At 41.4% G+C, this 134,865-nt stretch overlaps 4 protein-coding genes across 20 annotated transcripts; 2 read left to right on the top strand and 2 right to left on the bottom strand.

Annotated features, from left to right (window-relative positions):
* Window positions 1-25,732: 25,732 nt before the first annotated feature.
* On the bottom strand, window positions 25,733-41,984 carry immp1l (inner mitochondrial membrane peptidase subunit 1). Its single transcript, XM_058089126.1, has 6 exons — window positions 41,659-41,984; window positions 32,818-32,928; window positions 32,657-32,745; window positions 32,015-32,141; window positions 26,479-26,589; window positions 25,733-25,948 (listed from the first exon to the last, which is right to left on the bottom strand). Exons 2-6 carry the CDS (start codon window positions 32,920-32,922, stop codon window positions 25,865-25,867), a joined length of 516 nt encoding a protein of 171 aa, XP_057945109.1. The 5' UTR covers window positions 32,923-32,928; window positions 41,659-41,984; the 3' UTR covers window positions 25,733-25,864.
* Window positions 41,929-90,631, top strand: elp4 (elongator acetyltransferase complex subunit 4). 4 transcript variants are annotated; one of them, XM_058089125.1, is made up of 11 exons: window positions 41,936-42,266; window positions 42,797-42,832; window positions 47,729-47,850; window positions 48,720-48,854; window positions 50,266-50,402; window positions 52,485-52,569; window positions 54,392-54,580; window positions 59,347-59,455; window positions 61,568-61,674; window positions 90,330-90,451; window positions 90,507-90,631. In XM_058089125.1, the coding sequence occupies exons 1-11, from the start codon at window positions 42,086-42,088 to the stop codon at window positions 90,511-90,513; spliced, it is 1,230 nt and encodes a 409-aa protein (XP_057945108.1). In that variant the 5' UTR covers window positions 41,936-42,085; the 3' UTR covers window positions 90,514-90,631. The 4 variants fall into 4 exon arrangements, with proteins under 4 accessions (XP_057945105.1, XP_057945107.1, XP_057945106.1 ...); XM_058089122.1 differs by lacking the exons at window positions 90,330-90,451; window positions 90,507-90,631 and adding an exon at window positions 78,719-80,034 and having other exon boundaries at window positions 41,929-42,266; XM_058089124.1 differs by lacking the exons at window positions 90,330-90,451; window positions 90,507-90,631 and adding an exon at window positions 62,531-67,111 and having other exon boundaries at window positions 41,932-42,266.
* Window positions 90,632-94,029: 3,398 nt separating this feature from the next.
* On the bottom strand, window positions 94,030-127,282 carry pax6b (paired box 6b). Of its 13 annotated transcripts, XM_058088935.1 has the most exons (22): window positions 127,193-127,282; window positions 127,017-127,059; window positions 126,433-126,573; window positions 122,968-123,112; window positions 121,151-121,631; window positions 116,437-116,548; window positions 111,619-111,781; window positions 111,417-111,555; window positions 106,625-106,829; window positions 104,796-104,870; window positions 104,565-104,618; window positions 103,958-103,981; window positions 102,087-102,217; window positions 101,802-101,837; window positions 101,499-101,714; window positions 101,095-101,260; window positions 97,220-97,378; window positions 97,028-97,110; window positions 96,802-96,952; window positions 96,187-96,299; window positions 95,919-96,060; window positions 94,030-94,196 (listed from the first exon to the last, which is right to left on the bottom strand). In XM_058088935.1, the coding sequence occupies exons 11-22, from the start codon at window positions 104,575-104,577 to the stop codon at window positions 94,111-94,113; spliced, it is 1,320 nt and encodes a 439-aa protein (XP_057944918.1). In that variant the 5' UTR covers window positions 104,578-104,618; window positions 104,796-104,870; window positions 106,625-106,829; window positions 111,417-111,555; window positions 111,619-111,781; window positions 116,437-116,548; window positions 121,151-121,631; window positions 122,968-123,112; window positions 126,433-126,573; window positions 127,017-127,059; window positions 127,193-127,282; the 3' UTR covers window positions 94,030-94,110. The 13 variants fall into 13 exon arrangements, with proteins under 13 accessions (XP_057944918.1, XP_057944920.1, XP_057944907.1 ...); XM_058088937.1 differs by lacking the exon at window positions 103,958-103,981; XM_058088924.1 differs by lacking the exon at window positions 104,796-104,870.
* Window positions 127,283-127,326: 44 nt separating this feature from the next.
* rcn1 (reticulocalbin 1, EF-hand calcium binding domain) lies at window positions 127,327-134,290 on the top strand. 2 transcript variants are annotated; one of them, XM_058088939.1, is made up of 6 exons: window positions 127,327-127,804; window positions 129,127-129,308; window positions 129,398-129,576; window positions 132,525-132,585; window positions 132,694-132,893; window positions 133,085-134,290. In XM_058088939.1, exons 1-6 carry the CDS (start codon window positions 127,581-127,583, stop codon window positions 133,190-133,192), a joined length of 954 nt encoding a protein of 317 aa, XP_057944922.1. In that variant the 5' UTR covers window positions 127,327-127,580; the 3' UTR covers window positions 133,193-134,290. The 2 variants fall into 2 exon arrangements, with proteins under 2 accessions (XP_057944922.1, XP_057944921.1); XM_058088938.1 differs by having other exon boundaries at window positions 129,127-129,320; window positions 133,085-134,282.
* The last annotated feature ends 575 nt before the right edge of the window (window positions 134,291-134,865 follow it).

Below are 134,865 nucleotides of genomic sequence, written 5' to 3'. Positions count from 1 at the left end.
ACGCGTGTCTTGCGACTAAGTGCTCTCCAGGCTAAAAAAGAGAGTGGTAGAGTGCCAAGGAAGCATAATTAATGTCCTTAATTGGGCCTTTCGTTACAGTTGAGACTGATAGTCCACTCATAGTGGCTGCAGGGCCACTGCCATGCACTGATGATGACGTGTGTCGTGTGTCCTCTGCTTGTCTCGTCTCATATGGCTTGCTGGCCGTTTTTTTAACATGCATGTATCTTGGACACACTTTCCATACTTTGAAAGCACTTCCTACCATGTTGGTCGACACCCTCTTCCATTGTTAGTCCCTTTCTGTGGAACTAACAATGTACATTTCACCCTCAGATGATATAAGACACTCACTACACCTCCTGAGTCATGACGCAGTTGCACTGAATGGGCAATAAAGCGTAAATCCGCTTTTCTTGTTCTAGCACAATGACCAGTAAATTCATCTGAGTTCCAAGAAGAGTCATTAAGCTTAAACGTCTTTTTAAATTCATAGTTGTTTTGATGCTAATGATATTTTTTGATCTATTTTTGTCCACAAAGTGTAGTATAGTCCGTCATTCATATTAATAATTTGCAGTTTATTATATGTTATACTTCCGGCATGGCAACCAAATAGTTGAAACACATGTAACGTGTTGCATATTATTACATTATTATGACTAAAATGTTAATTTGCATACAAATGCCCTTTAAAAATATTATATATATATATATACATATTATATGTGTATACATGCATTATTATGAACTATGAAATTACATAGTTATAACTACATTATTGCTTTACATCCCCGATTCCACTTGTTTGTTATATGTTCATTAAGCCACTTTAAAAAATATGTTGAAAATATGAACTACATTTGACTACATTTTTAAATTTTTATTACTATATAATTACATGAGATTATTGTTACATAACATTATTACATAACATATGTTATATTTTACAGTTTAATCTTTAATTTGAAATGGTATACTGTATGAATGCTGTAAAAAATATATATGTATTTTTTATTTTTATAAGACATACATTAATGAGCTTTTTTAAGGTAAAGTGAGACACTTCCCAGCAGGGGGCAGTAGTGCACTTTTGTCAGGATTTTCAAGCGTTTCAATGACCTACCCTAATTGTATCATTATTTGAAAAACATTCGCCTCTATAATCCAAATTTCTTCATCTGCTTTATGAAATCGTTTGTAACAAAATAAGTAAATAATAAATGAACGCTTAAAGGAGGCTTGGGGTCGTCTCCCATTAAACGGCTGACTGACGAGGGTCACCAACTCCAGGAAAACAATAGGATGATGGGCTCTTTTGTTTTATTTAATTACAGGCTAATGAAGTCAGGTTGGATTAATTGGCAGTGATTCACCAAGGTAGACAGGCTTGACCTTGTCAATGTTCAGTTTAATGAGTATTTGTACCAAAAAATAGCCCTGGCATTAATTTAAATCCATGTTACTATTACAGTATTCACATGAAATTACATTGTAGGTTTGCAGAGGGCATTGATTGGAGATTTTAATTATGTAGGTAAGGTTCCACTTCCTATCCAGCAGCTATAAGAAAGACTGATACTGTTTCTTAGCTTCCATGATCACATTGATGGAGAAGTATAGCCAACATGTGGGAGAGACTGACACACTTTCCCTGTTCATCCCCCGGGAATGAGCTAATTAAGGAGGGTCCCTGGTTTTATTTACTGTCAGCTTCTGGCCCCTGGCTGTGGGTGTGTGTGGGGGGTTATTCTGCCCCCTTCTCAGATTGTTCCCAGTCACAACAGTTTGGTTAGGGCCTTGCCATTTTGCCCACATTCAGTCAGCCAGGGGCACTATGACAGGGCTAATGCTGACCGTGATCCATTACCTACACAGGGATCCTCTTGGCGGAGGATCACCATAGACATGCACCGAAGTGCTGGTGCTGTAGGCGCGGGGAGAAGTCATTTAGGCGACCTCTATATGATACTATAGCAAAGCTATACCTCACGGCAGTTGTACATTAGATCATCAATTTTGAAAATGAGATGCATGATGTAATGTATAATAATGTTGAGCAACTAAAATATTGTTATTTGCAATCCTAGTTTTATTTCTATCAGCTATGCAAAAGCGTTTGCATTACATGCAATCACTACAGACGCCTCATTGTGGACTTCCCTCTATTTGCGTATTTTAATGTTGTACTGTTATTACACTTTACAGCTTAAGTTAAACCACTTATGATAAATGCATTGACAGCGGATGGCCATTTGTCATCACGCTGACTGTGGACACACACCCACAGCCACACACACACCGACAACATCCAGTGATGTTGATCAAACAGAACCTGCAGTCGCCCACTGGCTGCAAGCTGATTCAAACAGTACCTCAGCAGGATGCTCTTCCCAGGGTTCCACTCACAGCTCCATTTGTTGGTAACAGTGTCGCAGCAGAGGTGACATGCCACAGGGACAGGGGCTGTCCCACCCTCCCAACTCTCCATCATCATCCACTCTCCTGGTGGTGGTACCCTGGTGGGCCCCTGTGGCTTTGCCCGTGTTACTCAGGAGGACGCATCACGGCGTCCACGCGTGGTGGAGGCGGGTGAGTGATGGACGGACAGGAAAAGAATGTGTTACGTGTATGTGTGTGTGTGTGTGTGCAGTGAGGAGCACTCTCATTATTTTCTTGTGGTGGAGTTGGTGACCCGAATGACCTGGAAAGCGAGGCGTGGCCTGCACAGCTGTGGTCACTGTGGTGATCAGACACAGTGTAATTAATGCATACAATCAGAGGTGTGTGTGTGTGTGTGTGTGTGCATGCAGGGCCTTACTGGCTTATTACAACTAAACAGCGAGTTACAGGAAAGGGTGCCGGGTAATTTCCCAACAAGCCTCGTCATGAACTGAGGGGGGTGCGGAGAGCCTCGCCACATCAGCTCACACTCGGACCTGGGTAGAAAATTACCATCATTAAAAAAAAGTGAGTGAGCTAAGAGGAGGCGAGAGCCAAAATAAGAGAGTGACACACAAAGGGATAGTGGGAGATTAAGTGTATGAATCTACTGAAAACAAAGCCGTTTATACTCTCAAGAGACAAATCATCATTTTTCTATCACTCATGGAGTCAGTGCTCTTTAAGAGAAAGACAGTGAAGGGCAAAACCAGGACTGACACATGGAGAACAATAACACTTACCCAAAACGTCATTAGGAGGACCAGCACACTGAACTACGTTCCTGTAAAAATGACATAAAATGCAAATAATGGATGCATGCACTCATAAAAAGCCTATTTGCCTATAGGGCTATTTTATACACCCATTTAAAAACATATAATAATACACCTCTCACAAGTATTAAACACTATTAATTCATTTATATATATCACAGGAAAACTGCAATTTTTATGGACTTGTATCATCGTTCACAATCTTTATGTGAAACATGAACTTACTCATACTTCTTTCCCTTTTCTATGCATTCTAATGAAAGAAAACAAGTTAGTATGTGCTTGCTAACAATGCACATCATTGGGAGGTACCTATTTCGACTGTGAAGCCCTTTAAAAGTGTTTGATATTCATACTGTGATCGCTCACTAATAAGTACATTGTCTGGCGTTACTAATAACCTTTTCCATCACAATTGGTGGATCTACCAAAGTTTTTTTTTTAAACACGGGTAGTCCCGCAAAAAACGTTTAATGACCAAATTAACACCAGTGATGTTGTGTCCAGATTGTCTGCATTCAATGAACGCGGACCTTTGTTACCACTCTTTGAGTTCATACACAGTAACTAGAAGGTCTCCAGCCAGTAGCCCCTAACTGCTTTTCATGTAGCTCTCCAAAGGTTTATTTATTTATTATCAACTCCAATAGCCACAAAATTAGAACATGGGGTTCGGCAGTAGTCAGGAAGTCCTCGGGAGCGCTTGGGAGTGTGTCCAATAACAATGGAGTGGACGTACCCAGAGACAGACTGTTTTGGAAATCTAAGGAAATACAGTAGCTAGAAGATCTTGAAAGCTTTCTGGGTTATTGTGTGTAGCTGCTCTGCAGGAGTCCACAACTCAATGCAATGGGCCAAAGAAGCCAGTGAATAAAGGTGTGTTTTTAGTGCTAATTTAAAACACTCCACTGAAGGAGCAGTTTCGATTTGCAAGGTGAGTGAGTCCCATAGATTGGGGCCTGCAACTGCAAAACCTCTGACACCTCTTCTTTTTAATCTGGTCCTGCAACAATGTGAAACAGACTGGTGACAAGATCTCGGTGTTCTGATGGAAGTGTGCAAAGTCAGCACTGGGCATCATAATGTCTATTTATTTATTGACTATTTATTTTGCTTTCTTATTAACTGGTCACATTAATATTTTAATTATATTTAATATTAACAAAACAAGAGCTATACCAAACATTCAGACTTAAAAACACCCACTGTATATGATCTCTGTATATTATGCAGGGAAATCTTGCATAATCACCTTATCACCTTCAAAGCAACAATATACAGTCACGCTAAAAGCACGACTCCTTCCTAAATTTTTTTTTTTTTTTAAAAAGGAAAATCTTCATTCCATTACATGGAGTGAAAGCATCGCTGGAAGCAAAGAGATGAAGACTCCTGCAGGTCAAATTTTAACATTGACTTTTCAGCTGATCTCCATACAACATGATAGCTAGAGTTTCTGCAGTGTTGCTCAGAGCTAAGTCCCGGCCTCTCGAGTTTATTCAGCATTACATTACATTGACGTACGCATGTATGAGTTCTGAGCAAAGATCAAAAAGTCTTCACTAAAAAAAGATTTGAAAATTTCGTCCCATGGCTGTCTTGACAGCTTCACTGGGCCTGTGGCACTTCCGGATTCCTTCTGTCCTCATTCCTTTTGTCTCATTCCCACACTGAGAAACTCCATCCCATGCAGCGTCAGGGCTCAGCATCCCTACACACGTCTGTGCGCACTTCTACCATTTGTAATCCCACCGCTCCTTTCTTCCTTTCACCGCCTCTCAACCTAAAGTTCTCAGGTGAAAGTAAGAGCAAAACAAGCTTGACTGAGTGTTTACCTGGCTTGAGATGAGAGGAAGAAGAGATAAAAACAAAAACGCACAGACAGGCCCAGGAGAGATTGTCAGATGCATGAACATGTTTGGTCAAGGAGAGCATGCACGTTACATCGCATCCCACATCCCTCCTAGTACATGTAGCATTTCTTTACCACACACACACTTCGCCCATATAAAAAGCATACACAGATGCGCTCTTGGTGATGAGGGGTGAAAGAGAGGAAGAGAGGGAGTCTTTGCATGGATGACCCAGTTGGGCTTGTGCCAGTTCTGGAAGAGCCTGGAGCCTAAGCGTAGACCTGGAGACACACACACACACACATACACAGGGAGAGAGAGAGACGCACACACACACACACACAAACACATGCCATCTGGTCCCGTGCCTTTTAATAACTGAAACAAGGCACAAGATGTAGGCAGCATGGTGCACGGTTTCCCATCAAGCCTGGCAGCAGCAGCAGTGAGGAAAGTAAGGATGGCGGCCTTAGCCCTGAGAAGAGTAAACACAACGCAGCATCACACAGGTGTAGAGAGGGGAACGCAAGGCCTTTGCTGGCTGTCTAACAGGAAAATTGGGCAATTTGTCGAAGAGGGAGATTTCTGCTGCTATACAGTACTTTACAGCCTCAGTACAACTATACCCTTCCTCTGCATTTGCCTCAAACTTGTGCGTCTTCCACCCCCGCTGTGTACAGGAGCCAGTCTGACTTTTTGATCCTGGCATCTGCGTCTTGCAGGAATGCCTGCGTGCTCCCTCTGTCCTCTGATGTAGCTCCAGGAACTAATGGAATGTGAAAGAGACAGACGGGCTTCTCGGCCTGAAAAACACTGCCCTCCTCCCCCCCCTTGCACACGTGCACCTACTATACCGAAAGCATAGTTGTATGTGTAAGACACAGTGTCTGCATCAATGTGGCCATCTCCAGAACATTCCAGGACAAAATATGGAAACAAGACTAATCTTTGCCAATGAGGAAATAGTAACAATAGTGGGGGAAGTGCTGTTTTTGTTTTCTCAACAACAATGTAGTGAATTAGATTTCCGCATCAGGCAGTGGATGGGGAAGAAGTCCTTTTATTGTAGAGCAGGGATTTCAGTCCTATGCTAACAACCTGTTTGCTCATGACGCAAAGTCAATTCTTGCCATTAAAGCTCGACTTTAGCCAACATAAACAACACCGACACACCAACACAAATCATGACACAGGGTACACAACAATGATGTCAGATGGACCATACTGTCAACTATAAACAACTATTCATGATTAAGAGGATATTTTTTACGATACAGTCGTCCTCACCACATCACGGTTCAAATTTTGCAGCTTCACTGTGTCATGTTTTTTCTAACATATATTAATTCATGAATCATGCCAGCCCAAAAAAAATTATGTTAGATCAAATTCTGTTTTGTGAGTTTGCATGTTCTCCCTGTGCGTGAATGGGTTTTCTCCAGGTACTCCGGTTTCCTCCCGTATTCCAAAAACATGCATGTTAGGTTAATTGGTGACTCCAAATTGTCTATATGTGCTCTGTGGTGAAGCCCATCCCTCACCCAAAGTCAGCTGGGATCAGCTCCAGCATACCCCCGAGACCCTAATGACGATAAGTGGCATAGAAAATAGATGGATGGATGGAATAACACAGGCTACTCTTGTGACCATAACCCACAACAAGCTAAAATTCTAAAAAAAAAAAAGTCAGAATTCCTGACAGAACATAATTATAGTAACCTGTATGTATGTGTCTTATTTGTCTTAAATGGCTGATTTTCTGTTGTTATTGTTGTTGTACTATATTGGGTTATATGAGTGTAAAGGTGACTATAGGGATGTTATTCCATGTTGAGAGAGCTCTAATAATGTTTAAAAAAACATATTTTGGAAGGTCGTAAACAGGTTTTCTATACTCTAACGACAAAAATATTCCTGTTATGAATAAGGAATCCTAAATTGAGGAAATTCACTTATCACGGTTGGGTGCGGAACCAATTAATCGTGATAAAGTAGGGATTACTGTATAAAGGTGTCTTTATAAAGGTGAGGCCACGACACTTCTTCGCATCTGCCTACACTGCCTAATGGGCTCTGTCGGCACTCCTGTCCCCACTATGCAAAGTTTCCTTCAAATAAATTGTGTCGTTTTTTGTGTCATCCTTCCAATAAACAGGAATAAACAGAAACACCCTGTTGTATCTGTTGTATTGTCTGTTCCTGCGAGGTGGGGGTAATAGGAATGACACCCGGTGGACTGACACGTGAAGAACAATTGTTGCTCATCTCAAGGCAAAGCAATATGTAGCATGGCTCTAGGTGCGCTAACCTTTGAGCTGTAATGTACGGGTTAATCCCACAATTCCTTCTCTCCCTCTCTATGCACAGCAAGTCTGAGGGTCTAAAAGGGGTGTTTACAATTCACTAATCTGACTTCAAAACCAGCTTAACTCTGGGAGACATCAAAGGTGCGCGCGTGATGGCCCCACTGATCCCAGTGAGGGGGGGATGTATGATAGACTGGAAACATTTGCAACGGGCTCGGGAGGAGAAGTGGGTGCATGCGGAAACGGAATATTTCTGAGACCTTGTGACGACTGTCTAAAAAAAGCATCTATTCCAGACTTATAAGGCTGAAAAGGAGCTTAGCGAGACCACTTCCTTTGGTTTAATCATGCTTGTAAGATAATCGATAGAAGCCTGTTTGTTCATGAAGCGGCTTTAAGTTGTTTATACCCTCATTTTTAAAATCCAAATCGCTCATCACGAAGAGGTAGTTAATAGCCCAGCTAGCTCATCATAAACATATTCATTAGGAATGTAAAGCTGACTTGCCCCATACAGTCGCAGGATGTGGACAGCGAGGTCTTTGTCCTGGTGAGGCTAATGACGAAGAGCTCGTTTGAATATGACTTGCAGAGGGAGAAAATGCAAAGCGAGGTAAAATTAGCCTGTAATAAATGAACACTGCGGGAATACATTTGGCATTAATTGTCATCCAAAGGTCACGGTTCATTGAATTACCATGAAAGAGTTTGACAAAAATATATTTGGTGTTCAGTGAGGTGTGCAAGGCAGGCTTTGTGGAGTAAAATGTATAAATAACGGTAATAACTACAGCCGTGTTTCTAGGACTTATTAATACGGGACGGATGGGAGATGCACATTCTGCCGGGACATTATCAAGAAACTGACGCTATTAACAGATGTATTTTTCCTCCTCTGTGAACATGTAGAAATAATGAAAATTATAATAAATTGTCATGTAATGAATGAAAAAAAAAAATGAGGACAGCGTGCTGTAGCCGAGATGAAATGATGGCGTATTCAGATGTGTGCTGAATACGTCGCCATGCAAAGTTCCTTTGTGATCTCAAGTTTGTCCCACATTCCTATTGAGCTAGCAGGGACGGACATGCCAGAGCGCCCCGAGCAAACATCTGCTAACACATGTACACATATGTGGAAACATACACAGGCTGACATACATGACCCGCTGGAGCCCAAACACTTACACAAAACAATGCCAGGAGAGGGAGGGAAAAAAACAAGAGAATAAGTGCACATTTGTTGAGGAGGAAGGCAAGGAATGAGGGAACGTGTGTGTCTTTGTGAGACAAGAGCGACCCGGGTGGACAGACACTGATTCCCTCAGGTGCATGTTGGCTAAGTCTTCAATAATCCGGAGTGACAAGGAACAGAAGGAGCCGATTTCTCCTCATGTCATATCCTCTTTCTCTTCTCGCTTCCCGCTTCTTGTCAACAGGACTTTAAACTGGTGTTGGTTAAATTGGACGTCAGGGTCAAAGGAGGACTTTGGTTACAACCAACCAACACGTGCACATGTTAGCCCGCGGCCATGTTCAATGTTGACGATTTAATGTTGATGTAATGTTGTCTTATGGTATAAGAGGGCCTGAATCTCGGATGAATGCAGACATTGTGGCTTGATACAGCAGTAGGGGATAATCATTTTCTTATCTATAAAGCGTAATATGTTTGTCATCGTTTTTGGGTGGATCGTTAGCAAAACAAAAAGATCACGCAAAAACGACACACCCGATTTCAATGGTGGTCGGTGGGGGCAAACGCACATTGAAACAATCCAAACACAGAAATGATCCAAAACCAAAAGACAAACGGCACATGAAAAATCCTTACGCCAAACATGAATACATATTTCTTTACCTTTTCTGTGCATTATAACACCAGAAAACAAGTTAATATGAGCTATCAAAGGACGTCATTGGGATACACCTATTTCGACTACGAAGCCCTCTACAAAAACCATCTAACAGTATTTTTGTGTTTGATATACATACATGCAAGACCCAGTACATTGATAACATGTAATACTTAAGAGTGTCTTGCCATATTTTAATGATTTAAAACATGACTGAAACTTATTTCCTCTGCGCATTGATTTCACATAATAGCCTGTCAATAACAGCAGCACAGTTACAGCAACAACACGTACGTGTGCTCCAGTCCTCATCTTCAGTCAGCCTTCGCAGCGAGATTGAGAACTAGCTATCCACACTTCTGTCTGTGAGTGATGATGACATGAACGGCTAGCGAGGTGTTTTGTTAGTCCCCCGGATATATATATATATATATATATATATATATATATAGATAGATAGATATATAGATATATAGATATATATAGATAGATATAGATATAGATATATATAGATAGATATAGATATATAGTTTTTCATGTTAGCTGCCACAATAACAATATCACTGTAGCTTGGTTAATATAGAAGTCCATTATGTAAATGGTACACTGTTGGAGTTTTGGGGGGTTTGATTTGTCCCACTTTCTTAGCCCGTCCTTGAACGCACCTTTCCGTTCTCACCCAGCACAAAGAGATACCAAGAGAAGTTCACATATACGGAATACTATGCTGTATTTTACCTTTTTTCTTTCACTTCATGTTTACTCCCAGATGCCAATACTATGAGGGAATGCATAAAGGTAAGATTTGATTATTAAGATTTGATTACTATCATGTAAATATGTTTTACTGAGGTGTCAATGACTACCTAGTGCACTGCTAGTTCTAGCTAATGCTAGTGCTGCTGGCGCTGAAATGACAGAAGACCCAACATTGATGTCCTAGGATATGCCTGACGCTAACTAGCAGCTTGTATCCAAATTTTAGCTCGCATTTCCAAGCCAAAAATCAGCCCAGAGAGGGCTGGCTTCTGGGGAAAAAAAACACTTGTTGGGACACTAGTATGCCCAGGTAACTCTGTCTAAATGTCAATTAAAGTACCTCAGTAGGTCCCTGCTTCACTCTGGCAAATTGAGGACCACGTAGTCCATGACAGTTCCAATCACTGCGACAGGAGATACAAATAACTTGGGTCTTGATGCAAGGTCCATCTGCCAAGCCTTTGAAGATAAATTTACCAATCAAAATACCCACACACAAACACACACTGCTAGTACAAACACAACAAGAAGTGTCCCATCTGATCTAAATAATGTTAAACCTTTAAAAGAGGTAATATATAATATATAATATACAGTGTGGTAACCAAACTGACTTTATGCCGGTATTAGTGTACTATTCACATTCCAAATTGGTATTCAGGGCTAAAATTGTTGCATAATGTTCCTTTAATTTTACATTTGCATAACAGCAATCCAATTGTTGTAACAAGTGTTTTTTTTTTCCAGGACATCTCAGATGCAGAGGAAGCCCCTGGATATCTCCGTTAATCACTCTTAACCCCCTTCAACTAGCAGCATCTAAATGATAATAGAGAGCAGGAAACACAATACAAATCAGCCAGCCAAACAAGCCCCCCCTCAGGCCTTTAGCCAAATTAAATCCCAATTAAATGTTCACATTCTCTCCTGAGGTGCGTGTGTGTGTGTGTGTGTGTGCGTGTGTGATCAGGCAACCAGCTCTTTAAACGGGAAAGGTCATTGGCTGTCCGAGTCGCTGTATGTTATTGTTGCGATTTAGTGTGTCTGATGTTGTTTTGACCGTTATTGTTAGGATTGGAGAAGCGGCTGACCTTTGATTGTAAGACAAATATGGAGGATCACGTCACTGTCGCTGTCATTGTCCTTGTCAAAAGAGGTTCAGATATTCTTTCCATACTACACAAAGTCAATATCACATCACATGAATCCAGGGTGACATTTGGACTAGTGCTGGGATTTTTTGTTATTGTTATTTTCTTCTCCATAAAGTAACAATAAGAAATAACTGTAACGAGACAGGTCAGGCTAATGAATGGTGATGCTAAATGCTAACAGAGCTTGTTTGTGTTGTAATGCAAAGCTAAATGCTAATGCAAACAATGCATGACAGGCGTCCTGACTGGTCGACCAACATTAAAGACACCAAAAGTATATGCATTAGATAGAAGGCCAATAATGTAAAAAATAAAGCAGTGCAAATTAAAATACAACTGCATCAGACACTGCCTTAATAGGTTTTGTCTAAATTAAAAAGGAAAAGCTCTCTTGCAAAATTACATAAGACCTGTCCTTGTATAGAGTTCCATATGTCTTATGTAAAGAGGTGCTTCACATCAAATGTTAATGTGTGTATTTTGATGTACATACAATATGGGGTTTTTGATCTGCTAAATGAGGACACATTGTGAAGCACAAATCCCCATCGGTCTATTAGTGTTTGTAGATCACAACCACATAAACAATACACACACACCTATATACATACACACACAGCAGATGGCCACCCACTCCCCCCCCTCCTCACCCTCCATGAGGGTCCATGTGGCAGCAGGTCAAGACAGGTCCCACCTGAACGAGGCCTTTCTGGTTCACAGGTGAGTCCTCGGCTACTTCCTGTCTTTATAGTTCTGCCTCTGCAAAAGCGAATGAGAGCAGGTCAGCATGTGCTGGCCCACCTCTGCTGGGCCGGCTGGGATTCTGGGGGATGATGACCCACCTGATGTACAATGGAGATACAGTGGTCCTTGTGACGCTACATATTGTATAACCATGCGTTTTTGTGCTATAGCTGCATTTCTGTGACGATGGTGCTCATTATGTAGTGAACTACTATGGTTCTACTCAAACTAGACCACACGTTTCCTCTATCTGCCGCTAGGTGGCGGTATTGTCACGGCTACCTCCTCGAAGCAGGCTTCGCTTTAACTATTCCAACTGCTGCAAAGATTTGATTACTTGCTTGAACTGTTGGAATGGGAAATATATATATATATATATATATATATATATATATATATATATATATATATATATTAATCAACTACAATTCATTAGGCACATACCTATAAAATTGAGTTTAAAAACAGATCATTAAAAAATATAGGTGACATGTACAGTATATGAGATTTTCCGGATCAACGGTTATATTATCCTTCCAGTGGAAAAAAATTAAATTGAAATTAATTTTAAAAAACCAACTATAAACTATGAACTATATTTGAACAAATAAATAAAAACTTCTACTTAAATAATTAGCAATAAAGCACATGTTCTTTTAAGGCCCAAAATGTGCATAAAAAATAGGTCAAAATTCTGCACTACCCTTGTTGATTGGCACTGGTGGACAATTGCACTGCATAATACTGTCGGCTGCTTCTAATATTTTGATAGCCCTTGTACCTAGCATGTCATTTGATCACATGAATTGCATGGCATCATACTGTAAGAAATAGCTCCAACTATAACCACAATAATAAACCTGTACATAAAAATATACAGTAATAATTAAACAAATGGCCTCTCCCCATTAGACGACACAGGAGGCAGGAGAGTGGAGTGTGTAGAACGACTGCTTTTAGTTGTGGGATGTCAGGAGCTTTGCGTGCAGGGCACTGCTTGTTGAAACATTGTGAGAGCAAGATGGGTTATGGAGGTGGAGGGAGGGAGGTGGGAGGGCGTTGGTGTTGGTTGGTGCAGTAACAGCCACATGATGTGCACCGGGCAAGTGAGAGGAACAACAATTAGACTCATTGCTGCAACCCGGAGAGATGCAGGAACAAGAGCGGTAGGATTACAACTTAATGCTTTCATGAGGAAAAAGCACCTAAGATATCAGTACGTGTAGTTTAGGTATTGAAACACACAAGACACACACTCTACAAGACCCCCTGTTGAACGTGTACCTTTTTTCAGTGCTACAAGACGTCATGGCTGCACCTGGCAGAGTGCTAGTGTGACAGATAACACTGCTGCACCATGTCACCACGTGCACTGATTGTCTTATCTGCCCATTTATCACAGTTGAATTGGAACCAGCCTTGCCTGAAACCTGCTTTCAGACATTGCTCGGCTGACTTGGGATGCTTGCTTCGGCAGAGGAGTATAGGCCTCCCCGACAAATGTATTCAGGTAATAATGACAAATGCCACAGTGACATGCTAAGGTGCTGCCACATTAGCCGACATGCAGCACATCGCATCTTGTTTCTCATGCTGTCTCAGCAAGCCGACACCAAATTACCACCCTCCTCCTCCTCATCCGGAAGAGTGTAAGTTCCTCCGGCTGCTTTAAATAGCCTCAAATAAAATCTCGCATGATGGCGAAAGCTGAAAAATGCATTAGTGTGCAAGACGTGGCGGGGTCCGTGAGGCTGTCCACATAAGCTGTTTGCACACAAACCAGCACTGATGTCTTCTGTCACAGCTCATTTTGGTAAACACGGACGTGGACGAGAGGAAGCGGAGTGACAGGTGCATGATTGAGGTACTTAAAAGCAGACACTCGGCTCATCTCCCAGGGTTGCTGTTGCTGCGGCTGTCTTTCTCTCTCTCTCTCTCTCTCACTCCACATTATATGCTCACTTTCATCTCATACCACACTTTTTGGTGTGAGCTTTACAATGCAACCTAACTGCCGAATACTTTCAAAAGAGTCTAATAATCACTTCCTTATCATTCATAGATGAGTCTCCTTTGAGAAGAAGTCTCCTCGTGGACTTTGCCACCTTTTTCAAGTTCTTTGCTTTATGAGCAGCTCCGCTTAGACGAGATGGGTAATAGATAAACATAAAATATGCATCCAGATCTTCTGCTTGGGCGAGTGGACTGAATCTGTATGAATGGCTAATGCGCTGCAATGACGGCAAGCAACTAGATTGATCACTCATTACGATATCTGCTCCATTGGCCATTAACACCCACAAGGAGCCTAAGTGTGGGCCCCATCACACACCAGGGTTAAATTGACAGTGAAGACGGGAACTGTGTGTGCATGGAGGGGTAATGGCTGCTGCATGATCCACTCATGGCCAACTATAGGCTGTAGGAAAAGAAAAGATGGGCAGATAAACACAAGGCTTATACTTCATGGTGATAGCACCTCACCAGGGGAAATCGTCCTCTGTGTTTATCCTTCTCACTAACCACACTAAGACACAATGCAGCACTTACAAAAGCAACTATTTACCCACAGGGCTGCATATGTCGAGTGAGAAGCTGCAGGTGTGTGCATAAAGACACCCAAACGGGTTCTATCATAAGTGTGTAGGCGGGACGGTAAATACGTAGTCTGACATCATAGCTGTGAGACACAATGACACCTGTGAATGCAACTGAAGGAAGGAACAGCAAGGACATCCAACATGTGTTTCTTGTTATGACGACCTATGGCTATGAACCCTGTCTTTCTATTTCTACAGTACGTTCTGTTCATTTTCTATACCACATATCCTATTGGGTTAAAGAAAAGGCTGGAGACAGACTGCCGGTCAATCCTAGGACCTGAATGGGATACTGAGGGGGAATAGATCCCATTCCAGCTACACAACCATAGGTGATGGTTCATCCATAACACCTGGTAGAGGAGTGGAAGGTTGGAGTTCCACACCTGATCCGGACATAAAAACTTCCTGAGAACCACCAAAGTGCACCACCGCCCAGTAGTTGCTTTGGCTTGCCACATACAGTATTTGCACAATCCCAGCAGACTAGACTTCCGACTCTCATACAGTTTGTGAAGCCATTCAATATATGCATGCATATACCTTAGCAATCTATAGTAATATTGAACTATTCCAATCCAATGTTTCCTCCACAAACAAAAGCATACAAAAGATGTTTGCTTCAATTCCAGTCACCCACTTGACTGTGTTCCTGACTTAAGATTAGGATCTGGTCCCTATGTGCTGCTAGATGGATGAGTTAAATGTCAACGACAAATCATTCTAACTCAGTTATAACGCTTTGTCTAGAAACTGACAAAAAAGGACAGTTGATGCTCCACCTTTTAGGTATCATACCACCCTTGGTATACCACCCCTATACGTAGTTAACTCCACTAACAAGCTCTGAAAAATGCTCTATAATGATTCTTACAGGTAATATTTCAGTACTGTACGGAACCAAACCAAGCTGTTTTGTGAAAACATAGCTAACATTTTAACCTGTCCCCCCCCTAACGATCGAGCTTTATGAGATAGAGCAGCACTTGTGGACTAAGCAGCAAGTCAAGAGGCTTTGCACCCCCAACACCGTAGGGCTGTTTCATAAGAAGCAAAAATTTTATAAACTTGGCCATGAGACCTGCATGTGCTCGCGCACGCACACGTACATTTCTCTCACTCCCTCTTTGCATCTCATGTTTTGGCTCTACCACACACACACACACACACACACACACACACACACACACACACACAAAGTGGATTTACTTCAATTATACACAGCTCATAGAACATGTCAATCACCCAACACTGTCGACTTCTGCATTCCTTTGGAAATTAACCACGCACCTTCAACGGTGTCTGAAACAAAGCTATACATACAAATAGTGGAAAGGGGGCACATAGAGTATTACAAACTGGAGCACAAATTGCATGTTCCTATGAAAATCCTGTGAAGTGGCTCTAATTGTTTAATAAATATTACACATGCAGCCCAGGCACACAGCTTTTTGAATCTATGATTCATTTCAACAAGATGAGGTGACAACAATTGCAATTCCATCACTTAAATCACCAGCGTTGTTCCACAGGACATTAATGAGCAAATTACAAGCTTAAATGTTTGTGTGCTATTTATCAGATTCTCATAAATATGTAAAGTCTGGATTATTATGGAGTGACACCCTGTTAAAGCAGTACAACATGGAATTGGATTAAATTTGGGGGAACAATAAGCCTCGAGAGGCAATGCAAAAAACAATCAATTTGCAAGTTTTTACCTTTTTGCAATACACTTTCAAAAAGAATGAGCAGCCTTCAATAACAGATGTTGAGAAGACAATGCAGCGTCAAAGTTATATGTGCCAATCACAGGGCACATATAGACAAACAACCATTCACACTCGAAACATTTTCAAAATACATTTTCATCACTGTTATAATTTCATAAAATCTCTAATTTAGGGCTGTCAAAAATAGCACTTTGGTGGTAACTCATTTGTTTTATTAATTACGTGAGCATTTTTTAGCATAATTAACACATGTACCATGTCATGCCACCCCTCTCTGTTGCAGCACAATACTGCCCCCACAGTCTAACGCTCTTATATAACTTTTTTCTGACCTGAATACATCAACAGCAGTGTAATTCCAACACCATATGTGTATCTTCAACTCACAAACACATCTCTAGTCGGAACGGCACTTTTGTATTGTCACGTGACAACAGTGAGGTGCATTCAGGACCACTCAGAACATCACATCTTTATTGTGCGTGTACGTGTTGTCTTAATGAACAAAATCATGAGTCATGATTAATTAATTTGTAAACTGTGATTAATTTGAATTGAATTTTATCATTTGATAGCCCTACTATAAATTTGTGTAATTTTCATAAATTGAGTTAAGAAAAATAAAAGTTGAATGGATTTTAATATAAAATGTTTATATTGAAATGCTAAATACTAAATCTTTGTTTGTACAGTATTGACTTTAATAAAATCATTAACAGTAGCTAAATTGACTGTAAATAATGTTTAAATATTCCCATAAAAATAACTGTACAGAAATATTTATGAAGGTGACAGTTTATAAAAATTATTTCCATTTCCATTGTTTCCTATGGGGAAAATTCAAAAAGCTCAACAGACCAGATTGTATACAGCCATAAAGGTTCCACTGGATAGAGATTATAATTAATTCGTGTCAAATTCCATGCTAAAGCAAGTTTTATTTTACCTCTGAATTTGTCACTTTCTGTGGTGCTGATGTAGACACGAAGCCTGTTTACTCCACTCAGTCCCACTCTGAAAAGAACTCACACAGGATGCGGGGACCCCTATTCATCGCCTCCCAAATGGGATCGCATCCTCCACGGGAGAGGGTTGAGACACTCCCTGCCAAGGCAATGGGGAAGTCCCTGTGCTGATAATAACAGTCCACGGGGGGAACAACCTCTGTGGGCACCGGGCCAGACAACTTTCAATCATACTGCCTCTCTTCTTTTTTTTTTTCCTTTACAGATTTGGTTGCCATGCCCCCTTCACCAGCCGCTTCTATCCATTCTGCTGTCTTTCTCTGATGCTTTCCTTCACAGTGTGCACACTCCAGCTCAGAGGCCCTCGCAGAGAACATAATGGCCATGATGTGCCGACAAGGACGGGTCAGGGCACAGATGAAGACAAACATCAAATACACAAGCATGCTTGTGAAGCATCTCAGTGGGTCAACTTAATTGATATTAGCAACAACTACACATGCAGTAAAAAAAGACCATTGCAAATATTCCCTTTAGTGCATATTACAGCAATCATCAATCTGCCTTTTTTAAACTAATTAGCAATTACCAATATGATGATGATAATAATAGTTTATGGCTGAGCAATGGCATGAAACAAATCACTGAGAGAGTGAGGTGCATTCCACTCTAATTTTAATTTACTACTTTCAGTCTCAAGCATCCATGCTTCCCTGCTTAGGGAAAAAATTAAATCAGCATTAATAACAAAAATCCCAAAGACAAGTCTCAGTGGCACAAGCTTGCATTCATGTATTTACCTGCTGTCAAAACCATTTTTAAATGACAAGGACAGAACATGTTATGCAAGACTAGTGTGTGCTACTAATACATGTGCTATTTTGTCATTGTGTGACTCTATGCACTACAAAAAGGGGAAATTTAATCCAGATTCTAAATTTGAAGTCTGAAGTGTTTATCTTTGACTAAAACAACCCAGTTGTTTAATTACAGTATATATGACCAGTTTGCTGATCTTAACGTGTACAATGGAATTAGTAATCCCCAGTGTATAAACAGCTACCTTTTTCTTCAGAGTGAATCTCAACCCAGCAACAGCATCAACGGTAGCATGTTCTCTGCTGTTAATGCTGCATGCTGGTAACTAACACTGTCTATCCTGTCATGGCCATTTGCTTCATTGTAAAACCTGCGATTACTAACTTTGAATGTTATGTTATGACCTATAAATGTAGTTAGAATGTTGTATTCTCGTGTTAAATGATACCAAAGTTTCAGATAATGAGATTTGCGTATTTGGAAGTGAGCCCTGAAAAAAATTTGGGGGATGGCTCAAAACGCTCGGTTTCAGAGGGTGTTGCAAAACTGTTCTTTTCTGATGTCTTTATGGGCGGACTTTACACGCTGGACTGTTTTTGTAAACATGAAAGTGAAATACCCATCTGCTCAGACGCGACACTGTCTCTTCTTGCCCACTCAGCTTCTAAAACTTGAGTTCATCCTCCGTATATTCAGGATCATAAACATAAGGTTCTTGATCTTAATTTGTTCAAAAGTAATAATTGGCGGCAGCTGTCACGGAATCTGCCATGATCAGTAGTTTCAAACAACATGTGTTGCTATTGTTGACGGAAGTAGCGTTAGTTCCTATCTTTGGGCTCTGTGAAATCAAGGCATGAATGTACCTGTTACTGCATGATCACAGCATGTATACATGTATACATTTAGGGGGGCTTTGTAGTTTAAATAGGTGCGTCCCATTTCATGCATTGTTAGCTCCCTCGTGCTAAATGCACATTCATGTTTTAGAAGGGGATTGTGGACGATAAAATAAAATAGTAGAAATTTACTTTTAAAGGACTTTTATGTTTTTTCCATTTTTCTGACCTATAAATGTTGTTAGAATGTTGAATTCTCATGTTAAACAATTCCAAAGTTGGCTTGCTGTGTGATTCATTCATTCTATGTTTATCACCTGGATTGTGAAGACAAAGAACACTTCATATGCATGTGTTCTAGCTAAGTATGTCAGCTACAATTATGCAAATGACTATGATGCCTCTGCACATTATTATCTGATATTAGTCTCAGAGAAGTACCGCCTACTTGTCTTTATGGCAAGGATTTTACATTTACAAGTCACCGTGTATAAATGCATGCGTGTCTTAACCAGCTGTATGTATAGCAGGTATTTGCGTGTCTGAGGGTGGTATGGTATAAAAAGAAACCCCAATGCTCATGAAATATAAAACAGCCCATCTTGCAGATTTTACGATTGGAAACATTGTCACACACACAAACACACTCCACATGCAGCCAGCCGCACACTGGATTTGTCTACGATTCATTTATGTAGCGTTTTTCAAATTGCATTTCAATGGAATAGAATAGAGTAGAATGAAATATAACTTTATCACTGTTGCAAATCATTCACAACCATCACAACCATCAATAAATCCACAATTTGATAAATAGCTGTCTGCGGCTATGTTCAGTTTACTTAGTTAATTTCTTTAAAATGCCGTAAAGTCTATTTAATTCCCATCATTTCCAATTTAGTAGTTACGTCCCTCTGCCCTCTCCACAAGTTCACAAGCTCTCTCACGGCGGTCAAGCTGACATCCCCAAGAATGTATTTTATCAGTCGTTCCAAATTTTCAGGCACCAGCTCAATGAACACAGCATTCTCTCTTCCCCAATAGACTCCCAAAACCTACCCAATAATGACCAAGTCTGTCTAATCTGATAGCGCCCCCAACCCTATTACATCTCTCCCTGCTCTTTCTATTCAAGTTTGCCAGTTTGACAAAGTGAAACAGCAACAAAAACACAAACAAAGACCTCTTCGGAGCTCAGACACGCACAGCAAAGAAAAAAAACCCTTCTAATTAGTTTTTAAAGTAATTGCTCGAAATGATTAGTTGAGCTGGGCCACTTTGCCCCTGTTACTTGTGAATTGGAAATATAATTGCAGCGGACAGTAATTGGCTAGCCGCAGACTGTTGGTTATTGTAGTCTTTTGTGGCAGAATGCATCATTACCAAAGCTTGGGTGCGGTTAAGCTTTTTGAACTAGGGTGACCAAAGAGGAACACAAACAAACATGCACGCAATGCTCTGCTTACCCATGCCAGTTCTGCATCACCAGCTGGGCATGGTCCAAGGTTCCAAGTTGTTTTGCATCCTTATATTCTTTGCTCATTTCCACCTATTTGTTGACCCAGCGCTCTACACCTGAGGGGCGCATGGACAAGACAAGTTGACCCTATTAGATTGGAATGACAAAACTAGAATGTTCTTAGTAGAGCTTAATGTAATGAAGGTAAATAATATAGTTGGTTACCTCCTGTGGCATGGGGAATGACAACAGATGAAAATGCAGGGGGTGTCGTTGACGATTCTGAATACTGAGAATAATGTTGCAAAAAAAATCATATGTCCTCTGTTTGTTCTGTGTACAGTGTGAGTGATAAGGATGTTCCTCTTGATCGGCCACTGATCAATATTGGACAAATTCCACGATCCGCATATGCGGATAAATACCTTTCAAAACCGATCACAAAAACCGATCGTCGCATGCCAGCAAATAGGGTTGCCAAAAAAATGATGAATCTCATATTGAGCTTTGTGCATGCAATGTCGCCATCACTTGTTTCTTAGTCAGAAATGTTTAATTTCACTATCTCAGCAGTAAACATCGAAGCAGGTGATTGAAATGTGTGCAACAGTTGATACCAACAATGAGAAAATAACAGCGATTGATTGTGAGGTCTGACTTTTTTGTGTGTGAAAACAGTTTTGTGATGCAAATGTATTACTTTTTCGAACTCTTAACTTTAGTGACTACACCAACTAGCCGGAACTATTTCAACACCGAGACCCGACCAGACTCAGCTCACAGGACTAAGAAGGGGGAAAATCACCGTTGATGCACTACACTGCTGATCGGGATGTCATACAACATGACAAAAAAATCTGATCTAAATGCGGAAAAATGTAGGATTACTGTGTCACGCTTTTGGGCCTCCTTTAAAGGAGACTGACCGTTTACTTGAGTACAGATATTAAATGTCAAATTTCATTTTTTTTCCAGTCTACCTCTCTCTGTTGTGCTTGCCAGAAGTAATAAATAATTGAAATAACTGGAAAAGGAAAAGAAAAGGTGGTTAGCAAGATTGATATTCATATTAGTACATTTCACAAGCCTCAATTCAACTTCAACAACCTGCAGCATGTAATTGTGATACAACATTCATACGCACATTCATTCATATGCACATTCATATCAGCACATGTGCACCTTTTTTTCTAAAATTCTTTTTATTTTTTTATTGCCTGACTTGCTCAGTGTCTGTTTATGTTTGTTGTGCAGTTTCCCTTGCTAAATTGTCTGGAAGCCGAACAGGCCTCATCAGTAAACCAGGCAGAAAGGACTCGGTATCCCACTACAGGATCCAGGACATGCCAGGGGGACCACACACGCATACACACAGTCGTACCTTACTTCTACTGACTCACACATACCAACAAACTAATTGGCTGACCGTAGCAGCGAACAACACACATACATACACACAGCCTTGTTTTTAGCAATACAGCATACAAAGATGCTGTAATAATAATCAGCAGAGAGCGAAGGCTCATAACAAGAAATGTTTATCTGCCTATCCTTCCACTCTGCTCGCTATTATGCAAATGGAGATATAGGTCAGGGCTGTCGTACTGAGGCCTCAGTCATCCTGTGCATCACTCTTTGCCTGAGGACACAGGTCCCATGCCTTTCCATTACGACCCTCAATGAGTCTATACAGCAAAGACCCCCGTTTCTACACGTACACATAATTCCATCAACCCACACCATTAGTGGGAAGAAGCACTAGTGTTTTACTGCCGTTGGCAAGAAAAACACTAAAAATAGGCCAGTATTAATGCGAACGATAACAAGCTTCATATAAAAAGGTCAGATTCATGCACTTAATAGATCAATTTTCAGGTTTTCCCTGCACCCTTACATTGGTAATAGATAAATAGGTATACAAATACATCTATTTACCTATTCCTGCATCACTACATCATGTATTTATATGAATATATACAAAATGTATGGACATTTACCATTTTATTTGATCATGAAACAGACACTAATATGCTACATAAACAATAGAATGATTTGAAGAACTTGTATAAGCTTAAGTAATCTAATTTACTACATTTAATTTACTTATTATGGCTTTGTGTGAATTAATGCACATTAACTAAGTGACGGTGTGCGTCAATAGTATTAAAAAAAAGCCATTCCGCCAAAATGCCATTTTTAATTCTCGATTTGCAATGGGCCCTTGGAATTGTCTAACAGCGTTCCTGATCAATACCACTTATCCTCCATAAAAAAATAAAAATATAGTGAATCCATGTGATCGGTATCAGCCGACGTCACTCATGGATGATCGTATTGGAATCGGCAGCATCAAACAATGATCGGAGCATCCCTGGTTCCCATCCCAAATATGTCTGAGCAAAGACAGCTGGGATAGGCTCTAGCTCACCCACAGCCCTAATAACGACAAGCCAAGAATGACAAGAATGTGAGACCTGTACAGCTGTAATGACACCCTATAGTCGGAGAAATACAACTTTTTGTGCTTTTGTTGAAGTTTTGCCTTTCAAAACAGTGTTTATAATGACTTCTTTTACTGTGCGCTCTTTGATCAGTGGGCTGTGACTATTGACAGCATGGTGTGTAAGTGTGTATGTGTGTGTGTGTGATCATCACAGCAAATTGACAGTAGGGAGCTCAATAGGCCTCCAATACCATCTGTCTCGTATGGATGAGGATGGGCAGAGAAGTACTTACTCCAAACCTCAGGTGCTATAGCGTAGCAGATTTGGAGGAGGTGTAACAGGCCCAACTGATGCTGTTCAGTCATCTTCACACACCGTCTAAGAGCCAGGAGTGCCAGGTTTTTTTTTCTCTCTCTCATACTCTCGTTTTCTCTCAGACTGATCAAACAGAAACTGTGATGTCTTAATTAAAAAGTACTATCAGGCTTGATTAAAAGGAGAGAATGATCAGAAGGATGTGTCAATCAAAGGAGAAAGTCCCTCAATGGTGGAGCATGTCGGGGTGCAAAAGAAAAAGGACGTAAACAGATGAGTGCATCAATGAAAGAAGATGCAGAGACAGCGGGAAGAGAGTTTAAAGGGGGAATTGGATTTATCCAGCAGTGGGAGTTGCATGCAAATATTTATCTACCGAAAGTTCCCCAATTACAGTGTGTACTGCAAGTGGTTGGCTTGGCTTAATACAAAAATCCAACCAATATATTCCATCAGTCTACTGCAGCAAGACGTTAACTTTGGGAGAAACAAAAGCAGAGCATTCTCTTTTACTGCACATCTGCACTTCGAAAGAATGTATTGAGTTGATAATTAAAATCAGCCGCTTTAGTGGCCAGCTGGAAAGAAAACCTGCAGTCTTTCAGCCCTCCATGGCGCGACTTTGACACCTGTCTGCATTGAAGCTTAAAATACAATATACCGCCCATGCCTATACCACTACACAGGAACATTTTCAGATGCAAGCGATTTATAATACAATAAGGGTGGGTTGAATGACATTGACACTAGTGCCCATCACCTTAAACAAGACTGTCTAAATTTTTAGACCATATTTTTCGACATATTTTTTGGATTGTCCTCAAAGGGATAATTTGTTTTGGATATTGGTGTACAGAATCAAAAATCTAATGTTTCAAGAATAATTTCAGTAGTGCTGCTGAGCAGAGTGTTGTTCATACCAGGTGTTTCCCGTGCCAACCAGCCCCGTAATCAGATGTAGCAATCCTTGTCGGGAGTTGTCACTCTCTCGCCCTGGATGTGGTCTATCGTCAAAAGAGTCTGTCGTGTCACTCAAACTGGCCTCCAACATACCCCGTTCCCGGAGATGTTAACGTGATAGACGTGGCATGATGCCGTTCACTGGACTAACAATGCTGGCCTTTTTTGGCCCTTTATATAGGCCACCAAAACCAATCCTCAAATTACACAGACACCCACTGAGTATTGCGCAATGTGTATTTAGTCCACTTTTGCACAGAGACCAACCCATGTGCAATGAACTGTGACAACATGACGACTCCTTATCCCAACTCTCCAAACACTAAGTCAACAATAAATCCACAAGGTAGAATTACAATCCTCCTGCAAGTACAAATACACATACATTTGTACCTCAAAGTTTCTATTGACTGTCAGTATATTATATTGACTGTTTTATATTGTTCCAAAGCCTGTATGCCCATCTCTTTTGTATTTCAGTCCCTTGATGACATAAACATCTTCAATATTACTCCATCCATTACACAGAGGATTCATCCAAGCAGGGCTCCCTCTATAGGCCAGCATTTTTTTCTTTACACGATTACACTCCACGATTACTCGTGTCAGCATTTCAGCCCAACACTGGCACTGTGTTGACACGCAGCAGATGAATATTAAACCTTGACAAACAAAGATGTGCTTGAAGCAAAAGCCCACATAAAGATTTTTCTCCTTCAGCTGCACACACACATACTCTCTCACAATCTTGAGCATCCCTCCCAGCAGGCACAATCACACTCAGGCAGATAATTCAGTGTCACACGGAGCCTTGTCGCTGACCCTCTGGCCCCCCTCCAGACAGAGGAAGCAGCTGGACAGGGACCCACGGCTGCCTGGAACACACTTCCCTTAGGGAGCTTGGGAGGAAGAAGAAGAGTCCCTCTCTGCCTCGGAGAATGACCAGCTGAGCTTCCAACAGCTCACTATGTGAATGTACTCTTATGCCCTGTGTCCAAGAAGAGCACGGGGCCTTTAAGAAATGACAGCAGCAGCACAGCAGCGCTTTTTGCAGGAGTCAGCAGCGTGATGAAAGCATTATGATACCACAACCTGCGGGGGTTGTCACTGCTCAAACTCTTTCAGTCGTCCCTGCAAAAAGGAAACAGTATCAGTGGATCAAAATCTCTACATTAGTGCTAAAAAATGGAAATAAGGCAAGGATGCTAGGTTTTATTTTTTGTCTTATGTGTACTGACAGGAAACTACTATTAGAAAATATGATATAGAACATAAAAATAATCTTAGAAACGTGTTGGACAAAACCACAAAGACATCTCCAGAATTAATTTATAGTAATTTAGGCAGTGAGCCTCAGAGGTTTTCAGTTGTGTTGTCCTCTTGTGTGGTCTTCACTAAGTGCTTATTAATATTGTATGCTTGAATGGCAAATGTTAACACATTTCCAATTGCCCTGGTAGCCTAAGAAATAATTAAACAACAAGGGGTCTTTTGTTTAGCTACACCACTCAGAAAAGGTAAACATGAAATTCATAGCTCAAATTGCACGATAGTACAATGTAGAAAAATGAGGGAAAAGGTGCATTAGATGATCTGTGATGATTTTAGATACAGGATACAGGATAGAAACATCTTGCGGATTTATATTTTTCTTTTTGTCTATGCAGTTTCACACATTAATGTCCTTACCTGTTAAGATTATCAGTCAGTCCGAGTATCCATCGCAGGTCGAATTAAAAAAATACTTAGCACAAAGTCTGCTTTAATTTATGTATAAATAAATACTTTATTTAAAAATTGGAAAAAAATGTAAATTAATGAGCACCCATAAGGTAAAGCATCAATCCAAATCTTCATTCTGATCTTCAGTGATCCGTCTGGTTGGACTTTCACTGAGGGTCCCAAAATTATGCGGGGGCCAGAGCTGTTTTAGGGCAGACAGGAAAAAAAAAAACAAATAATGCAAACATCGTAGGCCTGACTTATAAGCATCACAAGTCCAATTTCCTAGACACATTGGCTAATATGGCATTTAATGACGTGTTAAGAATTTAAACACGATCTTGGTATTTCATCAGCTGTCGCAGTAGGCCCTCCAGTGGAGTGCCGCTGCCCAATCAGATGGACAGAAGGTTGGCTGACCTGTTTCCAGGGTCGTGGTTGCTATGACATCCCGTGACATGACAACACAGCAGAATGGAAAGCTAGACAATATGTTGTTCAGGCTTTGGTCAATCAAACACACTTGCTTTGAACTTCCAACTGACTCATGTCTTTGAATGGTGCTTACAATGGCCATTGTGGCTTCATAAAACCAAATACAGTTAAATGATACTGAAAAATAGTGCATGGCTTGGCCAACGCCTATGAAAATATGACTGAAATATCTTAAAATTATATAATACTACTCAGGTAAGTCAGTGTACCACTTAAGCATACATGATCCTGTGTTACCTTCAAGCAAACACGGCCTCTGATGAGGGCATAGGGAGTTGGGCCATAGCTCCTTGAGTCAGTCGAGTTCGTAAGGTTATCCCCTTCAAGCCATACGTGACCTTTTGGCACCTACACAAGACATAATGAGAGGGCAACATGTATTAATTGTATACTTTCTTGTATATCCCAAAAGAAGGTCAAGTGCTGAGACAATGTGTGATTAGATTTTTTTTTAAACCATGCCCCTCTCCCCCTACACACACATTTCACAACTCATCCCTCCCTCCTCATTTTAACATCAACCTGCATGTCCCTCTTTAACCCCATACGGTCTTAGAAGAAGGGTCATGGGTAACGGGCAGGGTCGTAGTGGGATTTAGGAAAACTTCAAACGGGGTCATTAGTCTGTTGGCTGAGATCTGCGCCCCTCAAAGCAGGAGAGTGGCCTGAGATAGCTGTGCAGAGAATGAGCGAGAGAGCAAAGGAGAGAAAGAGGGGGAGAGAGCGAGCGAAAGAGTGCTAAGCTGCGGCTAGCAGCAGTGTCCAAGGGTCTCCACCGCGGTCCGACCTGCCAGTGGGGTGGTCATCCAAGCAGGCTCTAATTCACAATGACACCAATTATGATTAATCTCATCACTTTAGGAGAGTAGGCTTGTCAAGGCCCTAATTAAGTGCGCTGTCCCCCCTATATGTGCAGACAGGATCAACAACACATTATATTGTCATAATGGGCATCACAATCCGCAAGTCTATTTTTGTGTTGGCTAACTTTTTAACAGAAAAAGTCCTCTGGAATAATAGCAATAGAGATATCGGACATTGTCCACGCTACGGCGACATCATAAATTCCTTACTCCACCGGCACCACTCGGCTCTCCAATTGTCTGTCCAGCAGCAGAAACGGTCCCGTTTTGTTTCATCTTCCATAATTGAGACAGATGATATGACATAATCACGAGCTACTGACATGTTGACCTAACACGGGGTAAACAACTCGGTGAATAACGACAACACAAATGAATATCATTAAAGGAGTCATCTGAGAACCATATGTCAGCATGCTGGATTCCCACCATTACACCTCATTAACATGGTAACATATGCCGGCTCCCAAGCAATGGCAAAAAAAGACGCACTGCCGTTCGTCATCTAGCTATGAGCAGAACCTTCTTTGCACTCAATTGTTAGCTAGAGAACCGATTCCCCCAGTTTGGTCAATTTCTTAAGAGAGTGGAAACTTTGACAGCATTGACAGAGAGGAGTAATTGTAATTATGGTACAGTAAGTAAAGTTCAAGAAATGACATTCACCCGAGAAGACAAACCACAATAGCAGGATAGAGTATATTGTCTGTAGCCGATGTAGAGAAAAAATTAATTGAAATGGCATCATTATGTTACTAAATACCATGTCTGCCAATAAGAATTTCAGCAAACCTAAAAACAACAAAAAACAAAATTATGGGGAGGAATCACTGTATCAAACTGGAGACTGTAGATTAAAATACTCTGGCGCGCACAGTAAGGCAGCAACAGGTTAAACTTGTATAACGAGTTTATTTTTGTAATTTCTATCCATATGTCCTCTTTCATTTTTTATCTAAAGTTGGTAAACTTGTCTCGTAATGTTCGCGGGCTTGTTATCAGTCAATAACTTGCACATGAGGGCTAGTTTCCTATATTTGTAGCCGCATCTGCTCCGAGGTAGTCTGATGGAAACATGGCTGCCAATTTGTGCCTATTGGCTTTCTGACCACCACCAAACATTCATTCATACGCCAGTGTGGGCAGCACTGGAGGCAAGTTACGTGAAGTGTCTAGCCTAGTGACACAACAACAAGGAATGGGTGGAGGGAGCGAGGATCAACAACAGATGTCGCTTCAACAGAGAAAAAAAGTGGACACCTTTCTGCAGTCTAAAGGCATGAATGTGGATGTCAGTAACATCGATACAGTCATTCTAATGTCTGGCATGAATAACAACAACAACACACCTGTCACTATCACAAAGTTCACCATTAAAAAAAAAAGTGTCATGGCGGGAGCAGAGAAGCAAGCTGAAATGTACAAACGTCTACATAAATGAGCATCTGGCAAAGCACAATACTGACATCATTGTCCTTGCAGTCAAAGACATCAAGGAATTAGAAAAATGTTGAAGATGACACCACCTTGACCACAAGGACATTAAAGACAACTCATGAAGGCAGGAGGGATGTACAAATCAAATCAACTTTATTTGTATAGCACTTTTCCTGCAAAGACATGCAACACAAAGTGCTTTACAAAATTAAAAACAATTACCACAATTAAAAGGAAAAACAATTACTAAGAAAGTCCCTCCCTCCCACCCTCCATACTAGACACACACACACACACACACACACACAATCACACACAGGTAGGGAGACATGGCATGGCACTGAGGATCAAGGAAACGCCACCTTTGGGGCCGTCCACACTGGGAGGAGCCGCAGGCCGTGCCATCGGGGGACCAGCACCGGGCCCCCCCGACTCCGACAGACGGGCGGACCGCCACATTAAAGGGAGGAACCCCCCGCCGGCCGGGTCGAAGGGACCCAAGGATGGCACCCCCTCAGCAGACCCGACACAGCCCCCAGTGTGGAGGACCCCCCCTGAGGAAACACTGGAGTTAAAAGCTATAAGACTAAAAGACTACAGTCTTCCCTGGCTACAATGTGGTTCGAACATCGCTCACTCACTTTATCATGGTTTTTCAAAAATTAAGCAATAAGTAAATGGTTGCTGTTTTGTGGTTGACTACAGCCTATTCATTCAGTCATTCATTCATTCATTTTGTACTGCTTATCCTCACGAGGTTCGCAGGAGGTGCTAGAGCCTATCCCAGCTGTCTGCAGGTGAGAGACTATGGCCTATTATTAGTCAAAAATAGTGAAAGACAAGTCATATGTATTATTCTTGTCAATAGGTGTCAGTAATGTATTAGATTATAATGGATTGTGGAGACGTGTAGAAGAGAAGCAGTCGGTTAACACCACCATGCAATAGAGTTAGAGAAAGGCTGTTTTTACCTACGCTCAGTGCAAAGATAAGCATTATCTTCTTTGCATTCTACTGACATGTTTCTAAGGTTCTCAATCAGTCAAAATTTATTTAGAGCTTGTTAAAATATTTACAAGTACCATATCATATTAATAAAGTCAACATGTCAGAGTTTGCCGTAAAAGTAGTTAAACATGTCAAAAAGAAGTAGGAATCCGTAAAGCTTGTCTGGTCCTACCCCTATCTCATGCCAAGTGTTAAACGTTATTAATAAAATCCATTAATTAAAGTCTTTATTGCTGCTTGTGACAAAAGTGATTCCTGACTTGTAATAGTGAGTAATATGCATTGTCACTCTGCTATTGCCGACATGCTTGGTATGATGGATGACAGTATGGGAAGCTGTTGGTGGTATAGGCTGACTTGATGTGAAGCATTGTCTACCTGTCAGGGGCTGAAACCGCAGGTCGCCTCAGTGTGGAGGCGTGTTGTTAAACGTCCACATTATTACCGCACTCATTATGTTAACATGATTGAGGTGCCAAACTAAATACATGCAACCATACAGAGTTCATCTTTCACTATCTTGCTCTGTCAATCTGTAGCGCATCCAAAGCATTAGATGGGGGATTTGATCTGTCTCTCTCTCCCTCACTTTCTTTGCCAGCGTGCAGTAATATTAGGGATCAAGTGTCATTGTTTTGACACAAAAGCTCAGGCACCGAGATGATTCCTAAAAAGGTGACAGTGCAATTAGCCTGCAGTTGGATCTCTGAGGGTGGAGATGACATGTCTGCCTGTCACTGCAAAAAGGAGGCGATGACAGCGACCACCTTGTGAAACTCATCTTTACAGTCCCATAATGCCTCACATCATCCCAATAGTCACTCACACACACACACGCGCACACAAACACAAACATGAACATCATCTGTGTGTCAAACACGAGAACAAAAAATTAGGAATCGTGAGATAGGTGCACTCCTTTTTGTGGAAACTTTACATTAAAAGGGCAAACATACTGTACATTACGCTGCAATATGCATGTAAGCTCAGTATTTCCCATATAGTCGCCGCTCGTTTATTGCGGTTCACTGGTCCCAGACTCGACCACAATAACTTAATTTACGCAAGGTAGGATTCAATATTAACATACAGAATATTTTCATTGTGAAAACCTGTGTATGATCATGTAGATAGGGCTTTTAACATTATCAGAGCCCTCTCGACATGAAATAACAACCACAGAGTCAACTTTACGTTCTTATTACCCAAAACCGAGGGTTCTTTGGTAAGAAGAATTATTATTATATTCCCCAGCGGACCTTCTTGGCAGGCAGACAGATGCATAGAGGACAGAAAGTTACGTTCAGACTGGCCATTTCTGTACGTAAGCTCATGCTCGGTGAAAAGTGTTTATACACTAACCGGCCTTACTTCCGGCTGCTTAGTGTTTGTAAAGCCATGCAGCTATGAATGCTGAAATATCTAACCATACAAACATTCCTTTTCCTCACGATTACAGCATTTGATTCACATTATGTCCAATATATAGACGTAATTCCACATTTAACAGTTGATTCGATTTTATTGAGCAATTCCGCCCCGCGATTCAGCGGAAATTATAGGGCCCTAGAATATTAACAAAATGCTGGTATCCACAACCCACATTGTGTCTCAATGGATGCTACCTAATCTGGATGAAATTATAATATTGCCTTATTAGCTTGGTTTTGCACCTAAAGCAAATATTATTGTGTTTCCTACCCCCCCCCCCCCCCATCAATATTAAATTACACCATTATGCTACTGATTCAGCTTCAACTAAGTCTCTATTATGTCTATCTATCTTGAATCATAAAATAAGATGCAAAGATGTCCCCTATCACAAGCCGAGTTCTGTTTGTGGGCGTGAATCTAGTAGGGAGAAAGAGATAGAGAATTCATTTTCTGTTCCAAACACTGAATGAGGCTTTGCACTCGACCCTGCCCAACGTTTCGCCAGACCCACTCGCCGGTCTGCCCTGGGTCCATAAGACACAATAAATTCAAAGACATGCAACCTAAATGCAATCTTTGGTTTGCAGAACAATGTATACACACACACGCACACATACACACACCTCCGCCCACCCATCAGTCTGTCCATTCAGTTGGCACTAACGCCAACAGGCTTCAGAGAGATTGCAGGCCTGAGCTGTGGGCGTTTGGGGAGAGCAGTAATAGAAAAGCAATGACAGTCGTTTCACCAGCAGAGCCCCTGTTCACTTTCTAGGTTTCTCACTGACAAAACATAGGTGTTGTCAGAAGCTGATACTTTGACCAATAGTACAATAGTGCAAAATCGGTCTATGGCATATAAACGCAAACAATAATGGAGGTCGCAGTACACAAAGACATTTTCATTATGTGCAGAGATTGTTTATGTCTAATAGGGGTGAAATAAATTGTCGATTCAGTCACAAATTTAAACCCCCATATCAGCAAAGTACAGTATAATACAGTTTGACATTTAGCATAGGTATACTCACATATGTATGGGTCTTGAAAAGATCAGATGGACCACTTGTGCAGACTTTGTCACCTTCCAAGCCAATTACCCTTTTACAAATATTCATATTGGGGTCAAAAAGGCTTTTTGCAATGACAATATCACCCCTGGAAAAAACATGGAGGCAGTTATTTAGTCTCAGTTTTAGGGGTATATATAAAACATAATGCAACAAATAACTGAAACAGAACATGATTTATAGCTAATCCAAATTGTAACAGACATAAAAAATATGAATGTGTCACAAAAATGGGTTGACATCTTTGACATCACTTTGAAAAGCATTTCCAGTGCTAATAATAATTAGGTTTGGGCGATTTTTATATACCGGTCTTCTAATGATTAGAAAATGACTAATACCGGTATAAATGATAAATTAAAACAAGTCGAGTTGCACACTTGTGAAAAGGAACGTTGGTGGGGGGAAGTATTTACTCGGGGGACCGTACTCACTATAAACACTTGAATTTCTTCATGCTCAGCTGACACAGATTCAAGTTCAATTAAAAAATAATAAAATTGCCCATTCATTTTTGCACTTGAAGTAATTACATGTGTGTATACATAGTGTAGCTACTCAGCACATAGAGAACAAAACTACAAAATACAAAATATCACCTACTTTTGTATTTTGCAAAGATGCCGACTCATCCTTTCAGAGAAAACAACATCTTTGTTTACAATGGTGGGCTCCATTGATGGACCAGAGCACTGGAAAACAACAGCAACAAATGTAATTGAAGTAAAAATGTTACCAGACATCTTTTCTGTAAATATACAAACCACCACAATCTCTCCGATGTACTCAAAGGCGCAATGTGCAATGCAGCCATACTGGATGGTGTAGCCAAAAAACCCCAAGGTCTTCCCGATCACTCGGCGGAACATCTCCACCTATAGAGCAAAATCATGAATCATGAATCATGAAGACCAATAGGCGAGAGTTTCATTGACCGACCAAAGAGCGGACAGGATGCTATTCAGTAAGAAACGAAGAAAGTAACACTTGTCGTGTCTGATTTCCTGGAGATATCTGACATTTCTAAAAAAAATAAATTAGAGATAAAGAAGAAAGCAGCGGCATAGGAACTTGTTTGACCAGAGTAAACATATCAGGTAAGTTTGGGCACCCCTGGTAATTTTCAAGATTTTCCTTAAAATCACTGGCTGTTTGAATCAGCAATTTCAGTTAAATATATCATATAGCAGACAAACACTGTGATAGATGAGAAGTGAAGTTTATAGGATACAATTCTAATAATACGAGCAAGAGTGCCAAATACCCTTTTACATGATTGGCTTCACCTGTGCAGGAAGGTCAAGGGTCAGAGTTTGCCAAACAAATTTTGTGTTCCAATAATTAGTGCTAAAGGTATTCCAATCAATAAAACCATAAGGCTGCTCAAATTTATGCACCTGCCTACTTTTGTTTAAATAATTATTGCACACTTTCTGTAAATCCTATCAACTTCATTTCACTTCCATCCATCACTGTGTTTGTCTGCTATTTGATTTATTTATTTGAAATTGTTGGTTCCGACAACCAGTAATTTATAAAGGAAAATTATCTGGGATGCCCAAACTTTTTCATACCACATTTGTAAACAGTTCTGATCCATATTCAGTAAAAGACTGTAGTGTAGTGTAAACAGTCCTTAAGTCAATGGCTTATACCACCTTTCTCAAAGCACAAGCTATTTGGGGCTTAATTTCTTCAGGGTGTAGACAAGGTTGTCACAGTTGGCTAAGATGGCACGTTCCCTGGTGTTTCATTCTCAGAAGCTAGTTCACACCACAAAACTGCCTTGAACTTTGACCCAATGTACGACAGACCAATCAACACTTGGAGCTCAGGTGATGGACAAAACACCGAAGCTGTGACACTAGCACACAAGGCAAGCCCTGCACTTTTTGTTGCTTGTTGCTCACACTGCCTTCACCACGATGGCACATCAATAATTAGAGCAGTTATCAGCTTCTGTCAGCACCATAGAAACACAAAGACAACACAAGGAGCCATCAGGGTGAACTGAAAAACACAGTGACATAAACGCGTACAAGATATGTGCGCTTTGTGAGCAAACATCCCAGTCACACTTAGCATATTGACTTTTACTCAAGGTGCTGTATAGACAGGGCAAGGACTATCAGTACACAAGTCATGCACAGTGCATACACAGTCCACCTGCACCAACAGACAGAACGTGAACATGATTAGAGAAGAATAGCTACAGCTTGGCTTTAAGCTTAGTCTGTTCTTCAAACAACTTTAGCACAGGCCGCTATCCTGCCAGGCCACCACAGGGTAAAGAAATATTTTTTTCTCCATCTCCCGGGCTCCTTCTGTCCCGTTCCCCCATGTCTTCGTCCCCTCCCAGGGTATTATTAACCAAAGCAAGCAGAGCGGAAACCAAAGCCCCAAATCCTCAGAGCTCAGGGAATGACTTCCCAAAGATGGACACGGATTAGACCCCCAATTTCTCCTTAGCCCGGCCTCCTCCACCCCACTCTCTCCCTAGGCTCTCAACAGACCGAGTGTCAGGTGGCTCTTGCAGCCTCGCCAAAGGTGTTACCCCTAATCCCATTACCCCCCCCCCCCCCCACACACACACATTTTGAACACACTCACACAAACATACACAATGTGTTCCCATTCATGCCGACTACATTCCACCTATTAAACCTTCTGCCTATTGTTTTATCCCTACCATGTCAGTTTCTATGACACATTCAGCGGCCTTACTGGTCTAACATTTCCAGTCCCAAAAACACACCAGGTGACATGACTGCACTCCTACTTGATCCTTTTATCACTCTTTGTCAGGGTTGATGGCATTACGTGCAATTCTCTAGCAAAAAGCTAGGGGGCGGTGTTTTCGGGGGTCAACTTTCCTTCTCAACTCAGTGAGCAACCAATCAAAGAGAGTGTTACTAATCAGTGTTTTCCAAAAATAACTTTTATGCAAATATTGATTCAAAATTATAGAAGGTGTGCTGCATCCTCCTATACACGCAGGAAATAATGCTCTAAAAGCAACTACTACTGCCCTTACGGCCACCAGTTAAGCTCTGCATTAGGGTTTGTAGGAGCAGGAGTGAGCCAGGGTAGGACACGCTGGTGTCTCTTGGTGTTCTTTTGTGCTGTTGGTCATTCGAGAGGAGGGTTTGCACACTCAAGTCAGACTATAAAATATCTAGATCTGATTCCTATGTTTGAAAGTAAGCAGTCTAAAGGTTAATGTGAATCACAAGTCGGCAATAAGGTCTCATGTTCAAGTGAATTTGTCTTCATCCACTCACCTCCTCATGGTATTGGTGCAAAGCACAGACATGGGCTATTTCTTCTGCTAGAATGGAGATCAGAAATCTTTTCTACAGTGGACAGCGTCCTGTACAGCTGCCTTCATATCAGTGACCCCCCCTTCTCCATTCCAATGTGCATTCAGCATAGGTGGGGATTAAGGGACTTTGCATAACAAGATCACACGGCCAGTGGCTGATATCAAGAGAGTCCATATGCAGCCGCCTGGTTTTCAGAGGCACTCTGTCATTGATAGTGTGTGCTGTGTGTGCACGCATGTGGTGTGAATGTGCAGACACAAAAGCATCACCTATGTGTGAGTTGCAGTTGCTCTTTTGGGATGTAGCGCGAGGTGGACATCCACAGAGACATGCGATTGGATCTCTATTACTGCTGATTCCCCAGAGTCAGCAAAGCCAACACTATGTCTTGCCCCTTAATACCCAGCACATATGTGTGAGCTGCGACATTAATCGAATGCTGATTTACAGCTGTAAATTAACACAAAGTCTCTCCGCTAATCCAGGATTACACGCTAAACATGTTCAAGGGAATACAAAGAAAGTCAGCACAGCACTCTGTGCAGAACCATCTGTGGCCACTGGCCTCCCACAGTCACAACACAGTGCTACAGTGCAGAAAATAGAGGGAGCTCCCAAATGAATAGCTGCTGATGGCAACACCTCATTGTGTGTTTAACTCTGTGATCCTCTTAGCAAAGGAAGACCATTGACTCACAGGGAACAAATGTCACATACATGAATAAAATGAAAATATTAATGTCACCCAGCTGTCCAAATTGAACAAATAGCGCAAAGTGGAAATGATAAACCTTGATAAATTTGCAATTGTTTTTTGTGTAAAATGAAAGTGAAAGTTTGCAAAATCTAACAATTGTCGCAAAGACGACCATCAAATTAACACATACAAACTGATGTCATTAATGTTTGTTGGGTTTGGGAAAAAGGAAGCGCCTATTTGGGTAGAGGCATTTACTTGTTGTGGATGACGCACCCAAACTAATTGAACATGGGGTCGATTTCAGTAAATTTCACTAATTGAGGTAAGGTATCTATTTATAATTGTATTAATATTAAAACTCTTTTCTTCCCTTGAAATTGTTGAAAGTTTTAAACTTTAAAAGTTTTTTTTGTTTCAGTGTGGCCCTAAAATTCCCATGTAAAAATCGTAAATTACAATGGTCTAATTTAGACATTAATGGGACCATAAGGAAATACTCAAATAGAAATTACAGCTACTGATCCCCAGTGACTGGAACCTGCCATTGGCTGAGTAGTGTTAATTGATATACATGGCCAGTCTATTAGAGCCACAAAGACAATCTCAATCCAAACACCACACAAGGGCCTTACGGTGGACTCCTTACACAACTAAATTAGGAAAACATGGGCTGAGAGAGAGCCAGGCAACAGGGGGGCTAAGAGGCTTACAAGCCCCTTGTCAGATATTCTTCTCCCCGAGGATCACAGATGGAAGGGAGAGTCTGGAGGAGCAGGCAGCATCAGAAAGGCGACCAATCTCACCTCTGATGTCTTCCTCTGGGTAGCAGAAGGCAGAAGAGGGCGGGGCTTTAGTCCTGTTGCGCAAAGCTTAATTTGATCTTAATGTGAACAATAAAAGGGAGGTGGTTTGGCTATGAAAGGGGTCTGTTTCAACTATCAGTGCAATCAGAGTTAATCCTGCTGATTTAGACACAGACACCTGGCTGGATGGAGAGTGACAGATGTCATAGTCCCAGACACATATTTGTATGTCTAACCCCCATCATTTCAAGGTATCCATTCTATTTGTGGGCTTAATGGTAGAAACTGATCTCCATATTGCTCTTTTCATTGTTGCTAACAGCAACACAGCCGTGAAACAGCTGAGCGAGGCTACTACTTGAAGAGCCGAGGATTTAGACCAACAATCAATGGGTCAAGCCAGAGCAAATAATAGCCAAGTGATGTGAATACAACTGCTATGAACTGAAAGGAAGTGAGGTTTGACAGAGTCCCCAGCCAATTATGCTGAATGGAAAAAGTAGTCACTAAGCCTTATTGTATTGACCGCAAGTGTATATGTGGTGCAGGCCTGGTGCTGAGAGATCTTATCTAGTGTTGGATCACACTGACAAAGGCGTTTGTGTTTTGCTTTGACCTACTCCTGACAAAGACCGCTATATTTTAACACTAGCGAATGACACATAACCACAACATAAACTTTGGATTTTAGGGGATTTCCTTCTCTTTCAAATTTTACTTCTAAGTAAATATGTGTCCACATTTAATGGGATTTTATCATACTCAGAAGCTTAAATCGAAGCCATTCGGATAGAATTAATGTTGAGAACGAAATTTGCAAATACCCATCCTGTGCATATTCAGACCCTCCAGGATTTTGCGATCGTGCCAATTCTGCCAAATTCATCCCAAATCTGGGAGACCTCAAAACTTTATTCAATCCCCTCAACTTCCCCACAAATTTTGTAAAATCATTATTATAAATTTTCTATTTTTTTCAAAAGTAGCTAATCAAACATACACATCAAGTGTCTAACCCAGTGGTTGGCAACCCGCATGTAGCTCTTCCACCTCTGGCGGCTCAGGTTAGTTTGTGACATTTAAAAAAAGCAACAGTAAAAGTTAATTTGTAGTTGCAAACGTGCTTTGCTATTTATGTTTAGTTTTTTGCAAATACGTCATGGTCAATTATGCAGCAATTTTATTGTGTCAAACACTTAAAAAACACTGCAACTTCTATCGTATTTTTTGGAAAAACTCACAAAATCAACCATCTCAAAAAAGTTCACAGACATTTTGTGAGAATGGTAAATTGCTGTCAATCTTGAAAAGAAATGCTCTGCATTTGAGTTTAATTTGCAAATAAAGTAGATTTTATTAGAGTTGTTGAAATCCTGTGTTTTGGAGGATAAAGGTTTCAAAGAACACTTTGATAGCAAATGCTTAAAATCAGAAGCAGACTCAAAACATTGCAAATTTTGCAGCAACCACGTGCCGTGAAATCAGACATTTTCCGATGTAACAACCACAAAAAAAGCTGCAAAATCCTGGAGAGACCGCATATTGTTCTTTTGTGCATGGAATATTATTTTCCTTCCATGGCAACAAAAACAAATATGGTGCATGTTGATGATAATCTTACATCCACCCCTACTCAGACACAAAAACTTGTGGCAAATGGCAAAGATAGAGTGAAGAAACTAAAACAGTAGAACCAGGAAATGTCTGACATGTTATGACTGCTGCCATTATATAGTGCAATCAGATACAGCTCCTGGATAACCCTAACAAAAACACAAACATGTACCAATGACACATGGAAAAAAGTAGTCTTTTTGTACAATTCGACTACAGCGCTTACACCACCACCCAGACCTGTTAAAAAAAACGCCAACTGTTGAGAGGGATTAAAGGAAAATGCATGAATGCAAGTAACACAATATTGGCTACATCAATATGAACTCAACTCATTAAGCATGTGATTGTTGTACTGGAATAGAACAATTACTGATAAGTGAATTGCGTTACAATGAAAAGTAACATCCTACTTTTACTCTATTTTGTGAGCGACCGGAAAAAAACAGGTAAAGGCCTGTTAATTGTAAAAAGTCAACAAAATGTAGGCGGAATCTTAAATTTACCGACCGACGTGGTGACAAGGTGACAAACAACCAGGAGGAGGACAACTGCTTGCGAATGACAAACACTAAACGCAACTCGCTTTGGAGTGAAAATTCTGGTCTTTTTATTATGGCCAAATCAGCTCCTCTATATATTGTACTGAGCAGCCAGAACAATTAGCTATTTCATTTCCAGTTCTGGAGTCATTACATTTTACCATCAGAGGTTCCACAAATGAAACAGAAAAAATCCCAAGACTCATAAAAGGTAATGCCTGACAGCTATATGACTACCTTAAGACCACCCTGCATTACAAAATTCAAAGCTCCGCTGCCCTCACCTTGTTTACCTGATGCACACTATCTATATAGTACAATAATAGCTCTAATAGTACATAATGGTCTTTCAAGATGCAGGATTTATACTTGAGGAGTTCCTACAGCTTCATATTCATATTCCTGCATGTTGAAAGGCAAGCAGGACTTTCTCCTGCTGAGAAGCAGGTCAGTCAGAGCATCTTATTCGTCTCAAATGGGCCGAGTGTCGTCAGTCATGATGTATTCCCTTGGTCCTCTGTCAGGACGCATAAATCTCAACGTCACTGTCAAAACAGCGGGGCTGCCTTGCTCAGAGCGTTGGTAAAGTGAGCAGTTGGGCAATTGTTTCCTCTGGAGCCTTTACAGTATCCTGTGATCTTGGGCTGCCTCTGGCCTCTCTCTACTTGACACAGAAAGCAATTCTCCAGCTGTCTTAAGGATTACACATCACTTGTCAGTTAATCGGTGTTAAAAGTGGACATTAAATCAAGGAAACCCACCTTTCCCCATCTCCACTAGTGTGGTCTTGTATGACAAGTTCTCAAATATGGGTAAATATTTCCACAAAGGATCTGGCATGCGCTACACAAGCTTGCTTGTCCCCCTTGATGTGCACCTCCAAAACAATCGAACCTCAAGCTGCAGCGGCACCGGCCTGATCGGCTATAAGCACATAATTTTGTACATGGATAAGACTTCTTGCAAAATAAAGAACTTCCTATATATATGCAGATAAATATGCAGTGTGTGATCCATACCTTAGTTAAATCTAACCTTTAGCAATACAGTATGTTCATTATTGTGGTTGTAGTTTGCAGTGGAGTAGAAATGAATTGTATTTGATAGTGAGTGGTTGCCTAAACTGAGTTAACCAAAATATGAGAAATACACTATATCACCAAAAGTATTTGCTCACCCATCCAAATGATCCGAATCAGGTATGCTAATGACCTGGCCTGGGCAAAAATCAAGCACCCAGGGATGCAGACTGTTTCTCCAAACATTTATGAAAGAATGGGCCGCTCTCAGGAGCTCAGTCAATTCCAGCGTGGAACTGTCATCGGATGCCACCTGTGCAACAAATCCAGTTGTGACATTTCCTCGCGCCTGAATATTCCACAGTCAACTAAGCCACAAAGTGGTAGGCCATGTAAACTGATGGAGAGGGGTCAGAGGTTGCTGAGACGCATAGTGCAAAGAGGTCTCCAGCTTCCTGCACAGTCAGTTGCTACAGAGCTCCAAACTTCATGTGGCCTTCAGATTAGACCATGTACAGTACACAGAGAGCTTCATGGAATGGGTTTCCATGACCGAGCAGCTGCATCCAAGCCATGCATCACCAAGGCAACGCAAAGCACCGGATGCAGTGTTGTAAAGCACGCCACCACTGGACCATGGAGCAGTGGAGATGCATTCTCTGGAGTGATGAATCACGCTTTTCCATCTGGCAATCTGATGGACAAGTCTGGGTTTGGAGGTTGCCAGGAGAACAGTATATTTGGGACTGCATTGTGCCAAGTGTGAAATTTAGTGGAGGAGGAATTATGGTGTGAGGTTGTTTTTATTCGGGAGTTGGGCTTAGCCCCTTAGTTCCAATGAAAGGAACTTTGAATGCTTCGGTATACCAAAACATTTTGGACAATTCCATGCTCCCAACCTTGTCGGAACAGCTTGGAGCGGGCCACTTCCTCAAGCAAGGTCCATAAAGACATGGATGACAAAGTCTGCTGTGGATGAACTTCACTGGCTTGCCCAGAGACCTGACCTGAACCCGACAGAACACCTTTGGGATGAATTTGAGCGGAGACTTAGCATCAGGCCTTCTCCACCAACATCAGTGTGTGACCTTACCAATGTGCTTTGGGAAGAATGTTAAAAAATTCCGATAAACACATTCCTGTTTGCACTGTGTAGAGTGAAAACCAATACACGGCGTGCTGCAGCAATGTTACAAAAGCTGTCATCTGTCACAGCTTTTCTCTTGGCTCTTAAAGCAATGGGGACTAAAGGCACTATTTTCCACTATAAAAAAATATGCTCTAACCTTTAATGTTAATTTTATTTTAATGTTTGGGGTAAAGAAGTGAACGAGGTATCAAATTGAAGTTAAAGTCGTGCTTTATCAGACTTCAATTAATCACAGACTTGATTTTACAAATTTCTATACAAATTTTGTAACATTGCCACATTGAATGACCCGACAAGGTTACTTCGCCAACAGCAGTTGGCTAAATAAGCAATAATCAGCAACAGTTCGACAATTCAGAAAGCGTTTGATTGTTGCTGGCTAAATTGTAAATACACATATAGAAATGACAAACACTGGATAGTGTTAATTGTTAACATACTGCGGCTTACTTACCTAATTTAAGACTGAATCAGTGCCCCGGCAATGTTCTGGTCATTGTGGGCGCTTCGACTACAACCTCAAAACAACAGCTTCATTCATTGGTCTCGTCTTACCAAGGTCTTCTGTGATTGGCGTGGTTGCACCAAAACACGGAAATCAGTCATCACGCTTCAAAGAATTATGGCAGCCTCCGTCAACAGTGCGTGTGAACGCGATCCCGGTGTAAACAGTTATTTACTACGAGTTTTCAGTAAAAAACACGCAACGGGTTATTAAGCGTACCCGGTAGATTAATGCTCCGGCAGTGTTCTGGTCATTGTGGGCGCTGCGACTACAACCTCAAAACAACAGCTTCTTTCATTGGTCGTTTTTTACCTAGATTTCCTGTGATTGGTGTACGTGCACCAAAACACGGAAATCAGTCATCGCGCTTCAAGGTATGATGGCAGCCTCCGTCAACAATGCGTGTGCACCCTCAGCCGATTGTAAACAGTTAATTACTACGAGTTTTCAGAAGAAAACACGCAACAGGTTATTAAGCATACCCGGTACAAGACCATCGGTGCAAAATGGACAGCTCCTAATATCCACCGGTGTCACGTCGCTCGACTATTTGTTCGGTCAGTTTGTTGAGATGTCCATTGCATTAGCACTAGCTGTACAGCATACATGATTTTTTGGTGCAACTGAAACTGAAGCCTTACTTTAAATTAACAAATGAAAACAATTCAGTCTTGACTTTTGTTGAGCTTGTTGCATAATTTGAACATAAATACTTAATAGAATGGTTATTGTCTTGTTATTGTCTTTGCATACTCAGAGTACTTGTATGCGTACATGTATATCATTTGTATTTATATTTATAGAAACTTGGGAAGAAAATTGTATGTTATATTTCATTGTGATACATGTCATGTTTCACGTCATGGTAGGCAAGTTTAACCTTGATCAGGTTTCTAAAGAACTGAATAATTTGGACACTGTTGGGCACTTTCTTTTGGAGAGATTTACATTTGTACTATGATAGAATAGATAAATATAGTTCTCCACCTATTTGTTAAAGACACCACATTGGACACTGTGAGGAAAATCAGCTCATCATAATATGAATGTATCTTTGTTAAAGGGTCAACTTGTGTTTCTTAAACAGGTGGTGGTCTTGCAGTTGGAACGGTGCTTCTTATAGGTGAGAGGGTTCTGCATATTCTCATGACCTTCACGTAAAGGATGGCTACCATGTAAACTCACGCAAGTCGTGCAGTCTGTTATATCCATTTTACACAACTCAAATAAGACCCCTTATGATAGTTTAACAATACACTACATAACTGTGTGTGAAGGTTTGATTCAAAGGGGAACTTTTGGGAATTTTGCCCATCATTCATAACCCTGATGTGAAACACGAACACACAATTGTTCTGTGCATCATCACAACAAGTTAATTTCAGCTCGCTTACAGTGCTGGCACTTGGATTCACCTATTTTGACTATGAAGCCCTCAAAAAATAAACCTCTAACAAGGTTGCATTGTTAGATATGCACGTTGTGATCATGCATTATACACTGATGATAACATGTAATAATTGCAGTATCTTGCCTTATTTTGATGATTTAAAACCCTACCGAAACTTCTTTCGTAGGGCGCATTGATACTAGCTAAATAACACGCTGCCTCGCTAATCACTAGTCTCAGCATCACTCAAATACGGGAGAGTGGATGCCTAGCTCGGTCGATAATTAATAGCACAGTTATCAACAAGCAAAATTTTAGTTTTCAATTTTGATGAAATGTTTTATGACTATTGGCCTGTGTTTTAGGTATTTTCATTTGTACATTTCGTGAAGCATTATTATTTATTATTATTATAATTATTTCTGAATGTTCCTCAATAGGCTTTTTGACTATCAAACATTTAGAATATAAAACCAGTATCATAAACAAATCTTATTTGGAGCTGACACTGAAATAAAAAAAAAATCTAAAGCTAACCCTTAAATGACCCAAAGTGCTTTAGCTCAAATTCCAGGTGTTTACAACTCCACCATGATCCTTAATTAGTATGTTCTTTGCCAGATGTTGCATGAGCTTTTTAGAGTCAAAGCAAGTGTGTTTTTGTGCGACTAAAATGTCTTCCAGTGTATCATTATTATTATTACCATTCATCACTGACGAGGCTGCATGCGCTGGTGGACAGTAAGGTTACCATATTCTTGTTTTCCCTTGGAAGCCGCAATTTGTGCGTATCTAAGACCTATACCAAACTGATGATATTGCTTTGCCCTTTAATTCATCCCCCCAATCGATGCAGGAGTCGATGATTACACACTAATGTGTTCTTCCCTTCCATTTTGTGAATCAACACACGGTTGGTTTCATCTGGTAATGAGAGACGCAGTAAAGGTGAAATGTGTGCGTGCGTGCACGCTTGCTGGTGTTTGTCTCTAAAAGAGCGATGTGTAGCTGTGTGCACGATTCGCTGTATGTGCATGTGTTTTGTTTAGTGTATTGTGTGGGTGGGTCAGGGGGAGTTTGAAGTGTGTGTTTTGTTTATGTTTGTTTCATGCAGTCGTCTTAGACAGTCTGCCCCTTGAGCTGTGATGGCCCGTTTGTGCGACTCAGACATAAAATTATCAGGCCGCTCTGTCTGCCTTTGAAGTGTCTTGAGCTGTCCTTCCCAATTTGTCAACTGGGGTGGTGGGTCGTGGGGGGCTATGCAGTATGGCTGCTGTCCGAGGATCTCGCATCTCTTATGCTTTTGTAAGACAAGGAACAAAGCTCTTCAGTCCACTGTGTGTGCTTTTGTTGAGACTTCGCTTCTGTATATGTTAAATCTTTTTAACAGCTTTGAAACACTGAAACATTACATTGTTTTTTTTGTACTTAAAAAAGCTTTCAAGACGTTTTACAACAGAATAGTGCCTATCATTTTATTATTATTATTAGGAGACGACCTCCTCCAAAGACTCTTAAAAAAGAAAATAAATGTTTTGAAATGAATCACCACATTTAATCATTGTCCCTTTTCAAAACAAAAATGTCAAAATACATGTTTTGATCAACATATGGCACAGAATTAACTAGTAAGGCGACATTAAAAGGAAAACAGTAAAATTACAGGAAGAATTGTAAGGTTAAAAGTGTAAAGTTGATGTAGAGGAGATGTCTTTTCCAAGAACAATAACATACATTGCATTCAATTTACAATGTTAAAATTCTCTCCCAAATCTCAGTGCAATCACTCTCGAACCCTGTATATAGTAACCATGTAATATCATCAAATAGGATTATTAAACAAACTAATCAAAAGCTACCATTTCTGTCACTATGTAGTTATTTCTCACACTAACTTATATTGATACATATTATTGAGGTTATTTTGCTGGATCCTTAACAGTCATTAACTGAATGTCTGTATGCATTTATGCCTTTAATATTTTGATTTTATTTTTGTGTAATCATCATCTTCTGTATTTTAATAACATTTTTTTCTTGGAAAATTACAAATGCAAACTTCTATTTCTATTACTTGAAATATTTTTTTTGTAGCCCTCATCATTTTTTGTACAAATAAGTCATCATTATAATGGACTTTCCAAGTTATATCCCTCTATCTTGTAAAAATATAAGCACTTTGTTGCACATAGTAGACACTAAAAATGTGACATTCATTAAGGACAGCATACAGCAAATTAAACAAAATCAATCAAAACACCAGAAATGATAATATTGTACATAACAATAAAGGTTATCAGAAATACATAATGGATAAGCATAATCACTTCCTAGAATATGTGTTTATTTCAAACTTTGGTTCCATTTTACATGAGCATTGATTTTCTAGCCATATAGCTTGAACACACAAGTCAGTGCACATATAATTCTGTACTCTGCGCACTGTATTGTAATACCTCATATAGGGTGAGGAGGAAACACAGTGACCTAGATATTTTCTCTCCTACTTTAGCTAATATTATGCAGGACTCTTACACTCCCATGGGGTTGGACAAAAATGAGCTGGAGGCAGCAATGTCTGCTTTACCAAACCTTTTGTCACCAAAAGCAAAAAAATAGAAGTCAAAATCATCTCATGACTGTACAGGGTGACTGCTCTACCTTGAAGATATGACTGTCCCCCCACCCCCTGTTGCTCTGGTATCCTGCCACCACCGCTAGCCCCCACCCTTTTACCCCCCGCCTCAACAGCCTAATGACTCCTGGAGGTTTCATTTGTAAGGCTCCCATAGAAACACAGCCACAATAGGCCCCATCTTGAGAGGGCCCATCTGGGAGTCTTTGTGGGGCCTGCTGAAAGCCACAAAGGCCTGCTGACCTAGAAACCCATCAATAAGAGAACAGGGAGCCCCACCGACAACAAATTGAAGAGCCATGGAATTTCCTGGACCATCCTTACTCCGTAGGTGAGGACATAGACTGAGAACGTGGGAGTTGGAATTCCCCGGATGCTCGAGGATGACACGTCAGGATGTCATTCCCAAGCTGTCAACAGTGTCCCTGTCCCTTGTCATTGTTTGGAGAGCCCTATGAAATCTTTACAAAATGGTGATGGTGACAGGAAGCAGTAGCGGCATGCTGAGTGGAGTTATTTGCCCTGCTCAGGGGGCGGTTAAAAGTGTGGAATGGCCTGGTGGCCACTTTGTGTTTAATGGGCAAGGGTGCTGTACCTTTGGGACTCATTTGGTAGACCCAATGAGATATCGCTAAGAAATCTAGAGGCTACATTCTTCTGAGGCCGAATTAGAAGGCGAACAATGTTAGCCAATGGGTACACTGCCCTTCAGGTTAGGGGTTCTCAAACCTTTTGACCCTTTACAGGAGTGACGTGTTTCCAAGGACCTCCTTATAATCTTCTTGCCAATTTAAAAATGATAATAATATGTTTTAAAAACCTGACATTCATTCTCAGTCCTGAAAAAAAAGCGTAAATTTTCCTGTGAATATTCTCATTCATCCATTGTTAGCGGTCAGAGGCCCCACTCGATTGTATCGTAATGATCAACACATGATGTCACTAAAGACACAAGCATTTCTGTCTGGACCTGCTTTCTTCTTTAGAGGACAAATTGATTGGATCTTGCACCAGGCCCTCAGACTAGAGCTGTCCTATCTAGTCTGACTGATCTGTCTTTGCACATGTACAGATGAGAGGCGAAACATCTTCTAAGACAACCTGAACAGTCTACTTAAGATCGATTGAATGCCCTGAGAATCGCATAAATACCGTAAATCAGGTTTGGGTTTTTTTTCTCTTTATAATGTCTAACCCCAGATATGTTATGTGAGACTTTAAAGCCTTACGTTTCAGTGCTAACATGTAACTTTATGAGTTACAAGCATTATGATGTAAGGGTAGTGTTGCACCAGGACATCTTGGCTTGACATTCACATTGGGGTTGATGTTTTCAGAAGTGCCTCCTACGATGTCACCTCTGTAAACCACATATGCTGGGTCCTCCAGAAGGTGCAGCTCCTGCATCTCAGCTAAAAAATGACTGACAATATTACCATCAGACTCATGAGTTCGATTTTTAGGCACCCTGTTTCTTCTGCCTCCCACTGGCTGTTAACTTGGTACTTTTTGGTTCAGTGGGAGAGGGTCAGGTGAATCCTTACGACAGGTGTCTCCCCCCTGTTTGCCTGTGGACACAAATACTGCTGAGACCTTGACAGGAGAGCAGAAGCAGAAAGGAAGATGCAAACATTGATCATCAGATCACGCAGTAACACCTACAGTATGTCATTGTGCCAGATCGAGTGCATGTTCAGGAAGCCAAATCCTTATACCAATTATAGTCAGGCACCGTGATGGGAGTCTGGTTTAAATGTGTCTGAAAGGCTGGTGAGATTAGACCTGTATACACTATGATAGATTCCTTGTTAAAGTTATAGGAAATGAAGGTGATATACAGGAATATTTTGTAGTTAGATATTTCTCTCACAACTGTTCTTCTGAGTTTACCTGGATTTTTTTTCATGTTACTGTAAATTGGATGTGATGTTTGTTTTTGTGAGAAATAAACTAAACACGCTGAATTGTTGCCAACTCTTGTTTCTTTTCACCAGAGGAGGACCGTTACGATAGCTACTCCCGTATGATCCTAAAATATTTCCTGGCAGAAGGGGTGGTTTGTCGTCATGAACTCTTCTTAGCAGCGGCTCAAGACCACCCGAATGACATCTTCCAGGTATATGAGAAGAGTTGGTGTCTGTTTCTGTTGCCGTTTTGGCTGGAAAGATTTGGAACAGAAATCTTGGCCTCAAAATGTCTAAAATCACTGTGTTAATTCATTTGATGTGACGCAGTAGTAGTTCCGCATATTTGTAAACCCAGGCTTTACTGCATTCCCTGTGCACGTTTTGTCAGATAACGTACCTGTACACAACAAAACTAGTATAATAAAACTTTGAAAATAGAAGACGTATAATATGCGTCCAACATTGTTTCTAAAAAACAATCCACCAGCTTTCACTGTACATTTTAGAATATTAAAGCTGCACCGTCCTCAAAAGGTGTCCAGGTCAAGCGGGGGTATTTGAAGGGTTGCGGGTGGCATGGTTGCGGCATTGTTGAAATGTTTCCAGATAAATGCCTGTGTGAAGACAACTGTAGCCCCAGAAGTTAACTGTCCCCCCCAAAAAATACAGGAGGTGGGCGTCTCTCCCACTGATTGATAGTGGGAGGGGTCACAGCCTCACCCTTTCTTTACATATCAAAGGTTTATTAAGACAGGGGCACTCCCAATGGGGATATATCACATTATTTAGTGTTTTCACTTCTCAAATTCTCAAATCAACTAAGATGCAAATTAATGTATTTTCTTTTTACAGACACAAAAAACACAAAAGACCGTTTTAGCGTATTGATTCATTAGCACTGGAATAATTTGCACACTACTCACATTAAACCTCAAGTGGTGGATTTTCAGCTACCTTTTTGCAAAATTTGTTGAAATTAAATATTTGAGTGTTTTTGAAATTATGAAATATTGTAAACAAATTTAAACAATGTGGGGATGTTTCAAAGTCCTTATATACACTTCATCATTGTGTGCAGGAACTTCCTGATCCTATCTTGGATGACGTTGCCATGCATAAACCAGGAGACCAACAAGGTCTGTTACATGACCCGAAGGATAGTTCAGATGCAATGAAGATCGCCTGGCGTTATCAGAACCTTCCAAAAGTTCAGGTAATTAGGTGTGCTTTTTTTTTGTTTGTCTATTTTATGCAACTGTAAACATTATATTATTTTTCAATGTTATCTTTCAGTCAAAACTTTAAAGCTTCTCTGATTATGTTATGAGAAAGCACAGCATAGCTTCTCTGGTCATAGTGGTTTTGCAATTGTCTCCACCACTAAATCCATCAGCCTTCTAAACTTCTTTGTAGAGTGAATGAGGCCTCAGCCTCTCTTTTCAGAGCTGGACCAGATTACTCACACTTAGCTGGCAATAGGTAGGCTTTTCATTGGTGCCCAACCCTCATATACACACGCCTGCACCCCTGCTTAGCCTGGGAAACAAGGGTACTTTGCAGCCAGTGCATTGACATGTCTGCTCGCTCAACCCTACGACCCAGACCTACGCCTCTGTCTTCTCCCAAATCCCTGCCTTTCCCCCTGCTAGGGTCGGCAGCCCTACACTCTTTCTTCCGCTTTGAGTTGAGTGACCCTCCCCTTCTTCTTCTCTGCACTCTTCCCCCTTTTGGTCTATAATCCATATCGCTATGTGGATTAACAGCACACAGTGTGTCCCTGGGGATCCTCTCCCCCTGGAAACTTCTTTATATCTGTGTCCTTTCTTCACCTCTCCCCCTTCCTCTGTAAAATCGTCTTTACAAACCGCTGGTAAGCCTCAGCAGAGGATTTGCATCCCAAATTCACCCCCAGAGTCAACGCTTACTTTCCCCTTACACACACCTCTCCTGGCATTGCCTACTGTGTCTCTCTCCCGATGAAGACATCAGATCAAAGGTGAGGCCGTCAGGGTGGGGTTGGAACGCTAAGCGGGTTGCCCAGCTCACAAAAAGAAGATGAGCCCCTGACCCCCCCTGCCCTGCTGACCCCCTCGTCCTGCGAGGAGAAGGACACACCGGGGGCCCTAATCCAGATTAGGAGTAGATTAAGGGTGCCTCTAACAATGGAATCCCTGGTTTCACTCAGAGAGAGGAGCTCAAACTCTCTCTTTCAGCTGCAGGAAAACATCCGCCTTCCCCTGCGTCCCTGACATGTTTTCTTTCACAGCCAGAAGTGGACATTTATGTGAAGAAATGATTAAGAGTGTGTTTGTAGTGGTTGTTTAACTTCTCTGCTGCGGGAATGTCAAGGAGTGACCCATAAACAATGCAATTGCATTACCATAATGTTGTTTAGCACCTTCACTGAACATATTACAAAAACAAATACGATTATTTTCTCCTTGATTCCCCTTCTCATTTGACATGGCTTGATGAATTTTTGCTATTAGTACTGTATCCCACTATGAAATGTATCAGAACGCATTTGAAATTCCAGACAATATTATCTGCCACTGTGCATTTTTCCTTTTTTGTACTATTTCAAATGCTTTAACGCAGATGTGACATCTTCTTTTTCTCTTCAGAGTGCCCTTGCATCCTCGTCTCGGTTCGGCCACTACTATGACGTTTCAAAGACAATGGAGCCAGAAATCCGCCAGGCAGCCAAGTGCCACCACTTCTACCTTGCAGAACATCCCAGCCAGTCAACAGCCACACACAGGTAAAACGACACGACATCCTCCACAGAACACTTACAAACCAATGAGACACCCTCCTGAGAACACTAGCACAATACTGTCAACAAAATGCATTTACCCCACGAGGATGTCGCCACGGAGCATTAGTAAGCAAGCATGCCATTGTTTGTGGAATATGGCCAAACCAAGTATGTCAGCAGACTAAATTAATAAGGCCTTTCACTTGCAAGCCAAAGAAAAAAATTGTGAGATTTGGAGGAACAGAACTTTTTGATTGGGATGCTTGGTTACCAAAACGGTTTTGCATAGTAATTCACTCAGTATTATTTTAGTATCTGATACAAATAACAAAAAACTGTCTTAAGTAGCTTTGTCATTGGCCTGAAAAGTTCAGTTGTGTATTCAGTTAAGGGTTGTGTTTGCTCAGCAACTGTTTGATTTCACCCGTGTTGAGTGTACTTAGGGTTCAGAGGTCATGCAGACTCTTTACTCAGAGAGTGCTGCTGAGCACACAAGGGCACACGAAGAAGCACACTCACTCTCTGAGTAAATACAGCAATCTGGAGCACAGAGGATTGGGAGGGAGGCTTTATAGAAACTCTGTTTATTTTAGCAAACACGTTGTTAGACAGAGCACCAGTGCAAGTGCGGTGGACACCCAGTTGATCCATGCATTTTGTGGTCCCCGAAGTGCACTACACTACATACTGTAAGTATGATAACTGCAAAGTCTTAGTTACATGTAAATATGGTTGCCTGTAGAGCATCTAGGTGGGTTTGATCTTCAAGACATTTAAACAGCAGGAAACTACACCTGCACAGTACCATTGTGCCCACAGTGCCGCCCCATCGCTGACACACATACATAAAGCCACACAAACACGTAACACATTACACACACACACGTACCAGACTAACTCAAAGCAGGCTTCTCCCCCTTGCACGTGTCCACAGCCCCATGTCGCTACCCTAGCTGTTAAATTGCTCCGTTTCACTTGAAGGCATAATTGGCACAAATTGCTCTCTAGGTGATACAGATCCTGTTGTTTAAGACTAAGCATCCCCCTTCTCCCACCCCCACTTCATTCCCCTCAATGAAAGAGGAACATTGAGATAAAGAAGCTTCCCCTCGTATGATCCTAATTAGCCGACGCGCTAGCCCCTGTAGCTAAGCACCTAGACCTTATTGGTACCTGAATGAGGGGTGCTCAGTAGGGGCAGCTGACATACAATGACATCCTACACAATGGCTGCCAAGCCGTCCCCCGAGCCCCCTACCTCAGAGGAAGGGCATGGGACAGAGAAGACTGTGAGGGTAGGTGTCCCTCTTTCACCAAAACCAGCTCTATCATTTGCCCCAGCGGGGTCAGGAGGCACCATTGTTGCACTGAGTAAATGACATGGAGTACATGGATATACTTGGCACAAGTGTAATTGACACAAGTGTGTATTAGTGTTCCTAATGCCGGTCTATTGGTGTGCGACCCATCTATGTGTGTCAGCCTGCGGGTCAAATTGATAAGTGACGCCGCAGCCCACTGTGACTCCCCTGTGCAGACTGGTCATTAAAATGGCAGGGCGTTCTTAAGTGGAGGCTCCTGTGTAAAACAACAGGGTTAACATTCCCATTGGCCGTCCAATAGGCACAAAGTGCGCTCAGCCGTTGTTCCTATAGTAGTGCATACGCTTTGTCAGTAGTGCAGATGTTACTCCTGATTAAACACCAAAATGCTGTCCCCCGTTAGTTTTGGATATCAGCATATGCACGTCTCATCCGTCTGTTTTATCTGTGTGTCTAGGCACGATCAGAACCTCGGGGGAGCTGACAGCGAACCAGTCATGTTGTAATTTAATCAAGCAAATAAATTAATTGGATCTCTTGATATGGATCGTCTGTCTGCTTCAGTGGCTCCAGAAAAGCACAGTCAGGAGCATGCTGCAATCATAGCGGATTAAGCCACTGTGCCGATCGGTTTGGCCCAGTTTTATCAAGATGGTGTCAATTAACAAAAGCCCCCACATTCAAAGTAACACTTTTCACTGTCTCCGTCTGGTTCATCTCATTCATTACGTCTGCTTTCTTGTCCATACTGTCTTCCTTCAAGTCTCATGCTTGAGTCCTACTCTGCCTTGCTGAAGTCCATTGAGGAGGTCATACGCAGGGAGGGCTACCAAGTAACAGCACCCATGGTAAGAGCCACAAATGAAAAGTGTGACACTTGACAGTGAAATTTGATGCCGCATTTGAGTAATTAAAGTTAATTTTCCTAATTCACCAGCAAAAGATCTGTATATTTGGATTACTCTTATTTATCCATTTATGTATTTTGAAAATAACTACAAATGTTGTAGCTCAACAGCCACAGCTGTATGACAAGTATGCAATTACTACCAGTTGTTTATGCTAGTATGCATGAAAATATCTATAGAATGTCAATAATCTATCAGTAATCATAATATATGTATGACAATAAACCCTTCTGTATTTCACTTTGAGTAAACGGCTCATATGCTCTCAGGACTGGATTTAGATTTTAAAATAACATTTTTATCCTCCATAGTTTGGGGTCGAGTGGGACAGCGGTGGCAGCAGGACTATGAGTCTGTCTGGTAATTAGTATTTGGTCCCAGGCTTATTTTCACCTATATGGTCGGCCTCTTGTCCTTGGCTGGACTCTACTGGCACCATTCCCCAATGTTTCTATAGGCTAAACTATAGGAGTTAAGTCTGGGCTCTCCTCTTGATGTTGCCACAGCAACGGTCGTGTTACCAAAGTTACCTCCTGCTGTGCTACAGTCATCACATTAGAGTCTGAATTGATGCCCCGAGTTTGCCCGGTAACAAAAGAGGGCATATCTAATTATGACAAGCGCACACACAAAAAGAGAGCATATGCTAAGGTGTTGTAAATAGGTTTCCGGTGTCCCTCTATGGACAAACTATGAACCAACTGTTTCAGAAAACTCCGAAACAATAAGGTTTATTTTTCTTAGATTCCTGTGATAGTAATCCTAACGAATCTTAGGTCATGCTGTTTTGAGAGGAAGTGGTGTGGCGTGGAGCGGAGGTGATTTTGAGAGGGTTATAGCTGGATAATAGAGGAGGAGGGTCCAAGTAGACAAGGAAGCGAGGTTGAGTAAAAAAAAAGAGTGAAGCAGATTTAAGTCTGAGCTTTGTAAATCACCCTTGGCGCTCACCTCAATAATCAGGAGACATCCAGAAGAAACCCCAAATAAAAGGCAATTGTACTAAAGGTTAAAACCCTCTCACAGTTTTGGACAAGCTGCTCTATTCTCTCACTTTCAGTGATATATATTCCACCGCTATATTTCCTCTGTCCTCATACGAGTGGGATACCGTTGATCCCTTGTTTTGGGGTGGGGTAATTCAAGGGAAGTCACTCCAGCCTTACACAGGCCCCCTTTGGCTGCCGAGCCTGGCTTTGGTGCCAAGAATGTGCTGGGGTTTCTGGGTGGCGGCCATATTGGAAGCCTGTCTGACAGGTCCATTGTGCGTGTGTCAGATGGCCTCTGTGATTGGGCAGTTATGTCCACTCACGTTTGGCCACTGTATTGCGATCGTCTGTGCTGCTGAGCCGACTGTCCAGTCTCATATGGAGTTTGGGAATCCAATCCAAAACAGCAGCACCTATAATTAAAAACTGCAATCTGTTACTCTTCACATACTGTATGAACTTGGAATTAAAACTGTGTATTTCTTACCTGTGCTAACTTGATTGTTTTTGTTGTTTGTTTGTTTCAGGGTGGGAGAATTATGTGTGCTCATAGGGTGAAAAAAGAGGCTATATCAAATTGGTTTAGATATTTTTTGCCGCTTTTGTTTTTCAATGTGGGGATTTTTTAAATATTGTAATCAATTTATGTGTGTAAATGTGTATTGGCTGAGAGAGAGATCTGCGTTCCACCATGAGTCATTTGTAATTGAATCTGTAAATTACACAAATTGCTTCATAGTAAGCGTTTGCATTTTTTTTTTTCATCTTCTGATTAGACAAAGTCACGCAACATCCTACGTATTGGCCTTCACTCACTTGGTTCGGCTCTGTGGGGTGATGACCTATGTTGCCGTGACAACCCGAAACACAGCCACGCCCTCACTACCTTCCTCTATGGACTGCGGGCTTTGTTGAGGTCATCGCTGGCAGTTGCAGTAGTGACTGTGCCTTCACATCTCATTCAGGTAAAACTTTGTCACTAAAGTTATGCAAATATACCATCTGGCCTTGTTACACATGCGACACAAGAGCTGTAGCAAACAATTTGCCTCTACAAATGATAAAAATGCTTCATTCTGATTTGTTATATATTTTTTTTTGCCCGAGAGTGGTAGTAATTGGTACTTGAATGTATCCACTATGAACCACTCATCTTAGAATGATAGTAATTGGTACGTGAATGTATCCACTATAGACATTCATGCATGTGGGCCCTTGCACATTTGCCTGGTCCTGTTGATGATAGAGGCACAAAGTTTGAATTCTTGTGTGTAAGGAGGCCTCAACTTCACACATCATTCTCTCTGCACAGACGTTCAGTGCACACCTCATGTAGAACTGTTTACATTAATGTTTGCTTGTTTGATTTTTAATTATATCAAGGTCTATACAATGACAGTGTGTGCTTTTTTTTCTCTTGTGAATATACCCGCGGGTAGTTGTGTGTGTCTCTGGCTGTGCATGTGTGTTTTCAGAAAAGTGTGTGTGTGAGTTTACGTACGTATGTCTGTGTCCAGTCTGGCCTCTCAGTGTGAAGGTGGAGTCATCTGCTGAGGCATATGGCAAAGCACAGCCCTCCCCTGGACAGTAGACCAACGAGGCACAGTCACCAGAAGAGTCGTTTGAGACTCACTGACACTTCTTCTAGACCATTTTGCACTCTTACATCCTTCTTACACCCTTCAGTCAAGTAAAGCACAAGAACCGCATTATTTGTAATCACAAGACAGAGGAAAGGAGATGCTTAACTTTTGAGAACAGCTGTGTCGTCACAACATGCCCTGGCTCCAAGCCTGCCCTGTGTTCTCAATGCTCTACGGCCTTGGCTTCGTCAGAAAAGGTAGACTGGGCTAACTAGCAGATGTCAGCTGTGGTGGGAGCAGTCCCCTTGTCCGCCATCCGGCCTGGCCCCCAAACCCCTTAATCTGTGTCCTCCTCCTCATCCACCCTGGGGAGAGAAAAGGAGGAGGGATATTTAGGTTTGGGTCAGGTGTTGGCTGAAGAAGAACCCAAGAGGAAATTGTCTGGTAATCATATACAGTAGTTCAGCGAAAGTGGATGTTGCACAAGAGTGTGTTGTGTTATCGTAAATGAAACATGCGTTGCTTTTAAAATTAGCTGAGTCAGCTAAGTATGGAAGATTTTGGAAGGCTGTCTGGAGTGATAGCAGTGGGCTAACTGGCCAAGACTACGATGGTCGCACTATTCATTATTGAGCAGTTTGGAAAGCTGAGCCACTCACTGAAAGCCTCCTCCCAGCAGCCCTGTGCCTCAGTCCATCTGAAACATTAATTAGGCTTGTCCTGGCCCGGTATACTCCTCCTTTCTGCTATCGTTTGCAACCACACCCATTCTTACTAAACAAACAAATTTCCTCATATTTGTCCACACACACCTCACCTGCTTATCAGATTGTAGCGGGCACTTGCCAATTTATGAGGTACGCCAAGATCAATTATTGCAGAATGCAAATGTTTTAGAGAAGTGTGAATTCATTTTTTTGAATCTTTCATTTGTAATGTTATACAATTTTGTAATTGGACTTTTAGGGTGTTAAATAGGGTGACAAAAATTGTATTGTTAGTTTTAGCCAAAGAACTATGAAGACCCTTCACTAGTCAGTTGGCAATTTCTTAAATTCTTTTTGTTTACTTACCAGACTACACAACTTACATGTAGTTAGGTATACAGGTATTTTGGATGGTATTTAACAGATAATGGTGATTATTCTAGAATTATTCTAGAACACTACTAGAGTATACTATTCAGATGATTTGACAATAACTTTTTTTCTTAGTGTCCATGTGTTTAATGCATTCTGGTCCTCTTATGCAAGTGTATATCTAGCCTTCTTTTTGAGTAACAAACCCAACAACACAACTTAGTAACCATGTCTGTATTCCCATTTGAAATCACATTTTTGGGGACATTAGAATTCATGTCCTACTTTTTTTCATGTCCTAGAATTCATGTCTAGTTCCGTGTTTCCCCAAGATATTGGACCGAATGAAATAATTGATGATAGATAGACACTACAGTCTCGCTCTGCTATGTACTGTAACTGTTATATATATTACATTTGAGTTGGCTGTGGGAGAAACAACATGCAAATATGACATTGAATCCAGATTCAACAAAAATATAAACAAAACAATTTTGTTTTTGCTCCCATTTTTATGAACGGAACTCAAAAGATGAGTCAATTGTTTGTATGTACACAAAAGGCCTATTTCTGTCAAATATTTTTCACAATATGCACTTTAACTGTATTGGGGGTGGTCCGGATGGTTCAGAAAACAGTTTAGTAGCCGGTGTGACTACCATTTGCCTCAAACACCGTATATGCTGATTCAGAGCATCCCAAACACATGTTGGGTGTTGCAAGTACTGCTGGCCGTGCTAGTACTGGGGTGTTTTGAGCTTCCATGAATTGTGAACAGGTCCTTGCTAAATGGGGCCACACATTATCATAACTTCTTGTTATTCCGCCTCATTTTTTTGTCCGCTAACTACTCCACATTTCATAACCAATTCAAGCAAATCCAACATGAAAATGTTCAGCTCACTCAGGACAACTTTGCTACCTATTCAGACTTTTCAAAATATTCCCACATTCAGTGTAGTTTCATATTCTCTGTGAAATGTTCTAGGAGGTGCCACTAGACCGATTTAGCATACCCTACTGCCACCGACTCCAATTGTGGCAAATTCGTAAAAGTTGTACAGTGCAGCTGGTAGAGTGCTTAGAACCACACCAAGAGACGGTTGGTTCAATTCCTTGTTTGAGCTCAAAATGCCAATTTACTCTTACTTTCATTATACGTTTTAACATATTTCCAGAGCATTTCAGTCCAGCTTCAGCTTTCAAACAGCTCCTGTGTTCATTCTAAATTTCGATTTTCACACCTTTTCAATACGTTTGTTTTGTTTCAGCTTTTCAGTATTCACATGGAATATCTAGTTGTGTTTTGTTTTTTTGGAGAACATGCTTTTATTAAACAGGCATTGTATCAGATTCTGCTTTAATTTGTCTCCTCGTTGATGTAAACATTTCCCCCTGCCTTTGGCTTTCATCTTTTTCACCTGCGGATGGAATGTTGGTAGGAGCAGTGCCATGACACTGCACGGAGATTGGTGTATTGTTACCGAAACATGGTATCTTTGGATTTTAAGAGAGTTGGTGCTCAGTAATACTGTCAGAATTCCTGTAAAAGTACCATTTTCTTAACCCATCATGCTGCAACATGAGGTGATGTGTGTGGATGAGTAACACAACAGTGGGCCTCAGGGTCTAATCATAGTATCTCTCTCAAAATACCATCAATGCAATAAAAAGCACCTGTGTTGTGGCCAATTGTGCAACAAGCACAGGTGAATGTTATTGATGTAATTTTGAAGGTAGCGAGCATGTTAGGTATGCTCTGGATCGGCCTATATGGTATTTGAGGCAAATGGTTGTCACACCAGATACTGACTGGTTTTTGGACATCCTCCACCCCCTGCTCTTTCCTCCATCCCGGCTAGAGCGTCCCCAATACAGCTAAACTGCACATTTTGGAGTGGCCTTTTATTGTGGCCTTTTATTCAACTCATGAAAAATGGGAGCAAAAACAAAAGTGTTGCATTTATATTTCTGTTGAGTGTAATACAAGCTGGAGAACCAAACAACCCCATCCATGTAAAAAATGTGAGTTTATTACCAACAGCTATGATGAAAGCATTGTGAAGAGCAAGCATTTCTCCCTGACCTTATCCTGCCCCGCCAGCAATGTGCACTTTTTGGATTTCTTTCAGACGTGCGAGTCTGCGCCAAGGAGTTTGATCAGTGTCCTCTGGTAGGCAAAGAGGAATAATTACAGCCTGCACAGGCAAAGTTTTAGTCCGCCCCTTATTGACCACAGTTAGTGTTTGAATAATTTGTCATAGCCAAACTTACACAGGCTTTAATTGCATGCGTGCGAGTGACCTCAGATACCCCGTAAGTGCTAGTCGCCTTGACTGGTTGGATGTGCTTTCTTTAAAAGTAGGACAAAAATGAAAAGGTTGAAGAAAGAGTGGGGAAAAGACATGAAGGCATGAAAACTGCATTAGGCTGTGGCAGCCAACACACAGAGAAGGATTTGAATGATTCAGGAGGCAAAGAGATAAATAATGCAGGACTCCCTCTCTCCCTCCATCCCACTGTCCCTCACTCACTCTCCCCTTCCCCTTCTGTTATTCTCTGCCTCCACCGGTTTGTGTAGTTCCTGTTCATTTTTCCCCCCTACCTACTGTATTCACCTAATTGTTACTCTAGCTCTCTCTCTCTCTCTCTCTCTCTCTCTCTTTCTCTCTCTCTAGCTGTCTGTCTGTCTGTCTTGAAGTCACCTTACCTAACCAGTAGGGGGAGCTCATCAGGCTACTAATGATTTCTGCTCTGTTCTCTTCTGCTGCAAGCAGGTTTGAGGCTACATACCAAAGAGAAATGAATGTAGACTTTTGCTCATTGACTCAGCTTGTCACAGTGTACAAGGTGTACACACAGGTACACCCAGTTGTGCGCCCTGGCCTCACCTATATCTTTTATGAACATACCTCCTATCACCTCAATCTCACATCAGCCTCACCTGAGCCACAGGCAGGAGTGACCTGTCCACAGGAATGATGACCTAATTTAATTGTAACACTGTTGGCCCGTCAGGAGGCTTTTAATTATCTGCCCGTGTTTTTTCTTTCTTGCTCTATCCTACAGAACAGATCTCTAATGGCCAGCATAACCAGGCTATGTGACAATGCCATAGCCCTAGAATCATTCAAAGGCTCTGAGAGGGAGACCAGCCCACTCTACAAAGATTACCATGGTAAGGATACACACACTCTCTTATCTCTCTGTCTCCGTTCCATCAAAAACACACACACACACAGGCAGTGCATTAAGGCTCTGGCTGGGCTTTGGATGGAGGCAGGGCAGCCCCCTTGCAGGCCAGGCTGTCAGTGCACGTTAGTGTGCTGCTGCTCAATCAGACGTGCTCCTCAGTAGACAGGCCGGGGGGGATTCAGCTGCCACGCTGTACCCCCTCCTCCTCCTCGCACCCTCATTCCCTCCATCCCTGCCTCCCCTCCCTCCCTCCAGCAGAGCCTCTCTCTCTCTCTCTCTCTCTCTCTCTCCTCTATTGCGCTCACCCCCCCCTCAACATCCGTGGTGCCATACCCCTGAGGCTCTGGAGCAGAGAAGGCCGACACTGGGGAATCGATATTCTCACCATCACTCTCTTTTCCTCTCTGCCTCTATCTCTGTATCCCTCACTCAATGTCTCCATGGCCGGCATGCCCTGCTAATAAATGGGGGCAAGTTTTCCTTGCCTCCAGTAGGAGAGGAGGATGTCTGTAATAGACCACGGAGAGATGGTAGCGAAGAAAAAAGGAGGGGAATCTGAGTTTGCTATCTGGGTTCTCTCACTTTGGCGCTTCGCTTTTACAGTCTCTTCTTTCTCCTGCTTGCATCCTCCCTCTCTTCTATCACACTCTCCATGCATAAAGGTCAGAATAAGCGGCTGGAGTATTTTTAGCCATGCCTCTCAAACTCTCCCGCTCATTCTTTGCGCTTTTCTTCTCTCCCCCCCCCCCCCCTCCCTTCCATCTTCCCTGTCCCCAGGTTAGACAGACCCGGTTGTGACAGACGAATAGACAAGAAGTAAAAACATTCAACAGCAGATTTTGGTTTCATCCAACAGCATGTTTTATTTAGCAAACACCTCTCAAAGTTATAACATCCCAGTGCTTTGAATTGGCATGATGATGCATAATGTCATTTAGAAGAGATATATTATACAAATAAATTGTATATTTAAACTTTTTATTCAAATTAGCAGCTGATAGTAACTGTTTTATTTTAGATTCCCTCTTTAAATTCCCTCTGTTTAATCAAGTATATAATTCTGCCTGAATTTTAAAACACATCAACCTATACCATTGTTTTGATGTGTGTTCATGGGTGCAGACGCATCTGGTATCAGTGTGAGATGAGTGCAAGAGTGTGTGCGTGAGTGCGCGTGTGTGTGCGTGTTTGCAGCAGCAGTTCAGGGCTGCTCAAAGCATGCTGGGAAGCCTGTCACCGCAAATCAGGCAAAGGGAACTCACCCAAGTGCACAGAGGAGAGAACTCACCATCCCCCACTTTCTCTGTCTGTGTTCCTTTCTCCATTACTCCCTCGATCCTCCTTCTTCTGTCCCGTGCTCATTTACACTACCACAGTACTTTTGCAGTTGTATCATAATTCAGATTAGCGGTCAAGGTGATAAAGAGGTTCCTCTACCTGGATGTTCACTTTTCCCTAATGGATGTTCACCTTTTCATCTTGTCTTTCCACAGTACCAGGCACAATTCAATCTATGGTGGCAAACAGAATTGTTGGCAAATAGTTAGCCTTGTACTTGAGGGAGACTTTACTTTTCCCTGCAACATACTATACTACACAACACATTCTACTTCCATCACTTACAGAGATGACTGTACATGCTTTGAATCAAGTACAGACTGAAGGAAAGTGCCATTTGTAATCTGCAGTTTGGCAATGCTGACTATTTACTAATTTGAGTAACAATTACCGAACAGTAGAACCTCTAAACTTGAGCAAAGTCAATTCCGGGATGTTTGGCCATGATTGGAATTGTTCATATGTCAAAATTTAATCTGCAGTTGCATGAGGTGTGACACAGGTGTACCTCACTCATGGCACTTTTTGCATCACTTAAGTGTAAAAAGAAGTTAACCACCAGGTTTTGTGAGGTATACACTTGGGTCTTGCGAGATTCATCAACAATTTTAATGCAACTTAAGAGGCATTTTCCAGGCAAAAATGTTGGTCAAATTCCAAATTGTGCAACCTCAGGATCATATAGCTTTACAGTAATTGAGTGTTTGGCTGGCACATTGAACACAGATGCCGTCAGTATGTGTATGTTCTATCTCAGGCCTGTTACACGTCCGGCAGCTGCCTCACCTCAACTGTCTTGCAAGTCAACTGCCAGACCACAAGGACTTGGCCTTTAAGCTCAAGAGGAAGCAGTTCACCATTGAGGTATGTTGTCAAGGGCACTCAGCACTGCATCAATTTGTCATTCATCCATATGATAACTTTCGTTTTTTGAGGTTTCTGTCTGATAAATGCATATCAGATATGTACAACAGATAGATTAGTAGTTTCTTTAAACAAACCATCCCACATTTTGGGGAATGATTTTAGAGTTTTCCATTTTAATCTGACTATTCTCTTTGTTAGCTGTGATAATCCAAAACCAATCATGGTAAAAAGTAATTTCGCATGACTCAATAGTAGCATTTGAGGAAATTATGATAATTATCCCTTGTATAATTTACTGTGTAAAACTACTGTGAAATTTGATTTCAAACAAACCCCTATGTTGTATTATCGATACTCTTCTATTTTTTTGTCTATGATTTCTTCATTTTGTGGTTCTATTTTTCTTTTTGTCTATTCTCCCTACTCTCCATGCAGTCATTTATTGCGTTTGTTTCATTAATGTTGCATTAATCTTATTTCATAAAACAAAAACACTGCAATTGAGTCTCTTACATTAGCCAAGCTCTGCTACCAGTTTTTTGTTTGATAGTGGGTGAAAAAATGGAAGGTGATGCTATTAATGGCACACATACCCTAATGTAAAGATGCATGCAAAAGAGGCCAAGGGATTTTAATTTCTATTGATTTCATTCACACATTATACACACTATAACCAATCCAATTTAGGGAAGGATATGCTTGGCAGTTCAATACATTTATAACATTGTAAGAATTTGTAACATTGCACAATTCAACTTGTTCTCCTAATACCTCTTTTTGTCTCACAGCCTTTTCATTATTTTACTTTTCACAATACCTTCATGTTTTAGCTCTGTTTAATTCTATTTTTCAGAATATGAACAAACTAATCCAACTATACTCTCTACGGAAGCATCGAGACTGCAACCTGTCTAGTCATTCTTCTCCCTTGCTAAATATTTTCATTAGTGTGACCATTCTGAGACTTATGAGTATTAGTGGATACATTACTTGACACTAGATTGTGTGCCCTTTCCATTTCTACATTTATTTTGATTTATTGTTTCTCATCCTATTATCCTCTTTCTCTTCCTGTCAGCGATTCATCCATTTTGCTACTGTCACATCATCACTCTCCGTGAGAGTAATCAATCTGTCACTGAACTACCACTCTGGAGGCAAATTAAGGGGCTCCCTCTTAGCTCAGGCCCATGATTGGTCCTCATTACATTATCATTACCTTATCACACTCTTTCGTCCCAGGCTCTTAGTGTGTCCTATTGTTTCAGGCAAGAGGTAAGGAGGAGGTGAGGAATGGCCACCCCCCAAACCTCCCCCATATCCTTACAGTAAACAGTTTACCATTTTCTGCCAGGGTTTTACTATCAATTCTTTTCTTTTTCCTGTCCACATTGACCCTCTACCCCCCATGAGAACTGCTCCATTTTAGATTTATCAGGTCTGTAAAAGTCAAGTTTTTTATTATCCTGAATGTTCTTTCAATTAGGCATCTTTAATAGCCTAAGGGGGCAAAGCTTAGAGCAACTGATGGTGCAGGGGCTAAACCTGGCCCTTCAAAGACATCTGACAAGCCCACATGCTCAGTTTTAAATGTGGCAGAGACATTTTTCTTTCAGATTCCAGAAAAGAGCTCAAAATTCATCACAGTTAACTGGTTCCAGACCTGACCATGATCAAAGTAGGATTCTTTATTTATAAATGGAGTATTTTTGTAATTGGAGCATAGAAAACCAGTTTATGCCCTTTGAAATATTTTTAACATTATTAGAGACTTCAAGACATGACATAACACCCCTACAGTCACCATGACACCCGTATTACCCAATATAGCAGAGAATCAAGAGAAAATAAGCCAATTAAGAAATAATTTTCATCTCTGTGTGGAGTTTGCATGTTCTCCCCACGCATGTGTGGGTTTTCTCCAGGTCCTCCAGGTTCCTCCCACATTCCAAAAACATGCATTTTAGGTTAATTGGCGACTTCCAATTAGCCAATTCCAATTGGCGATTCTGTACCGAGTTGAAGGCGGAGCTGAAATGCAGGTGCTTACTACTTCATGCTTGATTATTGTGTGAGTGCTGAAAGCACATATATGTTATATGTCAGCCATTTTTGTCTATTTATTCATCATTCATACTTCTTATTCCACCAATTTTTTTGTCCGCTGACTACTCCTCCATTTCTTACAAATTCAAATCCAACATCAAAATGTTCATCTCACTGAGGACAAGTTTTTTACTTATTCGGGCTTTTCAAAATATTCCCACATTTTGTGTAATTTCATATTTTCTGTGAATATGTTCCCATTAAAAATGAATGCCCAATTTAAATGGCACCCTCTGCTCACTTAAAATGTTTCATCACTTGATCGCTTTGTGACAGAAATTACTGTCCTTTTATTACTGCCACCTATTAACTATTTAGGAGCAATGGTTGAACAGAGAAGACAGTAAACTCTGACTTTTTTTTTTTTTACATAATAACTTTGATTTTGGATTGTAAAGGCACACTGCTATGTTCTTAACAATGACAGAATGTTGTCCACAGTGCACACCACCCATGACCTAAACGTTTTTGGAGCATTTTTCAAGTGAGAACATTTCACAAACCTGAAGTGGTTCTGATTAATAAGATGAGGAGATAAGTAATGTCAATCACAGTGTGAGGGAACTTCCCAGAAAGCACCGGATCAACAGTCACGCATCAGATCAATCAAGACACATATTTTTCATTGCAATAACACGTTGTCTTTTCCTGTAGTGTAACTGAATAATATAATTTAATAGGACTATATTGAAACATCACTCGTGTTAAAATAAAAATAGTTTCAAGACTCTGTGATTCAACAATTGTGACTTTCATGACAAGACTTACTTCAGGTTTCTGAAGGGGGTTATGCTTGTATGGTTGTAACAACACCTGTTACATTGGATTCTTGCTGTGTGGATGAAAAAGATTTTAATAACATTACCATCGGTACATGAAATGAATTATTTCAAAAATACAAGGAAACAAAAAGTCCTGTTCTTACTGCATACTATATTTGACCTGTTGGTCTACCGCCTCGGTGGGCTGCTGATTGACACATGGATTGCAATAGGATTCTTAGCCTAGTGTCTGACATGTGACAGCCCACACCATCCCTGCTAATCACCTCATTTACTCAAGCTGCAGGACTTCTGTGCCCAGGGCCACATGATGCAGCATTGCTTGGTAGTTCTCGAAAACATGCATCCTTCTTTTGGTTTTTAATCTATTCTTGAAGTAGTGGTCGAGAATGACAGCTGATTGACTAGTTTCTCACCAGTCCAGCCAGGCAGCTACCCGTCACCCCAGCAGCTCATGGAGTTACGCTAATTTCCTAAATGAGGTTTGACGCACACTTCCATCACCTAGCACTTAAAGAACGCGGAAAAGAATTGTGTTTGACAGCACAGTTCTAACAAAAAAGCCATCCGCCGGTATTAAATCATACAAATTAATTCACTTTTGTTTACCCATTCACACAGATACAGATTTGAGTGCTTCCTCTGACAAACACAAGCTCACAAGGTTCTGTTGGTTGTGTGATAAGGTTGCCATGGTAGCTGCTGATGTGTCAGAGAGTTCAAACTCCGGTTGATGAGCAATTATTAGCCATGATGCCTGAAGCCAGAATTAACCCATGGCCTTGTCTGAGCAGGTAGATGAGTGCTAGGTGTTTAAACAAGATTAACACATTCTCATACACACATATGCAGACAGTCCTGCCCTCCTCCCCCCCATAGTTATTGACATTCATGCAGTGGCACAGTCACATACTGATTGAGAAATGAACTGGCAAAAACTGACATGACGCGTGACTGACACTTTCTTGTTTATGTCAGAGTTGTATGTATGTCGTCATCAGTTTCACAACACAATATGCTTTAAGGATGAAGCTCTTCTGTGGTATGCGGCTACATTCACTCTTACCTTTATTTGAACCTTTAAACTGACAGGCAATGTGCCTGTTGGGTACTGGGGTGCCAGAGGCAGGTTGCGGGGTCAAATACAGTGTAAGATGGGGATTTGTGTCAAATTAGTCTTCTGTTAGAGAGTATTTTTGAGGTGTCTGTTTCACTGACAAGCTCAATCACTTGTGGTCTGAACACTTGTATTGGGCTTTGAGGTTTTTGTTGATGGGATTTGGATTGTTTTTCTTTTGGTAAAGTTCAAGTGCCGGATTTATTTCTTGGGTATTACTCTAATTTCATCTTGATTATATGTAAATAATGGCAAAATGCCAGAGAGTAGGGAAAAAACCTCTTTTGTATCTGTTGCTTCAAACAAATGCTTATAGTGGGATTTGACAATGCACTGATTTTCACAGTTCATACAGTTCAAACCCCACAACATGTCTGCTTAAACATTAAACATAATGAACATTTAGTGATGGCTAGATTTGCTATATATTTCTGGTGATAAAGCTGCTTAATAACAAACATTTTGTGGTATGTTTTTTTAAGAAACACTGCACTGTAAAACAGTTTTTTGTTACTCATAAAAGAAGACATACACAATTATCATTGGACAATAACAATGTCACAGGTTGCTTGTTTAGATTTTCAAGATGGGTGGAGCCGAAGATATTATTACTGGGGAAAATTGTAAAAAGTAAGTCCATTTCGAGTCCAAAGGAGGCATATAGAGTAGGTTAATGTTTCTTGGCATGTCCTCAAAATGTCTTTAAGACAGTGCCTGTGTGCCGCCCCCCCCCCTTTCCCGGTTGAAGCCTGTGGGTGCCGAGGGAAGGGTGTTAATGGACCTATGTGAGGAACAGAGCGAAAGCTTGGAGAAGAGGGGAGGCAGGGCGGAGGCATTAGTGGTGAGGAGCAGTTAAGTGATTCTCAGGTCAGGTCTAATTAACATGAGGGCTTTTCCTTAGAGGCACCAAACCGTGTTATTGAGAGAAAAATAAAAAAAGACAGAATTATGGAGTGCAGGAAAAGTTAGATCGAGACTAGGCTTATTTTTGTATCTGTAGTTGATATTCACTGGCTGGCAAAATATCTGCACCACACATCACTAAAATGTCAGAACACACTCTTGCATTGACCAGGACTCCCCCAAAAGATCGCAATAACTGATCTTTGACGGGGAGTAACTAAGTTGAGGTAATAGATGTACTAGGTGTTTTAAAACTACTAGCAGGAAACAAATTGGTTCTGCATAAATCAACCAGCATGTCCTACCTCCTCCCTCACAATCAGATGGGAATGGACCTTTAAAATAATATTCCCTGTGAATAATTTATACCTCCTGTCTTGGCAGCATACCCACCTTTGTCGCATTTTGGAATGAGGTGCGCTTATGGTTTGTGCATGTATGAGAAGGAGAGAGAGCAAGCGAGCGTCGTGCAGACCAGCCAGTAGCACGCGATCGGACGCCTCGGCCGAAAAAATATTCACAACATACATCCGATGTGCATCTATTATTTAACAGGATTTTTTTATCTGCTCTGCAAAAAACACACCTTAGTTAGAGCTGTGGTACATTGGATATGCCTTACAAACCAATAATATGGTTTGGGTTTGTTTAGTACCAGCGCTATGTGACCTTGGAATGGGGGTCTATATAACATTTCATTGATTTAACTATATTGCAGCCCGTTTTATTCATCAGAAGATGTTCACAATAAAGGTAGAAATCTAAGTGGTGATCTAAGATTCAATTATTTACTTTCAACACATCACCATGAAGGAGGCTGGACTATAATTTGCAGTTGCGGTTGTTGTAGCGGAGTCAACATTAAGTAAGACCATATCTGGTTCTTTGCCAAATCTGCTGCCTTCTGAAATAAATCAACACAAAGCCAAAACATTGTGTCTTGCAAAGGGACAGCATTACAGCAAAACAAAAGTGGGCATATTTGCTCCTCCTGCCAGACTGTGTAAGAGTGCGGTCTGCCTCAACTCGGCCTGGAAGTGAAGCCGTTGCATCAGTGAGCAGTGAACCCTTAACATGGTCCATGCACCATTCAGCCCCCATCAAACCAGACTGGCCACAATGGACTCAGTCCTGATTAAAGTAGCCCCACTTGTCTTCAGCTTCCATTAAAGCGAGCGGAGGTGAAGCAAGACTGTAATATGCACGCCACCCTGCATCCATGGGGTCTCGTAGCACTATAGGCTATGTGTAAGTGTGTGCAGTAGGGGCTTGGTATTTTAGCATAATGGTAGTGACTGGCAAATCATATCCCCTCGTGCTTATGAACTCGGTCCATGCTAGTGCTTTGGCTTCTGAGTCATGTTGTGCAAAAATGATGGTATAATGTTGCCTTGGGTGTATCCACTTTGGCTACTGTAAATATTAGTGAAAATGGGTTGTAAATGGGTTCTTTGAAAACATGTACTCTAATAAACATACGTATGATTGAAAATCAATGTTGACAGATATGTTATTTGAGACTTGGGAACATACACTCAGAATATAGTTTGCATACAAAAAAACCAACAACACTGAAGGCCAATAATTGCACTGGTGTCTTGTTGTGAATTAAATATTACCCGCCCAGAGAAAGTTAAAAGTTGCCATCATGGGCACAAAGTTTTGTGGTCGGAATGGTTCAAAGGTGGAATGTTGATCCAGAGCAGGAGCATCAAACTCAGGAAAGCTCTCTGCTTGGCTCCTAAAAATAACTTTCCCACACTCATGCTTTGTGTCCTGGAAGGGGAGGGGAGGGTCAACAGGCGGAGTTACAATTTGCTGTGTTGCTTTGAAACTTGATTATTCTGTAAGGTTATAGTTTTTTTTATAAAATGTTTTGTATACATATGTTATGTATCCATAAGATGCTTCAGAATTGGAAATGAGATATGTAAATAATGTGTGAATGTTAAGGTTCTGATGCTTTTCTTTGATCTAACGCCATTATGTTATACTTCGTGGTAAGTCCTTTTCCACTAAGCCGCTACCGAAGTTGGTCAATGGAAACTACCTGTGGAACTACAATTGAAGATTCTGGAACCCAATGTTCATTTCCCCAGTTAGACTGCAGGGTATTAATTTGGCTTTTTTCTTTAAATACAGTATCTGGTGATACACTGACGTCCCTGTGTAGGCCAACCAGGAGGAGTTTTATTGAGAGATTCTTGACTTAATGTATCAGTTTTACCGTAAGAAGTGGTTTTTGATGCTTGTTAAGTATTTACTTACCAGTAGCCTTTTGCTATTCTGTTTTCTCTATCAACAATCTCTTTGAATGAGTCCTCATTTAATGAAAACAAATTGGGTTCCTCAATTTCAACGTAAAGACATTTGTTTCAGCTAATCACGGGACCTACCTAACCCCTGCCACTGTGAATATGGTTGTATTTAAAAAGGATTCACCCGACAGTCAACACAGAGTTATTTAAAGCAGTATTGGCCATTGAAAGATGTTGGATGGCAGCTGAATGTAGCAGCGCTCATGAATTTTATGAGGGCAAGTGTCCATGTCCTTCAGAGTTCACAGGTGGCTATTGAAAGGCCAGGCAGCGGATGGAAGATAGTTAAGGGACATATAGTAGCCTGAATAGACTTTAATTGCGCTCTGTGGAGAAGTCAGAGGGGCCACACGAAGGACAAGTCTGCACTTCAAAAGGCAAGTTAGAGGGCAAGATTGAAAAGTTTGTGACCCCCCATCTACAAGCGTATAAGTCATCAGCAAAAAAAAAAAAAAAATAGGAACACAGATTTGTTGTGTGTTTTTCAACAGAGCTCCAACAATTATACATCTAAATGTGTGAAGGTGGGAGAGACTCCGGGTGGGAGAATACTCCAGTGTGTGGCTTAACCAAACTCTCCTTTTGTCCCTAACAATGATGAGTGATGATGAGTGACAGGGGTGTTAGGAGTGGGATCTGGGGAACAGAATGTGCCTAAGCAGTGCTCACCGAAACACACAAAAGGTCAAATCAGAGGCAAGCTTTCTTTGCATCTGCGAAAAATACTGTACGGGCCATTTTTGTGACCCATGTAGTTAAATGTCTGTGCAATGACACAGGAACAATGAAAATGTTTTACACAGACTTTCATTAAACGCACCACAAATGACTAATGACAGATTTAGCACAAGTCGATATTTATGAGTAGTGTAAAATGTAATCCTATCTGCATGATTTAGTTTTGTTTCTTTGTCTTGGCACATGCTCCACACTTGCTAAAAGTTTTGTGGACATCTGTGCAGCAACTACAGCATAATCCTATAGTTGCAGACTCAATATTCATGGTGGAAGTAATAGCGTTGTAATGTTAACCCAACTAAAACACTTAATGGTATTGCCCTCTTTGCAGGCAAGTAAGAAAACACGCACAGTAGTTCTTTTGTTGCCCAATATCTATACATCCTGCTTACACAGCCCGACTCCACGCACAGTCCGCCTCTTAGCTGCCACCTCTTCAACACACACACACGCACACACATTATGCCCGACTACCAGCCTAGGATGAGGAGAACTTGCGTGCAAGTGTTTCCCAGGAGGCAACTGTAGACCGAGGCTTCTGAAGGCCCGGGGATGGCTCTAGATGGCGGTTAGCAAAGAACCAGTATTTTTTTTTTTTTGCCTCCTCTCCTCCTTCCCCTCCTCCTTTCATAGCTCAAGCCGTGATCGTAATGGGGGGTGACAGCTCACCTCTCCCTAGCGTGCCTACGGTCCTCGGAGCGTTAGACCCCCCCGACATAACCCCACCACCACACCCCCAAGTCCCGGAAGGCCACAAAGGTTACTCCATATGTTAGTCTGCAAATTGTTATGAATCTTTGTTTACACACCTTATTCACGTCATATTTGGAACATTTGTATGTGTTAACTCCGTTTGTGCTCGTCAGCTTTATGATAGTCCATGGTGGAGTCTGTCACTGATATATTTTGCTTTGTCACCATCAGGCTGTTTTTTTTCCTCTCTGACTTGTGACTCATTGGTACGAAAAGGTCCCAGGCATTCCACATATTAACATCTGCGTGTTGGCCTTGGATGTTTGTACGGAGGTTGTAGCACACTTCCGAGTCATCTCTGCAATGCAAACACACTACTGTAAATTCCGGACAATTGAGCGCACCTGAATATAAGCCACACCCACCAAATTTAAAGAGAAAAACACTTGGTTCATTTATAGTTTACCCTTGATCAAACTTACTTAAGATTTGGCAGATCAAGACATGTGATATTAGTGTCTGTTACGGAAATGCACTACTTTGTGTTTCTACACTCTAAGCATAATGGGAAATGTAGTTCTTTTAGCCATAAATTAGCCACATTATTGTTTAAACCGTACAATTCAATGTGAAAAAAGTAGCGGAAATTATGGTACGATTGACTCCTCCTCCAAAGAAAATGTAAGAAGTTTTTGTCAGTGTTTTTCTTTTTTTTTTTACTAAACAGATCAATTTCGTCTCAGTAATGAAATGAAAAATGTCTCAAATGAATAATAGCTTTGGGTTATCTCAGTTTTCAATGTTGTGGCTCACTGAGTGACTTCATTTATATAAGATACAATCTATATAAATATATTGATAATGCTGTCAAAAGGAGGAACGATCCAATTTGGTGTACTTCATTAGACAAATCTCATAGGACCTAGCAGAAACAGCCTCCTCCTATGCTCATCCTTTAAACGCTTCCAAGTTTAGCAAGCTCAATTATGACGTTATGCACAAAATTATAATTAAATCAGTACACTGCATTTAGTGCACATGGTGTACTTTGAGTGGTGACGCCAGTGCAAGCGAACTGGCTAAGTCAAATTGTATAACGAGGAGTGTGTGTATTGATGGAAGGGTTGCGTGTCGAGATGTACGGAAGGGTAGAGCACAAAAGCATGTGTAGTTGTGAATATTGGAGTAGGCAGAGTGGTAGCAAGGTCACTCTCTGTGCGCACAGAAGTGCTTTCCCTCCTCAAACTCAACTTGCTCGTTCTCTTTCCGTCAGTTTTTATTTTTTTTATTTTTCCCAAGCACTGTCTTCCTTTACTCCTTTTTCCTTATAGTTTAAATGATCAGTCAGTGTCTTGCTCTGTCCTCATTCAGATTCCAAAATAACATCTTTAAATTCTTTAGCACAGCTGGCGCTCATCCACATGGGATCTTAAGCATTGTTAATCAATAGCAATTTGTAAAACGTTAGTGTAGTAATATCTTATCTACAGTATATTACAGGATTACAACAAAAGTGAGCACTTTTGCTCACTTTTTATTATCCATTTTATTACAGTATATCTTGTCAAGGGACAAACAAACTGTGGAAATGACTTATTGATGACATCATCAGCAACTGGTGGATGTTACACACCATGTGCTCTTCCATCTTCCTTCCACTTGAGCCCCAATTTTCAATGAAAAGGATCATGCTCAGCTTCGGAATATCCCAGTACACATTAGAATCAATGTTTCCCCTCGTTGAACCACGGCTCCACAGTGCCAGCAGCATTCATGCAGCCCCAGACCATGATCTTGCCACTACCATGCTTGACTTAGTACTCGTGATACTCACTTGTTTTGCTACCTATTAGATAATAATGAGTTTGTTTTGAGTTACATTTAAATGGTTTTGTCTAGGAATGTGACAGAATGTCCATATGGTGATTTTACATTTTGTACATCCTATTAGAAAACTTAGTCAATAAATAAATGTACTTGACCATTTGAGACAAGTGTATTTCATTATATGGCTTAAGTATGGCTGAATTTAAATTTTATATATCGTTTTACATCGTCATATCGTGGTACATCCCTGAAATATTGCGATATACGCTAAGGGCCATACCACCCAACCATATTTTCTATTAAACTAAACTTCTGAGTCTCATGTGTCTTTCACATACACACAAAAAGTAAGCAGACGTATCAGTGCTGCTCTGGGAATCAATTTGCAAGGTTAGAATATGCAAGATAAATACCACAGGGCATGTGCACAGCGTCATAGCGTCTTCCCATGTAGCCTGAAGGCTAAAGCAGTGCCTTAGCCACACCCCACATTTCAACACGTTTAGGGATGAATACTGCGTCTACCCTGGGCACGCAATGGTTTTTTTTTTTCTTTTTGCCTTTCTGACAGACCTTCTGTCAAAATGTGTAATATGAAAAGTCTTAATTATACTCTGTTCCCAGTAATAGACTGCTTACAGATACTGTATCAGAGTGTACAAAAGGAGATGCTTGCTCGCCCATAAATAAGTTATTGCGGCAAAGATTTTGTGATGAGTTTTCTTAAACGCTGACTTCTCTTGTAGTTAACATAACTAGAATAAGTTGTTCCTATTAACTCATTGACTGCCAGCTATTTTCAGAGAAGAGAGCTCCATACTGCCTGAGAGTTTTGGGGCATTTTTTCTGAACTTTCAAGACCCACAGAATATTGAGTTTCCAGACTACAAAAACATTGAAACTATGTAAAGAAACATTAGACTCTCTTCTTTCATCAGGAAAAAAAAGTTTGTTTCTAGCCTTTTGAGGTTTTTATAAATTGGCAGTAGAACATTTATGTTTTCAGCAAAAATACCTGATTTTCACCGAAATCAAAAATGAGCTTTTTCTGCTGAGAAGCAAATTCAAGCAGAATGGTACCTGACATCATAATTTTTGTTTTAGTGACACCTCAAACATCTGAACAGTTGTTTGCTTCTATGAAACAACGAAAACAACAAAGTGCTGCTGCTTAAGTGCTCTCTAAGTGACTCATCACTGTGATTTAAGTTGATAACTCGATTGATATTGATCACTTACAATCCATTCATACCAGCCACTCATTTTCCCTTTAGTAGCTCCTGATGACATCATTTGTTTGAGTCTCACAGCTTTCTTGTTTTAAATTCCATAAAACAAAGTTCAAATCATTAAATATGATACACCCATTATTAGTATGGAAATTAGCAGCGGGACTCTCAGGACTCCTGAAAGCTTGTTATTTGAGTGACAGCCCGAGACATTCGTGGTTCATTGCACTGTATTTAAGATATGTTTTATGTTTTTCAAACTCCATATTTGGCACATTATCCTCGGGTGGCAGCTCACACCTTGTTGGTATTTAAGACACATTTCAGCCAATTTTACTGGATTGTGACGGCAGTCGCAGCTCCCTCATAACGGGGAGGTGTCGTCTGCTGACAGATCACTGTCTGGATGAGGGAGCACAGCAGCATCCCACCTCATTACCGTAGCAACACACTAACCGAGAGACCGACACACTACTCGCTATGATTAAGATGTAAATTTCCTCTAATTGGAATGTAAATTCATACATTTATATGAAGACGTCAGCTGTCAGTTTGCAATATTGTGTCCTTTTCTCTGCCGCTCCCCTGTTCCCCAGGCAGGGGACGAGGTGCCTGTAATCTGTATCATACTTCCAGCAGCCCCATCCTGGGATTTGCCGTTTGTTTAATGCCAGCTCTATTGTCCTTCATCCAGCCCATCATTGTAATTCTCCCCATTCATGTTTCTGTGTTTTGTCACCGTCTGATTTGCTCTCGCTACCTGTGTTTGTTTCCCCATGCATGGCTGAGCCGCCAGGGCTTCAGGGACAGGGACTAGGACAGGGAGGGAGGGGAGGCTGGGTTTTGAGATGGGGCCCGGGTCATTGGGTGGCCGTATTTTGTGTGTGCATCGATTACTTCTGCTGAATGTTCCTGAATGCAAATAAGTCTGCCACTTTGAGAGGAAGCACATGTATCTGAAGTAATTAATTTTACCCTTGAATGCCAGCTGTGGTGTTGGTGTGACGTGTTCCAAATTGAGCTTTCGCACCAAAAAGGTGTTAATTTAGGGATTTGGCAGATGAAATAAGTGTGTTTGCCAATATGTATTATGTCCACACAAATCAAATGTGTCTTTTTGGATGCCGATTTCAAAGCCTGGGTCATCTTGTGGCTTTGTGACTACGCTCAAATGTGACACAGTCACACAATATTGGCACAAAATATGAACAAATTAGCAATTTTAAATCTCACACTTTTTCTTGTTGCTCTCTGTCAATTAAAAAACAAGAATAATAAAATAGAGAACACTCCTTCCTGATTTTTGCCAATTTCCTGATTTTTTATTTTTTTCAGTTATTTGTTAGTCAATGACAACACAATTGAAACAAAATGTTGTTTTTAAATGAAACTTTTTAGTGAGAAAAAAAAACCCTAACCTAAGGCCCTGTGTGAAAAAGTGATTGCCCCCTTAAACCTAATAACTGGTTGGGCCACCCTAGCAACAACAACTGCAATGAGCAACAACAACTTGCAGTGAGTTTCTTACAATGCTGTGGCGGAATTTTGGCCGACTCATCTTTGCAGAATTGTTCCAATTCAGCCAGATTGGAGGGTTTTTGAGCACGAACTGCCTTTTTAAGGTCATGTCACAGCATCTCAGTAGGATTCAGGTCAGGATTTTGACTAGACCACTCCAAAGTCTTCATTTTGTTTTTCTTCAGCCATTCGGGGTGGACTTGCTGGTGTGTTTTTGATCATTGTCCTGCTGCAGAACCCATGTTGGTTTCAGCTTGACGTCAGGAACAGATGGCCAGACATTTCGACTTCAGGATTTTTTTGTAGACGGCAAAATACAGGCTTACATTTATACCACAGCAAGTCTTCCAGGTCATGAAGCCGCAACAGCCCCAGACCGTCACACTACTGCCACCATATTTTACTGTTGGTATGATATTATTTTTCTGAAATCAAATACCTTTATTTCAGATGTAATGGGACACACACTTTCCATATATGTGATGTTGCACATATCGATGTCGGAATCGGATATTGAGTGTTGAGCAATAACGGCATGTCGGTTATCGGCAAAAAAGCCAATATCGGTGTGTGTGTATGTGGATGTATAACTCACATGGTCATGAGCTGACTGTTGTTGTGAATGACTAATTTCTTGTGCAACCACCTAACTGACATGCCATATCTTGCTCATTGAACATGATGTTGTTTGCTGTGTGAATAGCACAGATCATTGTGCGTCTGTGGGCGTGTACCTTAGAATATGCATATTTTCAGTGCATTCCACTCAGGCCCATTGTCATGAGGTGCCGCTCACGTCACGCAAACCTTTCATTACAAGACTATCAGACTTTAAGAGTTTGTCATTGCCACGGATCCTACAGAACTTCCTTGATACCTGATAAAGATTTTGTACGAATACATATGATCTCAAGAAACACTTTTATTTGAGTCCAGACTAGTGGGTTCAAAAACGGTCCCATGTTCCACACAGAACTGAGTTCCCACGTTGTACGAGTCCAGCTGAGAGTTTACCTGAACACCAGGAATTCCGACAATGCTTCCATCGCATGTCAATACTGCTCCACCCACGTCTGGCACCATATCTTCATGTCATGCCCCAGCTCAATTAGCAAGAGATCCTAATAAACCTCTCACTTCCATCCATCACATTCCTGTTGAACGCACCGAAGCGACGGCGTGGAAACTTGACACGTTCCCAGACGTTGTTTGGGAGAACGTGGAATCTGCCTCTGGTCAGATGAATCAGTTAGAGCTGGTCGTGTGGGAAGTGCTGTGATTGTAAGACGGCCTATCCGGAATGCAACCACTCCCATGCACCGAGCAGCTGCACCTGTCAGCTGAGGTGAGGTGGCTGAGGAGGAAGTGGTTCACCTCCCTCTCTTGCTTTGGCTACTTAGAGCTTGAGTTGTACAAGTCCTGTGTAACACATGAATGCAATACCTGGTCCATTTTCTATGCCGCTTATCCTTATGAGGGTCGCGGGGTTATGCTGAATGCTGACTTCGGGCGAGAGGCGAGGCACACCCTGAACTGCTCGCCAGCCTATCACAGGGTACATATAGACAAACAACCATTCACATTCATACTTATGGACAATTTGGAGTCTCCAATTAACCTAGCATGTTTTTGGAATGTGGGAATCTCCTGACTGTGTGGCCAACATGCTAACCACTCGTCCCCCGTGCATCCCCAGAATGGACTTATTTGCATAAAAATAAAGTTACTGTTTCATCATTTTCATTGCTAATTCCTGTATAGCATTTTTAAATGATGTTATATAGTGATGAGCCAAAGAAAGCAATGTTTTGTTCTTGCCAACGTTTGTACAGTATGTGTCATAATGACGAATCTCAAGGTCACATCCACAAAGCCTTAAAGGGACTGTTTCCCTCTTGCTCAAGATTGATTTTTTGAACCAAAAATATAGAAGATAAAAATAAAGAAGACCACCGGCTTGCATATGTTGCCATTAGTGTTTTAAAACAACATACTGAAAGGAAACATGTGGGATGTCTGACATCCATGCCTGTCACTTCGCAGCATTGCTATGACTGCACAGTTTGCAGTCACGCTGTTATGATTTAATGATATTTGGTTAGCAGTCGTAGCAAAACCTAAACAAATCTCTATTGTTCGCTGACAACAGACATGGATATTGTGTGTATGTGTTGCATGGGTCGTGGCTTGCATGCGCAGCCCAGGTAGAGGGTGGGCTATGATTCTTGTAGAATGTACGATGAATGTACCTCTTGATAGCAGCATAACTGTACCCTTGACGCATGCACATGCCTCTCTACCAAGTTGCTTGTGCAATTATTTTTATGACATCGTGCCTGTGTTATTAAACACCTTAAGTTGGATTGACTTGAAATTTTTCACACAACTCAATGCCGTCTGCAAAGAACCCACTGTAACTGTGACACCACAGAATTTGGTACACTGTTCCAGGATCAAACTGTTGCCATCATATTTCAGATAACTAATGGTCTAAGCAATTTTAAGCGTGCACACATGCATACAGTTCAAGTTCCAAATGTGAAAATGGGTAATTGTGCATCATGGAGCTGTCACAAAAGTTATGTTTGACATGTATTTTTTCACAAAAAGCCCTTTCCTTGTTGGGAAGTGATATTTTCCTGAAACTATGTCCTACAGCTGATGACGAAAGAACAGAATAAGGTAGAAACAAAAACTTTTTTGATGAAAGATAAGTCTAATCTTTCCATATTTATATTACCATAGAACACAATATTCTGTGTACCTTGAAAAATCTGTCAAAATAGTCTAAAATGGCCGGTACTGAAGAAATTTAAAAAATGGATGAGATTAATAACTTAATATTGACTTTTCCTTTGCGGAAATTCACTTATCGTGGTCAGGTCTGGAACTAATTAACCGCGATAAACAAGGGATGACTGATCCAGATTGCTCATTTGCCACACAATTCATCACGGAAAATATTCTTCAGCATGCACAGACACTATGTGTATTAGCTGAGAAAGTTTCTCCACCTTTCCTTCCCAATTTTTCATTCCCATTCTTGGAAAAATCGTTGGCTCACCAATGGTCCGAACCTGACTCTGTAGGTCACAGCACAGAGTCATCAGGCATTGCAGGAAGGAAAAGTGGGGCAGCGAACGAGAGGGGGATAGACAGTCATAGAGAGAGAAAGAGAGGGAGAGAGAGAGAGAGCATTTTGTCCCCCAGGTATGACCGAGTCACTCATGCAGAAGGATCCCACATGGAGGAAGGTGGAAAGGGGGGTGATGAAGAAACTCTTGGCTTCCCTCTTTTCCCTGAAAACACATCTGTCTTCTTTCTCCATCCTTTCTCCTTTTGTGCATCCTTCCTTCACCTTCCTACACAGAGCTGCTGAATGCCGACATTTGAAAGAAACTTTGCAGGGATTCTTTCTTTTTGACACACTTGTGGTGCCTCTTACATGCAAATCTGTGTCGACCACAGCATCCTTATTTTAGTCTAGGCCAGAGTCGTCTCATGGCTGCATGCATTAAAACAATTAAACTTGGTCCCCTCCCTCACCACAACAATCATTTGCGGATGTGTTGGGTGAAATTTAGCAAGAAATTATCATTTTCTGAATCACTTCACTCCACTCGCTTTGTGCCGCTTTCGTTCTTTCTGTTCCTGCATCATGTCTTTCAGCTCCTTTAAAAGGACTCCAAGCCCCCCGTCATGTTCTTCTTTTTGCTTCCTTTCTCTGTACTTTTTTTGTCCATCATTATCCAACAGCACTTTTCTGTGCGTGCAAATGCTTTTTGAACAGGTTCCTTTCTTTCTTTTCAGGGCGGATGTCATTGTTGCCGCCTGTGGGCTGGGTGTATTTATTTAGGGGTAATTGGTGTGTGGATGAGTGAGGTAATGAGGTGCATCCACACTTGGCTGCATGCTCCCCTCCTGACGAGGCCTAGCTGGGGCTGCGACATGAACTCCACCACGCTCCCGACTCCTCCACACAATCCAGAGTGGCTCTTATACACCCAGGTGGACAAACACAATTGCTTGGTCTGATACTTCAATCAAGAGCCTGGGATTTGTGTGTGTGTGTGTGTTTTGTGTGTGTATTCACACATTTGTATCCAGGGAGGGAAAGGACACAGTAGGTTGTTTGCTTGTGTGGCGGCTTGTGTTTGTGTAAGTGATTTTTTTTTTCAGTGCATGTATGAGTGCGTGTTCAATGGAGCTCAAGAGGACCTTTGGCTCTCCTAGCCCACTGCCAACCTCCAAAGTGGCCCGGATGTCCTGCAGAGTTACCTAATGATTTCACTTACACCTCCCTTATCTTTCTGGCCCGTGTGGCTGCAACCGTCTGACGCTTCAGCCTTTACATGCCATTTGCTGCCTCATATCCTGTGAAATTCAATTGCACAGCACCAACTGTAGCCAGAGTAGGGGGATATCCCTCACTCCCTCCCTCTCGCTCTTTGCTCACTCTCTTTCTGCCTACGTAAATACAAACAGCTCTCGCTCCATGCCGTTTCCACATCATCACCAAGCAACATTCACGTTTGCCGTGGCCCATTTTGTACTTTAAGGTGTTTCTTAGCTAATGTTACGCATCGGTTGTTGTGTTGTTATCAGGGTAATTGCTACGGACCTTGCAGCCTTTGATGGATACACAATTACTGTATGCAAAGCATAAGTGGACTCATTTTAGTGCAGGATTTTGAGTTGCTAATGGTGCATTATTCAGCTTTTGGTCTGTCCCCAAAAGTGCCGGGCCAAATCAAACACGCCGCTCCAGGGTAATTGAGGCCCACTCCGCACCCCCTGCGGTGAGCACGGCAGAACTGTAATCCCCTGACAACTCTGACTTGGCCCCAATCTGGCAGGCCGCCCATTTCCCAGCAAAATGCCGAACTCGGGCTTCAGGGAGGCTGAAGAAGTGGATGGCCACATTGGGAACTCTTTCCAATTTAGTTATTCAACTCACTAAACCTCTTCTTTTATCTCTGTACTCTTATTTTGTGCTCTGTTTCTTCTACAGAAGTGGCTACTACACATACAGTATATTGAAAATTGGATCTTTTAACAGTTTGACAGTTTAAAGCATTATTAATTATTTAAAATTTCAGCGTTATTTTTCCATTATTTCTGCTGAAGGGAGAAAATAAATCTCTGAACAAACTGTGTTCCACCTTGGCGGTTACAAATGCACATTATATTATTCATTATTATATCATTTGACATTCAAATGCAAAGGTGACTATGGGGTGTTATTTCATGTTTAGATGGCTATAATAATTCTATATTTAGAAAGTCATAAACCAGTTTTCCATGCTCCAACTATGAAAGTATTTACTTTTTTAATATTAAATTCGACTTGTTGAAATTCACTTATCGCATTTGGGTCTGGAACCAGTTAACCACAGTAAATGAGTGATTACTGTATTTTGTCAGAATAGTTGACCTGATTTCATATGCATTTTCGTTTGTTTGTTTATTTATTTTTATTATTTTAATTAATTCCAAACAATGTCAAAGGTGCCAGCTCCTATAGGGGGCATTTTCCAAAGAGGGTATTACATGCATTTAGCACTGTCTCTCTTCATTTTTAACTTTAGCTTGCATGATCCTCAGGCCCTGGCTCACTTTGTAATGGCTTTAATAATGCGTAACAATTAACACTCAGCCGGCGCTCTAGGTTAACGGCTGGCTAAAGCGTTTCGGGCTAAATTAAAAAAAAAACATAGTGCATCAAAAACCTTGGGGTTGTGTGGAAAATGGAAGGTGGTGAATTTTTTGACAGGGCAGCAGAGGTGATGTCTCATTGCCCCTGACACCCCGAACACCCTAAAGGTGGCTTGGCCAACAGTCCACCCAGGAAGGACCTCACCTTGCTATAGCTAAAATTATACATGCACCTGCCCGCAGGGAAAACAGCGTACTAGAGATGAGAGTGGTGGTAGAGGTGTAGGTGTGGTGGGGGAGAAGCAGTAGATAGGAGGACAAGAGGATGCAAGAGACTTTTGAAAAAAATGAATATCCTAAAATTAGCCTAAAACAGACATGCAGCGGGGAAACTTCAGTCAGCATCAAAATATTAATTCTAGGCTTGTTATTCTTTTTTTTTTTGCCTTTTTTTGAAACACTTATTCTGAAAGAAGGACCAGTCTAAATTTGCCGACTTTTTATGTGTCCTGCAATTGACTGGCGACCAGGCCAGGGTGTACCCCGCCTGTCGCCTGAAGTCAGCTGGGTTAGGCTCCAGCATACCGCCACAACCCCAGTAGGAGAAGCGGTAGAGAAAATTGATGGATGATTGTGTCCGTTTGTAGATTTAAAGTTTGGTCTATGTTCACGTAATATGAGTCTGCACCAGAGAGGAGACAGTGAATAGGTCAAATCGAGGTTTTTCAGAGTGCTTCAGAAGTTCAGTAGATTAGTGGAACGAAGCAGTGCAGCCTCAGGTGATTCCACAGAGAGCATAGGAGCTACTGTGTGACTTTGACCAAAGAAGCACTAAAAGGACAGTAAGTCGATGTGAGTGCAGATGTTATCATCAGCTGTTTTCAACTGTTCATGTAATGTAATTAATACAGTCACACTAATCACAATGCCTTCCATCACAATCATAGAAAGTAGCGGGCATGCATGATATTCTGACTATACATTTATACCACAAGCTCATATATAAAAGAAAAATTTGCATCTGTTCCTTGAAAGCAGCAGTTTTGTCCCAGTATCTCAAGACGGAGGCTCCAATAGAATGGTAACAATTCTGGATGCTCCCCAGTGGCAGAGTTCAGGCTGTTTGCCTGTCGACTGACGTGCAGTGAATGGCCTTAGAGGCTCTAGGCTGGTCTATGTGTGGCCCGGCTGGTCCAAGTCAGCAGTAATGACTAGCTTTGGCCAGCATGCCTGTTAATGTGAATGGGGTTACTCAGGGCAACACCTTTTCAGCTGGGTCCTATGAAGTCCCCAGTATGGTGGTCTTTGTCCGTACAAGGGCTGTCCTCTCAGCAAAAAGGGCTCCTTTTTTGTGAGCACTATCAACTGGTGATGGATTATACCCACCCCCGTTTATTCATTGGGACAGATTAACAGACACGGATGCATGCAAACATACACACACATACTCATACATGCGGGGTCTCGCAAAGACAACAAACGTTGTTTTGTCCAATTGTGTCTTGGATAGATGAAATCTACAAAAATAGATGAGAATATCTATAACATATACCAATAGAGATATTGTGTATATTTTATTTTATTATTTTTTACCCAAAATCTACCCTCATCTGCAGGTTTCAGAAACCTACAGAACGTTTTTACCATTTTTTTGTTGCTCTTCTAAAGCATCTACCCAATGTTTTTTTTTTTTTTTATCGTTAAACCGGCATAGCGCTCTCATTGTAAAATGTGTTCCCTCCTTATATTTTTTTGCTGGCACATGTCTTCTTCTGCGAGAATGATTAAGCTCTTCCCAAAGGGTCAGTCACATATGCAGGCTGCCACAGTAACCTCCAGGTGACCCTTAGATTTGTCGAATGTTATCCTGGTAAAGTTTGTGCTGAAGACGAGAGAGATTTGGCGTTTTTATTTACAGTACATGACTGAGTTTCACAAATGTTGTGGAAAGCTTGCTTTGCAAGACCTGCAGAGCCCAGCGGTAAAGTGTGTGTATCTGCTCTTTTTTTGTATGACCGGTGGGTGGAGACTGAGTGCAATTGTTAATATTACATGACCAAAGGTCCATGGTAATGCTGTGGTTTTTACTTTTTGGTGGTTTGCAGTGTGGGAAGAGACTGGTATTTTATTGACTGGACCTGACAAGAGCCTGTGAACACCAACATTCAAAAAGTATATGGGCATTTCCATGTAAATACTGAAAGGCAAATAGACAGTGTACGTGTGCATGACTAAAGTTCTGGCATGCATAGTGAGTTTTCAGACAGATTTTTGTGAATTGTAGATTGTTGACAATGTTGGTTTAAAAAACCCCAAAGAAAAAAGTATCTGAATCATTGTCCTGTGTCTCTGTGAAGTGTGATTTTTACAACATGGCATCTGTATGGTACTAGAAAACCTGCTCCTACCAGATGTGTCAGTGATGCCTTAACCTGAGGAAATTCATCGTCGGAGGGATGAAATGTGTGTTCGAGGGTTGGAGGGCGCAAGAGGTCCCCCAGATAGTGCTGTCATAACCCATGCAGCCGCTCTCGTTGCTACGGGCCTATGTGTAGTGAAGGCAGCACTTAGATATGTTTGTACTCTACGCCCTCTATCCCGCTCCCTTTCTCCTTTGGCTCCATGTCACCCCAGGGGTAGGACCAGCACTTCCTGGCTGTGCCCAAGTCCATAACACCAACTAACCCCCTCCCCCTTGCTACCCACTACTGCTCGGGTCAGTGTGCCCTCGCCTCCCCAACCCTGTCAACCTACAGCGCCCACAGTCCATACAGACAGTGGCCTGCAAAGAGAAACAAAACAGATCTGAAAAGAGACCAAATGGCCCCACACAGCGCTCCCTGTCAAAGGCCTTGACAGGCCAAAGCAGAGGCACCCCCTCAGAGGAGGACCTCGGTTGAAGATGCTGACGACAGAGATAACAAGTCAAGTTGTTATGGTACAGCACACTTACACTTTGGCCCCTTGTTTGCCCGTTTTGCTTATTCCGAAACGCTGTAGAGCTAACTGATTACCATGCATGTCATGCTTAGTAACATGACAGATGCTATCAAATGCTGTTTTACATCAGTCTGTGGACCGTGAAGGGTAAGTGGAGGGGGCGCCTGCTACCTACTCAAAAGCAATAAAGATTCCATTAGATTTAAAACATAAACATGAAATATTTTCAGCCAGTCAATTTCCTGTTAGGACATGCTCACTTAAAATGAAAATCAGTTGTGTTATTAGTCACTTCCCATTCTTTCAGTGTTTGGGAACATAATTACACTAAAATGCTTAGTCATCCTTCTGTCAGGCAAATTAGCCATGAAGCAGAAGACGTTTCTGGCCTGTGTGACATATGTCCCACTGTCTTTACAAATGGATTATTTGGGATAAGGAAGCAGGTGACAAGATGAACAGGTGTCCTTCGCTGAAGAAAAGAGTCTTTTCAATCACTATTTGTATGATTACAAAAGAATTGGTTGAGAATGTATGCACTCCTTGATAAATATAAGTAGCCCTGGATAAATGTATGCACTGTAATAGCTGTGAGAATGAGGCTATAGTAAATGAAAAGATGTAAGACGATTCAAGTTTGGAAATGACAAACACTTAAGGTCAACAGGTGATTCCTTATGCAAGGCCATGGATCAAGTTGCACTCTTTGTTACCGCAAAAAAAGCGGAAGGTAGAGCTTTTTTCCTCTGCTTTTGTTTGCTGTGGGTGAGTTAGAATTACCCAAGTGACAGGATTTTGACCGGTGCTCTTGCTGCATTTTTTTTTTCCTGTCAAGGTAGTGGAAGTATTCTGTGGAACGACTGGGATAAATGGGATGATGCTGTGCTTCTCAAATTGAAAAGCACATCATCTCATTATGTTGGGGTTAAAGCTAACATGTTCCTCTGGATCTAGCAAATGATTTTCCCACACAATGGGGTGTAATTTTATCGGCGTGAGGGATTATGGCACTGTGAGGCAATTTAGTCCGCAGATAGGAAGCAACTATGGGAAAGTTTGACATTGTTTAAATGTACTACTATTGGTTGTCCCGACTGGTTAGTTGTCACAGTGTTGAGTTTCTCTCATTTCACTGACTAATATTATGGCAGAATTATTGAAGAGCTTATATACTGAGCAAATGGTGAGTACAATAGTTTGTGCTAAGTAGGTATTTAATGGCAAATGTCGTGTCACTTCTGTTATTTTTCTCCAGTCCCTGGTTAATCTGATTTGAACGGTCAGACCAGTCATCAACAAAGTGTTGGGTTTCCCATAGTTTTAAGATGTACAGTGACATGGGCCATTTGAAAGTCTGGCTAAAACACTATGGGAGAAATGACTCGTTAAAAATTAGCACCTAATACTCTGATCATTAGCAAGCCGTTACCACTGGTGGAATGCCTTTGATGGCACTGCTTTGTGTGTAGGCGGTTTCTTTTTAAGCTCCAGCAGGGAAATGTCTGTTTTAGACTGTGAATGGAGTGTATCCACTCTTGGATGATGACGCAATGGTTATAGAATAAACAGCAGTGATGAACCATTAGACGGTGCTTTAATCCCGACAAACATCCGCCACTGTATACGTAGGCGAGGAACAACAAGCAGCATGAACCGCCATATTCCTTAAGAAGAGGCAGTTTGGGGTGATTGGTAATCTGAATGGAATTGCCCATTGTGGGGTGATATTAGTAACCCTCTTAGGCAAAGCTAGTCTGTGGGCTGGCCCCGAGGGCTCATTTCAAGTGCTTAATGCTCGTTTGGAGCTTTGTCACCTCTCAGCCTGTCGCCAGCATGGCCGCCCCCCAAGCCCCTCTGGCCACGCAACGGAGCTGAACCACTGCTCGCCACCAGGGAGAGAGCTCTGACATCACACTTTTTAACACGGTCGATCACGTGCACATTCACATATACTGCCCTCTGCATCGCATCCAATGGTGTAATTTCCCGCCGTCCGCTGATATCCAGCAGCATCCCCCCGCCTCCCATTAGTTCCTCCACCATCGTGAAGGTTGCCAGGCAGCCGGGAAAGACTTCACTCACACATACACCCCACGATGCCTCTGAGGGTTTTCCGGATGTCCTTGTTTACACCATGGAGCGTGCACATCGTTGGGAAGCAGATTCCCAGATCATGTGTCTTAAGCTCTCCGCTGACCTCCGTTAATTTGGTGTCAATACAAATGTCCGTACAGGCGTGGCCTATCACCTTTAGCGAAACGTGGCTATTCCATCCGTATTAGCCGGGAGTATTGGTGGCAGGCAGTAACTAGCCTGGCTTTTCCCTGAATGTGCCGAGCCGATTGATTGGTTTTGTCTGCTCCTCCCTTCAATTTTGATGTTACCATTGATTGTTCTCATGTGGCCCTGAACTCAAAGGTTAGAGGAGCTGAGCCACACTTCTGGATTGCTTTGACCTTCGCTCTGCACATGCTCAGTGGGCCCACAGAGCCCAGAGCCAAACACATGCAGCTAAGCCAGGACTGTGGGTGCGTGACAGCCAGACAACGGTGTGATGTGTGATATCTTTTTTTTTTTTTTTTTACTCCCTACACCCTCTGAGGATGATGTATATGTGATTGATTTTCCTCCATCCCCGCTCGCTAGCGTGTTTCCGCTGCAGTGCACTAAGCAGGACTGAGTCCAGGCTTGATCAATGCATTGTTTTTCTTTTTCAATTACACTTGACTGAGCTAACGACACGAAAGGTTACGCAGGTGAGGTTTGGCAGGGGTTGGAAGAAGTAGCGTCTGGAGGCCCCCTCAAGGCCAATATGTGAGTCTGCGGAGGAAGAGCACAGATCTCGGTGTGAGTTGAAACCATCCGCTAATCCATCATATCTAGAACTCGCTAGTTCGTCATTGTGAGTTTTCACCAAGCAGGTTTTGGGTTCTCCATTTTAAAGGTTTTAAATATTATATGACACGGTTTCCAGTAGTATGATAAAGTAGCGCACTAAGGGGTTACATCCCTGCTTTTGACACTAAAGTGCTTTCTGATGTGGGGTTCAGTCGGTTTTCTTTAATGTATGAGGAGCTTGTTTCCAGACCCGCTCCATGTGTAAAGTGCCTGTAGACAACTTGTGTTGTAAATTGGCACTATATAAAATGATCCCCATTTTTCAAGACCCGTTGTTCGACAAAATCAGAGGAAAAAAAGTACAATAGGAATTTTTATCAGTGAAAAAGCAACTAGTAGATTTTAATTTTTACGAAGCCACTGGATTGTTGGATAACTCTACTTCATTGATCAAACATTCACATGAGTTTTTCCTCTTTCTGAATGGAATCTGTCCGAATGACTTTTCTGAAAACAATGGTATACATGGAAAGGAATAATCCAATCTCTGGTCTACATGCGCCGCTATAATCAAACAATTCAAACAAGTCAATGGGGCATGCACAGTAAAACGTAAACATCAACATCGAGTTTTTCTTTCACATGTTGGAATAATTCTGTATTGCAAGTTTTTTCGTCCGTCCAGTCTTGAAATTTATTTTGGATCGAAAACAAACTTTCCACAGCAGTCCAGTGCTGATTACTCGCCTCCATTTTTAAAACTGAGGAACGTCTCTAGCTGCGTGTTATGTCATATCTGAGCGTGGATAAAAAGGGTAAATTCTTTCCGTTGGAGCAAATAAACCAAATGCAAGTGGAGTATTTGGTTCCATGTATAAGTGGCTAGTGTCTCAAGAGCCTGCTTATGACCACAAACGTGGATATGATAGCACCACTTGATGAGCCAGACTTCAGTATCTGCTCACCACTTCATGGGCGACAAGATTACAACACATCTTGGTATACTGTACATCTTACGATAGCTACTGTATGCTAGTGTTGTGTCCCACTCCTCAGTGTTACATTGTTGTATCTGATATATGGCATCTTTTATGGAGCATAGTTGCATGCATAGTTTATATGTAAGAATTTGATAACCTGCACAGTAACCACACACTGTATCTCTATCGGTCGCTGGTGAGGGGGAAGAAAAGCTCTGACATTTTTGGAGTCACTGGTTGGTTTGCTTGTGTGAGATGACATTTTTCTCGGGAAATTGTATATTTGAGTCAATACGGTCAATAAAATTGACGTGATTAGCATAATGGTGGAGCTACCATACTGCTGCTCCATAGGTTGGTCAATGTGAGTTGACACAGTCCACAATGGACTGAATGGACAAAGTAATTTTTTATGATATCAGCATGCAACACAAAAACCAGTGTCTTCATCTTTTCTGTCCTTTTAGTGTGTTGCACCACCATGACATCGCTATACCTTCAGTAGAAACACAAGACACATCAAGGTTTACCATTCCAAAGCACCCTTCTTAGTCCCGTGTAACCTCATCTTAACCATCCTACATTAAATTATAGGTCCTTCACAGTGTCTCAGTAGTCACCTGTCCAACATAATCTACCGGGCGGCATAAAGGCCACTGCTCTTGTTTCAACTCACAAAGGACTCGAGTTCGCCGAAAGCAGACCTCTTGAGTTTGACGCCTCCATGATCTGTTGACCACAGTAGCAGGAGGAAGAACAAAAACTCCATATCAGACTAAAACATCAGGGAATACGTTTTGCAGTTTTAACTCTTTAGATCCTTTAAAAACAGCACACAGAAAAAGAAGGAAGCCGTCTACCCTTTAGGGGTGAAGAGCATTGCGTACTCCTGATTATCTCTTAGTAATGACGCCGTTAAAGCCTGTACCAAAACACCTAGTCATTAGGAAAGAGATAAGTATCTATGGGAGCCTCCTAAAGCTGCATGTCTGGAGGGGGTAAGGACACAGTGGGCAAGCCAAGCTTTACAGGGATGCGCGGGGGGGGGGGGGGGGGGGGGGGGGGGGGTGTTATGGGGGAGATGTGAGATGCAGGCTTTGACCGGGAGGTTTCAGATGTCATGGCAGATTCTTTCAGGGGAAAATTACAGGGTTCACCTCCTCTTGTAGCCGGCATGCCTTCATTCTGATTCCTCTGTAGATGCTCAAGCTGGCCAACACCGTTGACACTTCACTCTCAGAGCCTCTTCAGCACTTTGTTCATTGGAGGGCCATCAGGCGCTTTTTCTGAAGAGAGGAGTGTAGCCCCGATTAAGCTTTATAGCAGTTAGCGTGTTGGTCTTAGGGGGCTTTACACGAGTGGCCCTCATTAACCTCTTAGCGTCTTTGTGCTCTGAGTTGGCACAGGGCTGCTCGGCAGATAAGCTTTGCTGTGAAACAAGTTACTCAGCGAAAACGATCCATTCCACTGACTCCAACGGTCATACGTGTCAGCTCACGTGCATTATTCATGCGCATTCGGTCTGAACTTCTCAGGGTGCCTTGACGCAACAGCGACCTAGTCATTTGTGAAATATACGTACAACAAATGAACCTGCGAGACCAACTGAAACCTCCGTAGTATGCATGCCAGGCCAGTAGTTGGCGATAGCAACACCACGCTAAAGTGTGTCATCCACAACAGTCATATCACATTTGGGTGACATTTACCAGTACAGGGAAAAAACTAACATCTAAACAAGATTACATGCAGTAGAACCTTGGTTTTTATTTTCACGTGCACTGATGAGGCCTTCAAGAGCACTGCGTAATTCTGATTGTCAGATGAATGGGTTTTTCTGTAATTCAGTACAAAAAGTTGATAAGGAAGCAACGTCTTTATTATGTGTGAATGTAAATAAAGAGAAATATTGAAACTTTGTAACTCTTAATGCGGAGGTACAAATTGCTGCATTTAAGTATGCTTGGAAATCCCACAATATTCACTTAAAACGTGAATTCAACTTTGAATGCAACTTGTCATTCCCCATAATAACACAGTTGAAGTGTGATTCAAATATCCTGTCCTATCTTTCTTTAAAAAAAATACACTACAAATATTTTAGACAGTGTGACATGGTGATTAATCGTGATTAATTAATTAATTTGAACATGTGATTAATCTGATTAAAAATTGTAATTAATTTCCAGACCTACTAAAAAGATATTTTTGTCCTTACTGTCTTATATCAATGTTTCTAAGTAATACGTACTGCAATATGATATATGGTTCTTAATTTTCCCATATTTGACTATGTTTCAACGATTTTAATTACGTTTCAAAAGTCCTGCAATCATTTTTCGTTAAACTTTTTCTATGTACACAAAAATATTGTTCACATCATCTATCAGGTGCATATTACTCCAAAAGGTGCAGTTTAATTGTCCAAGGCGTCCAAAAACCAGTCAATATCTGGTGTGACCACCTTTTGATTACCATATACTCCATATGCCACACCTAAGGTGGATGAATTATGAATGATGTATGCTCACTAACCCAGACTTGGACAGATTTGTGAACGATATTGGAGTGAAAACGGCCTTTTGTGTACGTAGAAAAAGTCTGACGTCCTTGAGTTCTTGCTTATGAAAAATACTCTGCTAGCGTATACATTGAAATGTTGACAATGCCATCGTCATGTGACTAAGCGCTGCCGTTGTCGTCTTGTGAATGCATCTTATGTAGCATACACAACACTTCAGAGCAGCTCCGTTCTCTCTCTCTCTCACACACACACACACACACACACACACAGCTTCTATGAGACGTAACAACGAAAGCTCTCTGAAGCATTTTCCAACACGCTAGCAGGACTGTGCAGAGTGCTGAAGCATCTAATGCAATTTCAAGGCAACATGACTCTGTGAATAAACATCTCTGAAGGCGACCATCTACTGTACGTTGATCCACTGTGGAAGTGCGTTTTTGTCAGTCAAATAACCCCCCCCTCCCTCTTCTGATTTGTATAGCGACTCCATTTGCCTCCTGACTTGTCTGAGACGGTGAGTCGTGTGAGCAAGGGGGAGCTGGCAGGAGCAGCCATGGCGGCCTCAGCCTGCGGCTCAGCCACCTCCGGCACCAAGCGCCTGGACTACAAATTTCCCCACTGAGGGACGAATAAAGGCATATCTTAATCTTAATCTTAATTTCTAGTGCGACCAAAACTTCCTCCTGTTTGCCATGACGACCTGCCCATGTGATGCCCGGACACATTTCATATCATTTCAAACTTCTTTTTGTAGTTTTCTCACAAAATAAAACCCTCTCAAACTACACAGGCTTTGTGTTCACTCTCATACAAGCGTAAAAAGAAGTTCATCACTTCAAACAATCACGTATTAAAAGACTTCTCCACTTTGTTGACACTTTTTCTTTCTGTTTGGGTAACACAAAAAGCCAAAGAAAAAGTGATACTCGCAGATCAGTGATTTTATAAGAAATTAGTCAATCCAAGTAGAAGACAAACTGGTGAAATAAAGGCTGCTAAGGAGGAAACTAACCTAAAGTGCATGTAAATCAAAACTGGGTCTTGGGTTCTAAAAGGTGGCAGGGGAATTTTTATTCTTCCTGCCACCCACTAAGTCTATCAAAATGATAGCACAAAAAAAAACAGTTAAAGAAAAGACTGGAAATCAGTGGACCAGTGGAAGGCCAAAACACAAAATCCCACACAGCACAGTTTAGTCTCATTAAATACCAAGAGAGTCAACTGAGGGTGTTGACTCTCAAACAGTCACAAAAAAGAACTGCTCAGCAAATGCTCCTTTTATACCCGCCCAGCCCTGCCGATTACTCTTACCTTCAGCTGGGAGTGGACGCCACAGGTGCTTCCACTTGCTCCTAATGACAAGGTGATTCAGGTGGGGGAAAAAAACAAAACTCATAACGAGTCGCACAAGAAATAGTTCATATTATATTCAATTTTTCACCCTGGAGAATTCACTACTTTCTCAACTCATGGAGTAAAAATGAAAACTTTATGCGGTGTTCTCATGAGAATAGTACAATATGAATCAAGCTCCATACTACATTACCCCCAAGCTAATTATTATTAGGAACAAGTCCCAGTGAATAAAGTCATAATATTATGCTCTCAAATTAATCTATTCATTGTGTTTCTATACAATTAATTTTAATTTGATTTTCTCCACATGAAAATGCATTAATATTTTGTTTTAAGTCTTCCAAAGTGATAACATTTATTATCGAAACAGTAGAACTTTTTATGTTCTATTGTCTTTATTATCAGAAAATTTATTATATTTATTCTGTTCAAATTGTGATCCCCCCCCCCCCCCCCCCCCACCCCCAACGAAGACTTTGGTCTTTATTGCTGAAGAAAAAAAATGTAATAAAAAGGATCATTTTATCCTCATAAATGTTATTCTCATAAAGCCATTGTACTTCAATCTTTGTTCTCTGGAAATTCCAATTGTTTTCTTATAAAATTAGGACTTTTTTTCCTGAAGAACATTACATATTTATTCTCTAAAAATAAGACTTATTCTACTATATATGTTTTTTCATAAATAATATTTATTATAATTTATGGAAACTTCTTTTTTTAAGGAAAAAGTTCTGGGGTAATGGTGGCTTTTTTTCTCATAGTTTAAATGTTGGTAAATTCAGTATTATTGTCATCAATTAATATATGTCTGTAAATTATAATTTTTATTCTCATCTGTGAAAAATCTTGAAAAATTAGGACCTTTTTTCTTTTTACATTTTTGGAAATTACTTTTGTAATACATAATTATATATTTACACTGTAAATTACACATTGGATTTATTTTTTTCTTTTATAAATAAATGTTCAATTTTTTTTATTGTGCAACAAGTATTACTTATTTTCTGGTAAAATTGAAATCAATAAAATTTTGGTAAAATTTACATTTTTATTCACATGCTCATCAAAATGGTGAGCTGTGTGTGTGTGGGGTGGGTGGGGGGTAATAGTGCGCAATCATGCATCATCCATGACTGTTGTACCCGATTCATAGGATATCATAAGTTATAAAAACCAATGTAGTCCAGTGACTGAGTTCCTGCTCCCTGTGCTCTGACACGAGGCAGCAAAATAACTCTGTGCCATGCTATGGCTCCACTTCCTCGCTTTTTTCCTCCCCCCCGCTCCATCTTTGCCATTGTCATTGTTTCTGTAAGCGTGCTAAAGCAGCAGCAGCAGCCAGCCACGGTGGATTGCCTGACCTTTTTCCTCATTGTGCGGCACGGAGACAGCTTTGTTATGTGCCGCAATGGCATTTGTCTGCATTCTTAATCTTTAAAGGAGGAAAGGAAGAGCGTGAAGGGCCGCGGATTCGACATCCAGAAATGATGCGGTCAAAGGTCATCATCTCAATCAAACACTGCAGTGAACAGACTTTAAAACTTTTCAGACACAATTTTACTGTACAAAATGTTTTTTATAGTTTTCACAAAATACATTTAGAAAGCTCCATTTTAAATAAAATTAAATTGAAATATTTAAGAGACAGCGTGTCCACGTTTTTTTTTTGTTTGTTTTTCATATCTCCATTTACCCAGACGTAAACCCAGTATGTGTCCATGTTCTACATACACACTGAAATCAAAAATTCAAATAAAATAACAAAAATAAAACAAAAAGAGCATGACAGATGATGCTAGAAAACAAACCCAAAACAAAACAAAACAAAAAAAAAACCTTCCCATGGTCTTCAATTATAAATAAGGAACCTCAGGTGTCGGCCCAACAAAACACAAGACTAATATGTTTGAAAATAACCAAAAACATGGTGTACTAGATGAAATACAAAGGCTTTGGTCTGTTTTACAATCAACAATGATTAAATCTGATATGTACTTGTAAACAACTGCCAAACACGTTAAGTTTAAAACTCTTTGTCAAGCAAATGTTTAATCATAATTATAGGAATTAAATATTTCTAGTTGCACACATTTTTTTTATTTTGACCATAGGACACTATAATACAACTCTAGCTAAGAGACAAATTGTACCTGACCCTAAAGAAATGTACTTTATGATGCATGGAACATTTAGAGGATATTCTTAGAGGGAGGGGGGGGTAAATGAAATCAACTTTTATTGGAGATTTTTCTCTCTCTCGTTGTCTCTCGAAGATTTCCAGGGAAGACAAGTACTTTACATAGAAAGAAAAAAAAGGGGGGGATTATTATTATTATTATTATAGCAAAGACGCAGTCTACCATTTACAGACTACAGGCTTCTTGTTGCTTCCGTGTGTCGTCCTCGCCGCATGTTGGCGTTGATATCTGTGTGTGTGTGTGTGTGTGTGTGTGGGGACAATAAATAGTTTCTCCAAAGAGTCTTTCAAAATGATATGCGTCCATGCAGAGAGTCGTTCAAAGATAGTCGTGGCAGCAGAATGTCTCAGCTTCATGCGTCCCATCATTCATATTCACATAAAAATGGCCTGTTTTTTTACTAACACACCAGAGAGAAAAAATAGGAAACAATGACTGGAAATAGTAAAAAAAAAAAAAAAAATGTTTCGGGGTTGTTGTTTTTTTTGTTCCATAAAAATGTAAGAGCGGGCACTTTACAGAGGTCCATTTATTTCAGTCCTGTCGTCGTCCTCCTTTGAATGTGCCAGCAGCTACACAGGTCCTTGTTCTCCTCTCCATGTGTGTGTTTATGTTTTTAATGTGTGTGTGTGTGTGTGTGTGTGTGTGAGGAGCACACGACAGGTCCACGTTGGAGGTGCTCACAAGGTGAAGTAGCTCTTGTCTCTACTGTAGTCTGGACCAGTACTGAGACATGTCAGGCTCGCTCCCTGGGACTTGCACTGGGACAGACACTCCAGGAGAGATGAGTCCTACACACGGAGAGGGAGAGGGAGAGAGAGAGAAAAAGATGGGGATGGGAGGGAGACGAGACGTGAGACATGGAATCTTATTGCAGCAAGTAAGTAGACATAGGAATGGATGTCAATATTTGGGGATGAAGAGGAGTATGTGGGTATTCTATGTGGTTGAAAAGATGAACGCGTTGAACGAGATGAGTACAAATATATTCCCAAAGTAAAATAATGGCCTTTTTCATACATCAATATTGCAGATTTCATATTGTCGTATTACCACTTCTCGTAAAATTACAATTTTGGTGTGATAACACCACTTTTATATTATCAAGTTGTAATTTTTACCATCATAATACAATTAATCAACAACTATTTTGGTAATTGTTTGGTCATTTTTTTGTATTCAAATAAGTAAAGATCATCAGATTTCAGCCTTTCAATTGTGAATATGTTTTATTTTAATCTTTGTGTTTTCACCAAAACAAAGTTTTCACACATATTGTAAAACAGTGATGGGGATTTTTGCCTTTTTTTTAATATGTTGCGTATTCATATTGATATTCATTTGGTCCATCTATAGCCTAACCCATTACTCCATGAATTGAAGCGGAGAGAGATTAATCAGCCAGAGATTAATTGTGCATTAATTGTGTCTGTGCACTTATTTGCTCTGTCTATTGCTATTCTTCTATTTCTGAATAAAGAAGCAGAAATTTTAAGTGTGTTTTTTAATCTGATTAATCAAAAAATAATCAATGAATAATTGTTATTTAAAATAATCATTAGTTGCTTTTACATTATAATATTACAACATTATTTTTGTAAAATTAAGACTTTTTATGTCAAATTACAACTTTCCCTTTTTTATCCAAACTTTTGGTAAAATTACAATTTCTTTGTTGTCAAATTCCAACTTTTTTTTTGTATTGTTGTATTTTAACATAATTTTTGTAAAATTCAGACTTCACGTCTCGACTTCTCTGATGTTTTTGTCAATATTACAACTTTTTGATTGTAAAGTTGCATTTTTTTCCCTTGGTATTACTACTACTTTACTGTTGTCGCAATATTGTCACACTTCGTTTAACCTTTTCCTCCAATGACAAAGTAATTTCTTGTAAAATGTTTATTATTGATTATTGGATGTAATGTGACTTTATTCTCATCAAATGAAAAGGTTTTTTTTATTGCAACTCTTGTATCATAATACTGCAACTTGTCTTTAGTTAGTAAAATGTCCCGCTTTTATCATAATATTGTAACTTACATCTTGGCAATCTTTATTATGACTTTTTGTATGGTAGTAGTTTAAATCCCCAGAGAAGGTTTGCAGTCGTGCACTTGCAAGCCTAGCTCGCAGCGCTGTTAGCCTGGTAGCGCACGCTAACAGGTGAGCGGTGGCCATTAAAAAGGCGGCACGCCATGGCATTTAAACAGAGAGTACAAGCGGCCAATGAATCACATTAATTAGCAATTTAGCACAGAGGAAATGTGCTTCCGCGCCATTAAGTCGTCATGACTAGAAGCAGCATATATACAGCATCCCCCCCTCCCCCCCACCTCCTTTAATGGGCCGCAACTAAACTACGGGCTGGGTCAAATAAATAAAAATGAGAAGTAGAGCTGTGGATGCACATGATGATGTGGTAGCTCCTAATTAGAGAAGGTGGCAGACGACCACTACATCCCCCCCCCCCCCCCCCTTTGAGAATTGTAAACAATGAACTCTCTGCCTACCTGTTGAGGTGGTACCAGAAGTGGTCATTGATTGGCTGTTCATATGTGCCTGCATATGAGGGGGCGTGTATGTTTCGTAGCTCCGCCCATTCACAGGCGGACTGGTAGGCAGCATGCAGGAATAGGAGGAGGTCTGGCTGGGCTATAATAGATGGAAGGGGGGTGGAGAGAATGTGGACATTAGCTTAGCATGGTTGGCAGTCGTCGGGTCTGATTTAGTTTTCTTTAGCCCGGAAGCTTGGCAGATTCAGTGTTGAATTGAACTCACTTGCATAGGTAAATTGTTTGCCATGGTGAAGCTGGGCATCGGGGGCAGTGCACTGTAGGTGTTTGTTAGTGCCGAGTCAGCGCGGCCCAACATGGAGCCCGAGGTGAACGACACTGCAAGGAGAGGAACAGGGGTGACACACTTACACACAAATAAACACTTTACTGTAGCTTCACGTGTTTTTGCAAAGATGACGCCTTAAGGCTTGGGCGTACTCAAACTCAAGGCCAGATGTGGCCTGCCACATCCGTTTATGTGGCCCGAGAAAGCCTGGGAATAACGCACGTCACCTTTTGTTGTTCCTTCATGAATAGTTGTGAACAGTCATAAGCGACATTAAGCAAGTGTAAAGTGTGGTTAACTTCTTTTTACACTTGTATAACATTTAGCTAATTCGCTCATTCACAAAGAGGTGATGATGCAACTCCACAGTAGAAGAGAGCATGTTTGGTGCAGTTTTAAGCCAAAAGAAGGTGCAGCATCTCGCTGTGTTGTAAAGGCGGTTGATTTTTTGCATGTGCAACACTAAGTTTCACTTTAAAATGACTTTGCTGGAACCTGATGGTATTGTTTTCAAGAGGGAAAGAGCCCCCCCAGGGCTGCAGAGGACCTTACCAGGCGTGGTGGGCTGTGGGATGGCCTGGTACACACTGGTGCTGAAGCTGCTGCTTATGGGAATGTGACTGGAGGAGTTGTTGGCCTGTCGCCGCTGGTTGCGAAGCTTCTCCTCCCGCCTCCATTTTGCTCTCCTGTTGGAGAACCATACCTGACAGGGAAATCACTTCTTAGTTCATGCTGCTTTTTTTTATATCGAGAAAAACAAAGATGAATGGATGCTTACTTGTATTCTTGCTTCGGGAAGGTCGATTTTGGCCGCTAGTCTCTCTCGTGCAAAAACGTCGGGATAATGAGTTCTTTCAAATTCTGTACAAAAAAATACACATTTAATGAAAGAGTCTATGGTGCCTTCAAATGACATATCTTAATGGACGAGTTTATATTTTGTACTCAGCTATGAAGTGACTGTCCATACCTTTTTCCAGCGCCTCGATCTGCTCCTGCGTGAAGGAGGTGCGGTTTCTCTGCAGCTTCCTCTTCAGCTGCAAGCGCATCTGAGTCTCCTCTGAGTCCTCGCCGTTGGAGCTGATGGAGTTTGTGTTCTCTCCTGCGCCGTCTTGTGGCTGGCAGCCATCTGAGAAGAAACAAACAGATACGTTATTGGATCTTATTATAGGAGCGGAAAAGCTATTTGGGCCCTCGGAAGTCAACATCCGCATGGTGATGATGGTGATGGTGGACCCCCCATCCACGATCTGTAGTCAAGTCACTTGAGTGCAAAACCAATGAAAACAGAAGAATCTAAATACAAACAAGGTTAAAAAAAATCTTTCATTAGCGCCCATTCTCACAAGTAAATGTGCAAGCAATTCGATTCCGGTTATGTCGACAACCGCTCATGTCAGGCAATCCGGGGGCAGCAAAAATGTAACGAGAACAAAAAAGGTGCTTTCAAACTACAAGGGAACCTCTCAAGTTGCACACAACTCCAGTCTTTGGCTTTTAGAACATTTTGGCAACACTTATTGCAGGATGGGTGACTGCGGGCTGACACTGATATCACACAAGACTTGGCTTTTTGGTAACACAGTCAAAAAAAATACACTGAATTAACACAAAACTTCACATTGACTAAATATTGATGAGATTTCAGCTCAGTGAGCACCGAGTGAGTCATGTTGGGCATGTGTTTTGCTTGTTCTTTGGCTTTTTTGGGACTTTAACAACTGAAAATAGGCCCAAGTTTTGCTTTTTCTTTGGATTTTGCAACACTTCTGACAACCACCATTATATGAGACATTAGGCCAATCTTGTAACACTCAGCAAGCATAAAAATGTAATATTAGATTGTGCTGACTCAGTAAAAAAAATGAACATCATTAAGAAAGACATTAGCGTGTACTTGATTGGAGCTCAAATTACCTCAGCATGCTTTGTATTTGGCTTTTATGCCCCATTCACTCCAAGTTCCATTGAGGTTAGCTTCTTTTTACACTTGTGTAGCAAGTAAAAATGAGACGCAGCATTAATCCAGACTATAATAATAATAATGGATTAGATTTTTATATAGTGCTTTTCAAGGTACCCAAAACACTTCAGCATTCAGTCACACACTGGCGGTGGTAAACTATATCTGTAGTCACAGCTGCCCTACGACCTCTCCATCCACTACCAAACATTCATACACCACGTGTATTGCCCAAGGACACAATGACAGTAACTGGGTGGAAGGAGCAAGGATGGAACCGCCAACCTTCCGGTTTCTACCTCCTGTTCCTCTGCCGCCAATGCCTCCATCCTCTAATTGTGTGTTTACACCCTAGAAACCCGTCTATGTAGCTAAAGGCTTCACCATAGCGATGGTGTAAGATTATTTCTATTGTTTATCAAATATTGTGGGAACAAGACGTTCAGCTTGACTGTGCAACAATGCTGCGTGTTGTCAAAAGCTGACAAGATGCGTCCAGCCCCTTTTCAGAGACATGTATTAAAATCCCAAACTCACTTGCACCCACCCACCCCACCCCCCCAGTCCAAAGCATCAATGGTGGTTCCCATATGGGCGTTGGTATATAACCATTGAGGTGACCACCAACTTTATTTTGAATAGCCGAGGGGGCTTTTCAGGGTGATACAATGGCTTCAGGAGTAAAGGGAAACCATTAAACTGTGGACACAGGCAGGGACGAGCAGCGAGCCCACGGTGGGTGTAATATATGGGTGGGTTGGGGGGGGGGGGTATGACCCATACAAAAGGATCCTCTCCCACTGGAGCTGCACAGGCCACAGTCTTTTTTGGCATTGTGTCCAAGAGGAGGCCGGTCAACAGAGCTTTGAGTCCAGTGTGTTAACCCTTATCCACTAGCATCATTAATCACGTCCACGCCACTCAGGATTTCTGTCCTCAATTGGAAACAAATGAGTGAGGAGAGAGCATGCAAGCCCCCCCACCCATCCTACACCCACCCAAACAACTCAAAAATAAGGCCAATCTATTCACCACCATGAGGTGAACCCCCCCAACACCACCTCCCTTAAAAAAAAGGCTTATCGACTAATGTCTGTCCACTTGTTGGACATCATTATCACGTCGAGAAAGCGTGTAGTGCACATGTGGAAAATGCTTCCTGCAGGCCTGACACAATATTTACAGCACAGTTAACCTGATGTCACGCCACACTTTGCACATGGAATCAAACGAAACACGCAACTATTCTATTGTACAGACAAATACTTTGTGGGGATAATCCATAAAAAGGGGCTGAATGTGCTGCTATTATCCTCCGTCTGCCAGACCCCGGTGACGCCGCTAGGATGGGATTTGTTTTCTTTCCAAAAGCGCTGGGAAATAAACTCATTCTTTAGTATCGCGATGTGTCAGCCACTCAGGCGGAAAAGCAGCATAAAAAAGAGAGAAAGAAAAAAAAAATAGCGAACCAATTGCGGCACCTTTCAGCCAATGAGACCGGATCAAAACACTCTTGAGAAACCGCTTAGAAGCGAAAAGAGAAAGTGAGAGACTAAATCCTAGACGGGATTTACAGACATATAGGCAGCAACAGGGAACACCTTTTATTCCTTGACTGTGCACTGAAAATGGTTGTTTGGGGGGGGGGGGGTTACTTCAATTTTCCTCTATATTCTAACTACCAAGCACTTATACTATAATAATAATAATAATAATAATATTAGTTATAGTGGGGGCAGGTTTAATTACATTTTCTTCATTTTTATGATAGTTATACCCCCATTACCATATGGTGAGTTTAATTTCTAATTAAACTAAGTTTACTAAGTTAACTAAGTTTAATTTCCTTTTATTTTAATAAAAGTAAATGTACAAATTATTATTATCATTAGCACTATTAGTAGATGAATATTTGTTTAATGCTTTAAATTAAATACATTAATTCCAATTAAGTAGAATGTATGCCTTGCTCAGGAGCACCTCAGCCGAGGGGGTGGGCGTGTGCTATTTATTTACATGATGAATAATGAGCTGATTTTCTTTTTGAGGAAATCGAATAGATGGGGCCTTTTGGCACAGGCCGCAACCCTACCTAGTCCTGTCACGGTTATTTTTATTATTATTATTATTATTATTATATAAATAGATCAAACATAGCATACATTTAATAGAAAATGCAATACATAAAAATACATATTTGTACAGCAAAAGGCTGGTGAGGATAAGCGGTATAAAAAATGGATAATGTATAGCATAATATACATTGTTATCTAAAAGTATTTAATCATTTTAATTGCACACAAAAGTAACCCAAATAGTAACAATTGGAAATATTATTATCGGATTCGTGCCATCGTTATCATATTGACTTATGTTTATTAAAAAGCGCCATAATAATAATGATGATGATGATGGTGATAATGAATGGTAGTTAAAGTGATCGTTTCCGCTTTAGTGCACGTTAATATCCCCCACCACTTGCTCAAATGGTGATCAAATAATTAAGCAAATGGTTATTTGCCTTCTTTTTCAACGACTAAATCTATAGAAGCCATTTATTTATTTTACATTTCAAGGCCTGCTGCAGTGCTGTTGGGCCTTCAAGTGAGAGCTACAAAAAAAAAAAAAAGACAAAGGCCTCTGCTGCTAATGAGCAATTACACGTTGCGTGGAGAGTGGGAGTGTTTCCCATCAGCCATCATTTCGTGTGGAAGGAAACATTCCTTTGTGCACGCACCACACCTCTCAAGTGGGAGGACGGGGCTGTCACGCATGTCCATGTCCACGTCCGCGGACAGTGGAGGCATTGAGGCCCGGTTGTTTGGGCCACTAAAGTGCACGCTTGCAACAAGGTGTCTCCTGATGCGGACGAGGCTGCTCACCTTGATTGGGCTGGCCGGGCACTGATGTTCCGGGGTACCAGCCGGGCCGGGTCCCCCAACTTCCTGTCTGACCGTTGAGCATCCTCAGCTTGTCATACATGCCATCTGCGCCCATCTGTTGCTTCTCACTCGCCAGGTTGCGGAGTACTCTGTTTATCGATGACACCTGAAGGGGGCCCAACATGGCGCATACATGAGAGGAGAAAGTGTGCAGCAATGTAAGAAAAGGGAATGGATAATTGGCTGTGTTTTGGTGATTACGCGCGTGCGCACTTTGAATTGAGCATTAATAATAAGAGTGAATGCTTGGATGCACCCCGCACGCGTAAACACAACAAAAGTCATTAGATGGTGCAAATGCAATCATGCGCGTGCAGTGTCTGCGCGTGCGTGTGCAGACTTACACTGGGTATATTGTCGTTGGTGCAGATGCCTTCCGATAAAAGCCGGTCGCGGATCTCCCAGGCGAAAATCGACGGACACTCCCGCTTGTACTGCGCAATCTTGGCGACCACCTCCGGCGTGGCGACTCGAGGCTTGCTGCCGCCTATGGCCCGCGGTCTTATGGAGCCCGTCTCATAGTAGCGGCCCAGGATCTTGCTTACGCAGCCGTTGGACACCTGGATGGAGACCAAAAGACACAATTCACATCCATTATTTAAGACTATCCGTGGAATGTCTTGCGATGGCGTTCAAGTCATTATCACCTTTTCACTGTCCACCACTTGGACTTCATCATGGGTCTATAAACACAGAAAATATGCCTTGAATGGTAAATTAGGCATTTACTACAATAGAGCTATTTTAGTTTATAATTAGAGCAGGCATCTTTTTTTTCCTTCTCCTGTTTCCTGTGTCCAAAGACAATAATAAAAATGTCTTTGCGCATCACTTGCATATGCGCACTGCCTGCATTCAAGCCTCTTTGCGGCTAGAACAAATGTAGGGAAAAAAAACATACAAATACAATAAAGTAGGAGCGCGGTGGTCACCTGTAGTATTCGTGAGATGTCGCAGGGTCGAGCACCGCTGTGGGCGAGTTCTACTATTTTCTGCCTAGTGGAGTCTGGCAGTGGTCTGCCGTTGACGAACACGCCACCGAGCTGGTTAACGCCGCTGTGACCTGCGTGGGCAGACGAAAGGGTCATCATAACCCCCCTTTTTCTTTTATACTATACTGTCAAAAAAGACATGTAAACAAAAAAAAGCACATTTTGATTGTAAATTGTGGTGCATTTGAAGGATCACTGTTAAATTCTGCATAAAAACACATGCACAGTAGCACCATCTCTGCACAGGTTTGGTGTTAAAAGGGCATGGAACAACCATTGCATCATTATCAACCCCTGCGTGGACTGCATCGCCACTTAAAAGCAACAGAAAAGCAGACCATATTCTGTTAAATTAGCTGCCATATTAAAATAGTCCAACCACATGCACACATTACGCACACATGAAAGTATCTTTAAATAGCATTAATTGTATTTTTTTCTGGAAAAAGGGGGAAATTGTGTTTAATTAAATATCCGGAATCCGCAAACCTGAAGCCGAAAGGGAGCGTGGACTCCCGGGAGTGTCTGCCCCACGTTCCGTGTTCCGCGCCTTGCTGCCTTCCCCTGCGCTGCCTCCCGCTACATTGACTCCCGGAGCCCGGGCTCCTTAGCAATAAATAAGCTCCAAATATAGACGAGGGGGGGAAGAAAATATGATGAGCCTGGCTGACATTTGTCTTTAAAATAAAACTCGCCGCACGTCAAGTTTGAGCTTAATTTCTGGGAATGGGCGGAAGTCGCCTCGGATCATGCACGGCAGGCTAATTGAAAAGATCAGTTGGAGCACTTTGTGGCAGCCACGTCACTTTGTGACACGGCTCCAGCGCTGCGAAATCGCATCGTCACGACAAATAGTAGCATGATAAAAACGAGCCTTTCTGTCTGCATTTGGATATCACTCAGACCAAATTGGACGCTACTCGTTTACCCTCCGAGGGTGGGGTGGGGGGGACTTTGGTTTTATGGTGGCCTGAGGGGGGGTGTGCTACGCGCGGTCACAGAAACGAGGGCGCGCCTGGATTCTTAACATATTAAAAGTGACATGTAGTGTTTTCCCCCCCTCCTGCTCCTCCTCCTCTTCCTCTTTGCATCCTTGTTTGTATTTGACAACAAATGCACACTGCAGCCATGATGATGGTGCGCACCCATGTGATCAAAAGAAGGCCTCTTTCCTATCCCCTTTTGGCCGCTGTGTGTAATAATCTTCCATCTTGCGTGGATGTGATTGATGCTAAATCCACTATCATCCCTTCTGCTCGTTGCTAATTCCAGGATTACGTGGAATTAATGGACTTGTTAGGCTCAAATTGGCTTCGCAGCGTTAAAGCTCTGCTTCTGCTGCTACTCCATCACTTCTGATTTATGACCATCATATTTAAAATGCATGATCGATAAAAGCTGTCACATATAAGTCTTAATCATGGCTCAATTCCCTCAAGTGCCTGCAGAGTCCATCTCGCCCGCTGGCGCTGATTACTCGCCTTGTATTCTATTGCTGCTGCACTAATGGCAAAACATATGGTGTCATTTTGGACACTCCCCGCCATGTACACCCAGGAGTTATTAGGCACAAAAGACGACCGAGGCCCTCCGTGACCTCTGGACAACCCAAAAAGGGGGCCTGGGGAAGACACCCCCTCGCGTAAAATAAGAAGATAATAAGACAGTTTTGCCAAGCTTCTGAACATATTTGTTAATGCATTGTCGTTGCCCACTCACCACAATTTAAAAAAAACACTTTTTTTGCACAGATTACAGCACAGACATGAGTGCATATGGAGGATGTAATGTAGTAAAGTTATTGCACACACCTTCATCACAGATGTCATACACCTCTTGTCCAGCAGCAAGAGAGAAAACGTTCATGTTTAACTTTCTTTTTGTCTTGTTTGCACCAGGAATTAGACAGCATTCAGCCCAACTTCCGGTCTAGTCACCCACAAGGTGCATGTAGTGTGTGTGTGTGTGTGTTTTCTATGGGGAAATGATTTGCATAAAAAACATTATTTCTCTATTTCATGCAGGCGTATCTTGTATGCAGCCTAGCAGCCAGTCTTAACGTTAATGCAGGCGCCTGTGCAATTATTTAATAGCAACTCAAGCAGAACAAAAATCTCCCAACCCCCCCCCCCCTTCCCTCACCGGTATGATTAACTTGTTCAATAATAACTTTCATGACCAAAAATGAATTAACAGCAATGAAACGAGCGTCAAATGAGTGACAACACACCCCCCTCATGTCAGTCATGCAAATGTAGGCCTATAATACACTTCCACCTCCTCTTTTAAAAGTTATTGCACCATAACAACCAGGGCGTAATGTCAGAGGGAGGGGTAGGGAGGGGGTCGCTTCCATGCAAACACTCACAATTAGAACTTTCACAGCAGGAAATAAAGATTTTAAAAAGACAAACTTACTGTTTTGCATCATTGAGGCTACGCCAGACTCCCACGTCGCTTGGTTGTGGTATTCTAAGCATCACAAGGGGAGATAATAAAAACAGGTAAGTATCAGATTAAAAGGGACATTTTTTCTATAAGAAATACAAATATTTTTGTCATCTCTTTCCTTGTTTTGATTTTTTTTAGTAAGATATTTGGTGAAGTTTAGCATCCTTTTTGTGTTGTATGTTTTTGTATTAAACTTGCCTGGAAACAGAGTTGACTGTCCACTCTTATTACAATTTAGTCAATCATCTGCCGTTTTCACTACTTAATGCCTCCCTATAGGACAGAGCAAAACAAGACATTAGCACAGCCAAAGCTATACTGATGTACTCATTTATTCTCATCGACTAATCATCATCTTTTTTTTCGAACTTATCCAAACCCTGTACAAGCGTACAGTGCGAAAAGAAAACAGAAAGAGTAGGATCTAGGATCAGAATGGGGAGGGGAGGGGTACAGCCTGTTTTTAACAATGCACCCCCTTTTAGGCTACCTCGAACCCGGGGCGACAGCTCGGCCTGGGCCGCTAGAAACACGCACAGCTTCCCCACTAAACACACCAACAAGTTCACATTAATACAAAGAGCCGGAGGCATGCATCCCACCCCCTTCGGGACCATTCACACACACATTCTCTCACACACACACATGCGACCGTGACCCCGGTGCAGCAACTGTGTGTGTGTGTGAATGCTGTTTTTTGTTTTGTGTGTGTGTGTGTTTTTTTTTACTCTGGAGAAACAGAATTATTTCTCGCTGTTAAATATTTGGTGGTAGTTTGGTGCCGCTGGTGCTGTGGTTGTAAAGCGCGTCCAAACACACAAGAGCTCAGTAGGGCGCTCAATTGGAAAAGACAAATGCATTAAAAGAAGCTTTTCAATTGGGGAACAGATAAGGGGAAAATTGGGGCCAGTGAGGGAGAGTTTTTTTTTCATGTTAGCTCCCTTCCATGCAGAGTTGTGTTGTGGTCTAATAGTGTTTTGGGGATGTTAAAGTGTGCACTTGCTTGTGCTGCACAGCGCTGCTCGGTCATTAATCACATTAAAAATTCCATCACACAAACGCTGGTCTACCATGGTTCAGAGCGGATATAATTTAAATAAAATGCATGTAGAATAATTGTCATGGTGCAGCAAATAGGAATAAAAGCATCATTCCAAGTGTAAATTGCAGCAAGGCACTACTCTAAGTAGCTTTAAAGCTTGGGTATGGCGCATGTGGTTAATCATTTATTTAAGGTCGAAAGCTCAAACGTTGTTGTTCCCGGGGTTAACTATACCATCTAATCTGCATTTCTTTTGCTTTAGTAATCCGGAACAACAATGTCTTAATTCAGTATGCTTATTCACACAACAGCATGCCGAAAGAATGAGGCAGAGTGAAGGCCTCATTTTTTGCAAGTGGTTCCAATCTACAAACAATGACACACAATATTTTTAGAAGCAGGTGTATCGATAAGAAACTGGCTGCATGTGAAATTATAGAATAGAATATGAATAAATATGAATATATGGGAAATTGCTGATATTATTTAGGTGGAACAATTAGGCTGGTATTTTCAAGAAGATGAAATAGATAACACAAAATTTTAAATGTGTTTTTTGAAAGCAGCCCAGATGCAAATATAATTTACTATATTAATATATTTACTTGTTTATTAAAATGTGTTTTTTTTAATTGATTTTGTTGTTAATCTAAAAAGGGGGGTATTCTCCTCACTATTTGTGTTTGCCTCCCTCTTTTTCTGCAAGAAGTCTCTTGGCTGAGTGGTCCGCATGAATCAATCTGACGCCTTTGCTCAACGGGTCATTGCGCCCAATTCTCCACAATGATCACTCCACTTTTTTACGCTCTTATAAATAAGGCAAAATGGAGCACATCAAATTGGTTGAAATAAATACTAAGTGTTTAAAATGTGTTAAAAATACTAAGATGTGTTTTTGCATTAGTTTTTAAAGAAATACTGGCACCAGAAAACAAACAAAAAATTAACTTAGGGTTGTTAATTTAGGGTGATAAAAACATCTTACCTTTTTGGGGCATCCTGTGTCGCTGTCAAAACCAAACTGTGCTGCCTATTTGTCCACGGCCCACACACAGGGGGGGAAAACAGGGGGAAAATACCCACGATGATGGCGGGTCTTCTCTCGTAGAAGTGAAGGAGAGTGGGGCTGGATTAAAAAAAATAGTTTCCAAAAGGGTGCTGGAGTGGAGAAGAAGACGGAGGGGATATCCCTGCGAAGGAGACAGAGATTGACAGTGAACTCAGATGTCAGGACGCAGCGAGTTTGGCGTGGATGTGCGCTGGCGTGGGAGAGAGCGAATGGGAGAGTGGGCGAGAGAGAGAGAGAGAGAGCGAGAGAGAGCGAGAGAGAGAGGGAGGAGGGAGGAGAGGGAGGGAGTAGGGATGGAAGGAGGAGGTGGGGGTAAGAAGAGAAGGAATGAACACACCTATGCTGATTGGAGAAGGGACAGAACAAGTGTATTAATGTATGTGCTCCTCCTGGTCCTCCGCTCTTCACTGGCCCATTAGCGCGACCCGACCTCTGTCATCATCACCCCCTCCCCGACCCCCGTATAAACACCCCCCTCATCCAACCCCCACCCCGGCACCATACACAGCCAAAAGCGGGAAACTGGGCCGAGTCACAGCGAGAGAAAAGACAGGAGAAAAAAAAGAGGGAGTCTTGCCCCCCCAAACACACACCCCCTCTGTCCAAACCCTACTAATCAGCCCAGTGCATGCAAATGGGGCCTGAATATTGCTAGAAAAAAAGACTCGGAAGTTCCACACAGTACAAGAATTCTTGCAGTGTGAATATGGCCTGGTCACCACGCTGAACAACAATAAAGAGGACACAGTCATTGTCCAAATATCACTGTGGATTATTTAGATGAGACTATATAGCAAGTCACTCACAACATATGAACTTTAATACTTTATTATTAGTTTTTTACTAGATTGTGCTGTATGTTTAACGTGGTAGTTTTGTTGTTTTAATAAAAACGGTACTGCTGTTGCAGTGAACATACATTATAGTGGTACACTGGGGCAGTATGGCAGCTGTGGTGCCTTGCTCATGGGTAACGTCATCCCATAAGACACTGTATAAGCATGTATACAGTGTCTATGTGATGTAGGCCTAACATAACAGTACAACATATTTTTGCATGCATGTTAATAACATTAATGTGACCAATGAGATCTAAAATATTTAATTGAAACACACATATAATTATAATAAAATAATAAATGTTTCCAAGTGGGAAATTAGGGGCGAGAAGTTTAAGCATCTTATGTTTTTGAAATACTCCTTTATCTTGTCTATTTATACATTCACATTTTCTATTAATTTGTGTTAAATTCCTTATTTGTTTTATGTATGATGTGTTTTTTTTTCTTATTATTGTTATTTTACCTTAGCTTGGGTCTGTAAACATTTCTCCCTGGCTATGTTATTATTTAAGTTTTTAAAAATTACATTGTTGACCAGATATAAAAATTAAGCAATCAAGTAAGTCTTCCTTTGTTTTAACAGGCATCTTATTGAATACTTATAGATACATTATTTCATAATGTATATCATCAGCCATCACTCCCCAATAAAACAAATGTCCACCACGTGCTTTTGTTGACTCTTTTGGGTATCACCCCCCCCCCCCCCATACATCTCCTCCCCTCCCTGTCAACAAGAGGGGCCGTGCGTAAAGAGCGCAGCCTTTAGGCAAGCTCGGCTGCTTTTTATGGCCACATTTGCGCGGCAAAGGCGACGTCACTCCGGCGGCCTGACGAGCAGCAAATAGCACGCGTAAATAAAAGTGGAGCAAATGAGTGTGTAGCCATGGCCACACGCTGTTCCTAAAACACGGCGCTGGGTGAATGGTCGTCTTATTAGGGCACACCTCAATGCACCCAAAAAGCAGCCCCTCTGCGCCCATGTGTGTTGCAGCTTGTGGGCTATAGCAGCTCCTCAAAGATGGGGAGGAAAAGGAAGAGTTGCATGCAGGAAAAGAAGGGGGCGTAAAAGGGGCAAAGTATAAGCAAGAGGAGCGGGGGGGATGGGAGCTTTCCATGATGAAATGAAGTCATGGAGGCCTACACTTGACTTCTTTGACATGTGAAAAAGTGGGAGAAGTCAGAGCTCATCAATAAAACACTTTGGAGGTGAAAGAGGGCTCCCTAACAACCATCGCATTCCGGACTGGGCCTTCAATGAGGAGACAAACGACCCTGCCAGGGAGAGAGAGAGACAGAAAGAGAGCGAGAGGGTCTGGCTTTTACTTGAATGGGGGCCCTCAGTGGGCCGGCGAGATAATGAGCTGAGAGGAGCTGCTCAAAACTGTCACTGAGGGTCCCGCGGCGAGGAACAACACTTTGGCCAATTCTCCTTCATCAAACAAGCCGTAAACTAAACGAGCACATTCATGGTGCTTTCTTTCCTTTTGCTACCGTGTTTCTCCTCACTTGGTGCTGGTGGTGGATCAAGTCTATGGTAGACCCACGCAGCTTACAGCACCCCACCCCTTCACACATGCTCATTATTAGACATACATTAGACCACAAACACCCCCCTCCCTCCCTGACTTAGTGCCATGAAGTACTCTCATGTTGGTTACTGTAAACACTCTTATTACACCACATTTCAATGCAAAATTGTCAATTGAAATTGTCACGTGAAAATATTTTTCTTGAGTGACGTGAATCAGATGTAGCAACACAATGTAGGAAAATAGTTCATATCTGACTGATGTAACGTTCAGATTATAATATATGCCTTTATTCGTCCCTCAGTGGGGAAATTTGCAATGAATTTATGATTTTTTTATTTAAACAAGGTACTATATGTAGTTGATATGTTTATTATTGTGATTGCAGTTTGCAGTGCATGGTGTATATGTCATATAGTCATGATTCAATGTTTAAAAAAAACACATTTGATTGTCTGGTACAATTCCGTTATTATTGCAATAGGTGCAAAGTATTGTAAACAACTAAACAGTCTGCATTACACTTGTTGTGTTATTGCTGAAATGAATACCAATAGAAATTGAACATTAAAAGGGGAAATTTTGTGCTATTCAGGATGTGATTCGAGTGCACCTAATAAAGAGTCCAGTGAGCGTATACTTGCCATTGTATTTCATCTTGTGATGTCAACCCTCATCCAAAAAAACAATAATAGCAGTCTGCCTTTGCAATGCAAAGTGTTATTGCGGCTCAGTGGTCACACAGGCTGCAGCTGTCAAAAACTCACCCCTCTATTAACCTTCCTCCCCGACAAAGACACACACAATGCCAGATGAGTGTGTCAAGTAGTTTTCTTTGGAAACAATACCTCATGTTATTGATTTCTCTTGGTTAAGCTGTAAATCCGCCCCGATGGCCAAAACCTTGTATTCTCTCTCTCTCCTTCTCTCCTTTCTGTCTCTCTCCAGAAACCTTGCATGCCAATAGGCCCTCCGCCTGCTCAGCACAGTTGGAGCATAATATTTCCTACATGCACTACGGTAAGTTGGTGGGCAACAAATAGAGAGCAGGAGGATAGGGGGTGGGGGTGTATATGGGCTGATGTTGGGAAAGCAATTAGCCCAATTCGGATTAGCAGCAACTAATGTCACAAACCCTTGAAAAGAAAGCCTAATCTGGCCGCTATTTTCCCCCCATTGGCGATGTGAGTTTTTTTGTGCGTCCACTGGAAACTTTTTAAATACACACACAAAAAAAGAAAGGAAAAACAGAAAACAGTGACATTGTTTTTTGGCCCAGTGTACTATTTGGCCTAAGGTATAAATGTGTACAATTACTGCAAATATAATTGTTCGGAAAACTGAAGTTCTAAATGTATCTAAATTGAAATGGGGCATATGAGATCATTCTAAATTATATAAGATATATTTATATGCAATAGCATTTAATCGAATTTCATTACGTATATTATTATAATTACTATTATTGTTGCTGTGAAATGTGTTTATTGTTATTTAGTCAGTAGTTATTTTTTAATGCATTATAATTATAAATAAATAAGAAATGTTACATTTTGTAATAAATTGAATCTCCGGAAAAATGTCCATTTGAAATGTGTATGTTTGATAAACTGACTTGTCAATCACGGCATTGTTAGATTTGTGAATTCTAAAGAGCTTTCATGAGGACATCTGCTTGTTAACAATGTGTAATTAGATTTTAGCAACCATATTAGACAAAAATCACCTGCCAATTAGATTACATAGCCATGCACTTTCAATTCATCTCGTTTATTTTGATAAGGCACACAGGGTGGAACATTTCAGCAATATATTATTATTATTATTTATATTTATTAAGGTATTTTTTGTGGTATTATCATAATAATAATCCAGCAGCAGTAATTTCATGGAAGCCCTGTCCTGGCAAAAGGCTGAAGGCAGGCTGGGATCAACAGTGAGGCTAATGGTGTCACAACACCGGCCCGCCACGCGTGACAGGAGGAAACACTGATGTAACCTCACAAAGTCTCACCTTAACACACACACACACGACTGTCTGGACATACTGTACTCACAAACACTAGTAGATATTACACGTTTAATGTACAGGCTGGAGCAAGTATTAGTTTCCCTCGGGCCTGCACGTGCAAGGACTGACATGCGTCTAATTCCTGGGTGAATGCACCTAATTACACGCTTTTTGTGGTCCATACATGACAACAAAACCCCTAATCAGCTCGCTTTGTTTGCCTGACTGTGAGCAACAGGAATCGCATTTTCAGTGTTAAATAGCCTAGTCAAATATTGTGAATTCAGGTTCAAAAGTTTAAAAAAAAATTACTTCAAACTCACCGGATGAGAAGCAGCTGACTGTTCCGGTCGGTATCCTGTTCTGCGTGTAAAGCCGCTTTTTCTTCTTTGTTTGTCTCCCCCGTGGAAACTCGTGGACCTCCGATATAGAAACAAATGTGCCCAGGCTTTAGATCCGTGGCTGAGTGGTAATGTCAATGAGAGTGAGTGGCGAGGTAAGGGAGGGAAAAAGTGCTCTTCTTACCAGCAACTTTCTCCCGTCAGCATCAGGCCGAGCTCCTCTGTGATTGGCTGCTGCGGCGCGTCCACGTCACACCTTAGCCGGGCCGCTGGGCTCAGAGAATGGGGAAGTGCGCCACAAGGTAGCTTGGACGGTGGGTGGGTCCCTTTAAGGACGGTGCACTCTTCTAGGACAATACAGTGTGTTTTGTGATTAGACGCTCAAATATTCACTTTTCTGTCTGGAAATGAAAAAAAAAAATTTACATTATATGGACACTATTGGATTATATGAATTATATATTACTATGTTTTCAATACAAATTTAATAACCAGAAGCACTATACAGTATACGAACATGCAGGGTCCAAATGAATTAAGAACCTCTGAAAGTATATTCCCTATTCCTTCTAGGCAAGTCACCAATATGTTTACAGAAAGATTTCTTATACAAAGTCTGTCTAATGTCCTGTAAGTGTGTAAAAGTGAGACAACAATTATGGAGGTGAAGCACACAGTACTCTGCTGCATCCTAAAGGGGGTGTACGTTTCAATCTGACCCCAAAGGAATCACTCATACTTTACAAGTACTATAGCAGTCAAATTCCCTAAATTTTGTGCTTCCTGTGAAAACTGCCTGTCCAAGCGATTAATCTTTTTAAAATCTCTGCTGTTAACCTGCAGCCATATGTGTTGGAACCCCAATCCGATCTCGTAATAGAGACTAGACAGTCCGAAGTTTCCGAAGAAAAGAGGTTACTTTAAGACGTCTCTCAATGGTAAGTAGCTTGAGCATTTTAGCATTAGGTTTGCTACAGGATCATTACAGTAACATTTTTTGCGGGACTACCAATGTGTAGGGAACTCCTACCATGTGCCTGATGATGGCGTCTTTAGGAATTGTAAACAAAAGTGTCTTTCCCATACACCAAACACTTTTTATGAGCCATTGCCAGCAACGTAAACACTGAAGTAGAGCTTAGGGGAGGGCAGAGTGCGTATCTGCTCCTCTGTGACATCACAAAGGAACAGTTTTGCAACGCCCTCTGAAAACCAATCGTTTTGAGCCATCCCATACTTTTTTCAGGGCTCACTTCCAAATGCCAAAACCTCATTAATTGAAACTTTGGCATGGTTTAACATGAGAATACAACATTCTAACTACATTTATAGGTCAGAAAAGTGGGAAAAGCATAATAAGTCCCCTTTAAACCTGCTTTGGTTCTTGTGGTATTGATGTGGTACTTATGTTATCTATCCATATTATTGTTGTTGTCTATACTTCCAACTTAAAATACAGACGTATTATTTTCACTCTATTCAAAATTCACAAAAACTACCACATTTTCTGTATTTACTAGTTTCATAGTTTAGGTGGTCCTACAACTTATAGTAATGTGCAACTTAAATATTCAAATTAGGGGTGTCAAATTAGTGCATTAATTGCAATTAATTAATTGAAGTTATATTTAATGTGTGTTTTTAAACAATCTATAGTTTTTATGCAAGTTGCCATTTTATAAAAAAAATAGATTGTATGCATTGGGCTTCCTATGATTGATTTGTTGGAGGTGGAAAGCAATGATCAGTCACACCTGCAAATGGACATTGATTGGCTGTCATTGTGTTTGGGCTTGTTTAGCATCAGCTGATTTGCATTGTAGTTGGGAGGGCAAGGTGAGGAGCAGTGAATAGCAGCGAGGAGACGTGAAAATGAAGCAGCATTTGAGAGTTGTTGGTCCAACTATGAGAGTGAACTTGTTACAATCTGGTCTCAAAACTCACATGAGGCAAACACAAGTTAATATGTGATCGTAAATCGTTACTGGAATACAACAGCAGTGTGGATTACATCAACGCAGCATTGGAACAACGCAAGCTCAGCTAGCAGGATTGATTGATATGGGAAATATGGGTAAAATGTCAATCTTCCAATATTACTTTACACAGCAAAAATGAAAAATTAAGATGTGTTTTTGTTTCATAAACACTTTACATTTTTAATAAATAACAAGGTATCACAGCACAAGCGATAATTTTAACTGCACAAATGACTGCCACTATTTTTGTTGAATTCTGATAAAATTGGGGTTCGGTGTAGGGATGCTCCAATTCATCGGCCACGGTTCAGTATCGTCCGATTTCCGTAAAAATATAATGTGATCGGCATATGCAGATAAATCCGTTTCAACGCCAAACACAAAAGCCGATCACCTGTGGCTAACACTATAGCAGCCCGCAGTGACCCTACCCTAGTGTCGTACCCCATATAACGCCTTGGGCAGTGTCATTCTCACACTAACTGCTACCAAGAAAACTTGCAGGGGTAGCACTTAACCTTTAACAGATTAAAAACAATCTATATATTTATCTATCTGCACATGCTCAGTGGGCAACAGGTGAGGACAGTACAGGTGATGAGTTAGAGATCTATTGGTGAAAACAAAAATCATAAAACAAGAATTAAAGGTGAGTCAGGTATTTTTCCCTTTTAGTGTGGTAGCTCCATAAACTGTGCTATAATGGGGCTCTGGCTTTTAGCAAGGAGGGCTAAAAGGCTCTTTCACAAGCTGACATGTTTTGTGTCAATTTGAACAAGGCGGCGTGTAAATGGACAACCGCGACGACCGGCCGTCTCCCAGGAAGAGGAGAGGGACGTCGTGGGGTGGGGGCGTTGCGCACGCAATACCCACCAGTCAGGTCTGGTCTTGCCGTATGCAATCGCCCAGCCTGGTCCAGGAACGTGCATTAGGAGCCGGCGGTACCGTGCAACGCAGCAGGGTGCTCGACATCCGAGCTGGAAACGGCACGGGCAGCCCCCACTCTTTTGCTTATCAGCCTGTCAATAAACAGAAGACGAGCTGCAGCGGTGGAGGCCAGGTGCTGCCTTTCCCTGCACACGCTGCCCCCCCCTCCCCCCTTACCCACACTGCTCTCCATGAGCTGATCAGGCGTGAACGCAAATCTGTCCACTGCCGTCATCACGCAGCACCATCCCCTCCCTAAAACGACCCTGATTGTTTTATGGGAAATGGACCTTCAGGTTAGTATTTTACAACAGTACATCCCCGTCTCCATGGTGACCACCTAACGCGCGTGCACGAGGAGGAACTTTGAACCGTGGCGAGATTTGGTTCTTGACTGACTTGGCTCATCAACTTTTCAACAAGTTATGTAATGATCGAACTCACACACATTTATGTTTAAGGTCCCATGTAGGATCCCATGTCCCCCCCCCCCAAAAAAAATGACTACAGCCGAATATGAAATATAAAAAACACGTGTTGTGACCCTAAGGTTTCTGACGCCTGCTGACTGCCACTCAAACAACTGATACATTCAACTTAAGATGCACAGAGCGTGTACTTCCACACACACACCCACTATCTTTCACCTCTGTGTGTGAAATGTTTTAATAAGCCCCTCCACGCTCTGCAGTGTGGTTTGATTTGTTTTCCCCTCCATGCTCCCCCGGCCCTGGATGGAGACATTAGCCGAATTCCCCCGGGGTGATTGGATGCAATTTGTCCGGAGTAGACAGCCACGTCCTGGATGTTAGGAATTCACTTTGGCTCAACGTGACAAGGCTGACTTCGATCTACGATTGCATCTGAAAGTGCAGCGAGCGGAAAGATGCCATGCCATTAAGTGTCACCCCCCCCCATCTCCTCATTTTTTAAAACCAAATAATATATATTTCCCATGTAATTTTCGGCCAGGATCAGTCCATGCAAAGTTGATATTATGGCGCAAATATTTGACCCTGTAAATTATATTCATTAAAGACTGACAGTTCTGCATTAAAAAAATAAACAAAAATGATTGACACCTGCCATGTATGCTTACATGTAATTGTGATGCGTGTTTTTTTTCATTCGTGGGCTACATTTGTCACTCTCGGTGGCCCCACGAGTGGCTGAAGTCAGTGTCCGTGTCGCGCCGTGAGCTGACAGGGGAAAATGGGAGCTAACGAGCTTGTCAGATGTCCTGACAAGACAAATGAGAGCTCGTCACTCCCCGCGCTTTAATAACGTTTAATGGAAGCGTATTGAGCCTTTCAAAATAAAAGTGTTACAGGCTCTGCTTAATTACGCACGGCGAGGTAAATTACGCGTCAGCTAAAGGGCGTTGGCCTGTGCCCAGCACCGACACACTTGAGTGTGTATCTATACAATGTGGATGTGGAGTCAAACACATATTGGACCTAATGTTGGGTGCCTAATAATAAAAACAAATCCGAATTTGTATTGGATTTCAATCTGCCGGTGTGCCTAAAGTTTTGACCCCTTTGCCAAGTGTAAGCCACCTGTCAGAAGCTTTATATAGCGAGTTGGCTGTGCATGGAGAGGGCTTCCCCTATTACTCGAAGCTGGATGACTTTAGTGAATAAAGCTGAGGTTGTGCATTCTTGTGTGTAATTCATGGTGTGTGATATAGCCAACACACGGTATGGTAGTTGTGGTCCTGATACAGGATCCACCAGACACGGTTTGAGCTCCAAACAAACAAAAAAATAATTTACCTACTTCATATATGCGCGCAACCGCGTGTGTGTGCATCTATATAGAAGTATCAGAACTTGCAAATATAATTTGATAGCCCATTAAGGCTAAATCCCACACCGTGAGCATAGCCCCTATACACTAATAGATATTGCACACTATGATGAACATTATGATTAAATAAGAGGCATGGTTGTTCATTTCCACACGATTCAACAGGCACAGCGAGTGACAGGTGACCAGATGGCATTTGTAAAGCTCTCACTCGACACTGTTTCTGATTGGAGGCGGCAAGATAAGCACGTAAAAACAGTCATCATTTCACTAATGCCATGCCTCACCTGGTCTTGGGCACTTTACAGTGCTGCAGGGTCGGAGAGACTGGAACAACACCTGCTGCAGAGGACCACCTCCCAGAGGATGCACTGTGTCATACCATCGGCACGCACAAAACTGCAAAACACAAGAGGATGTGATACAGTAGATGTTTATAGTACCAGTAAGCACTGAGGTGAATAGATAATATACTGTATGTGGTTATGAACTCACATTTTAAAGCATAATATTGCAACAAAATAGGAGGAAAATTTGCTAAATGAGCTGATATGTGTTTAATAATAGTCAATTTTTGTGCATATAAGACTGCAACAAACAGAATAATAGATGGACGTTTAAATAGTGTGTCAGGACAGACATACGTGCAAAAACCCCGAAAACTAATGAGAATAGAAGAACAATACAACGTAATTTGTATGCGTAAAAGTGCACAAAAAATTACATCATATTAGGCCATTCCTTTTTGTCAGTAAAACTACAATAAAGAAAGGATACTACTGGGGGGAAACAACAACCAAGAGGTATATTTTAGGGCATAGTAAAAAAAAGAGGAATATAAGTGATGTTACGGTAAACCGGTACAACCAGATATCCCTTGCGTGCGTAAAAGGTAAAAAAAAGCAGTGTTAAAAGGAGCACATGGCTCCAAGCACAAAAAAAACAGCGAATGTGACAGTGAGCGCACATCTGTGTGATACGTATAAATGGATGCAGCGCTGCTGTACACGCAGAGGAAAAACCCGGGATGCGTAAAAGCAACACACACTAAATCAGGCAATAACGACGACAAACCGTGTGGAAAATGGACGCACATAGTGCAGCAAGAAATCACTTCTTCCTCCTCTCCCTCCCCCTTTCTATCCCACTCCCCCTCTCTTTGGATGACAAAGCCTATGGTGAAGTAAATATTTTGAGGATAATTGAACTGATTGTTGGTTGCAAGTTTCTATGTCTTGAATATAATAAAAGCGAGTGTGCGCCGAGAGTGTCTCCCAGTCTTATTTGGCCACATTAATATTCATTATGTGGCCAATCCTAACTCACTAATATGCAATTCTACAGAATGCGTCAAGATGCATTATTGCTTTGCACTATACGGCTTGTTGTGTGTCTAAATAAATAAGAGCCGCAGAGGCTGTGACACTGTAGTCATTAAAATGTGACATAGGTTTGACCTCTTTAAAAAGAAAAAAATAAAGAGGAATGTGTCTTTGAGGAAAACATCAAATCCCACAGACACAAAAGGGCGAGAAGGGAAATGTATGTTTTGGAACACGATGTAGCACAGCTATGTCCTTATATTATCAGAACTTCTCTTGAGAAGATACATTTCCGGGTCATTGCATCACTATTGATCTGCGCCCTGCTGTGCACACTCGCAGTCTATACAGTGTTAAGCCTATAGAAACTGACTGTATATACTTCTAAATCTAATCACAAACGAACCTTAATTAGACAAGTAATTACTGTGATAATTAACAGCCTCCTTTTTTAACACTGTGCTTTGATATGGCGCACACAGGCAGTCAGCATCAGCGATAAAGTCTTTATTATGATTGCTGGAAACCCATCTGGTAATAGTCTTGCCCGGGACCTCCTCCCCCCTAATCAAGGTTTTAATTAAAGACGGTTGAGGGCCACGGAGAACATGAAGGCCAGTAATTAAGACTAACATTGCATGGAGCCAACAGATGCAGTGTTTCTCTCCTGCATGTGCTGATGCAGAAAGAGGACCCCCCCTCCCCTCCCATGCAAAAACCAAGCATTAGTAGATATGTAAATATCCAATAAGGATGCACGTTTTATTATATACATACTCGTCTTAACATGCATCTTAATAGGCGACCTTATCGTGGTAAAACCGTTCATTACCCCCCTCAAAAAGTGGTAATATTAAAAAACAATGTACAACTCCCACCATGTACAATGAGTTTTCCCTCCCAAAATTCAATTCTTGTTGCGCAACATTACGACTTTTCTGTCCCCTCAGCTACCCTTGTAAAATGATGCCTTTGCTTATAATGATTATAAGTTAAGATTCCATGCGTAAAACTAAACGATCGTATTCATACTTCTATTTATCGTTCAAATCTGACTTATATTTTTTTCCTTTCTCTGCACTACAACCTACTTCTCTTATTAATTAATTACCGTAATTTGTATGACTTTATGCTGATAACATTCCGATTGTTTTCTTGGAACAATTCTGTCGATGAAATTACAATATGGGATTTTTGTAAACAATGCCAATTTATGCTTAATTGACTGAAGACGTCTTAAATTTACCACTTTTCTTCCGACATATTTTGACTTTAGTCTCAAGTTTAGTTTTATGGTAACTTTTACTTTTCGGTTGGGCCTTAAAACTCTTTGGTGTCGCTGTGATGAGTTCAAGTTCAATACCAATGACTCCACACTTACAATTTCACGTCACATTGATGTTTAGGTGTAAGGGGTGGATCCATATGCAGTGTATAGATGTTTGTTTTTATATTTCCTTGACGTGTATTGATTTGAGGACAGCTGTTGGGGAGGGGGTTGACGCATGGAAGCCCCCCCCCCCCTCGCTCACCCCGCATTAGTGTGATTCCTGCGCATTCATCCAAAGAGAAAGACCCATAAACACATCATCAGCCCTTCACGAGTGCTGAGAGAAAAGTTGGATATTCATAGTTTTCATTTTCGGTCGATAATAATGACATTATACGAATAGGCAGAACAGTTTAAAAAATGTACAAATTATGCAAACTTGCGTTTTTATAAGTCGTTACAGGAGGACTAGACAATTCAACAATTAAGTTTGTGTGCTGATGTGAGCCAAAGAACAAGTACATTGTTGTTGTCACACTATGTATTAAAACTATGGTGTCAAGCTATGAGAAACAAGTGCCCCCCTCCCCCCCAGGATGAAATGCATTGTAACATGTTCTAAGATTTTCTTCAGATGGCTGAGCAGATGGAGAGACATTTAGCCAGAAACCCCCGCAAAGTTCCCTTCCTGCTCAATCTCCAAGGAGGTCGCACTTTGGCTTCTCCACCTCACGCCATATCTTCATGATAAGGTGCAACTATATTTAAGATATGTATGTCGACTAACATGCACAAACATAATGCAAAACTCATATCAATCAAAATAACACTGAAATGCCGAACAATTGACATATAGATTTGGAGTATCCCATTAAGGCTGACTTGTGTTTCTGCTGAAAATGAATTATAAAAAAAAAATGCCTACATATGCTTGCGTACATAATTGAGATTGCATAAAATGGAACTCAAAGCACATGTAAAAAGTCTGGACTAATACTTTTGAAAATAAGCCACGTCAGGACTGGTGAAGAAAAGCATTTTTCAAGCTGTGCTCCGTGGTCGCCACTTATGGACCTTTTCTGCCCCCTAGCGGTCAATCACAGACGTACTCTATAAATCTTCACGTTTGAATTATAAATGACCTGCTGTGTGCATTTATTGAGTAATATAATAATAAATTGTTAACCCTTCAATTATAACGTTACCATTTGGTTGAGGTGAATGGTTTTATATTTTGTTTAAAGTTCTGTTAATGTTTTTCCTCACCTTTTTAATGTGTCTACAACCCTGAAAAGATGAAAATATTGTGTTGTTTAACATACAAAATAAATCAAAAGGCATATTACGTTGCCTATGTATCATAGTCTGAAAGAAACAACAACAAATCAGCTCATATAGCCTACTGGTGCTTTAAAAAATACACATACACATTAGAAGGCTTGTTTATTAATGCACTTATGGGAAAATTGTGAGAAACATCTCGTAATTCTTAAAAAAAAAAAACATTTGTGGGAAATTATTACCCATCGGCTAGAGCCACATGATTCATGACTGATGATGATATATTGAATAATAAACTTAAAATAAACTTTTGAGGACACTTAATGTAAATTAACTATTAATAATACATTACTGTCTTTAAAATGTGTTTTAATACAGACAAATGTTGCCTTTTAGGGATTTGTCTAAATTTATGACAAGAATGTAGGGTGGGGGAGGGGGAGTATGGAAAAAAAAATTCTCATAAAGGAATATGTTAGTCATACAGCCTTCGGGTTGCATTTAAACACATTTTCGAATTGTACTAATTGTGGAAATCCTTTAACGATATAGGAATCATTCAGACAGATTGTAAACAGTGACCATACCATGCTGGCTTTAAAACTACATCACTCACCTCCAATGGTTCTGCTCCAGGTACAGGAGGAGGAGACTGGCTATTAACTGAACTATGCCAGTAATGTTAAAAGAATGAGTCTTAATTTTCCATTTGGTTGCATAGGGAGAAATGTCAGACGGGTTGGGCTGAAATGATTGTTTTAATTATTAAGGGAGTAAAGTGACAGCTGATGAATTTGTGGAGGAATTCAGCCTTGATCAGCCCTATACTCTGTGAATGATTAGCCCTGTGGGTATATTTTAGCTTTTTAAGGAGTTACAATGTTGTATAAATACGATCAAATGTCATAAAATTTAGTGTTATGCTGCAAAATAGCCAATAAGTGTCATAAACATCACCATTTGCAATATTTTGTTTTGGAATGTTAGCGCAATAACACTCTTTGCACGGAGCAAGGCTGGCATTTACTTGACAATTTTTGCCATTAAGTGCAGCCTTTAAGTGCAGTGTTTTTATCTACACCTAAGATAGCGAAAGGCCGAGACAATTTAACAGGCAATTTAACTGACCGTGTGTTAGTGAAGCTGTCTGAGTCCCAGTCTCTGCCAGAGCGCCATGGCATGATGGATGTAGGCAGTCTGGGCTGTGTGAAGACAGACACAAACACATTCACAATGCTATTTAGCACACAAGGTACACAATGATACACACGTTTGCCCCGCCATATTTCCCCCCCCAATACAAACACATATGGGCTCATCAACAGCCAAGCCCCATTTCCATTAAGTCAACATCTTGTGCTGGTGGTTGGAACAGAGCGGGGCTGGAGTCAGGTCGTCCAAATCCGTCAATAAGAGGAGGCAGAGGCGTTTGTCATCCTCCTCTCTGGGCACCATCCTCCTGGAAGAGGGAAGGGGGGACAGAGGGTGGTGCAACCATGTAGCATCTGGCCCTGCTAGCTCCAGCTGCAGAGTGAGAGGGGGGACAGGAGCTGTGCGGCAACCCGTGGGAGACACTTGTGCGGCAGCCAAAACCTCCTCAGCGCCATGTCTATGGGATGGAAGACAGAAGAATCACATCAGAAGGTACACAGAAACAATGCGAGGGTGCTTGTAAGATTTGACACTGAACTTTAGTCACGTTGTAGTGTAGTATCAATCAAATATCAAACAATGATGGCGGTCGCATGTCCTATAATGAAATTGTAGCATTACAAGCACATTTTTTTAACACACCAAACATTAACCTCTGCCTACATTATGATCCATCAGTCCAAAGCACAGCTAGTGCACATTACAAGTAGCACACAAATGATGGGCTCCTTTCTAGGAGACAACAAAAAAGATTTGCTGCCATCTCGAGTTCTCCCTCTGTATTTTCTGGCATGGTTCAGTCAAAACATCAGGGTTCATCTGTTTCGCTGTATTCAATTCTATCTCAGGTCTACATAGACAATGTGGGAATGACTATTACATGTAAAGTGGGGTAAGAAAAAGAATGAATTCCAACTGAAGAGGGAAATGTCACCCAAATGATGAGCCATAAATCAAAGGCCACAATGACGACACCCATTGCCTGAAGACAGCCCTTACCTTCTAGCATCATAACACAAATGACGATTAAGCCAGCAGCGGACATTTAGCACCAGACGGCGTTGTCTCTGAGGGAAGTTTGTCAAAGGATCTATTGCTGATTCAGAGCCTGAGTACGGCGTTTAGTATTAGCACTTCATGCCCAAGCGTGCCCCCCGGGCTTGTTCTCCGGCAACGTAGTCCCACTGATTGTAGGAAGAGATCGAATTTGATGTTTGGAGGGGAGAGATGAGAAGTTCACCGAGGGCCAACACATGCGTTATTCCTATTGTAAAGTGTGACCTTTATGGGGAGAAGATCTCGGGGGCTGACGAGCCCCTTCGCTCACTGACGTGTCCTCTGGGATTAATTAACCTCATTCTTCCAATAGCCTTGTGGGATTTGCATTTCAGATTGGGTGACATCCTGCGGGGTTCTCCGTGCTCTTCCACTCTGATCACGAACAGGTGTAAGCTTTTACAAACACATTTCATCATTGTGTTCTGAACATGACTCCTCACCCAAGGGGTGGTTCCGAGGACAATTCTTAAGAGGAAGTCAATTCTAGCAAAAAGTAAGCGGTAGAATTCTGTACCTTTTCCATTGCATGGGATTCTCCCACACATTATTATGGTTAGCCGGACAAGCAAATGAAATTAGCGACACAGATCACAAGCATCTGTTTGATGTCACTAATGATGTGTCAAGGGGTTTGCTTGTGTACCGTTGTTATAGATGCACGTCCGTACAATGTGCTAAATGTCATATTCCCAAAAGATACAGCACAGTTTTACAAATCTTTCTTAAAACTGCACCATTAATGTCAATCATGGCAGCGGAACGCCGGAGGCTGCCAGCTCACACAACAAGCGCTGGTCCCTGCAGTCTTGTCATGGCTATCCTCAGACAGTCCACCATAACAGCTCCAGCTAATCTTCTTTTCATAGTCTCCATTACGACCTGTCAGGACATAAATTCACAGTAAATGGCCACGTTTATTAACACGGCACTAAAACAGCACCCTTAACTGTTCTGGCTCCTCGTGCAAATGTTAGCGTAATAACACTGACCAGGGGAATCAATTAAGATGTGGCATAAAATGATGCCCCCTCACACACACACACACCTCTTGACAAACGGGGCCTGACAATGACAATTCCACCTTAATACGCCTCCTCAAACATTATGTCTGCTGTTGATGACCTCCTTTGAAGACCTATTCAGACAAACACTTGCTCGGCCCGTATTTCCAGCGAGAGTAATGACGGCAAGGGGCCATGCTTGACAGAGAAGAGCATCTACACAGCCTCCAGTTGGGGGCCTTTGCCATATAACAATATAACGCAGTAATTACTAGATCAAATCTTCTCAAATTGAAGCAACGCTGTTCTGTGATCCCTCCTATACTAATCAGCACACCGAGGTATGGCCGTCCAACTATAAATTGCTGACTTAATTAAAACCAGGACCCCTCTGTCATCTAATTACAGGGAGAAAAGGTTATTACTTCAATGCAATTTTCCAAATATGATTCCCTCGCAGTTATTAAAGGCCTGGGTATCATTTATTGTTTCAGATTTTTCAATATGGAAATGGCCCCAGTGACAGACGTAATGACTCGGGGAAAACGCTTCATCTCGATAGCGGCCTGGCACGGCCATTTGTCTGAGATAAGTGGAGCGAACAGGAACCGGGGAAATGTCACGGGAGGCATCCAATGATTGCCTCCACTTTACAGTTGTCATTAAACAGAGCAAAGGTTTCTTTTCTCCTCTGTGGCAGCACTGAAAAGTTTATTAATCTATCCAGAATAGCGGGGGCGGTGAGTTATTAGAACTATGAAAAGTCCCAAAGACAGGGGGGAGGGAAAAGGTGGAGGGTAATTGTGTCATGAGAGACATATATTCGCTGTTGTTGTTCAGGCAAATAAACATTCTTTCTCAATTCCTTTGGATAACGCTAAAACCTGGGGGAATTGAAAGGCACCCAAAGAACACACTGACAATTTGTTAATTCCTGGATTTACAGTATGAAAACACGGGAAAGCTGTCAACATTTCTCTGTCGTAAAACGTAAAACTATGTTTGTGTATATTCTCAGTCATCCAGGTCATGGTCATCCGCAAAAAGATGCAACTGCTCTCTTCCTGTTGATTGAAGACATTTAGTTTTTACAGAATGTGAAGCTACTTCAGAGTACGAGCGGTTATCAACTCTCTGGGTCGTATCAAAGCGACTAGAAGTTTTACTATAACTGTTTTGAAATACCGAACGTTTGACTTTAGTGGTTTCACGGCAATCACTGCAGTTCGGTATGCCACCTAGCTAGAACCAGCCACGATTGTATAACAGAACTACAGGCTAAGGAAAGGCTAACTAACAGTAACTCACAATAAATAGCTGAGATGTATTTTATGTTTTATTCATCTTGGTATTGCATCCGTAATTGTAATTGCAACCGAAAGGGGAAATCACTTACCTCAGTGGTTGAGAAAATTACGGTGAAATTAAAAATTTCATGGCAAAATCACAGACAATTTAAGTAGTTGTAAATGTTTAATTAACAAGGATTGTTATGGAGGTGTTAACTCAAACATCACAAATAAGATTTACAACCATACAGCTGCGTTATAGATGGAACTATTAAAATTCAGATGAATATCTAGTGTTAAACGAAACTAAGGAGCTTACAAATCAGAAAAAAATCATTAGTAAATGTCATGAATATAATCTCCATCTGTGGTTGCGAGCGTGGGCCAGGGGAAGGCCACAACAGAAGTGTATGTCCCGGACACTAATGCTGTGTGTCTCCCACCATAGGGTTTTCTTAATTACATTAACCAAATGCCTTCTGCAGTGTGTGTGTAATGTCATGGTTAACTGAACATCCCTGTAGCTGCGACCCCCCCCCCCCCCCCCCCACTCTCTCCACATGCTTTCCTACAGTGAAATATTCATGTTGAAAGCCACACTTTTACTTCCTCTCTTTTTTTGGCAATGTTGCTGTTGTCTGACATAACCTACTAACAGTTATTGTTTGTTTTAAAATTCATAAAAAATGTAAATTCCACAGCTAAAGTTTTGGTTTATAATCAATCACCATGTTAAATATCAATACAGTATCTTCTATCAGTAGTCACAACTTGATAAAACTGTTCCAACTATAGTTTTATTTTTGTAACTCTAAAAGAAGTCATTTCACATGGGGGTGGGTTAAAAAACACACTTTTGTATTTGGTCATGTCTGCAAAACACACTGATTTGAATTGACCAGGCAGTACTAATTTAAATACATTAAGTATTCATTAATTGAATAAAGAGCCTAGTTAGCCTCGGGGCCCTTTTATAAACTAGGGTGTACTATTTATGCAAAACACCAATGTGCCATGTGCTGGCTTATTATGCTAATGACGAATGGCAAAATACACGTTTCTCCTGCCCACGACCGAGGATTAGGCATGGCAGCGTCAGCAAGTTGTTTGGAGGCTACGGACTCTGCTCCTCCACATTACAGCATGTTGAGATGCCGATGGGTAATGTGATTCTTCTGCCAGTAGATATGATAACACCAACTGTCCAAAGCAAACTCTTTTTGTGACTCGCTGAAAACACATCAGATGATCAGATTCACCAAAAGTGGATCACATTCTCCCTTTATTTGGGCCCAGGCGCTAAGCAATAGAGGTGCAATGTTTTTTTCCTGGTCTTTCTTTTATGATGGACAACTACTTATTCTAATCACTGCATTACAGAGTAAAGGCCCATAGAGGCGACTGTTACAATAAGGTAGATAAGGATGTTTTTATTGGCTCACAATACATAACAATTTACTGTATGTCTTTCAAAAGATATTGGAATGAATTAATTGAATTTTATTTGGACTGTAGGCGACTCGAGGTGGGTTACAGTGAAAAACGGACTGGACGTAGTGTTTGTGTATATGTATATAGATGTTTAATTTGGGGTTAACTGACTGGTTGGATCAGTACAACATTTGCAACACAATTATATCACATGAAGGAGGATGCACAATCAAAATAATAAATATTCACTTATTTGTGGTATAGAAATACCAAAGGACCTTGTCGTTGGAGGGCTTGCGGGGCTTATGGGCTGTGGTGCTGGTGTGGTCCTGTGTGACTGTTGTTATTGGTGGTGGTATAGTTTGTAACAGGACTGTCATTATAGTTTTTAATTATTATTATTTTTCAGTTTTATTTCAGGTTGGGCATCGTTTGAATTTGAGTGATTCGGTTCATTTTTTGCAGAATTTCAACTAACCGTTTGAGCGCTGTTGCACACTGCACATCCATCTTCTATGCCGCTTGTCCGCACTAGGGTTTCCAGGGTATGCTGGAGCCTATCCATCGCACAATGTCCATGATTGAAATGTATCAACACAAACACTTCCTGACGCTTCTTCTTTGTTGGTGTTGTGGCCATTTTTTCCAGTTGGCAGGATGGTCGATCACCGAAAGTAGGAAACAAAGTTAAAAAAACAAGAGCAATTCGAGGAGAACCACAATGTTAGTCCTGGTTCCCATATGCTCAATGGCCAACCCTTGTTTTGATTGACACTTCAGAGAGGTACAAATTTAAACAGCCGTTCTAATAATAAACTCATTTTAACATTAATGTAATGTAATTATTTGACCATTGTTTGATTGGGCTGTGTTACAATATTGTACTTACTCGCCTGAATCATACATTATGGAAACTGGTTGCCATTTGGAAATATGATTAATGAAGAGTTTAAGCAACTAGCTAGCAAATAGTGAGGAAATTGCCACAATCAACAGATTAAACAACAAATAGATAGCACAGGTTATTGAGCAACAAACATTTTCTTACTTATATGTACTCACCGAAAAAAGCCGCCACATCCGTTTAGAGGCCTGTTAGCTTGCGCTGGAAATATGATTGATGAAGAGTATAAGCAACTAGCTGGCAAATAGTGAGGAAATTGCCACAATCAACAGATTAAACAACAAATAGCACAGGTTATTGAGCAACAAACATTTTCTTACTTATATGTACTCACTGAAAAAAGCCGCCACATCCGTTTAGAGGCCTGTTAGCTTGCAACGTGGCGCCGAAATTCCTCTCGTGAATCACCGACCAATGCTGTGTAAGCTTACAGAGCACTGAGGTGAGCCCCTCTTAAAGCTTTGCTGTGATTGGCGGCTGAAAAAGCGACCGGAAGTCACCGCCTGTTTTTTTGTGCCATCTCTACAAACTAACTGGGTAGTGTCGAATAATTCAAATTTAAACCTACAGAGACTTTGTGGACCTCCGGGCTAAGTTGTTTCATGTGGGCGAACAGTTAGCACCACAGAGGCGGATTTGGAGCGTCATCGGAAAAGCAAGCAACGCGGCTGGGCTACATTGGAGGGGCCTGCTTTTAAATAGCAGTTTGTTTGCTATCCTGAATGATGGGGGTCTTCACCTTAATGTGCGCCTTGCTGCTGTGGACCACCATGGCCTACGGGAAGCCCACGACGAGGAAAGAGCGAGTCATTCACGAAACAGATCTGAACAAGAGAACACAGGAGGACAACAACAGCTTCCAGTATGACCACGAAGCCTTCCTGGGCAAAGAGGAGGCCAGGACATTCGACCAGCTCACCCCGGAGGAGAGCAAGGAAAGGCTCGGGTAAGTGAGGATGGTTTCCCCGTTACTGTTGACACACTCGCAAGCCACAAGTTTTTGTAAATCATGCACAATTACTCAACACCACTCCAGATGAACAAGTCTGCTACGTGTAACTCTTCATTAATATTTGCTAACTGCATTACAAATATGTGCAGTGCATGCCAGCGAAAAAGCCCACATCATCATTATTATTATTATTATTATCATCATGATTATGCCTAGGGCGAATTCCCACACACCGTTAAGGACTTACTCAGCGGAAATCACAATTATACATCGTCATGAAAGGCATTGTTGTTGCTAATGAACAAAAGTCACATTGACACCCTATGTACTGTTTTCTTTTCTATTTTAATGACTTGTTTGCTCCTACGTGGCTCAAAAGGGGCTCCCTGTGAAAGTGGGAGGACCCCTGGTACATCACAACGTGGCAACTTTAAGTCTAAGAATACTTGAGTTTAAAACTGGTCTGCTGGCACTCCCACTCCAGCTGTCCTATTAGAGCTCAGTCTTCTCTTAGTTGGAAAAAATAGATAACTTGTCCTATTGATAATATGTATTTAGATTCAGATTTGACATGCTTTATTATATCTAACTACATTGACATTTAAGTGTTAGTTACATGTACGACATGTATGAGCGGCGTAATCGGATTGTGTTCCCTTGTCATGTAGGCAAATGACATACTTGTTTTCATCATCTTAAAGAGATACCTGTAGATCTTGGCGTCCCAGTTTTAACCGTCATGCATGATGATCATGCAAGACCTCAGTTTAGTGAGCATGCATTATCTTTTATGTGACACATATTCCAAAACCACCAACTTTGAATGACTTGCATTCAGTAAGACCATAAGACCTCAGCAAACTGTGTTTTAGTGTTTTTAGGTTTCACCATGAATGCTCTTTGACAGTTAAGACCGTTAAAAAGCATCTTTAGCTAGAATCGTCCATCCCAGGTAAGCTAGAACCTATCCCAGCTGACTTTTGGTGACAGAAAGGGGACACCCTGCAGTCGCAGTGTACACATAGACAAAAAACCCTTAACACCTACATTCACAACTTTGGACAATTTAGAATCTCAAATTAACCTAACCTGCATGTTCTGGGTGTGTGGGAGGAAGCCAGAATGCCCGGAGAAAACCCACAGCAGCACAAACTACACATACCTGTAGATACTCCAATGGAGATTCAAACACTGCTCCCCGGACAGTGAGGCAGACATCGGTGGTTGCACAGTGGTTAGGAGGTGATTAAATCTTTAGTGATGTAAGCACACTATTACAGTTTTTAAAAGAGTCTTTTTTTTCTCTTTGCTTTCAGTAAAATAGTAGAGCGGATCGACAGCGACGCCAATGGCCTCATCACCACCGCAGAACTCAAAGCATGGATAAAACGTGTCCAGAAGCGTTACGTGTATGAGAACGTGGCAAAGGTTTGGGCAGATTATGACCTCAACAAAGATGATAAGATCTCCTGGGAAGAATACAAGCAAGCCACTTACGGTTACTACCTCGGTAGCACACACACTTTCCTTTCACTTTCCTGATGACACCCAGTGTATGTACACGTTTAATTGTCCTTGTATTCTCAGCTAATCCAGGCGAGTTTGATGATGCAACCGACCAGTTCAGCTTCAAGAAGATGCTTCCACGTGACGAAAGGAGGTTCAACACAGCTGATCTGAATGGTGACTTGGCAGCCGACAGAGAAGAGTTCACATCCTTCCTGCATCCTGAGGAGTTTGACCACATGAAGGACATTGTAGTGCAGGTAAGCATATGCTCACAGTCGTCCCTCACTATATTGCAGTTTGAATATTGCTTCCTCACTATTGCGTTTTTTCAACAACAAAAATCTATAAATTATTGCCATTTCATGGTTTCATTACATCACAGATTGAGTGCAGAAAAAACAGTCCACTCATTTTGTGTGGAAGTGGTACATTTTTGGCTCTTTATCCTCCTTCCATATAATCTGTTTACTAATATTGAATCCTGCTTTGCAGAAATTCACTTATGGCAGTCAGATCTGAACCCAATTCACTGTGATAAACAAGGGACAACTGTACTGGGTGTCTGATAGGAATACTCGCAAATAATCCAGAAGTCAAAGCCTACGGCACGCTTTCCCACCCGTAACTACATTTGTAGAATTTAATCAAGCACGCCTCTCATAAGTAATTAATGACACCCTCAACGTTCCGTCATAGAAGTAATCAGAGCAACTCAAAATAAGACAGAAACTGCAGTAATACTGCAGTATAGAAGTGATCACACAAGCAAACTGTCATAGAAGTAATCAGAGCAACTCAAAATAAGACAGAAACTGCAGTAATACTGCAGTATAGAAGTGATCACACAAGCAAACTGACTAAATAAGAAATGCTTGTGAGTGCATGCCTGGGGGGGGGCAGGGGGCAGGAGAAAAAACAATAACAAATGATCTGGTAGTAGTACGCCATTAGATTAATTTGTTGTATTTCAATATGATTCAATTGTAATTTTATGTGGGTCATGGTAAATTAAAAAAAAACAAATTTTTTTGGAGCGTGTCCAGTGGGATGTACAGACTGTCCCATTTAACGCTCAATCTTTAAATATGAATTTGGCCTCACAGAGCAGTTGCGTGGGAAATGTTTCGCTGTGAGGCACTATGCCGCATGTTCATAAAAGTTGTACTACCCATTTGGCGGAGTTAATTATTAAAAGGTTCATTTTTATGATGTCACTACTGAATAGTACTTGGGAACTGTTCAGCTTTGTGGCATCTCTGGATAATAAGTGGTCAGTTGGCCCCAGGAGTCATATGGTCAACATCTTACACTTAGACATAACATATGCTTGATTACAGATAAGCAGCAGCCACACACTGGATTTGTACATTTCAGTCATAGTTTTGGATAACTAAATATGAGTTGCTACAAACTAGGCTTGTCATGATAACAGATTCAGCAGGATGACAATTGTTCCGCAAATTATTGCCCTTGAACTATACTATTGTCAAAGTTATTTTGAGCGATCTTTTTCATTAATGTAATAATAATGTATGCCATAATGAGTCTTAGAGAAGGAGGTTCCACCATTTGGTATTTATTTCATTGTCTTTGTCACAAACCTTCCCATGTCACAGAATGAAACTGAAACTGACATCAGATTGTGTTTTATACACAACAGGTACAAAGAAAGTATTTGTATAACACACACAATGCATGCTTGCTAGCGCCCAACCTCTAACCACGGGGACAAAGCGACTAAATGGCGGACACGCTATGGTTGTTCATTCAGCTATGGAACCAACACGCCCAGGTGTTGAGGCAGATGCACAGAGTGAAACCTCATGTCATTCAGCCTGTTTGGTGAGCGAGAGAAGGAAAACAAATCAAGGCCAGCAAAATGATGGCCTACCACCAAGACTGAAACAAGTCAAAACACCTTGCTGGCTCGTACTGGAATGCAGTAACACTAATGCAAACTTCTACTCCTTAACTTCTGTACCCTCTGCACCAAATTTGTTAGGAGAAATGTATCGACAAAAACCAAATAATTGAATTCAGATTAAGGCTTTATAGATCTGCTCTAAAGAAGACTATAGAAGGTATTTTTCGTGAAAGTCTGAAGAAGACGTTGCGTAGAAGTGCAAATATTGTCAAGCACAAGTTTTCCGTGGTGGTGTGCCATTGTACAACAAGAAGTTATGGGCTGTAAGAGAATATAGCCAGTCCCCCATGTCGGTTTTAAGCGCTTCATTGAACCATTCACACTCACATTCATACCTATGGACAATTTGGAGTCGCCAATTAACCTAAAATTGGCGAAACCGGAGTACCTGGAGAAAACCCACTAATACACGGGGAGAACATGCAAACTGCATGCAAAGCGGAGATATTCCAATCCAGGTCTTTACGATCTCTTACGATGATGTGGCCACTATGGTAACCACGTGGCCACTATGGTAACCACTTGTTCACTGTGCGGCCGAGTGATCTTAGAGCTGCGGTAAAATATAATAAACAGTAGTATTACAATAACTTATATCAGAAATCCTCATGATAGCACAGCAAGTCAAACAAACCCACCCATCCACCCTGAATGTTTGTATTGCATGCTTATGAAATGCGCAAGAGATTGTATCCAGCGCTCCGTAGTGCACTAAAGAATACTTTTGTCCTTGACTCTTCACACGCAACCTTTCGAATATTGATGGAGCTTGTTTATTATTAGTCAGCTATATTCTACACGGAATATATATTCTACCACCAATGAAATATTTAGCCAGGTTCAGAGAGGGCGTCTCACCTACAGGAAAATATGCATGCAGTGAGTTTATCGCATGTGTAGATGAGTGCGTGTGTTGCAGCCCAGATGTGTTGTCTTTAAACTGAGCACGTTGGCGTGTACTTGTTAACTAATGACCAAGGCAGCTGACACGCCTTTACGGCATAGTTAATGTCTGACAGTGGACAAAGACATCTAGCAGAGCTTTAACTGTTTGTTACACACTAAATGTGTGTATGGGGGGGGTTGGGGGTGGGGGGGTTGGCCCTCATCAGCGGTGATTCTTGTAATTGTAGTGTCAGTGTGCCAGCCCAGCTGTAAACTGACCCTCATGATGACTCGCGCTGCCGAGGGCTAACTTGTTTCCGCCATTATTAGTCAAAGTGAAAGTTCCAGCTGCTGTTGACCCTTGTTAGTGACATCACCTCTTCATGCCGAATGCAGGAAACCCTGGAGGACATTGACAAGAACAACGACGGACACGTGGATGAGGACGAGTATATTGGTAGGTTCAAGCAATACATTAGCTCTGAAATGCTTTTGAATAAACAAACACAAATAAATGTGACCTTGCCGTCTGTATTTGATCACAACAAACCATGTATGATTTCAGCCGACATGTTGGCTCAAGAGGACGGCGGTCCAGAACCGGACTGGGTCAGAACCGAGAGGGATCAGTTTTCTGACTTTAGAGACTTGAACAAAGATGGTAAAATGGACCGGGATGAAATCCGCCACTGGATTATGCCGCAAAACTATGACCACGCCCAAGCTGAGGCTCGACATCTGGTCTATGAGTCTGACCAGGACAAGGTATGACATTATAAAAACATCACGACCTTGGGGTGAGGGGTGGGGGGCGGCTGTCATTATGCATTGCACTGTATTCCTCTCCACTAGGAAGTAGGAAATACCATACTTGGAGCTTTTACCCCGCCTCTCCCCCAAAGCAGCTTTATCAGGATGTTTGAACCCTCTTGATAGGATGTTCCTTTATTTCTTAGGACCAGATGTTGACCAAAGAGGAGATCCTGGAGAACTGGAACATGTTTGTAGGAAGTCAGGCCACCAACTACGGAGAGGACCTCACTCGTAACCATGATGAGCTATGAGCTCTCACTTCAACCTCTACTGTGTGTGTGTGTGAGAGAGAGAGGTTGAATGACAGAATCTCAGACTATTGGTTGAAGGACCATCAGCTGTTGAGTGGGTCCTAGCACTAACGATATACTGTAAGGTCTTGGCGTGTCAATGAATAGCTTTGTTTCTGACATTCAGAAGCAGAAAGAAGACTTTTCTTTCTAGCAGACGGTGCCTTCACTTCTTGCCGCCGTGTCGGCTTTGCTGCCTCACATCTGTTTTTACACTAACTTTTTGATAACAACTTTAATGTGAAGCTGCAAGCTCCAAGAACTGATTTTATTTATTTTTAAGATTCAGCAAAGTGTCTGGAAACAGTTATTAATGTGATGTTCTTTGTTCGTACGGTAGTATTTCTTTTTAGATTAGCCTACTTCATTTCAGTTCAAGTCTATTTATTTTTCTCTTGTGTCAAAATAAAAAGATAATGCTGTGTTTTAACATTGTTATTGTTCCGCTTAACAAGGTAACTAGGATCTTACAAACTGGTCTCAGTATGATATGGTAAATTATGAGCGTGTGCCTCTTGGCATACTACTTTTTGAACTCCTTTAAGATCAAGAACAAATGGATGTCGTCGACAGCGCTCGGCACCAATTGTCGTCTACATGCTCATTCCCATGAAGATGCAGAGCGGAGCTGACTGGCTCTTGCTGCTGGCTGTTGCGGTTCAGAACTGTGCGATGTAACTGAGAAAGCGTCTCTGCCACCCAGCGTGTCCCCTCTGCCTGCTCATGTGGAACATATGGATATATGTGTGCCACTTAACAAGACAAGTCAAGCGGGACCAATGCGATAAAGCTCATTAGGAACAAGGGGACAGGACGATGCATGTGTTGTTCTGCTGCAATGTAGGAGGAATGTGCCAACACACCATGAGCAATGTCTGCAATGCTTGCTTTTTCTTTGGACTCCATGGAATTTATATGACGTTTTCCGGCGCTGAGTGTAAATAAATATGATTGATTTACACAAACTCCGCCTCTCGCCTGAAGTCAGCTGGGATAGACTCCAGCACACATTAATGAGGATAAGCGGCATAAAAATAGTTGGATGGATTATTTACACAAATGCAAAATATGTAAATACTGACTTTCCACATAAATGCTTTGTAATATGACAAATATAGAAAATTGCAACTAATACTATTTTTCTAGTTAAAATAGCCATCCCCCCTTCCCCAACCTCGTAAGACTTGTTTACGAGTGGTGTAGAAAATGGATGGATGGATCTTGCAATGTTTTGTTTTTCTCCAGGCTGTAGGCTGAGGTTATATTAATCACATCAACGATACACACTCATACCAGGGAAAAAAGATTATCACTGTTATATGTCTGCATATAACAGTGCATGGAGCGTAAATCTCATAATATAATTTGACATTTTATGAAATCTATATTACAAAATATTTTTATACCAAACATACTATAAAATAATTCCAATAAATAAGTTTAGTAATGATCTCTGTGTGGAGTTTGCATGTTACAAAAACATGCTAGGTTAATTGGCGACCCCAAATTGTCCATAGGTATGAATGTGAGTGTGAATGGTTGTTTGTCTATATGTGCCCTGTGATTGGCTGGCCACCAGTCCAGGGTGTACCCCGCCTGGGATAGGCTCCAGCATACCTGCGACCCTCATGAGG

This window comes from Doryrhamphus excisus, chromosome 12, assembly GCF_030265055.1.
Source record: "Doryrhamphus excisus isolate RoL2022-K1 chromosome 12, RoL_Dexc_1.0, whole genome shotgun sequence".
NCBI lineage: Eukaryota > Metazoa > Chordata > Actinopteri > Syngnathiformes > Syngnathidae > Doryrhamphus > Doryrhamphus excisus.
Note: the sequence above shows the minus strand (reverse complement) of the source record. Positions and strands in the feature narration are given on the sequence as shown.

Excerpts from the sequence above, each read along its gene's own strand:
- immp1l (XM_058089126.1), bottom strand. The coding sequence starts at position 32,922 with ATGTTCCGCCGAGTGATCGGGAAGACCTTGGGGTTTTTTGGCTACACC. Across the intron at positions 32,746-32,817 it reads ACATCGGAGAGATTGTGGTG|TGCTCTGGTCCATCAATGGA; the intron begins GTTTGTATATTT and ends GTTGTTTTCCAG. Across the intron at positions 32,142-32,656 it reads CATCTTTGCAAAATACAAAA|GGGTGATATTGTCATTGCAA; the intron begins GTAGGTGATATT and ends TGTTTTTTCCAG.
- elp4 (XM_058089122.1), top strand. The coding sequence starts at position 42,086 with ATGATGGCAGCCTCCGTCAACAATGCGTGTGCACCCTCAGCCGATTGT. Across the intron at positions 42,267-42,796 it reads GTCGCTCGACTATTTGTTCG|GTGGTGGTCTTGCAGTTGGA; the intron begins GTCAGTTTGTTG and ends TTTCTTAAACAG. Across the intron at positions 47,851-48,719 it reads ACCCGAATGACATCTTCCAG|GAACTTCCTGATCCTATCTT; the intron begins GTATATGAGAAG and ends CATTGTGTGCAG.
- pax6b (XM_058088924.1), bottom strand. Across the intron at positions 101,715-101,801 it reads AAGTGGTGGACAGTGAAAAG|GTGTCCAACGGCTGCGTAAG; the intron begins GTGATAATGACT and ends GTCTCCATCCAG. Across the intron at positions 97,111-97,219 it reads GATCGAGGCGCTGGAAAAAG|AATTTGAAAGAACTCATTAT; the intron begins GTATGGACAGTC and ends TTTTTTGTACAG.
- rcn1 (XM_058088938.1), top strand. The coding sequence starts at position 127,581 with ATGATGGGGGTCTTCACCTTAATGTGCGCCTTGCTGCTGTGGACCACC. Across the intron at positions 129,321-129,397 it reads CACTTACGGTTACTACCTCG|CTAATCCAGGCGAGTTTGAT; the intron begins GTAGCACACACA and ends TTGTATTCTCAG. Across the intron at positions 132,586-132,693 it reads GGATGAGGACGAGTATATTG|CCGACATGTTGGCTCAAGAG; the intron begins GTAGGTTCAAGC and ends GTATGATTTCAG.